The 137,669-nt window shown below is 45.1% G+C and overlaps 1 long non-coding RNA gene across 2 annotated transcripts; it reads right to left on the bottom strand.

Annotated features, from left to right (window-relative positions):
* Window positions 1–43,239: 43,239 nt before the first annotated feature.
* LOC310693410 lies at window positions 43,240–136,668 on the bottom strand. 2 transcript variants are annotated; one of them, XR_014519140.1, is made up of 5 exons: window positions 136,361–136,668; window positions 125,627–126,043; window positions 96,775–96,859; window positions 94,503–94,876; window positions 43,240–46,109 (listed from the first exon to the last, which is right to left on the bottom strand). It is a non-coding gene; the product is annotated as an uncharacterized lncRNA (long non-coding RNA). The 2 variants fall into 2 exon arrangements; XR_014519141.1 differs by having other exon boundaries at window positions 94,503–94,878; window positions 96,779–96,859.
* Between the last annotated feature and the right edge of the window lie 1,001 nt (window positions 136,669–137,669).

Raw genomic sequence — 137,669 nt, 5'->3', positions numbered from 1 at the left:
CGACGTAAGCCCTGTTGAATTCAACGGGGCTTACTCCCAGGTAAGTGGCTTTAGTTTTACAGCCTGGATCTAGGTCCGACGCCTTTAAAGGCAACGAGAGCTAGATGACAGCCCTGGGTCTGAACAACTTGTTGAGTTGCGTTTGCCCGGAAAAGAGGTTTTGGCGCACACGTTGCAAATCAACCTCTTTGCCCACGGGTGCTATTTGTCTTCGAAGGGGGTCAGGTCACAGTCCCTCCTTCAAATCAGAACTGTCCCTCTCTTTGAGAAACCTAGCGACAGCGACAGGAGGCCATGGGCGTATCCAGGTTTTTTTTGGGGGGCAGGCCTTTTGCTGGGAAGCAGAACCTCAGTTTGCTATGTATTTTATTGATTTTTATTGATTTATGGGGGCAAGTGCCCCTCCCTGCCACCCCTTGGCCCATGCAGGAGGCAGGTCCTTTTCAGCCTGGGAAGGGCCGTAGATCTGCTGGGCAGGCAGAAGGTGTGTGACCTCGGTTATATATTTTGTTGTTGCAAACTGCCTTAGGTATAGCAACATAGAAAGGCGGTATACAAACTAAAAGTGAAATGAAGGTCCCAAGTCCAATCCCCGGAGTTCCCAGGTAGGGCTGGGACCGGGAGAGACTTCTCCCCTGGAACCCTGGGGGAGATGCTGCCAGTCAGTGTAGACATTATGAAGCTAGAATATAAGGCAGCTTGTTTTGTTGCTAAGTTTCGGAGGTCCTAACTGGGGAATGGTCCTGTCTCTGTGACAGAACACCTGCTTGGCATGCAGAAGGTTCCAGGTTCATTCCTCAGCATCTCCTGGTAGGCCTGCCTGAAACCCCTCAAGAGTCTGACTCGGTACAGTATGGCAGCTTCCTAGATTCCTGAATGTCCTGTCAAGACAGGAGGCAGAAGCGAATCCCGCTCTCCCTAAGTTTTTATCAGCTTTTGCAATGAAATCAGGGGAGAGCCTGCGGTCCTCTAGTTGCTCTGGGACTCCAATTCCCATCAGCCCCAGCTTGCAGGGGCCAGCGAGCAGGGATGATGGGAGCTGGAGTACATCGACATATGGAGAGTCACGGGATAGCCGCCCAGGGACTAAATCAGTCCTCATATTTCGCCCTTTAAAAAGGGAGGGAGAAACAAAACCAACACAACAGTGTCTCTGGATGGCATAGACACAGCATATACAACTAAAAACCATTTTTAAAAGATCATAATTTACAAAGAAATCGGCAAGCACGCACACAAAGGCACGGAAAGCAGCAGAGAAAGCCACTTAAAAATATGGATTAATTCTGCCTGTATTTCCTCCAAGGAGTTAGAGACAGCGTCCATGGCTGTCACAGTAAATACACAGAAACACACCGTTCCCATTTTATTCTCACAACAACCTTTCGATTGATGTAGACTGAGATGAGAGGCTGATTAGGTTGAGCGATGGATGCCTTGTGTGAAAGGCTGAAAGCCTTGAGCTCTTTGGAGGAAAGGTGGAAGTATAAGTATGGCAAATAAACAAATAAATCACTGCCCTCGCCCATTGTTTGTCTCCTGCGTCTGTTACTCAAAAGTTTTTCTGCTTCTGTATTTTTTCTGCTTTCTTCCATCTCGTTCTCACATCGCCAGCAGCCACCAATAGAACTATTCCATGTGAACTTTCAAAACATCGAAGCCACTGGCCAACCTCTGGTGGCAGGGAGTTCCATAGGCTAAATTAATGTGTTGTGTGGAAAAACTACTAGCTTTGTCTGTCCTGAGTACACCGCCAGTCGGTTTCACCGGGTGATCTTAAGTCACAGTGTTATGTTAAACTGGGGAGGGCGGGGTATAAATTATTATTATTATTATTATTATTATTATTAGGGAGTGGGAAATATCGTCTCAAATTCTTCTTTATTATGTAAATTCGACTTTTTCTGAACTTCAAGAAATATATATAATTTAGTTTCCTATTAGGAAAGGTGCTCCAATTTCCATTTTAAAAAAAGTTTGCTAGCAACATAATCTATAACGTTAAGTACTTCCTAAAAAAATAATCTATACAGTTGGAATTAAGGAGATCGAAAAATGTTTAAGGCTGCAATCGTAGACACGCTTATCTAGGAGTAAGTCCCACTGAAGTAAGTGGAGCTTACTTCTGAGTAAATATGTAGAGGATTGCGACATATGTCTGGCTCTGGAGTTGTAGTCAACCCAGTCCTGCTCAGAGTAGACCAAGTGAAATTAATGGATCTATGTTAGTCATGTTCGGTCACTTTAATGGGTCTGCGCTAAGTAGGAGTAGCAATGACGACAACCCAATGCCTCGTATATTGCAAATACAAGGATACAAAAAGTGAGAACCTATACAAAGAGATTTGGGAAATATAAGCTATTGAGATCAAAGGGCTAGGATCGCATTGAGAGGCTGCAGTCCTTTACTCGCTCCTGTACCCAGAAATGAGTCGAATTGAACGCAGTGCGACTTACTTCTGAGTAGACACACTCAGGCTTGAGCTGCAAATATCTTTATCTGGAATATGTGGAGGTGGCGTTTGTGGGAGTATGGATTCTCATTCGTTTTTGGACGGCTGGTGTAAAACAATGCGCGCGATCCAACGCCTCTCACGTCGAGGAAAATTGCCTGGCCGAGCTCCAGAGGACTGCGGAATGCACCCAAAACGCAGTAAGGATTGCGGTATGTGCAAAACCACAGAGTCCAGTCTTATGAAGAAAAATAATATTGGTATCTCCATAATTCCTAATACGGATCATAATCCTACCACAGATGGACAAATCGTCTGATCAGTGCTTAAGTCATCAGAAGGGGACAGATTCCCCATTCCTTACCACAGAGCGAATATAATAGTCCTAACTTTGCGTATTCATACTTAAGTTATACCTAGAAAACCGGCAAAAGGTTCTAGAAGAACGAATATGGTAGGCAGCCAAATAGCCTATGGGAAACCGCCAATGCAATACAGTATATAAAAGTAACAGCCCTTTCCGACCTCCTCCTCCAAATCTTCAGTTTGAATTTGTTTCATTCGTCCTTTTCTACAGGGGACGAACCAAATTTGCCGCCCCAGTTAACAAAAATCTCCTTTTTAGACCTTTCCCAGTCATCTGCGGAAAAGCACTGCCCTTTGGTTTACTTTCCACTCAAGGACGAGGTGCGTTTGGTTAGCTTCATGTCTCTGAGATTTTCAGCCCCAGCGATGTTTCCAAAGTGAGTGACGCAAATGGTCAAAGATCAGGATCCTGGATCCCTGCCCCCCCCCCCAGCCCCAGAAACGCTGCGAAGAATAATATGGGTGGAGGAAGAAGAAGGTACGATTCAGGAACAAGCATATGGACCCCTCAGGAGCGAAATTAGATTTCCAAAGAATTTTTAAAATACAAGCACCTGTGATGCGTATTTTTACTCAACTATAAAAGTGAAATCACGATTATTAAAATAACATGAATTTGTTTTAAACCCATGTGCCTCCCGCACCCAGATCTTGCCCTTATAGTTTCTAAACCTCCAGGCAGGTTCTATCGTATTTTCATTACTGTGCAGCATGGATTCGAGCGCTTTATTATTTTTATTTTTATTAGTGGTCTTGGGATTACCAGGCCAAAGTTTGTCCCATCGCTTTACGAGAGAGGTGTGCTTAACTTCCGCCATTCAGATGTGCTTAACGTTGGCTCGATCCGTGAACTTGCAATGATAATAAATTTAATAATATAATAATTGCAATTTTAAAAGTAAAGCCAAAAGCAATAATAATAATAATAATAATAATAATAATAATAATAATAATAATAATAATAATAATAATAATAATAGAAGAAGAATAAAGCTATTTCATTAGAATTTTCCCCAAATGCTTTGACTGAAGAAGCCGAATAGATAAATTGGGGGGAGCCTTATGCACACACTTCAGTGTGAGTAAACCCCATCGAGTAGAGCAGGGCTTACTTCCGAGTAAGCCTTTAGGGTTAAGCTGTGAAGTGCTCTTCACTCGCTGGTCAAAGAAGTGCTCTCCAAAAACTGAACCACAAACAGGCCCGGCCACCACCTTCTGGCAATCAGGAAAGCGAAGTCAAGCCCAGGGAGAAAGGCTTCGTTTATTTCACGAACAAGAGGTTTCAGCGAGTGTTTACACGAGAGCCGCTCCTTTAAAAATAAAAATAAATATGCACACACACACACCGCGCCAAGAACCTGGAGAGGACTGATTCTGGAGACCAATTAGGAACGTTCCTCTTGGGGAGAAGATGGAACCAGGAGAGAGGTTTGAAGCCAAAGGGCCAATTTCCACCGCACAAAGAGCTTCTAAGTACCTTTGGGGGGGAAGCGCTGGTGTTGATTCATAAAGCAGGTACTTGGGCAATCGCCATTCAAACCACGTGTCTGTGTGTATTTTGCTCGCCAAATGCACTTTAAGGCCGAGCAGGTGCAGCTAAGAGCCCCCCCACCCCTCGGAGGAAGCCGGCGCCAATTGCGCTTAACCGTGAATCTCAGCCTGCAGAGGTGAGCGCAAAGAACGCGAGGGGGACCTCTGAGTTTTGTTCTCAGAGACAAGGGCCCTTTGCTGAAGTTCTTCAGACCAGGGGAAGGGGGAGAAGAAGAAAGCATCATTCTTCGTTAGGAAGAATATGGAGGCGAGGGTAGCCCGAGTCCTAAATTTGGACCTCTTCACAAGCACAGGAGGCTCTTAGTAGATAAGCTCTCTGGCTCTGGAGGGGAAATGAATACCCGCACGAACAACCTAACCCCTCCAACCCCAATATTGGAATACCCAATAGAGAGACGAAACACGAGCCAGGACAACAGAAAAGCAAAGGCATTAAAAAAGAAGTTTTAAAAAATAAAATAAAGATTTTGACTTTTGGTGTTTTTTTAAAAAAGCATCGAAGTAGTCAGCATGGGGGGGGGGAATTAGACTACACATCCCTCCCCCCTTTTTTCTGTTCTCATTTCGAAAATTAAAATTTTATTTTAGTGTTATTTTTATTTTGAATTACATATGTGGAGGTACCACAATATTTTCAATGCTTAGGGTCTCTAAATGCCTTAATCCGGCTCTATCCAACCCCACCCCACCCCCGCATTGTTTATCTGGAACTCACTTTTCAAGAAAGGAGTAAATGTTGGTTTTGGGGGTTTTTAACACCACAAAGTGAGCTGGTGGGCCAAAGAGACTCTTCTATCTGGCTAGATTTCCAAGGAAATTTATAAAGCGATGCATTTAATTGAGCTACATCAGATGTAGGGAACATTCCCCCTCCCCTCCCCCCCCCCGCGCACGCGCCATATTCCCCTCCTACGAAGCCTTCTGGGGGCCACGTGGCAGGGGTGAGCAGAACCAGAACCAAAAGCAAGTGGAGCAATGCATGTGAATTGGACCTTTGGGCAATAGGTTACTGTCTACACACGCTTACATCGCCTCCATCCGGGCGAACAAGAAGAGTGATCAGAGTTCAAGGGCACAGCCAGTCAAAACACACAAACAAGGAGGGTGCGCTCAGGATTGGTAAAGGGGGAGGGAAAGCGCATGGCCTGGATAGAGTCAGAAGGGCCGGAGAGAGAAGCTCGGAGGTCCGCATTTGCCCTCCCCGGGTCCACATCACGGATAGACAGAATGAAACATAGGAAGTTGCCTTATACTGAATCAGACCAGTGGCCCACCTCGCTCATCTACACTCCACACTGACGGGCAACACCTCTCCAGGTTTTCATGGCAATGGTTTCATCCTGCGTGGAGACCCCAGGGATGAACCTGAGACCTTCTGCCTGAAACGCTCCGCCGCTAATAATAATAAATAAATAAATAAATAATATTAATACTACTACTACTACTACTACTACTACTAATAATAATAATAATAATAATAATAATAATAATAATAATAATTTATACCCCACTCATCTGGCTGGGTTTCCCCAACCACTCTGGGCAGCTCCCAACAGAATATTAAAAACACAATAAAACAACAAACATTAAAAACTTCCCTAAACAGGGCTGTCTTCAAATGTCTTCTAAAAGTTTTATAGTTGTTTATTTCCTTGACATCTGATGGGAGGTGATTCCACAGGGCAGGCGCCACTACCGAGAAGGCCCTCTGCCTGGTTCCCTGTAACCTCACTTCTCGCAGTGAGGGAACCGCCAGAAGGCCCTCGGAGCTGGACCTCAGTGTCCGGGCTGAACGATGGGGGTGGAGACGCTCTTTCAGGTATACTGTGCAGCGGACCTTCCTACTAGTAATCAGGATGATGACAGATAAGATAACGGATGCGATCAGATAGAAAGACCAGGGCAGGATGGATGGAGAGTCGGACAGAAGAAGATACCTCAGCTATGTTAGATAGAGCAATAAGAAGGAGGCGCAGAGCTGGCGAGGCAGGTATAATCTAAGTCTACAGCAGAGTTTCCCAAACTTGGGACTACAACTCCCATCATCCCTTGCTAGCAGGACTTGTGGTCAGGGATGATGGGAATTGTAGTCTTAAAAAAACAAAAACAGCTGGAGACACAAGTTTGGGAAACGCTGATCTACAGCATGCCTGTGTGTCTTTAGAAGCAAGGTTCCGGGGAGGCAGTGCTGAAACTAAGCAGGTTAGGTTCTAGACAGGTAACCGCCTGGGGAACCACAAGGTTAGAGTGTCAGATTAGAGAGCCATGGATTCAAATCCCCACTCGGTCACGAGGTTCGCCTTGGACCAGTCCCTGCCTCTCAGCCCAAATTATTCCACCTTTTTTTTTTTTGCGAGGATAAAATGTGGAGGGGAAGAACCCTGAGCGCCTCGGAGGAAACGGGTTGTTGTTACCATCATCACCGTTATTAGATCACCATTGCATTTTAAGGATAAAAGCAAAATCAATCAGATCCCTGCCTCCCGGGAGCTTGAATTCTAAGGGCAGGATTCCAGACAAAGTCAAGCACTTTTCATGTCCCCTTGAAATCAACGAGGACTCGGTTTTAAGAGACGTAGTCGTGTTTCAAGTTTGAAGCATCAAAACCAACCATCCTGCATTCCTTGGCAAGGTTTGCGCACCGATGCGTTTTTAAATCTTTAAGGTGCCACAAGCCTGCCCTGGATTTTCGATTGGGACTGCCACAAAGGGATGGGAGAGACGAAGGCTATATTAGAGATGGTCGTGGGCAACTTTACACCTGCAAACTTGGGTTTTAGGTTAGGGATTCGGTAGGCTAGATTAGACAGATAGCGATGCCTGAACATCAAAAGCTCGCTCTTGAACAGCTTTTTACCGAAGCTTTGGCGGAAAACTTCCATCTTGCCGACCTGGAAACAGGTGTGTAGAGATTGGCTGTGGTTACTTAGTGGTAAATGACCTGCATTCTTGTGCTCAGAGATGCTCTTTATCAAATGGTTGAGCGGAAGGTTGTTTGTTATCTTATGCTCCATATTTCAAAACTACACTATTTAGCTATAAGGGAACCTAGTGTCCCGTAAACATGAGATCTAGAAACTTATTCAGGTGCACATGATTTTTTTATGGAGATTACGGGGCATCGTGGTGATGATGTGGTGTGTGTTGGGTGAAAGGGGCGGTCGCTTTTATCAGTTCTAAGCGGTACACATTGAAACAAATGTAGAACTGATGTCTGTGTTTTTCTCCTCTGAAGGAGTAGACCTAGACGAGGCTGGCACCCGTTTCTAATCCACCTGCAAGCGCGAAACTCCTTAGAGGGAATGCTTGGACAGATTAGGAGACCCCTTTGGCGCTTCCAAATATCTCTGCCCGCACCTTGACCATTAACAAAACTCCAAATGAGTTTCTTTTACTTTAGCGCTAGTTCGGTAAAACATTCCAGGCCAAGAACTCTGTGTTAATTCGCAAGCTTGCACGCTATGTACCACCAAGGAATGTCGAGAAAAGCAATGGCGAACAGCGCGAGCCTAACCACGCCTACTCAGAAGTCCTGTTGAACTCAGTGGGCCTTACTCTCGGGTATGGAAGGTTAGGATTGCAGCCTCAGAGACGGAATTGTGAAAGAGACCCTTCCATCTTTAAAATTCTGAGAAGCAGAGAGAATGTTATTTAGCAGTAAATAGTAGGACTGTTTACATGACTTATTTCGCTTTTTGATCATAATGGTCATCAAAAAGGTTTACAAACCCAATAAAGCAACAACGGGGGGAAACTTATCAAAACAACAAATCTAAAAGGACAACCCAGGTTAGTAAAACATACACACACGCAAAGAAGACGTCAGAAAATGCCTCCTATTATTATATTTACTTCCAAAGGGCTCAAGACAGCGTCCTCCTTACAGCAACCTTGAAAGTAGGGTTAGTTTCAGAGGTAAGGATTATCCAAAGTTCACCCAGTGAGCTTCACGCCGGAGCAGAAATTTGAACTCGGGACACCCCATTCCTAGGCCGATGCTCTAACCACCACAATACATTTGCTGCCCGTATCAGGTAGTGTTTTCTCTTCCCTTCGGGACAAGCTGACTTTACTGGGCGCAAAACCCACAAATCTCTTTCTATGTAACTATGAAAGGCAGTGGCGTAGCGTGGGGGGTGCGGGGGGGGCCGGCCGCACGGGGCGCAACATCTGGGGGTTAGGGTTAGGGGGCGCAAATCCACGGGTTAGGGGGCGCAAATTACTTGCCTTGCCCCGGGTGCTGACAACCCACGCTACGCCACTGATGAAAGGAGATGCCGGAACGCAAATGAACGACACCCCATCCCGTTTTGTGCCTGTGTATACGTACGTGCAGAGACATTTGAAGGATACCTCTGCCTCTACCCCGCATCAAAGGTTCAAAATTGAATTGGGAGCTGGGTTCGAGTTACCTCTGCACGAGGGGCACTGCCTCTTTAATAGCTGTATTGAAGATGGAGTGTTTAGTAGGTGCTGGAGATGGGTGTGGAACATAGGAGCCAACTCCTAGGAGCCGAGGGGTCTTCGCCCCCCACAATAAAATATTTGAGGGTGTCGTCGCTCCCTCAAAATTGATGGGCATTGCCATTCAAATAGTGTGTGTGCACTGTGTCGTGTGTTTAATTATAGGGGTGGGTCTTACTTACTTGGGTCCCTCCAATATTATATTCGCGTTGGAACCCCTGGTGCGGAATAAAATGGGCCTATGTCAAAAACCTCGACAGCATCTTAAAAAGCAGAGACGTCACCTTGCCAACAAAGGTCCGTATAGTTAAAGCTATGGTTTCCCCAGTATTGATGTATGGAAGTGAGAGCTGGACCATAAAGAAGGCTGATCGCCGAAGAATTTATGCTTTTGAATTATGGTGCTGAAGGAGACTCTTGAGAGTCCCATGTACTGCAAGAAGATCAAACATCTCCATTCTTAAGGAAATCAGCCCTGAGTGCTCACTGGAAGGACAGATCGTGAAGCTGAGGCTCCAGTACTTTGGCCACCTCATGAGAAGAGAAGACTCCCTGGAAAAGACCCTGATGCTGAGAAAGATGGAGGGCACAAGGAGAAGGGGACGGCAGAGGACGAGATGGTTGGATAGTGTTCTCGAAGCTACCAGCATGAGTTTGACCAAACTGCGGGAGGCAGTGGAAGACATGAGTGCCTGGCGTGCTCTGGTCCATGGGGTCACGGAGAGTCGGACACGACTAAACGACTAAACGACAACATGTCAAAAACTCCCCCTCCTCCATAATTATTAAATAAGCCTGAGAGCTGGTCTCCTTCAACGATGGTTCTGAACAACGAGATGTGGGAGGGGCTGTAGGTCAGACGTAGAGCATCTGCCTCCCACGCAGAAGACCCCAGGTTCGAACCCCGATATCTCCAGTTAGGGCTGGGGGTGAGGCTCCCCTGCCTGAAGCGGCTACCAGTTAGTGTAACCAATACGGAGCTTGATGGGCCCATGGCTCCGATTCCGTGTAAGGCCGTTTCCCGTGTTCCTACCAGGAAGAAAGTAGCAGAAACCAGCCCTAGCCACCAGGGCTCCCCGCCCTCCTTGTGCCAAACCATTATCCTCCCGATCTACCTCGGAGGACTAGAGCAACGGGTTGAGATCCTTGAATTGCAGGGAGCTGAACTACACGACCCTCGGGGTCCCTTCCAACTCTACAATTCTAAGATCCCATGGGGCGCCTCCCCGGGTTACAAAGGTCGAAGGAGGTAAGGAAAAGAAGGCTGGCTCAGCAAGCCACTCCCTCAGCAAGGCTCCTCTCTCTCAGCTGACTCGCAAGGCTTTTTCTTCACCTGCAGAGCCAGCTTGATTTGCTCCTGTTTTATTTTTTCCTGGAGACGGATTACTTGAGAGGAGGGGGCACTGGGAGCTCTTATCCGGTTTCTTCCACCGCTTTCTGCCTTGATTGCTGGGCATAAGACTCTACCACCTTGCTAATAATAATAATAATAATAATAATAATAATAATAATAATAATAACAACAACAACAACAACAACAACATCATTCAGAATCTACAGAGGACACGTGACCCGCACATTCACACGGGCTTTGTATTCCCTGTTTGCATCTCCGTTTCTAATGACCGGTGTTTGTGTGTTTTCGCTTCCTCTTCCTCCTTTCTTTCTTTCTTTCTTTCTTTCTTTCCTCCCTCCCTTCCCCTTTCCACCCGCTGCTGCGCCGGCGACCACCCCCCTCCCCTATCGGCCTCATGCTAATAGCATGCAAATTGCCTCATTTGCATGTTTCTCTCCGGCCCGGAGAACGGCGTGGAGCTGGCGAAGGTAATATATTTCCTAACGTGGGCGCCCAGTCAGGAGAAGGTGGCTCCCCTCCCCCCACTTTCCCTGCCTGCCTCCCTCCCCTTCCCCCTCCCCCTTTAGAAGCGGCTGGGAAAGAATTAACTCCTTCTTGGAAATGGGGGGGGGGGCAGGGAGAGAAGGCAGGCAGATCTTTGCCGTACGCGCCGTCTAATTGGCCTGCAGCACAGCCTCCGCCTGGCATTGCTGGAAGAGGCACCTGCCACAAAATGGCTGCCCGCGAGCGTTGGGGGGGGGAAGGTTTTTTTTGGTCTGGCTTTTGCTTTCTCTCTCTTCCCCCCTCCCCCCACTATTCTCAGCCTCCCCCTTTGCTGGTTGGCAGGTGATCAAGACGAAGATGGGTATGGGTAAGATCCCATTAGCGAAGGTGCTTCCTCGCTCCCCCAAACCTGAGAGAATAGAAGGGCTCCCTGTGGCTTCCCTAGAGAGTAGATCGCAGGAGCTGATCTCTGAAGATGAAGGCTGGACGCGAAGGAGGGGATATCCACGTATTTTGAAAATATTAGGGTGACTGTGCGGGAGCTGGCATGACGCACACACACGTGCGCAGATGCCGTCCCTGTTTACTCGGAGTAAACCCACTGGCATGAATGGACCTGAGCTGGCAGGGGAAAGGGCCTCGCTCTGCTTTGTGTGCGGAAGGGTCCCAGGTTCATCCTTAGCGTCTCCAGATGGGAGAAACCCTTGCCTGAAATCATTGAGAGCAGCTGCCAGTCAGTGTGGGCAATATTGAGCGAGATGGACCTTGGTCTGACCGGTATAATACAGCTTCTTTGTTGATCGTTTATTCACTGCTTTTATATCCCACTTTTTTCTGCAAGGAGCTCAAGGCGGCCCTACATGGTTCTCCCCTTCCTCATTTAATCCCCACAACAGCCCTCTGAGGTAGGGTGGGCTAAGGAGCAATGACTAGCTCCGTGAGCTTCATGGCGGAGTGGGGATTTGAACCCTGATCTCCCAGGTCCTAGTCCGGCACCCTAACAGCCACATCACACACGCCTTTTCAATGGGTCTTCTCTGAGTAACGTTGCCCAAACTTTCAAAACAAACAGAAGCAGCGCTTGCCCACCCAGCAGCGCGTTCCTAGACACCTTCCCTCCTCAAAAGAAAAGCCATCTCTAGTTCAGTGGGGTTTATTGTCAGGTAAGCAGAGATAGGGACGCGGGTGGCGCTGTGGGTTAAACCACAGAGCCTAGGGCTTGCTGATCAGAAGGTCGGTGGTTCGAATCCCCGCAACGGGGTGAGCTCCCGTTGCTCAGTCCCAGCTCCTGCCAGCAGTTCGAAAGCACGTCAAAGTGCAAGTAGATAAATAGCTACCGCTCCGGAGGGAAGGTAAACGGCGTTTCCATGCACTGCTCTGGTTCGCCAGAAGCAGGTTTGTCATGCTGACCACATGACCCGGAAGCTGTATGCCGGCTCCCTCGGCCAGTAAAGCGAGATGAGCGCCGCAACCCCAGAGTCGGTCACGACTGGACCTAATGGTCAGGGGTCCCTTTACCTTTACCTTTAAGCAGAGATAAGGTCGCAACCTGAAACGTCCAAAGGACCAGGGCTTCTGGCCAGATTGATCTCCACTACAATACAGTACAATACATTACAGACCAATGGAGGGGAGATCTGGAGAGGGTAAGGTAAGATATACACCCCAGTCTGCTGGAAACCCGACAACACCGATTTTCTGTTTCACTACACGGCGGTGAAACCACGGAAGAGCATCTCTTCCGCCTGAAAATGGTCCCTGGTGTATCTCCCTACTGGGCACAGCAGGGGGCGAGAGTAGGTCTTGATCAGTTACCCGCCTTTAAAGTTAGATGTGGCGGATCATATCCATTTGAAGGTAAGAGGAGCAATGTGTACAGAATAAATTCCTTTTCTCCCTCTCACACCTTCTATCAATAGCGCACCCACACACAGGCACAAAGGGATTCACTGTGGCTACCCTAACTCATAGAGTACCAAACATATTGCTTTATAGGCAGACACACACACACAGCTGGTCACAGACTAGATCAGGGCTGGGCAGACTGAGTCTTGTGGGATCTACTTTGTTTTTTGCTTTCCTCTAGGAACTCCCAGGTCCACCAGATGCAAAAAGCGACAGCGGGGAGCCATAATACTCAATAATATACTGTACCAAGAGCCATACACTGTGTCTCTAAATTGGCATCTGAGTTATAAGGCATCAGATCTTCCAACACAAACCTGAACAAAGATGAAAGGGAACCAATTAATACTCCTATTTTGCAGATGAAGAATGTCAGGCTAAGGTAGTGATCAGCTGAAGGTCTACCATTAGTATTAGTATTGTTAGTATTAGTATTCTGCCTTTCCTACAAGAACTCCAGGTGGCATACATAGTTCTCCTCATACTTCATCTTCATAACAACCCTGTGAGGTTGGTTAGGCTGAACAAAAGTGACTGGCCCAAGGCTGCTTCACGGCTTCATGGGAATTTGAACCCAGGTCCTTAGCTCAAGACTGTAATAACTGCTACCCTACACTGGCTCTATTCACTGTTATTTGGGACCAACCTATTGCAAATCACTATTGTCCTCTGCTGAACTAGATACATCCGCAAACACTTCAGAGGGAATCTGCCTCGGGAGTGTTTAGTGTCTCCATGTCAGTCTTTCTGTATGTATGCATCTGTGTGTTCCGTGATGTGCATACGTGGTGTTGCCTGTTACATTCCTGCCCATGCCAGCTGTGGAGTGGGCCTTTTCGGCCATGCTCACTCTGAAGCGGTTGGAAGCGGGAAAACAAAAAGATCAATCTCCTCTGTTTACTAAAGATCCCTGGTGTAGAGGCTAACGATCCATCTTGAGAACAGCATTCTGGCCCGTCAAATGCTTTTGGAAAATCACAAGCATGAAAACAGATACTCTATCTCATTTGGATACCAAGGCTCTATAGTCAATCAGTCATGGCCCATAGCCATGGATAGCTCTATGTTTCGTGAATTTGTCCAATCCTTTAAACTCAAACAGAAACTTCCAAGGTAAGCCATTCTCTTTCCCTTCCATAACCCACGGTTTGAATGAAGAAGTACTTCTGCAAATGTATTTTTTTTTATCCAAGTCCACGGTCACTCTAGATCAGTGATAACCCTCTATGAAAGAATATGGACCCCTGTGCTCCACTGAGACAAGCACCACAACTTTATTTCCAGAGGTGGACTTTTGTGTAAAGAAGGGATCTAAACTGTTTTTCAAATTGGGAGGGGGTGTCATATCATAGCAGCCAACGCTGCAAAATTCTAAAACATTTCAGAAACTCGCTCTGTGCGTACGAAGTGTCCGATATTTTTTTCCCTTTTTTGATTCGGTTTTGGTGGGCCATTAAACTAAATGAAAGTATTAACTGCCAGTACCAGCGTGGCATATTCAGTACCTTTTACACCTTTTCTAAAACCTCTAACTGCACGGGATCCAATCATTAGGATGATGGAAAACACGATCAAGTTACAATGTGGATTTCCATTTTCCATGTACCTTTGCTGAGAATCCAGTCGGATAATCCCTCTTCCTCTGACCCAGACACATTTTCCTCTCCATAACAACCCATTGCAGGTCTACTCAGACCCAAGTGTCATTGTTTTCAGTGACACTTACTCCTAGACGTGTATAGGATTGCAGCCGAAGAGTGTCACCACACCAGGCCCGTGACACAGAAAGGGACGAGGGATGATATTCAGTGCTAGTCATACTCAGATCAGACACCTACTTGCTTAAGGCCATTAATTTCAATGGGTCTACGAAGACTTTGCTGGCTATCAGCCTTGGAGATCTGCAGCTGCTGCAACGCAGACATAGGCGCACGTACACACTTTCACATTTATATTCAATCGCAATTATGCCACACACTTGCTTCTATAAGCGAGTCTCTTCTAAGGCCTAGTTCAAAACTTTCCCACGACAAACGTGAACTTAGGGGGAACAGCTGGTGGCAGACAGACAGCCTGCGGATTGGCGGCTCTGCGGAGTTTGGCTTTTAACAAACCATCGTTCCTTTTGCTTGAAACGCCGTTAAGATTCTCCGTCCGTCCGTGCTACTGTTTGGAATGCAAAGCGCGTCTTGATCTAACCCAACGCCGGTTGTTCTAAATCTAACTTCACCGCGGGAGATCTAGGAGTCGCACGTGTGCGTGCTTTAGTTTCACTCCTCGAGTCTAGCGGATAAACGATCCGGTCGTGGGTATACTGTCCATCACAGCGCAGACGCTAGAGTGGAACATTGGAACAGTGTTGGGGTTCGAATTTTTAAAATCTATTTTAAAAGAAATCCTTTCTTCCCAACCTTCGTAACCAATCAAGTGAAAGGCTTCAAACACATCGGCATAGGAGCCAACGCCTAGGGGCTCCGGCCCCCCAGTAAAATATTTGAGTCCCCTCCCCCCAAAAAAGTCGATGGGCAGGGCGTTGCCATTCAAATGGTGTGCGTGCACCACGTCATGTGATCGATTGTGCGGGGCGGGGCTTACCTGCCAGCCACCCCCCAATATTTTATTAAAGTTGGCACACCTGCGCATCAATGTCTACCCATCTTTATTATCCTCTGACTTAAGGCACTACCATCTTCAAAACTAGTTTTCAAAAGAAAACAAACTGTGGTGGTTAGGTGGTTTGAGCATGGTGCGCCCACAGGAGTCCCAGTCTGCCTTTACAAGAGGAGTATAAAATCACTGTGTCATGGAAATTCTTAAGGACAGAAACGCGCCAGAAGAGCCCCGCGGAATAATCAGATCCAAAGTCCACCCAAGTCTAGCCTCCTGCTCGCAGCAGGAGTCCGTTGCCATGAAGGCAATAGGGCTCCCCGCGTTGGTCTCTAGCATCTGATACAGTGCCTCCGACAATGGAAGCTCCATTTAGCTGTCGTGCAAAAACAAGAAGACCTTTCAGAATCAGAGCTGGAAGGGTTCCCTCAAAGATCGTCTTCTAGTTCAACCTTCTGCCCATGCGCGAAATCCCTTATCGGCAGCAGACCTCTCCTACGTCATAAGCAGCCGGACTTCAAGTCAGGGACCATCCCCACTTCTTGTGGCAGGCAGTTCCATTGGCTATATACTTACTTACTTAGGTACTTGCTTGCTTGCTTATACATTCATTCATTCATTCATTTATACATACACACATACATACTACGGCGGGCTTCAATGATTTCAGTTAAAACCAAAGAGCAATAAAAGCGATTTAAATAAATAAATAAAAACAGCCAAATCAGTAACAAGACGAACAGTTATCAAAATCCTGCCAAGCCAATTCGCCTCCCACAAAGGCCTGCCTGGAATACGTGAGTTGGCAGTCGGCACATTGAGTGCAGTGACCTAATTATTGGGGCGGGGAATAGTGGGGCTGGCCCCTTAAGGAAATGCAAAAGCCCTTCCTGACTATAAACCAACTATTTACCCTTTGTCAATCGTAAATACAGTAACTTTGGAGGGGGGGGCGGGCAACAAAAGGTAAGGGAACCAACTCTTCCTTTCATTAGCTTGACAACCCCTCCTCGGTTACAGACGAAGAAAAATCCTCTCTCCGCTCTCTCCAGACCCCATTCCGAATCCCCTCCCGCTTTTCTGTTATAAATTTAAAAAGCAAAAAATATTTTAGTCCGCCAAGAAGATCTGCCAACACACAACTCTTTCTCTTTCTTCCACCACCTGCAAAGTGGTCATCTAGCAGTAAGAATTTACTGGGAGTCATTTACGGTATAATTCCTTCTGAAAGGAATTGGGGATCTCCCTGTGCCTCAGTATTTCCAGTCTCTGGGTGGAATCAATTAAATGTGCGCCCAAATGGAATTAATTTGGGATTTGAGTTCTAGGGGTCCATATAAAGTCAATGGGGATCGGATTAAATTTTTTTAAAAATCTCGTGGAATTTCGTTTTAACTGGATAGCAGATTTGGGCTACCCATTTACACGATATAATCTCCCTTTGAGATTTGAACTTCTTTAAATGATCACTCTAGTCTAGCCGTTTCCTCGCAGAAAATCCAGATTGTAACGCACAGAGAAATAATAGTTTCATTTTTCTAGGGAAATTGTGAGTAGGATATCCCACCGTTTAGCATTTCATCATGGTGTTCCAAATATATCGGTGTAGATGATGATGATGATTAAATTATAATCGTAAACTTACACCGATATACAGCTACAAGGTCCATTTGACTTCAATTGCACTAAATTAGCAAAACAAACCTGCGCAGGTCCCTGCCCTCTAGGAGTTTACAATCTGTAGCCAAAGTTCTGCACGTTTACGCGTCAAAGGGTTTGGTGCATCCTAAACACACGTGCTTTCGCTGCATTCCGTGAGACCTACCTCCTGGTAAGTAACACGCGTCAGCTAGCGCAGCAGCCGTCCCACTGATTTCAATGGGAAAGCGAAGGATCGGGTTAACATGGGTCCCATTTAAATAAATGGAGCTGACCATGGTCGTAGCCAGAATTTTTGTTGGGGTGGGGGCTGTCTTCACCCTTGGCTAAGCCCTTGGAGCGGACCTCTGCCTGGGTTACACAAGACAGCCGGGAGGGGAACGAGAAGGAAGCGAAGGAAGGTAACAGAGAGAAGCGAGGACCACAAGGGACTAGAAGCCATGAGAATAGCCAGGATTTTTGTTACGGGGGCCAGCCTTTTGTTAGTGGGGCGCAGAACCTCAGTTTGCTATGTATTTTTATTGATTTAGGGGGGCAGCGCCCCTCCCTGCCCATCGCCCCTTGGCTACGTCCATGCTAGAAGCTGCAACGATCCTGGTTTTCCCCTCACTGGGACTGGTCGTCTTAGAATGAAGTCTCAGTCTACACAAGAAAGGCCTCTCTCGCCCCTTCCCGAAGATCCGGAAGTATTGCAAAATATGCATTTTCTGCATGCCATGAGACCGCCTTGCCTGCAAACCTCTCGGGTGCAGGATGACTGTGCTGTTTATTAGAACCCACCCCTGAAGGTGGAAATACTCGCTTGTCATCTCAGCCCTACTGGGTCAATTCGGTGTGAACATTCTCTCCCATCTGCACTGCAAACGGGGGTGCGCATTTATTCGTGTACATGCGGTATGAGTTTATAATAGAACGTCTCTAAATATGTGTGTGCATATCTAATCACGGTATGCTCAAATCTTTGGGACTGGTTGTAGATAAGCACACATTCCTTCCTTATAGGAAGTAGTACCAGCACAAAGAGTTGCTTTACTTTTGAAAGTAGAGGCATGCAGGGAATATTTAACATTTAAAGGTAAAGGTAAAGGGACCCCTGACCATTAGGTCCAGTCGTGGCCGACTCTGGGGTTGCGGCGCTCATCTCGCTTTATTGGCGAGGGATCCAGCGTGCAGCTTCCGGGTCATGTGGCCAGCATGGCTAAGCCGCTTCTGGCGAACCAGAGCAGCGCGCGGAAACACTGTTTACCTTCCCGCTGGAGTGGAACCTATTTATCTACTTGCACTTTGACGTGCTTTCGAACTTCTAGGTTGGCAGGAATTTAACATTTAACACTTCGCTTTTCCTTAAGTTCTAGGAATGGTGGTCTTTGAAAAGACATGGGTATTTCTTAATTTTATTTGTTACATTTGTATCTCTCCTTTCCTCCAAGGAGCTCAAGGTGGCATAAATGGTTCCCCCCCCCCCATTTTATCCTCTCCACAGTCCTGCAGGGTAGGTTAAACTGAGAGGAAATGATTGGCTCAAGGACACCCAGTGAGCTTCATGGCTGTGTGGAGGATTTGAACCCTGGACTCCAACACTCTAGCCACTGTACCATAAGTAGCCAGAACTACTTTCCAGCCCCAAACGGTTTTTAAAAGGTAAAGGGACCCCTGAATGTTAAGTCCAGTCACAAACAACTCTGGGGTTGCGGCGCTCATCTTGCTTTACTGGCCAAGGGAGCTGGTGCTTGTCCGCAGACAGCTTCCGGGTCATGTGGCCGGCATGACTAAGCTGCTTTTGGTGAACCAGAGCAGCGCACGGAAACACCATTTACCTTCCTGCCAGAGTGGTACCTATTTATCTACTTGCACTTTGACGTGCTTTCGAACTGCTAGGGTGGCAGCAGCAGGGACCGAGCAATGGGAGCTCACCTCGTTGCGGGGATTCAAACCACTGACCTTCTGGTTGGCAAGCCCTAGGCTCTGTGGTTTAGACCACAGTGCCACCCGCATTTTTACTGGGTTGCAAATAGATGTCAACAGACCTTAAAAGCTGATGTATATCAGCCTTCAGCAGAATGAGATGATTAAGGGCCCTTCCCATATACAGTGGTACCTTGGTACTCAAATGGCTTGGCTCCTGAGCAAATCGGCTCCTGAACGCCGCAAACCCGGAAGTAAGTGTACCAGTTTGTGAACGTTTTTCGGAAGCCAAATGTCCAACGCGGCTTTTGATTGATTGCAGGAAGCTTCTGCAGCTAATCGGAAGCCACGCCTTGGTTTTCGAATGTTTTCAGGAGTTGAACGGACTCTAGGAATGGATTAAGTGTATAATAATAAACACCTCACATATAGTAAAGTAGCATATTACCCTTACCTTTTCCTTTCTGAAATATACACTACCTTTCAGCAAAAACACAGAAAGCAGACTACACAAAAATGAAACAGGACAAAGGAAGAGAAAAGTACTACCTAAACAAACAAAGCAAGATGCAACTTACAGGCAAATGAACAAGCAACTCCCAATAGCAATTAAAACAAAGCAGAAGGAGCTTGAAAAGCAGACCATGCAACAGAAGACTGTGGCTGTAGCCACTACTCAGAGTATGAACATTGAAATACATGGAGAGGACGAACTTGCCAAAATTTACAGTCCAAATGACAATTATGTTTGCTAAATAAGCATATGAAGGCTCACAGAGTTCCTGTATTCCTAGAGAAGACAGGCTTGTGTGATGTCATATTCCCTACTTCCTGTGGCGGGAAATACGACAAAGAATCTTGATCTCTTCTTCTTCCTCCTTGTCTCAGTCTCTCTCTTCCTTTCAAGCCAGCAGTGTAAGCCTGGGCTTACTCAGAGCCCATACTCCGTCTTGGAAATTAACTTTGTATTTTGTAGCTAAGAAGTATTTTTACTTGCAGAATACTTTGACATATTTGCTACCTGCATCGAAATATCAGTAAACCTTTTTGTTTTAACTAAAACACGTGGTTCATTCTTAAACACGTGGTTCATTCTTAGCAATGGGGACAAAGAGGGGAAAGGTCAGCAGGCCACAAGGAAACAGGGATAAAAGGTGGAATTGCCTAATTCCCGCAAAAGTGCCTAACTGTTTTTACTTTGCTAAAAGGCCTTCAAAGCCTGTTTACTTTCATGTTTCTTCCACACGCATAGGATAGATTTAAATTTTAATTTACAGATTTAATCCTCTCTCCATTTCCATCATTTCAGAAGTTCAGGCTGTTTGGGCTATGACCAGGGCCACTGCCTTGATCACTCCATCATAGTTACACTAATGTCTATTCCATAACCAGGAGAAAGATTTGGATGTGGGCATTGCTACATTCTCCTGAAGATGTTTCAGCAGCTACCATCTCCTTGTATCACTGGAATTCCAAGAACCTCAGAGCTTCCCTCACACTGAGTCTGCAGATGGTGTTGGACTGCAATTTCCATCATGCCTAGCCAGTTTAGACAATGGTAAGGGATTATGGGAGATGTAGTCCAACAACATTTGGTGACCCAAGGTTGATGACCTCCTCTTGCTGGTTTCAGGTCACTTTTAAAAAGAAAAGAAAAAGCTTTATTTCAGGAAAACCAGTTATTTGTGCCACTGCAACAAACATTGATGGGGCCTATGTAGTTTGATAATATTAGTTTAGCCCAGGGGTAGGCATCCTAAGGCCCGGGGCCTAGATGCGGCCCAATCGCCTTCCTAATCCGGCCCACAGATGGTGTGGGAATCAACATGTTTTTACATGAGTAGAATGTGTCCTTTTATTTAAAATGCATCCCTGGGTTATTTGTGGGGCATAGGAATTTGTTCATCCCCCCCCCCCCAATATAGTCCTGCCCACCACATGGTCTGAGGGACGGTGGACCAGCCCAGGGCTGGAAAAGGTTGCTGACCCCTGGTTTAGCCTGAAGGAAGGTCAGCACAGGTAAAGGACAGTCTAGGAAGCCTGGAAGATTCCTAACTCTATCTACTCCTTTCCCATGCAGACACATCGGCCTGCAGTGCAAGCTGAGTTGCATTCTAACACAGCAGTTTTGAAGACTGGGGCAGGGGGAAGAAAGTTGCTTAAGGGGGCAGGCTGACCCTCTGAAACTAGTGACTTAATAGATTATAGTGATTTAGATGATTTGGGAAAGCGGAAAAGGGATTTGCATTGATCAGAAGTTTATTGTTTGTAGATCAGCAAACTCGATTCTTCCAGGGTGCGTTGCTTGACTGAGCTTCAGCTCTGCCTCCTGGCAACCCGATGCTTCAAAAGCCTTTGCTCAGCTAATTGGGGCAGTGGGTAAGGAGATAGATGGTACACAGAGTACAGTGTCTGCTTGAAAGATTTAGGACTGCAGTCTCCTTTTGTTTCTACAGACATATACACAGGGGCTGTGACAGTATAATATAATTTGCATTGTCTGTGTGTGTGTGTGTGTGTGTGAGAGAGAGAGAGAGAGAGAGAGAGAGAGAGAGAGAGAGAGAGAGAATCGATGTATTTTTCTGTAGGTATTAATATTTCCCCTAGATTATTTCCTCCTCCTCCTCCATCACTACCATCTCAGGTGGCAGTTACAGATAGGTAGCCGTGTTGGTCTGCCATAGTCAAAATAAAAAAATTCCTTCCAGTAGCACCTTAAAGACCAACTAAGTTAGTTCTTGGTATGAGCTTTCGTGTGCATGTATCTGAAGAAGTGTGCATGCACACGAAAGTTCATACCAAGAACTAACTTAGTTGGTCTTTAAGGTGCTACTGGAAGGAATTTTTTTATTTCATCTCAGGTGGGTACACAAAGAAAGGCTCACCCTGCACATCATTTGACTAGGGCAGCCTCACACGATGACATCCTTCATGAGTAAATGAGTCATCCGGTGCCCATTAAATGGTACCATTTTGCCCTCGAAATTCCAAATGGCTGCCATATATATTCCAATTGCTGTATGTTTGTAGGTCAACTTGCAATGGATATCAGAACAAACACATTGTTACCCAACATTGCACAATTCAGAAACTAGGTTTTCATGAAAACAAGCAAGCTATTGCACTTTGGTCTGCAATGTGGGATATTGACAATGCAGTCACACCAAGGATGCATGTTTGATAGATAGGCACGTGATAGGAGCAGAGGCTTACAGTTTTCCTGTAAATTTGTTAGAGACAACTCTGAGAGAGACTCTGCCCTGACAAGGAGAGGGTGTGGCCTTATTTAATCTCACCTGGCAAGGCACTTCCCCTATGCTCTTTTGCATCTCTTCACTCTTACTCTTCAACTCATCGCTCCATCTTGAGCTAGACCTAAGCATGTCTAAATTACCTTTTTAACTCATTTTGAACAAAGCTGCTGTATCTGTTATTCTTCAACAGAAACTCTGAGTGAATAAATTTTGCTTTTACCCTTTACAAGAGTGTTCGTGTGATTATTGTTTTAAGGGACAGAAAAGGGGGAAATACCATCAGAATCCAGCCTGCCTTCAAGCATCCTGGATTCCTTTTTTTAAAAAAAGGCTAAAACTAGCCTACCTAAGCTTCCTTTTAAGCTGCAAAAAGATGCACTCTGCTGAACTGACAAATGGGAGGAAGGAAGTAAAATATCTATTAAATATATCATCTATCATCTATACACACCCCTACATGCAACACCTTCAAAAAGCAGTGGACTAAAACATTTTGTTGCCTGAGATGACGGGCAAGTTGGCAATACATGCACCCAACTATCCATTTTGCCTAGTAGCAGTATTTGGTCCCCAGATGCTGTTGGACGGCAACTACCATTATCCCTGGCTATTGACTAAGAGCTGTCAGGTAGTGCTGGGGGTTGAAAGAGATTTATTTTGTGAAAAACATCTTCATGTATGCGACAACGGCGGCGGGAGTCTTAATAGCACAAGGATGGAAGACTGAGGAAACTCCAACAAAAGAAGAATGGCAAGAAAAACTGATGGACTATGCAGAATTGGCAAAATTGACACATAAACTATGGGACAAGGATAACTGCGACTTTAAAGATGAATGGGAACCTTTTACAAAGTACTTAAAGACACAACAAAGTGAACTGGACTCCTTGGCAGGTTTTGAATAAACAATCACAAACTTTTTATTGATAACAAACAGCTAGACAAATTGAGGATCTATACAAATTTGTAACATGCAGAGAATAGCATTCATAGAGAAACCAGAGATTGGAACTGAGGGAAGTCAGGGGGGTGGGAGGTTGTTTTATGGGAGGGAGAAAATGGGGGGGGGGTTAAGGATGATATGTTTTCAGATAATATGTTTTGTTTAAAGTCTTAATAAAAAAATTATTTAAAAAAGAAAAGAAAGAGATTTATTTTGGCACATATATTTTTAAGGTAAATTAGAGCCCCTGTGAATGGGAGTGTGTGAATCTGAACTCATCTCCATGTTTTATCTCTGTAGATCACACCATTAAAAATAAGGTTGGCATAACTCTAATACAGGGTGGTCCAACTTTTCATACCAAGTGGGCTGCATGAGTACTTCAGCATGGAACTCATGGGCCACGCAATGCCTGGTCACATGCGGGGGGGGGGGGGAGTGAGCCCAAAATTTGATGCTCCCCAGCCCTTGCACTGACTTCCCAAACCGAGGCCTTGAGCTTTGGGGAAGGAGACACAAGGCTCTGGCAAGATCCCAATGGCCTCCTACTTCCTTCTCAAAGTTGAGAAAGTGCTAACTAGGCTTTGAGAAAGAGGCAGTAGTACTCTAGGACACTGTCAGAGCCCTCAGACCTCCTTTCCAAAGCCCTGTGGGGGCTGTGGGGGCCAACAAAATAACCCTCGAGGACCACCCTGCTCTAATATGACAGGAGACCCTCCATGGTGAACTTTGGTGACCCTGGTAGAACGCTGATTCCAACCTCGCCTCCTGAAAGGCATATCCTGAGTTCACCCACACCTCACCTAAAGGGTAAAGGTAAAGGTAAAGGGATCCCTGACCATTAGGTCCAGTCGTGACCGACTCTGGGGTTGCGGTGCTCATCTCGCTTTATTGGCCGAGGGAGCCGACGTACAGCTTCCGGGTCATGTGGCCAGCATGACTAAGCCGCTTCTGGCGAACCAGAGCAGTGCATGGAAACGCTGTTTACCTTCCCGCTGGAGTGGTACCTATTGATCTACTTGCACTTTGAAGTGCTTTCGAACTGCTAGGTTGGCAGGAGCAGGGACCCAGTAACGGGAGCTCACCCCGTCGTGGGGATTCGAACCGGTGACCTTCTAATCGGCAAGTCCTAGGCTCTGTGGTTTAACCCACATCGCCACCCGCATCCCTAAAGGTTAGCGCATGCAAATTTAATTGCTAGGTAAATCAGCTCCTCAATGGCAGCCATCCACACAATGGTAAGGTGATTTGAAGGCAGATAGCAGGCAAAGAGATGTCTAGGTTCACTATTACAAGTCTTATACTCTTTTGTTAAGCAAAACACACACACAGTGAGAAGCAAGCAGGATGGCCAGGTGAGAAATGGGCAGAAACTGGGGGGTGGGGGTGGGAATTGTTAATTTCAAAGCCCCTTCCTTCCCAACTAGGAGGCATTTGCTAAGAATATTATTAAAACCCCAAACATTCCAGTAGTTAGCTACCTAGCTACCTTGTCTAGCTCCAACAGGACACTTAGCCAGCACTCCCCAGGACTCAGCTTTCTGCCTCACTTGAAGAGCAGGTATACTTTCCTTTCTCTCCCCCCCCCCCAACCTCTCCACTTCTAGTGTGGGTTTATGGCAACATTGTCATGCCTACATTTCTGTAGGGCAGAGATTTCCAAACTTCGCATGTTGGTGACCCGCTTTTGAGACATGCATCATTTCCCAACACAGCAATTCAGTTTTACTAGCAAACTGGAGGTAAAACTAACCCCTCTCTTGCCCTGGGAGGAGTGTGGGGAACGTTCCTCCCACACACCTACACCCTGCAGCTGATACACTGACACTACATACAGTTTGGAAAGTTCTGCTGTAGGGTTCTTTTAAATAGCTGGGGAATCTTTCACTCTTCAGATCTAGGGGTGTGTGTGTGTGTGTGTGTGTGTGTGTGTGTGTTGTAGGAGTTGCTGCCAATTTACTTTTATTTCATGTAATAAACCAAGCTTTCTTTATTTTTATGTGTGAAAGCTTCCTGTGAGCTGAGAGTTGAGGTAAAACACATACTCATAGACAAGGCAAGCACATGTTATAACTCCAGCAAAAGATCCTAAAACTCTCAGGAGTGTGCATATGGACATACATGAGTGCTGCATGTGCACATGTGAGTCCAGGTATACACTAGTAACAACCACAGCTTCTGGGAGGTTGGTGGATGAACGGGCAGTTCAGCTATAGAGGAAAACATCATTGGATTATGTTTCATTTTTGAAGTAAAACAAAAAGATATATGGAATCACTGAATCCACCATCTTTGGAGTGATGTCAAAGTCCATTTAGACTGCAATCCTATAGACACTTACCAGAGAGTAACTTCTGTTTGTGTCTACTCAGAAAAAAGTCCTCTTGCAATCAATTGGACTTTGTCCCAGAGAAATGTGCAATATAGGATTGCATTTTTAAATTTTGCTTGTTTTTTAAAAATATATAGGGCCCCGGGAGTGTTTTAGTTTTTCAAATCAACCCCAAATCATCCAATTCTGCAATATTACCTTTCTGTGCGCCAAAAGGACCTTTGTTAAATAAATTCACCTGAATTTACCTTTGCCTCATTCTGACTAAAAAATGCAGAGCTTTTAGGGTCATGGAACCTAAGATGCAGTGCAACTGCAGCTAAATGCACACAGCTGACAATATCTGTGTCATAAATTGAACCAATAAATTGAGCAAGCAGTGAACACTGCAGGGGGAGCAGAATATTGCTTGGATATAGTTCTGTTCCCATACAGAACATTTATTGCTTGGAATGGAGAAAACATAGTTATTGAAAGACTCCCTCTTATAACTCGCATTTATTCCTACAGTTCCTGAAAGCTGCACTTCACTGGCCATAGCTGGTCAGCACAACCAATTATGTCACATTATAAAAATAAAATCTGGGGGGGGGGGGGACTGGGCCGTGTCCCTGCAGATCTTGTTGGGACTATAACTCCAGTCACTGTCAACCAGCTTTGCCAAAAATAAAGGATAATGGGATTTCTAGTCTAGCAATGTCTGGAGAGCCACAGCTTCCTCATCACTACAGAAGGAAGAAGATGGTAAGAGGAATCCACCAGGTGACTTCTAACCTTCTTCCTCTTGCCATTCATATCTCCTGATTTCATGCTTGGGAGGCATAGCTAGTTGGTCCCCCCCCCCCTCTTTCTGGTTCCGTTATATTTCTGGAGCCTACTGTCTCCAAGATAGAAAAGAGATAACCGTATCTTATAACTGGCTGTTGCTTTTAAGTGAGAGAAGAGGGCTGTGTGTGTGAAGTTATCCCCAAAAGAGGGGAAAGTTTAGAAAGTTTCCCCAATGGTATTTATCAACAGGAGAAGATTTTAAGAAATAAAGAAACAAGACATTCCTATACAGACAGGTACACCCAGGTACATTTAGTCAAGCCCTCCACACACACACCTCTTGTGCCCTAATGTATGCCACAAATGCATGCCTTCAGTTATTACAGCCTGACCTTCTCTTGACCTTCCTTTCACCCTTAAAGCAACAGGAGCCCACCCACTCCCCACACCACCCAGGGCTGGGACAGTGAAACCGGGGGCCTCCGTCAAGCAGGAGAGCCTGATGGGGGATAGGTTTGTTGTTTTAATGGCAGCAGTCCTCATTGTGTCCCAAACACCCTTCACAGACCAGAGCATCAACCTGCCTCTCCTGAGATCCTGCCCAGGGTCAAAAAACATGACCCTCTTGAACAAAACAACTGCCTCAACCCAGCAAAACAGAGTGACTTTGGTATTTCAGCTTCAGTCTGCTGTCATATTGGGGAGATGAGGGCCTGTTAACAGAGCAAAGCCTTCAAAGGGTAATGGACAGTGAAATATTATTATTATTAATAAGAAGAATAATGGGATTTCCCCCTGCTTACCTGAATGCAATTTCTCCAGAGCTCTGTCTGATGAACCCCCAAACTGGTCTCTCTCTCTCTCTCTCTCTCTCTCTCTCTCTCTCTCTGGGGCTTTTTAAAAGGACAGATACTTGAACTCGTGCTTCGGAAAGCCCTTTTAAAAAATAATATTTTTAAAAAAACTTGGAAAGGAAACTCTCTTTGGAACTCCGCCCCCGCCCCCGCCAAAACAGACACACATGGCCCACCTTCCTTCTTAGGATTTTGCGCAAGGAGAAAGCCCGGCTATCTCTACCCTGAACAGCCTTCGAGTGTAGAGAGAGGCATACATACAGATATACATATATGTGAGGAAAGAGAAAAGGGGGTAATTGGAGTGCTTAGGGAACCAACAAACCGGAGCTGTGAAGTTTTTTGCAGACCAGGCAGCTAAACGGTGCCAAGTTAAAGAAAGCGGGGACGGGACGGGAGGGGAGGGGAACGGGGGAGGGTGTTGTTAGGGCTGGATAAAGAGCGATTGTCAGAAGAGGAACAAAAGACCCGGGCCTGGAAAGGAATGGAGAGCTCCGCGGCCAAGCGCCCGTCCCGTCGACTGAACTTGAACTTCGGAGTCGGGGACTTTGTCTGAGGCTGAGACAGCCTGAGAACCTTGTAGAGGGGCACCTCGGGGCGGCCTGTCTGGGTCTGAGAAGAGGGGTTTGAGGGGGGCTGCTGTTTTTTCCCCGCCAGCCCCCGAAGTTCCTGCGTGGAATGCAAAATCAGATTTGCTGGGGGGGGCGCGCAATGTCTGTTTTCCCAAAGCAACGTTAATTGAGGGAAGGGGCGCGCAAACTTTGCACCCATTTTGGGTTTGTGTGTGTGAAAGAGAGGGAGCGTGTCTTCCCCTTTAAAGCACAGTTAATTGAAGGGGTGCATAATTATTGTGCGACCCCAGACTTGATGCAATTAAACCCCTCCTTCTTTATTCGCCCCCCACTTCACAGATACAATCAAGCCAGCCTTTTCTCACCCAGCCGTTGCTCTAATAATTTATTCTTGCCCTCCTCAGGAGAACATTTCCCACCCCTCACAAAATGTGGGTTGGGAAACGCACCTGGGAAATAAATCTTAGTGCAACGTATTTGTCACACTTTTCTTGGGTACCCCCACCCCACACCCCGCACTTGCATGCTCATCTTAGAGATTGTCCCGCAAATTTTGAAATTTTAAATTTATGTCCTGTTGCAAAAGGAATGGGCTTTTTCTTTTTAATCAATGCGTGCCTGCGTGTATGTTATTTTTGGAGTAAGGTGAGGAGATTCATTAGAAACCGTCACTCCGCTCCGAATAAAATGTGGCGCAATCGACTAGAGGTGCAGAGAGTCCGGATCAAGCGCTTGTCGCATCCTGTTAACACCCACAACAGCACTACTTCACAATTCTAATTTAGAAAGCTGACTTCACCTTACATTTCTTCTTCCCCGGATTGCAAGATTTTTAAAAGTCTGCCTGTTACAAAGTTGGGGAGGATTGGTGGCGTGGGGGGGGGGGGGAGAGACCTAGAGAGAGAATCATAATCTAGGACCCATGCACATTTTACCCGCCAGGCAATCTAGTGAAGCTTACTCCCGAGTAGACGCGCTTAGCAGCCCAGTTTTGCAGCCGGATCCTAAGCATCCTTACTAAGAAAGAAGACCCCGCCCGTTCAAGTGGAAGAGTGGGGGGGGGGAGTGTCTTCTTTCCAGGTAAGCGTGCCTTGGCACCTGTGCAACCTGAAGCTTATTATGCATCATTTACACGGAAGTAAACCCTGCTGATTTCACTGGGACTTCCTCCCGACGACGGTGTTTACACAATGGACGACTAACCGTTTCCTAGGAGCCAACTCCTAGGGGCCGAAGTCCCTTTGCCCCCCCACATAAAATATTTGAGGGCCCCCCAAAAAGTTGATAGACATTGTCATTCAAATAGTGTGTGCCCGCCATATCATGTGATTGATTATGAAGGGCAGAACTTACTGCCCCCCCTAAAAAATATTTTATTCAAGTTGGCGCTCCTCAACCATTTCCTCGGAAGCTGATCTCATTGTGGTCAGCGAGGTTTACTCCCTAGTAGGGGCGTTTTTTGGGCATCATCATATTTTCAAGGCATCGATGTGTGTGTGTGTGTGTGTGTGTGTTGGGAAGGGGTCTTTATTTAAAAGTCTTGCGGGGAGTAGACAGTCCAGTGATGCAGGAAACCCTCTTCTGGCCAACTTTTTCAGATTTGTTTTAAGATATGGGGGGGGGGGAGAGAAGAAGGGCACTTAGAACACCATCTTCCTCCGCTCTCCACCCCCTGAGCACAACATAACTGGGGGTTTTTTTGAGTGGGGGGAGCAGCCAGCTCTGGATTGCTCTGGGCTCCGCGCCCCTCCCTGCATTCCTCCAGAGGAGGGAGAGGGGCGCTGCTGAAGGGGAGGGAGGAGAAAGGGGTGGGTAGGGGGGTTAGCAGGAGCAGTTTCTCACACTTTCCCGTCCCAACCTGGATTCTCTGCACGTCCAAGTCTGTTCTCCCAGTGCCTTCTATTCAGCGTATAATTGAACGTTAATAGCAGCTGGGGATGAGGTCATTGGCGCCGTCTTTTCTCACACATTTTCCATGCAAATCCGTTCAACTCTAAACAAATTTGAATAAAACCCCCATTGTGTCGGCCCTCTATGGGCTTGCTTCTTCTTCTTCCTTTTAAATAAAGTTCCATGGGTCTCTCTCTCTCACACACACCAGAAAGCTGCACCAAGGAGGAAAGGGGGGGGGGAGGCAGGGAAGACACAGCCAAACGCCTGAGCTTGGCAGGTTGCTTCCCCCCCCCTCCCCTGAAAAAGAAGAAGAAATTATTGGGGTTGGGGGAAGAGAGAGAGGAAGGCCAGTCTGGGGCAAGTCTGAAGCAGCATTGAAGGAAGAGGTGGGGAGGGGGATTTTGATATAAATAGTGGGAAAGACCTAAATAGTTGGTGTGATGGACCTCGAGGGGGGTGATGGAAAAGGTGGCCAGGACTCCCTGAGGCTCCAGGAATGGGATTTGTTTGGTGCAGGGAGCCAAGATGCGAAGAGAGCAGGGCCAGGTTACCAAACAGGCAGAGTAGGCATTGGCCTATGGGCCCCACACCTTTTTGGGGGCCCCCTCAACAACAAATCAAAATAATATTGTTTTGTTTTGTGTAATAGAATTGGTTTATTTGAATTGTTGGTTGGTAAAATAAAAACCTTGTTAGGAGGCCCCCCTGAGAAATGACTGCCTAGGGGCCTGAGTAAAGGGTAAAGGGACCCCTGACCATTAGGTCCAGTCGTGGCCGACTCTGGGCTTGCGGCACTCATCTCACTTTATTGGCCGAGGGAGCCGGCGTACAGCTTCCGGGTCATGTGGCCAGCATGACTAAGCTGCTTCTGGCGAACCAGAGCAGCGCACGGACCTTCCTGCCGGAGCGGTACCTACTTATTTCGAACTGCTAGGTTGGCAGGAGCAGGGACTAAGCAATGTTAGCTCACCCCGTCACGGGATTCGAACCAGCGACCTTCTGATCGGCAAGTCCTAGGCTCTGTGGTTTAACCTAGGGGCCCTACACAGGGTTTAATCTGGCACTGGAAAAGAGAGAGAGGAAAGTCCCAGCAAAGGAAGAATGGATACAAAAGCTTATGGAATATGCAGAACTGGCAAAACTTACCAGAAGAATAAGAAATCAAGATAACAAACTTTTAATAAAAGAATGGGAATGGTTTATTGAATATTTACAGATAAATTGTAAACAGATAAAAACACTGGCAGGATTATTGTAATAACCTGCAGCTACATAAGAGTATATATATATATAAAGAAGATAAATAAATGAGTAAGTTAAGTTAATTTGGATATGCAGAAGATATTAAAAATAAATTTAAGGAACCTCAGTAAGAGTGGGAAGGAAGTCAAGTTTTAAAATGCCAAAATGATTGTAAAATCAGTGAAATGTATATATCTGAAAAGTATATATATATATATATATATATATATATATATATATATATATAGGAAAAGGGAGAGAGTTCCTGAGCCTGAACTCAGAGGGTTTCAAAGTCCCAGCACCACTTGAAAATGGCCAGGGAGTCTCGCTGGATCACTTAATAAACTTCATTCAAGACAAAAACAAACTACCACCAGTGCTGAAGCATGAAAATCAGACAGAAGACTAAGAATGTAAGAACCTAATAGGAACCCGGCACTGGATCAAGCCAATGGCTTATCTAGTCCAGTATCCTGTTTCCATAGTGACCAACCAGATGCCCGTGCAAAGTCCACAAGTTGGGCATAAGCTCAACAGCCCACCTGCGATTCCCAGCAATTAGCATTCAGAGGCCTAATGCCTCTGAGAGTGGAGGGAGAACACAGCCATGGTGCCTATTCACTGCCCATTAGAAGTCATCCTGGATAGCTCAGCTGGTTAGAGTGTGGTGGTGATAACACCAAGGTTGCAGGTTCGATCCCTGTACGGGACAACAGCATAATCCTGCATTGCATTCCAGCTCTATGAATCTATAAATTCTATGAATCTATGAACTTATGAAATGTGAGCAAGCCAAGCATATTGCTGAACAGAGGCTAACAGAGGCCAACCTACAAAAGCTGTATTGGGATGCAGGAAGCAGACCAAGTCAGACACATATCCTTCATAGCTCAATGTTGTCTGCTCTGACTGGTAGCAGTCTCTTCGGGGACAGGGGACCTACCTGAAGGTACCAGGGAGCTTCTGCATGCAAAGCCAATGCTGTACCTCTGAGCTGCACAGCACAGGAGCGTTGTTATGTCCTCTCCCAACATCGCAAATCTGGGTTTTCCAAGTCTTAATTCTATTTAAACAGGCTACCTGCTCCTAAGTACAGGCGAGCTTTCTTTCTTGGTGTGCCCTCAAAGCTTTTAGAGCAGAGATGTAATAAAGCTCCTTTAAATAATAGATACTGTCCTTGTAATAATGAACAGGTGGAGTCAGTTTTACGTGCACCACTTAATCACAGTTTTTACCGGGGGGCTAAGGAAACTATGACATAAACCCTCACAGAGTCCTTCCCAGGTCAACCATCAGAGCTTCTGTTGATCATTTTACTGGAGAGCTCCATTTTCTATTAGAAATAATAATAATCACAGAGCAAGTTGCAAAATTTCGCTTAAGACAATTTAGGGTTGCTTTTTTATTATTATTCACAGCCTGCTGTTTTTTAATGAACTTTCGTATTTTATAATCTGTCATTTCTCTCTTTTTATTTGCAGTCATGGGATCACAAACTTTCTTCAGTTTTACAGGTAATACCTATAGAACCTCCCCTTTCTGCGCAACTATTCAAGGTGCTGAGCGTCTTTTCTTTTGACACCTTGGCCACACTAGGTGGTATAAGCAGGTATACTGTGGCAAGGTGAGGTTAAGTAACAGGAACCAGAGAGCAAGAATAAGGCGATAGTTCTTCTGATGGAGGGATTTAGAAAGTATATTCTCCCAAGGAGCATCTCTACCCCCATCCTTCAGCTCAGATACTGAGGTCCAGCTCTGAGGGTCTTCTGGTGGTTCCCTAACTGGGTGAAGTGAGGTTACAGGGAACCAGGCAGAGGAGGCCTTCTCAATAGTGGCACCAGCCCTGTGGAATGCCCTCCCATCAGATGTCAAGGAAATAAACAACTATCTGACTTTTAGAAGACATCTGAAAGCAGCCCTGTTTAGGGTTGTTTTTTTAAATGTTTGATTGTGTTTTTAATGTTCTGTTGGGAGCTGTCCAGAGTGGCTGAGGAAACCCAGCCAGATGGGCAGGGGATAAATGTTGTTGTTGTTGTAGCTTCAAGAACACTATCCAACCATCTCATCCTCTGTCGTCCCCTTCTCCCTGTGCCCTCCATCTTTCCCAACATCAGGGTCTTTTCCAGGGAGTCTTCTCTTCTCATGAGTTGGCCAAAGTATTGGAGCCTCAGTTTCAGGATCTGTCCTTCCAGTGAGCACTCAGGATTGATTTCCCTAAGAATGGATAGGTTTGATCTTCTTGCAGTCCATGGGACTCTCAAGAGTCTCCTCCAGCACCATAATTCAAAAGCATCAATTCTTTGGCGATCAGCCTTCTTTATGGTCTAGCTCTCACTTCTATGGTCCAGCTCTCACTTCCATACATCACTACTGGGAAAACCATAGCTTTTACTATACTGACCTTTAATAAGGGAATAAATAATAAATTATTATTATTAAGGATCAGTATTGGGACATTTGCTTTTTAACTTTTTTGTAAATTATCTAGAGTTAAGAGTGAGCAGTGAGGTGGCCAGGTATGCTGATGATGCCAAACTTTTTGGAGTTCTTAAGACAAAATGGGGGTGTGAGGAGCTCCCAACGAATCTCTCTAAACTGAGTGAATGGGTGGCGGTGGTAAAATGGCAAATGCAATTCTTTATAAAGATGCATGTAGGATCAAAATGATAACAATCTTATTTTCACATATATGTTTTATGCATGGGCATAGCCTGGGAGAGGGGCAGCTACCCCCTATATCAAGTAAATACATAAAAATACTTAACTAAAAGTAGAAACCATAGAAAGATTTTGACAGGTTTTTCTGAGCACTTGGGGTCAAAAGAAATTTAAAACAGTTATTGTCGAGACATTTCATTCCGAATCTGCTAGACAGAGCCAGACAGAGGATGATGACAGGTGGGTGTCCTGCTTCCCTTAACATAAATCCTGGCTACAGCCATACACTCATGGGATCTGAACTGTCAGTGGCTGACCAGGAGTGAGAGCTTGGAGTCATTGTGGAGAGCAGCTCAATGAAGATGTCAAACCAGTGTGGGGTGGCTGTGGAAAAAGCTGAATTCCATGCTACTTTGCAGATCATTAGGAAAGGAATGGAAAATAAAAAGTAGCTGATGTAATAACGCCACTATACAAATCTATGGTGCAACTCCATTTGGAATATTGTGCACAGCTCTGGTCACCGTCACCTCAAGATGGATATTGTAGAGCTGGAAAAGATTCAGAAAGGAGCAACCAATATCATCAAGGGATTGGAAGAACTCTTTTACGTGGAAAGGGGCTTTATAGTTTAGAGTAGTGGTTCTCAAACTTTTTTCTCTGGGCTACACTTTCAGAATAAAAACTTGAGAGCGCCACACTGAATTTCTTATTGATAATAAATACAGTGGTACCTTGGGTTAAGTACTTAATTCGTTCCGGAGGTCCGTTATTAACCTGAAACTGTTCTTAACCTGAAGCACCACTTTAGCTAATGGCCCACTGCTGCCGCGCGGCCGGAGCCCGATTTCTGTTCTTATCCTGAAGCAAAGTTCTTGACCTGAAGCACTATTTCTAGGTTATCGGAGTGTGTAACCTGAAGCGTACACTGTACATTGGAAAGCAAAAAGCAGTGCTTGTTTTATAACATAGAACACAACTGCTTTATAATACAGTCATGGGACATCCAGAAAGTATAAACTACAGAAGAACATGAATCACTCCCAAAATTTAATGATAAACAAGCCTCTTACATATGTACCTTAAGTACGTATACAAACTCAATGGGAGGTATGAGTTTGCTTTTGCTGGGTGATCTCATTTATATTAGGTCTAATTTGAGACAAGCAAACATCAACACAAAGAAGCCTTTGCCTTTTCTGATCTTTCATATTTGTCAGAGTTGAAATATGTTGTAGAGAACTCTAGAACATGGGTAGGCAAACTAAGGCCCGGGGGCTGGATCTAGCCCAATAGCCTTCTAAATCCAGCCCACGAACAGTCCGGGAATCAGTGTGGTTTTACATGAGTAGAATGTGTCCTTTTATTTAAAATGCACCCCTGGGTTATTTCTGGGGCATAGGAATTGGTTCATTTTTTCTTCAAAATATAGTCTGGCCCCCCACAAGGTCTCAGGGACAGTGGACTGGCCCCCTGTTTAAAAAGTTTGCTGACCCCTGCTCTAGAAGAATGGCCAATGGTCTTGAAGAGAGGCGTGGATGCTGTTTCTGGTTGTATATGCAAAAGAAACTATTTTGATACCATACTATACTACACTGAAATGTTTAAATGTTTCTTTGATTGCCCTTGAATCTTTCCGCCACACTTGCTACCCTCTCCTGCCACACCAGTGTGACATGCCATACCGTTGAGAACCACTGGTTTAGAGAAACAGCAGGTAAAAGGCGACTTGATGGAAGTGTATAAAATTATACAGAGGCAGTATGCTTCTGAATGCCAGTTGCTTTGAATCACAAGCATATATATTTTTTAGCATATTACACTGATCCTGGCCTGATTGCCACTGGCTGCCAAGGAGTTTCCATGCCCCATTCAAAGTGCTGGTTTTGACCTATAAAGCCTTAAACGGCTCAGGACTGCCAATATCTGAAGGACTGCCTTTCCCCATTTAAACCAGACTCTGTGCTCATCCTCTGAGGCCTTTCTTTATGTGCCTCCTCTACATACGGTCCAGAGGGTGGCAACACAAGAACTGGCCTTTCCTGTAGTGGCTCCCTGTTTCTGGAATGCTCTCCCTAGGGAAGTTCACCTGGTGCCTTCATTATATATTTTCAGGTGCCAGGCAAAAACATTCCTCTTCAGCCAGGCCTTTGGCTAATTAATATTCTACAGACTTTAAAATGTGTCTGAGGAAAAGGGTGGAGGTTATTGTTTTGCTGTTTTGTTTTACTTATTTACTTGTTTTTATCCTGTATTTCATTCTGTGAATTGCCCTACAATCTTATGATGAAGAGTGATATATAAACAATACAGTGGTACCTCAGGTTACATACACTTCAGGTTACATATGCTTCAGGTTACAGACTCCGCTAACCCAGAAATAGTGCTTCAGGTTAAGAACTTTGCTTCAGGGTGAGAACAGAAATTGTGCTTCGGCGGTGCGGCGGCAGCAGGAGGCCCCATTAGCTGAAGTGGTGCTTCAGGTTAAGAACAGTTTCAGGTTAAGAACGGACCTCTGAAATGAATTAAGTACTTAACCCGATGTACCACTGTAACTAAATAAATCACAAGTGTGAAAATAATGGGGAAGGGGCACTCAAGTCCTGTTTGAGGGTTTCCCAAAAGAGGCAACTGGCTGGCTACTGTGACAACAGGATGATGGACTCGATAGGCCTCTTGCCTGACCCAGCAGAGCTCTACTTACTTGCGCTCTTAGATGGTACCAAGGAAAAGAAAATCAATGTGCTAGATGGAGACTAGATTAGATATGAGAGAAAGATATTAGGAAGGTCGACCTGATTAAAAGTTAGATATTAGATTAGATTTTATCACCGGTCTCAGATATTAAAATATAAATTTAGATGGGATAAGTTAGATATTGGGTAGATAATATTAAAAGAGAGATAGTAAATTGGTTGAATATATAGTGTTAGACATATGCAGCTACCTTTTTTTGCGGGGAGGCTTCTGTTAAGGAACAAGGGGTGGGGGGAGGAATTTATGGTTTCGAAAGGAATTTTCTAGACTAAGAGCACAATTCTCTTCATGTCTGCTCAGAAGTAAACCTTGGTGATCTTAAGGAACATGCAGGCTCACGTGGGATAAAGAAAAACAAAGTAGTGTTATCAGAGTAGGACTTTGGGGTCGCCATCCAGAACTCCACTGAGCAGAATGAGCAGGAGGGAGCCCAAACACAATAGGGCTGACTTGTCACTTTTTGTAGGAAGTGAAGCAGCATGCATGGTCATCTGAGGGTGTTGTCGGGGCTTGACAGAGGGGTGTGTGTGTGTGTGTGTGTGTGTGTGTGTGTTTAGCACCATTAACCCAGAGTCTAAAAATGCCTATGTGAACTTCTGGCTACTGGCAAAACTCATTTAATGTCAGGACCGTTGGGACTGGCAGGGTGGAAGGCTAGTCAAAACCAAAGCCAATGACAGGTGGAGCTGGAGCCAATTAAGTTTAGTTTTGACCCCACCTTCCTCCCTGCTGAGTTCTATAGGGGGCAAAAAAGGGGGGCAGGAGCTGGAAGCTGACAGACAGTGCTGCCTTCACCTAGACTGGATGTAAGGAAGAAGGTAGGTGGGAACGGCTTAAGGGCAACCTAGGTTTGGTAGAGCAGTGCCCTCATTTGTCTTAATGCACCAACCTCCACTGATCAGGGCATGACTGACTGTTTGAAGATCAAGGCCTTAACTAGCTCCATTCTTGCCCTGTCCTCCTCCTAGCAGCTGGGACTGCATTCTAGAACACTTGTATAGTGTGATTGCTTCAAATGCCCCCTCAAAGCCCACGTCTTACGCAAAGCCCTTGGCTCAATCCTTTCATCCCTGCCCTGGGCTAAACAGAAGCCAAAGCTCACTAATTCCAAGGTTGGATCCATCCCTTGTTATACAGTGGTACCTCGGGTTGAGTACTTAATTCGTTCCGGGGTCCGTTCTTAACCTGAAACTGTTCTTAACCTGAAGCACCACTTTAGCTATTGGGGCCTCCTGCTGCTGCCACGCTGCCGGAGCACAATTTCTGTTCTCATCCTGAAGCAAAGTTCTTAACCCGAGGTTAGTGGAGTCTGTAACCTGAAGCGTAAGTAACCCAAAGCTTATGTAACCCGAGGTACCACTGTATTTGGCTTTCTCACTTCCTCTTCTCCACATCCCTCCTCCTCCCTTACAGTTCTTGAGGGGAAAGGGACTTTACCACTGCCACCCATTTCTCCCCATTTATCTTACTCTGTGAATTGCCCTGTACTTTGATATCGTTTAAGAAATCCTTTGATATTATTTATTAATTTATATATTTCTTATATGCCAAAATGGCTTCTAAGCTGTTCACAGCTTTTAAAAAAAATAAATCTGCAGGGGGAAAGCCTTTACAGCAACTCACACACTGACTTCCAGGATCAGGGTACCCGTTTTCCCAGCTGCATTGGCTCCTTTGTTGAAAGCAATCACACTAACCCATGGGTAGGCAAACTAAGACCCAGGGGCAGGATCTGGCCCAATCACCTTCTAAATCCGGCCCATGGATGGTCTGGGAATCAGCGTGTTTTTACATGAGTAGAATGTGTCCTTTCATTTAAAATGCATCTCTGGGTTATTTGTGGGGCATAGGATTTCGTTCATTCCCCCCCCCCCCCTTCAAAATATAGTCTGGCCCCCTACAAGGTCTGAGGGATAGTGGACCGTCCCCCTGCTGAAAAAGTTTGCTGACCCCTGCACTAACACATGGGTGGAATATGCCTGACCTGAAGCTGGTTGTGAAACCCATAAGCAAAACCATTTCTCAGTAACCGTATGGCTTCCCCTTCAGAGGAGTAGCATGAGAAGGGGACTTGGTTGTCTGTGAGAACTAGACATGTTTGCTTATTTCCTCCTCCCTCCCAACCCATTTTCCTTTCATGTCATGCCTTTTTAGAGTGTAAGTCTATTATTTTTCCCCCTTCTCTTCACCCTTTTTCTTTTTAATGGTTGATAAGCTGCTCTGGGAGCCTTTTTTGACTGAAGAGTGGGATAAGCAAATCCCTTAAATAAATAAAATTCTGTAAAACAGAGACTAGAGCTGCAAGTGCGAGCCTATTTATCACTGCTAATTAACCTTGGCTTAATATCAGGTTTAAAGTTTCTGTTTTCAATGGAGCTGTCCTCCACTCAAGTGCTGAAAGCACTGCATGCTCTCTTTCTCTTTAATTGTGATACCCTTGTGGCGCTTTAAAGACTAACAAATTAATCGTGCCATAAGCCTTTGTGGTCTAGAATCCAAAAGCTTATTCCATGATAAATCAGTTAGTTGTTAAGATGCCACAAGACTCTATGTTGTTGTTTTTCTGTGACAGATTCCTACCTCTCCTGAAATCTCTGAAAGAATATGTAAATAAATGCTTGTCTGTGTGGTGGGATTGTGAACAAGTAAGGGCATATTTTTCAAGAAAGAAAGAAAGAAAGAAAGAAAGAAAGAAAGAAAGAAAGAAAGAAAGAAAGAAAGAGGATAGCCCTGATAACACATGTAAAACTTAAGAAGGATCTCTTATTATTTGTATTGTTATTAAAAGAATATGCATATCATGAAATGATTATGTATACGTTAGCAACACCAAGAATTTACTCTGCTATTAAATGGGAAACAACATCACTTCCTACTTTTGAGGAATGGAGAAATAAAAGGTATAATTACACAGTTATGTTTAAGGTAAGTAATTATATCAGAACAAGAAAAGGAACTCATACAAAATGACAGATTTGTCGTTGTTGTTGTTGGGATGAAAACCTTTCATTGAGCTTTGGCAAAACAAGGTACATACCTCTATGGATGTTACATATTTATATTACAGTGCCATCCTATGCATGCCTACTCAGAAGTAAGTCCAACTGAGCTCTATGAGACGTACTACCAAGGTAAGTGCATCTACGATTGCAGCCTGAGTGTATTATTTGGTATTTAGTTATATAAATGCGGGCAAAAGCATATATGCTTTTCAAACCTTGTTTCATTGTTTTGCATCATTATATTTCTTTTTTGAATGTGAAACGAAATTTTAAATAAATTAATTAACTGCACACCTGCCTTCAGACTTCATTTGACAGACGCTGCATTGAGTCCTGTGAAGCTAGCGGATTCATTAAATATCCACAAAATGCCGCCTTACTAAATAACATATAAGTGAACAAGGAGTGTGGGGGGCAGTGTTGTGTAGTGGTTACAGTGGCAGACTAGGTCCTAGGAGACCAGGGTTCAAATGTCCACCCAGCCATGAAGTTCACTGGGTGACCTTGGACCAGTCATTGTCTCTTAGCCTTACCTACCTCAGAGAATTACTGCAGGGATTAAAGGAAGGGGACAGTGTATGCCATCTTGAGCTCCCTGGAGATGCAATAAATGCAATAAATAATTTTTTTTTTTAAAAAAGAGACTGAAATTCCTGTGAATAGATCAAGGGTTTTTAGCAACTTCCCTATGAGGAAAAGTTACAAGATTTGGGGCTTTTTAGATAAAAGGCAAACAAGTGATAAAGGTTCACAAATTTATGCATGGTGAGAGTAGAAAGTTTCCCAGAATTCTTTGGGGTAAGACATGACTTTTCAAAGTGGTATGATATTGCCTTAAATGTGTAGTGCAGATTGGGCTTAAGAACCAAATTATTTCAGCAGGTTTAAATGTTCTTGTTTGACGGCACTGTTCATAAGATTCACACAGGGCCGTGGTCTGTTTTGTGCAAAGATCACTCCACGCCCAATACCTAAGGGGTAGCAACAATGAAATTTCATAAATGGGGAAAAAGAGAAATGACCACTCTAGGATCAATCCACAACTGGCTTTTATGACGTTCCCCAAACAGGACTCAACTTCCTTGCCAGTCGGGCCAAATTTATCTTGCAAGTGTGACTGTTTGAGACAAATTGCAAAGTGAACTTCAAAAAATGCCGTGGAGTTATGAAATAATAATAATAATTAAACAGAGATTAGAGATCCAGTGATGGGATTCTGGAGATCTGACAAGTACTGTGTAACTGACAGCAACAATGACCGATATTAGACTGATATGATATACCATCAACACGCTTTGATGCTGTGTGATAGAGATCTGCTATATAATAATACATCTGTCTTATCTATCAATCAATCCATCCGAGCTGTCATTTCTCTCTCTCTCTCTCTCTCTGAGGTGTGCAGAGGGAGAACCTTCCCCCTCTTTCCACCCATCCCCCTTTAAGCAGAAGGCAATCAGCCCCCATTGTTTCTCTTTAATGTGCTATTTGGGGGGAGGGGAACCAAACCAGCCTGTAGGAGGGCCTGGTGGCAGCAGTGAATAATCACCTCATGCAGATTTCCTAGCCTTGCATCTTTGCAGTGGAAATTAGCATGCCATTCCCACCTTCTCTCTCTCTCTCTTGCACACACACCACCCTCTCAATACTAGCCTTGAACTTGGCCTTGCACGGGATCTGCCTGAATGTGCTTCCCAGAGAACAATATGGTCATTCTTTATCCCACCTCCTTTGTTCATTTGGGGAGTTCTGGGTGGGAAAGAATCACCAGCACCATCCTGGTTTCGAGATGGATTGGGAAGAGAAGAACCCCGAGAGGATGAGCGTTCTGAGTTCCATAGGTGTTCGGATCACCAACACATTATACATTCATCACATGAATTTCCATGGCACTAAACCCGAGTCACAATCAAGCAGCCATTCCTTGGTTGCCTGTGTGTGATTTTTCCTTGCCTTTGTGGGTTTTGTATGGCGAAACCTTCTAGCTTTCCACTGAACGACATAAACCTACAGAGTTGTAGTTAATCGGAGAACACACATAAATTCTGGCTCTATTCCCACTCTATTCTTTCACGGGAAAATGTGCACAAGGGGACAGAAAAAGCCAGATATTTCCCCTGTTGGATGGCTGCTGTGCAGATACCCCAAAGGATGCTGTGGATTAAGCCCACCTTGAGAGTGTGAGCTGGTTATTTCCTAGATTACATGGTCATGGTCGATATTGTCCTCTTGGGCATGATTCAGCTTTCCCAGGCAAGGTCTAAGACCCCCACATCCCTCAACCTCACTTGCATATCGGCCAGACAGTGTATACCCAGCTCCCTATTCAGGCTGTTAATATGTGCAGATTCTCCATCCCTTGTGGTGAACATGGACAATGGCCAGTATTTATGCACATTCGCCATTCAACTCACATTAACCCTGACATATAAAATGCAGACAGACACGCAGAGAGACAACACAGACATCAGGGGTCCACAAATGCAGTTGCCAGGCTGTCAACAGTGAGCATAAATCTCTTTTCAGTCAACTGCCTGCTTGCCAGGCCCGGGTGACCATCCTAGAGTGGCAAGGTTTTTTTTTATTTTGCTGCCAAGTTCCCTGGCACAAGTGCAGAAGTCAGTAGGAGGGAGTAGTGTCATGTTGCACTGGGCTTTCAAGTCATCTTGGAACACCAAGAATCTCTCACCCCAATTCTGAATACAGTGGTACCTTGGGTTAAGAACTTAATACGTTCTGGAGGTCTGTGCTTAACCTGAAACTGTTCTTAACCTGAAGCACCACTTTAGCTAATGGGGCCTCCTGCTGCCGCTGCGCCGCCGGAGCACGATTTCTGTTTTCATCCTGAAGCAAAGTTCCTAACCCAAGGTACTATTTCTGGGTTAGCGGAGTCTGTAATCTGAAGCGTATGTAACCCGAGGTACCACTGTACATCCAAAGCTTAGCATGACTGAGAAACTGCCTCTCCCCTTTATAGAGTCTTCTTCTGCTGCTGCCCAAAGACTCAGATGAGAGGCAGGTTTGCTGGCAGGTAATTTCAGATCAAGGGACGCTGGTGGCACTGTGGGTTAAACCACAGAGCCTAGGACTTGCCGATCAGAAGGTTGGCGGTTCGAATCCCCATGACGGAGTGAGCTCCCGTCGCTCGGTCCCTGCTCCTGCCAACCTAGCAGTTCGAAAGCACGTCAAAAGTTCAAGTAGATAAATAGGTACCACTCTGGCGGGAAGGTAAACAGCATTTCCAGGCACTGCTCTGGTTGGCCAGAAGCGGCTTAGTCATGCTGGCCACATGACCCGGAAGCTGTATGCTGGCTCCCTCAGCCAATAAAGCGAGATGAGCGCCGCAACCCCAGAGTCGGCCACGACTGGACCTAATGGTCAGGGGTCCCTTTACCTTTACCTTAATTTCAGATCATGGCTGCTGGCCGTGATGGTTATGCTCTGCTTCCACCATTGGGAGATGGCAAGGCTTCTGAATGCCAGTTGCTGGAAGCCACAGGACTGGAAATAGTTCTTGTGCTTGAATCCTGTTTGTGGGCTTCCCATAGGCATCTGGTTGGCCACTGTGAGAACAGAATGCTGGACTAGATGGGCCATTGGCCTGGCCCAGCAGACTCTTCTTATGTTCCAGACTGTGGACTTAGTGATTTTACAGGGGGCTCTACAGATCACAGGCATAGCCAGGGTTTATGGGGGGAAAGAGGACACCCACCTGTCATCATTCTCTGTCTGGCTCTGTCTAGCAGATTCCAAATGAAATGTTTCAACAATAACTGCTTTAAATTGCTTTCTTTTGACCCCCAAGTGCTCAGAAAAATCTGTCAAAATATTTCTGCAATTTCTACTTTCAGTTAAGTGTCTTTATGTATTTACTTGATATAGGGGGCAGCTGCCCCCCCTCCCTGGCTATGCCCGTGCATAAACATATATGTGAAAATTAAGATCATTGTTATTTTGATCCTACATGCATGTTTACAAAGAACTGCATTTGCCAGCCTTGTTGTTGGGGGACAGGAGGCCTGGTCATTCTGAAGGGGAAGTGGACTCCTCTCTAAAATACCACCCTAACTGGGTGGCAACCAAATATAATGGCTGGCTACCAAGGACATCAAAAAATGTGAACATCTGCATTCCATCTGCCCTGTTGTTCAGCCACAGCAAAAACACGCAGAGAGATTGTTTGTGAAACCATCAAAATGATTTATTGTCACAATGATTGAACTTTAATAAACAACAACAATAATAATAAGGAATTGGATTACAGAGAGGTATTGGGTTTTGTTTTTGTGCTAATGGCAGTGATAAACAATGTAAAAAGCAACAACAACAACCCCCCAACAATGAAATATAAAAACACATTGCAACAAGGGGCAAGGCAGCAATAAAACCACAGAATTGATAGCCAATAGGGAACCAAGGCAAAATAAGACTCTAAATGGCAGAAACATCAAAAGCGTGTTGGAAAAGAGAAACATCCAAATGACAAGATTTGAAATCAACCCAGCGCAGATCTGGCCAATGACGACACAGTCCTATACATATCTACTCACATTGCCTCCAGCTAAGTGGATACAGGATTGCAACTCTAGCATTTTATACTTCAGCATTTATAGAGTGTTGGAAATGCTTCACATTTGCTATAATCCAGGCATCCCCAAACTCGGCCCTCCAGTTGTTTTGGGACTACAACTCCCATCATCCCTAGCTAACAGGACCAGTGGTCAGGGATGATGGGAATTGTAGTCCAAAAACAGCTGGAGGGCCAAGTTTGGGAATGCCTGCTATAATCTTTACAACCATCCTGTATGTGAGACTTCTCCAACCAGCTGTTTTGGTCTGCAACTCTCATCACTCCCAACCAGACAACAGCTGCCCTGGTTGGGGCCAATGGGAGTTGCAGTCCAACAAAGCTGGGAGGGCACAAGGTTGGAAACGGATGCCCTAAGGTAAGTCTTATGCTATCCCCACATTGCAAAAGGGATCAGAGGATGAGACTGAGTGACTTCTGTAAGGTTCATAGCAGAAGCTTGGGCACCCTTCTGGTTCATAGTTCACAATGCAATCCTACACAGGTGTACTCAGAAGCACACTCCCATTGTTTCCAGTGCATCCTGTACCCACCTACCTGGAAGTAAGCCCCATTTAAAAAAGAAAATTGTGTTGTTACCTGCTATGCCATACAAGATCAGTGTGTTTATACCTAGGGCAGCCAAGAGCAGTGCGGGAGGAATGGGCTCTTGCACCTTTAATAGGAGCATGACAAGAACCCACACCTGCTGGAATCAACTAATAAAGGTACAGGAGCACCATTCTCTTTTTCACATGACCACCCAACTAATCAGTTACGCATGTGGCAGTTAACATTGATAAAATACAATATATAATACGTAGGGACATGCTATTTTCAAAGCAAACCCCTGCAATCCTAGCCAGCACCTCAGATGTCAAATGGAGCACATAGAGAACGTGGCATTAAATGACATGGGACTTATCACACAACCCTATACCATCTACTCAAAATCAAGACCCACTGAATGGTATGCATACTTCCCCTCCTATTGTCCTCACAACAACCCTGTGAGGTAGATTCAGATGAAAAGGCCCAAAATCACACAGTGATTTGAACCCTGGTCTTCCCATTCCTAATCCAACACTCCAACAGCTACACCACACTGTCATTGTCCTTTGTGTTAAAATTAAACTGCAGTGACCTACTGTTCTGCACTAGAGATGCCTGAGGAATTTGTTTTGTCAGTTCTGAAGCTAAAAGAACTGATCTGCGCTTCCCAGACTTAATGTGGAGAATTGGAACTTAAAGATAATTATCTTTCAAATTTTGGATTCTCCAAATTCTGAGAGACTGTTCTTGGCTTGCCTCCCCCTCAACCATGCATTAGAAACAGATACTTTAGGCTAAAATAGGATTAGAAATGTACACATGTGAGACAAAATGAATTTGTACACGCATAATTTGTGATAAAATTCTATTAGATTTCTTACATTTATAGCCTGCTTTTCTTCCATCACAGAGTCTATATTGTTCCCAGGAAGTCACCCATTTAGGCACAGACCAGATCCAGACTCTACTTCAGAGCATACCTGCAATGTTGCTGCCATGTGTTGTCATGTTGTGGAGCCCAACCAAAACATCAAAACTGGATTACTTGCAATGCTCTCTACGTGGGGCTTCCCTTGTGCTTGACCTAGAAGCTGCAATTCATGCTGAGTACTGCAGTACTCTTGCAGGCAGGTGTGAGACCCAGTCCCAGGTCCTAGGGAATCCTAGGTTTCTGAATTAAGATCAGGAACAGCAGGCAAGCTTCCCCAATCAATGATCTTCCCTTGAAATCTGGAGCCATGGGGGAACTCCTTGGTGAAAGAACACACTTTAGAAGCTACACTGATGTTTAACAGGCATGAATAGTGTCATGTGTCACCTGAGTTTTCACCCAAGAACTTACTCAATATGGTGTAGACAAGTCAAAGTGGAAAATACATGTCTCTAATAGGTATAATTTTGAAAAGCTACTGGCCTGGTCATTTTCTGATGCCTGTGCCAAAAAGGTTAAGTGATCCTAGGTGAAATCAGCCCCCAACAATCAGCTCAGGTCCCCCAGCTGTCTATCTCCATTGAGTCACAAGCCATATCAATGATATCACATCCCTCTTAATGACATCAATGACTACAGATAAGAAAGTTCACAGTTCAGACATTTGCTTCTTTGCCATGGTTGTTTTCCTCCTCCTCCTTCAGTATCTTAGCTATACAGAGCTGCTCTTGGTTTCCATGTGTGATCCAAATCAGCAAAGCATGGCAGACCCTAGAAAGATGGAGACCCAATACTGTCCAATTTCCATGTCCAGAGACGGGCTTTTCTGGCCCAGTTTCCCTGTCTCATTAGACAATCCAAAAATTCAAAGCCTAGAGTCCCAAGAAAGTTCTTGCTGTGTAGGGTATCCTGAAGAAAGATGGCTTGAAAATCAGGTCCATGTGAATCAGGAAAAGTGGCATGCCTTCATCCGTAGTAAACGTGACCAAAAAATCAACGTTTTCCAAGTTCTTGAAATTCCCCATCATAATAATCTACAAAAACAAGAAAATAATAGTTGTTCATTTGGTTCAAATAGCCTCTTCTGAAACCACAATTCAACACAATAAATTGCCCAGATCACTCTAGTCCATGGCAAATTTTTCAGTGTAGATTATTGCTATTATTGTTATTGTTATCTTTATTAGTTGTTGTTTTAGCTATGGCACCTCGAAGCAACTTACAATATTTTAAGCAAAAAGCAACCACATACATAGCTTTTAAAAACCCCAACATTAAAACACCCCACCCACGCAAAAAAACCCGTAGTTAAAAGCCAAAGACCCGATTAAAAAGGAATGTTTGATTCCTATCCAACCAAAACAAATGAGAGGGTCTCCAATTATGCAAAAGAAGACAGACAATGTCAAAGGAACTCAGATCCAATGAAAATTGTATAAAAATGATTTATGAGCAGACAACCAAAACTGCATGTGAAATAAACATGTATATATAAACATGAGTTTACAACAATATCCCCTAAGTCATCAGTTGATCTCCCAATTCCTAAAATTGTTAGAATATGGATAATAGCATACAGATGACAGCTGTAGATTCCCTTTTGGCCTTTTGTATACATTTTTTCACAATAAAGCTTTAAAGGTGAAGAAGATCAGTCCAGTACTTTGATAAAGTAAGCCTCATATGCTGCCACGGGTTCGCTGAGTGAGCTCTGAGTATTGTGTCCTTGAAAATAAGCCACTCATATCGGTCTATTGTCGGGGGGGGGGGAATTGTGCTGGTTTTGCCTTGGAGCTCAAATCACTGCAAGGGCAGATTTATACATACTACAGACACAAACTGGTTTAAGACGCCCTGCCTCCAGGAACTGTGGTTTATAGTTAAAGCTATGGTTTTCCCAGTAGTGATGTATGGAAGTGAGAGCTGGACCATAAAGAAGGCTGATCACCAAAGAATTGATGCTTTTGAAAGATGGTGCTGGAGGACACTCTTGAGAGTCCCATGGACTACAAGAAGATCAAACCTATCCATTATTAAGGAAATCAGCCCTGAGTGCTCACTGGAAGGACAGACCCTGAAGCTGCGACTCCAATACTTTGGCCACCTCATGAGAAGAGAAGACTCCCTAGAAAAGACCTTGATGTTGGGAAAGATGGAGGGCACAAGGAGAAGGGGATGACAGAGGAGGAGATGGTTGGATAGTGTTCTCAAAGCTACCAGCATGAGTTTGACCAAAGTGGGGGAGGCAGTGGAAGACAGGAGTGTCTGGTGTGCTCTGGTCCATGGGGTCATGAAGAGTCGGGCATGACTAAATGACTGAACAACAACAAAAGTGGGTGGCTAGAGATAACCAAGGGAGAATTCCCAAGCATGCTCACTACTACAATCCTTAGGATTCCTTGAGAGAAGCCATAAATCCAGTGGTGGCTAGTGCTGGTTGAGAACGGTAGAGCAGAAGGCAGGGAGGCTAACAGTAGGTGGCGCCAGAGAGCCAATGACAGGCATTCTAGTCTTGCCCCCATCCTCTTTCCTGCTGAGTTCTACAACACTGAGACTAAGGTGGAGGAAGATGACAGGCAGTGCCACCCCCTGGACTACGTGGAAGTAAGAAGGCAGCCAAGGTGAGGGGCTGGCTAAGGGCACAAGTGAGGTTGACGGGGCAGCACCCCACTTGCCCCAAGGAAGCAGCCTCTATGATAAAACTGGCACACCAGCTCTTAGCACAGGATGCGATAACCAAGTAAAGCTGATTCTGCAGCAGCCTGCCAGAGGAGCAGCTGCTCTGGAGTTCCCATCCCAGGGTTCAAGCGATGTCGGCGGAGTGAACCAATGCCAAATTGATGAGAGGAGCACCTGCTCCTTCTCTGCCTCGTGAGCAAGGAGTGTGGGGGGTTCCTCTACTGTGTAAATCAAAGAGAGGGAGCCACTAATTGGCAGGAGACACACAGACACCCAGGCACCAACCCCGTCCGTGGGAGAAGAGGCTCTGCCATCTGCTATCCCAAAGTTTGCACATTTGTGCCTCGGATAAATAAAGGCGAGACTAGCGACTCAATAGAGAGACCCTGCTCTCTTTTAATTTCTGCTTTTGCAAAGGCAGCCCAAGGTCCCTTGCAAAAAATAACAATGCTGGGTGTGTGTTTTATTCCATGTTTTCTTGATGGTTGACTAGGGCTGGGGAGATGCCGAAACCACAATTATCCAACCGAAAGTCCGTTGTTGTGTGATCACCCTGCAACAGTGTCAAAACACAGGTGCAATCTCCACCTTTGCCCAAGGATAATCTCTCTGAGATGGGATGGGTGTGTTCAGATAAACCTGTCTTTTGCTTTGGAGTAAATCACTGCAATAACTCACCCATTGCCTCTCTTCCGAGGCCCTGAACAAATTCTGCTCCTGCTCATCAGATGGCTGTTATTGTTATTGTTACACAGCCACTGAGAAAGCTGGTGGTTCTGTTGGGACTTGGAGACTAACACCACACCAAACTGGAAGTGTGAGGTTTTGACCAAAAGGTGCACACGCACGCACACACACATTCATCATAAATAAAATGTCAGGGATTTTTCTGCTTAATCGGATTCCTTCCCTTTGCCAAATTTTCTATTCATGCCCTTTGGAAAGGAGGGATTCCGTCCCTCCTCCTTCGCCTCACCCCATCAACCATTTCATCAGCACACGGGGAGAAACTTTCTGGACAATTTAATCTCGCCAGGGTATTACTTAGCAAAACCCCTTTCACTGTCAATTTTTTCCACCCTCCTTTCTGCCCCCCCCTCCCTCTCCAGTCTCAATTGAATTTTGCAAGCCCCTGATATCTTTCTTTCTTTCTTCTCTTCTTGCTCCCACCCCTCTCTCTCTTTTGTAGAGACACATGCTATTTATGCAAATCAAGGCTTTTCATACCCTTTCCCTGGCTGAAGACCTCCAACTCAAAACGTGACCAAAAAAAAAAAAAAAAAGCCATATTCTCCCCCTGCTAACTCCTTAGCACAATTACACCTCCATTCTGCTCCAGGGGCCTGGGGTGGGGGGAAAATATCATTTTAAACCAATTGCACATGCTGTTTGTCTTGGATAATTACAGGGAGACTCAGATGCTAAAAAGGTAAGAAATATTCCATTCAGAGAGGGAAAGTAGGGGAGCTTCAGAGTTCTGCCTACGCAGCATGTTTTTCCCGTGGTTACTGGAGCTGTGTGTGTGTGTGTGTGTGTGTGTGTGTGTACACACAAGATTTTTGCCAGCTCTTTCACTTGCGCTGAGTTGAAGCTCCTCTTAAGGCAATCATTTACATTTTTCTTTAAGCAAGAACTTTGCCTGTGCTTTGTGGGGTGGGGGGTTCTTTGCAGACAGAGGAAACGGGTGGAGGGGGGGAGAGAACACGCAGCTGACATTTCCTTATCTCAAATTACAATTTCCTGCAAATATCAAGATAATAAGGACATCAATGATCTGAAATCCAAAGTCAATTGAGCCCCCTAATCTCTCCCCTGCAGATGCACTCGCAAAAACAGGAAGGGGGTTCAGATGAGAAGCCACAAATATGGGGCGCGGAGAGCAAACTTCAAGGGACGCAGGCAGGCAAAGGAGGTAGACAGCCAAGTCCGTCTGGGCCTCCTCCTCTGAATAGGCTCACTTGGACCATTGTTCTCCATCCCTCCCTTGTCTCCTGGGGAGGGCTATGCATGGGAGAGGATGGGGGGGTTACAGAGAAGGGGGGGAGTAGCTTCAGCAGTGGCACCCAGGAATGCATCAAAAGGAGGATAGGAGTTGGGGAGGGGGAGGGAAGAGAAAACACACAAACACTGCAATAAGAGAAAGAGGAGACAGAGAGAGAGACAGAGTGGGAATGTCAAGGACCCCCAACTAATGAATAGCAAGTTTGCCCTTGAACCTCACAGACCCAGGCCATTCCCAGGCCCCAGACAAGAGCTGAGGCATGCCTGAACCCAGCTGTAGAGAGTCTGGCCTATGGTTTATCTCAGACACTTTGACAGGCCAGGCTGTTCCCTTGCATAGCTCAGCCTAGGCTGGCGGCTCCCTAGCAACACAGCTCAGGGCAGGAACCCAGGCTGAAGGCTTGCCTGCTGCATACAGAAGAAGGAGGAGGTGAGACAGTGATGGTGGTGGTGGCAGCAGCAGCATGGAGGGAAGAAGCTGGGAAAGGGGCCACATATTAACCCATCATATCCTGGGCAACTCACAGCAAAAAACACACACAAAGGAATTACAAAGCACACCCCTAGTGCCCAGAACACTTCTCAGTCCTGTACGGTAGACCAGTACTACGTGTAATCTTCATATTGCAGGTGGGGTGGGTAGGGTTCGAGGATGAAATCATAGTGCAGAGGGAACCTGACTAGCTTAAGCGGTGCAGAGCAGGTTGTCTTCCATCACTTGACCATGACTCCCCGCCCTCCAGCATCCTCTGCCCAAGGCAGTTACCTAATGGTAGGGCCGGCCCTGAGACCAGATGAACAAGTGGGAACAAGTGGGACACTTTTCAGCCCGAGGGACACATTTCTTTGTGGACAACTTTCCAGGGCCGATGTGCTAGTGATGGGTGGCATCAGACGCAAAAGTGAGTGTACATTGTACAATAGGCTGCTTTCTATGAACACTCACAGATCCCGCTCTGACAACCGCACAGTCGAGCAAGAGGCATTGCCGGCGTTCAAAGGCACATTCCAAGCAGGCAAAAGCACTCGAGATTGTGAAACAAGTCCAGAGAGGGGCGTAGCCTGAGGAGAGCTCTGAGGGCTGGACAGAGAAGCCTGGAAGTCCATAGTCGTCATTATATATATATATATATATATATATATATATATATATATATATATATATATATTTGCTTTCGTAGATTTTCACGGGTACAGGAATGCAGGTTTTGGTGTCTTCGGGTGTCTTCCCGTGTAGGAGTTGGGGTGTCTAGGCGACGTTTCGACGAGGTCTCACTCGTCATCTTCAGGCTGGTGCTTTCGGCTTCTTGTTACTGGAACAGAGCAGGATCTCAGTGTTTGAGTTCCTATAAATACTGTTGAGGGGGTGTGGTGTATAGCCTCCAACGTTCTGGGCAGAGAGGAAGTTCCCAGGTTAGTGTGCCTTTTTTTCTTTTGTTCCTTAATTACTTGAGGGATATCTTGAGTGATTTCTTGAATATATATATATATTCCTTTTGTATGGTATGATCAGTGACATCAATGTTATATTTATTACAGGCAGTAATAAATCATTTTACTTGCAAATGTAGATGCTGTCATCCACGCGCATCTAAAATAATAATAATAAATATAACATTGTAATAAATATAATTTATTACATTATTACATTGTAATAAATATAAATATAACATTGATGTCACTGATCATACCATACAAAAGGAATATATATATATATTCAAGAAATCACTCAAGATATCCCTCAAGTAATTAAGGAACAAAAGAAAAAAAGGCACACTAACCTGGGAACTTCCTCTCTGCCCAGAACGTTGGAGGCTATACACCACACCCCCTCAACAGTATTTATAGGAACTCAAACACTGAGATCCTGCTCTGTTCCAGTAACAAGAAGCCGAAAGCACCAGCCTGAAGATGACGAGTGAGACCTCGTCGAAACGTCGCCTAGACACCCCAACTCCTACACGGGAAGACACCCGAAGACACCAAAACCTGCATTCCTGTACCCGTGAAAATCTACGAAAGCATATATATATATATATATATATATATATATATATATATATATATATGATTTATATAGAAATGAGATTTCTTATTGAACAAAAACACATGTGTTGTCTCTTTTTTCAAATTGTGATTTCTACAATATAGTTTCATTTGTTGTGAGACATTAGAATCATAGAATCATAGAGTTGGAAGAGACCACAAGGGCCATCGAGTCCAACCCCCTGCCAAGCAGGAAACACCATCAGAGCACTCCTGACATATGGTTGTCAAGCCTCTGCTTAAAGACCTCCAAAGTAGGAGACTCCACCACACTCCTTGGCAGCAAATTCCACTGTCGAACAGCTCTTACTGTCAGGAAGTTCTTCCTAATGTTAAGGTGGAATCTTCTTTCTTGTAGTTTGGATCCATTGCTCCGTGTCCGCTTCTCTGGAGCAGCAGAAAACAACCTTTCTCCCTCCTCTATGTGACATCCTTTTATATATTTGAACATGGCTATCATATCACCCCTTAACCTCCTCTTCTCCAGGCTAAACATGCCCAGCTTCCTTAGCCGTTCCTCATAAGGCATCGTTTCCAGGCCTTTGACCACTTTGGTTGCCCTCCTCTGGACACGTTCCAGTTTGTCAGTGTCCTTCTTGAATTGTGGTGCCCAGAACTGGACACAGTACTCCAGGTGAGTACATTAGTATTATATGCAATATTAGGTTGGGGGAAAGGGGGGAAAGAGAGGGTATGATGAGTGGAGTGAGGTCAGGTGGTTATGCTTCTATTCTTTTACTTAGTGTACGTGTGGGATTATGTGTCAGCTTGTACTTGTATGGGTTCTCTTATTATTCGCTCATTGTGTTTCCTTGGTGGTGAGAGAAGATGGGGTGGTGGTGGCCTAGAGTGTTATTAGTTGTCTTTGGATGGCTGTAGTGAGCTTTGTTGTTGTGTGTGAGTGGTGTGTGTGTGTGTGTGTGTGAGTGGTGTGTTTGTGTGTGTGTGTGTGTGTAATCAGGTTAGCCAGATCGATTTGTATGCTGTTGGTGGATTTTTATCATCTTGTTTGACTATGTATGAAAAGGAAGCCATTTTCTTCTATTTGTCCCTGTGTCATTTTCAATTTATTGGTTAGTTTTGCTAATAGGACTGTTTCCCATACTATTTGATATCAATGGTCCAGACTTACTCCTGACAGGTCTCTCCAGTGTCTGGCTATGCTGTTTCTGGCTGCTGAGAGTAGGTAGATTATGAGTTCTTTATGATGTGAGTGGACATTATTGTCTTGGAAGATGTTTAGTAGGGCCAGTTCTGGGGTGACTTATAATACTTGTTTTGTTATTTTGCATATTTCTTGTATGATTGTTGTCCAGAAGAGTTGGATTTTGGGGCATTCCCACCACACGTGGAGGTATGTGCCTGTGGATGTGCATCCTCTCCAGCATTTTGGTGAGGTTCTGGGTGTATTAGTGCTAGTTTCCTTGGTGTTAGGTACCCTCTGTAAATGAGTTTTAGGGTGAGTTCTTTCCTTTTCGCTGATATGGATTTAAAGGGAGGTTTAGACCACATCTAGTCCATTGGGTGGGGTTAATCTCATCACCTCTGCCGTCCTCCCACTGTTTTTTGATTACGTCAAGGGGGCTTGTGGGATTTTGAAGCAGTATTTTGTCATCCCCCACTTCTGGATTAAAGCATAAGCTTGCTCATCACACAATGACTGCATCATCAAACAAATATTCTAAATGGAACAACACAGATACAACACAACCAGCGTAACTTTTCTGTTGCCTTTGAACAATGCTTTCCAAACTCCCATTCACACATTCATCTGCCCTGCATCAAGGGAACAGTAACCAAGGAGTGCCCAGGCATGTATAGCTAGATGCATTCATGGGTTGCTAATGGCAATCTCCAAGACTATGAGAGCTTCTTAGGGGCATTTGGCTGGCTGTTCTTGGAAGACAGAGCAGTGGGCAACCTGGGGCTTGGTTTCACCCAGCTACACAATTCTTATTTTCTTACACAATCCTACTAAACTCAACTTCTTCATGGACTACTTGGGCAATGGATGAGTTTGCTGGTTAAGGCTAACAAGAGAAATTTGAACCAAAAGAGGGAAGGAGCATGAAACCACTGGCCTTCCAGTATTTTATTGTGTGCAGTGGTGCCCTTGGGGCAGGACTTTGGGGCAGATGTCTGGGGCAACACTCAACAGGAGCCCCAAAACACAGGGGGTCTTGCTGAAGTGAGGTAATAAATATTGATCTGTCTCTAACCATGTTAACGTTAGAGCAGATCCACTTAAATAGATCTAAGTTAACTGTGTTTATTAATTTATTTCAGTGAGCGAGACTAAGGTTGGATACAACCGGTAGCCATTTAAACTAAAAAGGAGGGCGAGACAAAAACAGACCCGTAAGTCCAGAGTTTAAAATGACTAATTGTGGATTCTGCTGCTTTTAAAATGGTTGCTTGTCTTTGATTGCTGTTGGTTTTGTGCTTGTCAGCTTACTTTGTTTTTAGGTTTCATTTCTTTCTTACATGCAAGCCAGTGTGTGTGTGTGTGTGTGTGTGTGTGTCTGTGTGTGTGACTAGGCAGGAATCCAATAATAATAATAATAATAATAATAATAATAATAATAATAATAATATTCTGCAAAATCTTCAGAGATGAAATCCATCAAGAGAGAGAAAGAGACTGCAACCTGCTGCCCAATTCGGAGCGCCATGGGAGGGGATTCTGTCCAGGAAGCAGCAGGGAGGAAGCCAGTTCTGATCCGTTGCCCACCTATTTGGAAGTGTTGCTTGCCAGCTTTTCAAAGCAGGGTAAGGGCAAGCTGCCGCCGCCGCCACCACCACCCATCGGTTGCTTGATGCAAATCCACTGGCCAAATTCCAGCTTGGAAGATTACAAGGTGAAGCTCAAATTGACAGCATACGCTTTGAATTAAAGAAAGCGACCCCTTTCCCCACTTTCAGAGAGCGGCTGCTTTGTGCTGATTAGCATAGAATGGCTCTCTCCTCTAGCCTCTGGAGCTGCCTCGGAGCAAGGGAAAACACACACACAAAATCTATCCATCCACAGCTTAACTTCCTTTGTATTTGCAAATGCAGAGCCCTTTAATAATGATGAACTTGCAGGGAAATATTGGATGTTCTCAATCAGGACTGGGGAACTTTGCAACCAGTGGCAAATGTGGCCCTCGTGTTCTCTCTATCTGGCCCGACAAACTCTGCCATCACTGATCATGTTTTGCATTCTCCTTGAGTGTTTCTGCCAGGCTGAAACAGTGCCTCTTGCATTCCACGATGGAGGAGACAGGAGAGAGAGAGAGAGAGAGAAGAAACTCATCTACTTATATGAAGGCAACATGTGCATTTGTTGCTCCACCCACAATTGGCATGTGGCCCCTGGAATGGTGCCCAGCAGGGCATGTAGCCCTCAGGATGAAAAAGTCCCCCCACTCCTGTTCTTAATCATGAACTTGCCAACATGCTAGGCAACTGCTAGTGAATCTGTGGCACTAGTGGCCAAGGGTGCAACGAGAGGTTACCAGAAATGGAGAGCTGCTTCCGCTGCTCCAGTTCTCTCTCCACCCCCCTCTTTCTAGTTGATGTCCAGTATAACACAATGCACATTATGGGTTCTCATTGGCAGGTGAAAGCGCATTGTGTGATGACATCATGTCATGAATTGCATTGGTAGGAGATGTTACAAGATGAAAGAAAGGGGAGGAGGGAAATGGCAACCCTGTGTAACAACATCTAGTTCTACCCTAAAATATGAAGTACTGAATTGTGAAGTCTTCCATTCAGGTTAGGGGTTGCTGCCAACTAAATTTTACTCAGAGTAGTTGCACTGAGATTAACGAACCTATGCAAGGGCCATAGCTCAGTGTGAAGTAGTAGTAGTAGTAGTAGTAGTAGTAGTAGAAGAAGAAGAAGAAGAAGAAGAAGAAGAAGAAGAAGAAGAAGAAATAATTTTATTTATACCCCGCTCTCCCCAGCCAAGGCTGGGCTCAGGGTGGCTAACAACCAATAATAAAAACAACTTGATTGGAATACAACTTAAAAAACAACGTTAAATACAACATTAAAACATGAAGAAGAAGAAGAAGAAGAAGAAGAAGAAGAAGAAGAAGAAGAAGAAGAAGAAGAAGAAGAAGAAGAAGAACAACAACAACAACAACAACAACAACAACAACAACAACAACAACGGGAGGAGTTTGGATTTGATAGCCCGCTTTATCACTACCCGAAGGAGTCTCAAAGCGGCTAACATTCTCCTTTCCCTTCCTCCCCCACAACAAACACTCTGTGAAGTGAGTGGGGCTGAGAGACTTCAAAGAAGTGTGACTAGCCCAAGGTCACCCAGCAGCTGCATGTGGAGGAGCGGAGATGCGAACCCGGTTCCCCAGATTATGAGTCTACCACTCTTAACCACTACACCACACAGAAGGTCCCAGGTTCAATAACTGGCATCTCTAGGTAAGGCTGAAGGAGACCCCTGACTGAAACCCTAGAGAGTGCTGCCAGTGTAGATGAACCAATGGTCTGTCCCAGTATAAGGCAGCTTCCCATATTCCTAAATTAGTCATGTCCATTAATTTCAATGCATCTATTCCACATTAATTTCAATGAGTCTATTCCAATTAAAACACAGTTGGATGCAACCAACAGTTTCAAGACCATTTTGCTTTTAATACTGGGATAGCTCAGGCAGTAGAGCATGAGACTCTTAATCTCAGGGTTGTGGGTTCGAGCCCCACCTTGGGCAATAGATTCCTGCATTGCAGGGGGTTGGACTAAATCACCCTTGTGGTCCCTTCCAACTCTATGATTCTAAGAATGCACCATTCATATGAAGGCGAGGTTTCCCATTCTTTTAAACAACTGTTTTATTTTATTTTTAATTGTATTGCTTTTACATTTTGGTGTTTGCTGCCCAGGACTCCTTTGGGAGGAAGGGCATTATAGTCATTTAACTCAGCGTTTGGAGGGGCAGGCGGTGACTACAACCTCCCCTCCAGCCAAAACAAAGGATTGCCCCAATGCCCAACCAGTTGTGAAGATAGCTATGAGGCAGGGTTTGCTGTGATGCTAAACTGCCACTTCTTGTCTGGGAAGAAGGATGGGATATAGAATAAATCTCTCTCTCTCTCTCTCTCTCTCTCTCTCTCTCTCTGTGTGTGTGTGTGTGTGTGTGTGTGTGGAATCAAAGAACACCACTGAAAAAAAACAAAAAGCAGCCCAGCGGCAAATTACCCAGGAACCCAACAGAGCATCGTTGAAAAATAAGCACAACAAAACGACTTCCACACAGCATTGGGCCCAGTCCCAAAGGAATGCTGATGGCTGGGCACACCATCTGTGTGTCTCTTCACTGCAAAGCTAGGCAAGCGGGTCTGTGTGTGTGTGTGTGTGTGTGTGTGTGTGTGTGTGTGTTGTTGTTGTCATCGTCCCCCGTCCCCCATGCCTTTCCCTCCTGCTTCCTTTTTTCCACCTCATAAGCAAAGTCCAAATAAAGCTCCCATCCCCACTCCCATCTTTGCCCTGCGCTCATGTTCCCGGCAGGCAACGAGATGCAAAGCCATGCTTGGAATCTCATTCCCCGGCTTTAAGCTCCGCTCTGCCGGCAAAGTGCAGCTCGAAAGCTCCCCTGTCACAGTTACAAAAGCTCAGAACAGCCCTTCCCTGGATAATCGCACTTATCTCCAGATTAAGAAGAAGGGAGCTGCAGCTGAGACTGGTCATGTGGGATGGGATGGGGGCAAATCTCTTTTAAACAATCCCCCATGTAACTGTACACACACACACACCCCTCATTCCCACTTGAAAACAAAAGAAGAAGAAGATGGGAGTGATATGAAAGCCAGATGAACTGGACCCTGATGGAAAGAGAGGACGTTTAAGCAAGTTCAGGTTTTCTGTTTTTATCTTGCATTTTTATGCTGCGAACCGCCTTGAGATCTTCATATGAAGAGTGGTATACAAATTTAATAAATGGATAAAAAAGCTAAGGCTGAAGATGGACATTAACAGGAGTCATATTTGCTCACAGGGGTTGCAGAGTCATCCAAACCTGACAAACTGCGGTTAACGTTAACTATGGTTTGCTGAGAAACAAGCAGACTACAAACCATCGTTTGAGATGCTGGGTTGTTTCTCAACAAATCACACCTACCATTTATCACAGTTTAGGGTTTGGATATAATGCTAAACTGTGGTTAACTTAAAATGAAAGAGGAAGCTTCCAATCTCTTCCTCACAGGCAGGTTGAAGGGAGGAAGCAGCAAGATCAAGGTTTGCTGCAGCTCATCTTAACACTAAACCATGGTTAACGTTCTGTGCAAACCAGGTCAGAGAGTTTAGCATTTATATTTTATATTGATATCCCACCATTCCTTGAAGGAGTAAAGGGTAGCATGCATGGTTCTTACAGCCCCAACCCATTTTATCCTCACAATAGAGCTGTAAAGTAGGCTAGGATGATATGACAGAGCCATAACTGACCACAGTATACACCAGGGGAAAGGGACATAGTACCTTCCAGATGTTGTTCGACTCCAGCTCAATGGTAAGAGATAGCAGAAGTTGCAGTCTATCAACATCTGGAGACGTAGTGGCTCCCCACTCCTTCAGTGTACACACACACATACACAAACCACTATTTTTTTGACTGATGTTCACACACACACACACATCCTTCTTTGAACAGGGATGACAATTGGAGTAAAGAGCCTGTGTGTACCACATGTTTCTATCATGCAACTTTCACCCCTTTTAAAAAAGAAAATTAAAACTCATCATATCTATTCAACCATGAAGTTTTAAAAAATGAGAGAGAGAGAGAGAGAGAGAGAGAGAGAGAGAGAGAGAGAGAGAGAGAGAGAAAGATACTCAAGATGTTGGGACTCCATCCCTGATAGTGTTCAAAGCACTTCACAGAATCCTTACAATGGATCTGTAAGGCAGTGTTTCCCAACCACTGTTCCGCGGCACACTAGTGTGCCGCGAGATGTTGCCTGGTGTGCCGCGGGAAAAATTAAAAAATTCGAAAGATTTTTTTTTAAAAAGTCAAATTTTCGATTGGGGCGCCGTCACTAGATGACCCCTGGGGTTCCCTCCCTCCCTCCCGCTCTGCGCCTCCCTCCTCCTCCTCCTCCTCCTCCGGGGAGGCCCTTCCTGGCTCTCGGCCAAGGCTTGGCGGCTGCCACTCACTCGCTCGCCCACCCGTCCCTCCATCCCTGCACCCGGCCTCTCCCCCTCCGTCCCCAGTGCGGGGGCTGCCCCCCAGGTAGGGCTGCGTCGGGGTTTTTTTATTTTTGCAATGCTGCATCCGCGCCAGAGGGGACGCATCGGACCGCGGGGAGACCCCTTGGCGGGCGTGCAAGGCAATGCATGCGTGCAGGCGTTGCATGGAGTGCAGTGCAATGCAATGGCAACGCGGCGCCCTGCATGCATGCATGCAACTTCCACCGGCGCTCCGGACTTGGCAGGTGAGGGGGGTCCCCAGTGGGCGGCAGAGAGAGCCGGGAGGGCGAAGGGGAGCCGGGGGGAGCAGCGCTGCTCCCCGAGCCGAGCCCGGGGGGAAACTTCGGCGTCGTTACGCCGGGTGTTGGAAGCGGAGGCTGGCGGGGGCCCCTCACCTGCAAAACCTGGTCGCCTCTCATATATTTCGTGCATTGCATTCATCGCCCGCTTTCTCCTCCAAGGAGCTCCCGGGGGCGCGCGTGGTTCTCCCCGTGTTATCCTCGCAACAACAGCCCTGCGAGGTGGGTCAGGCGAGTGGCCCAAGGGAGCACCCAGGGATTGTCCTGGCCAGGTGGGGTGATTTGAACCCTGCTCTCTGCCCGGTCTTCATCCTCATTTAGCCCCCACATGTGCATGACTGTGCATGACTGAGGTTTCCCCCCCTCGTCTTGGCTATGGTGTGAGTCTGTGCTGTTAATTAATGGGGTTCTGCCTTCAGAGAAGATGAGCCAGCCCTCAAGGAGGTGATTATGTAATTTGCTAGCAATTCATGTCCCTCCCGGCGTGACGCTGCGCGCTGACGTCACGGGGCTGTAATGGTGGTGTGCCTCGAGATTTTTTTCATGAAACAAGTGTGCCTTTGCCCAAAAAAGGTTGGGAAACACTGCTGTAAGGTAACTGACTTAGCATTATCCCCATGGTAGGGGTATCTGCAAGACAGATTTGGGGAGAATGGCATGCCTGTTGTAAAGCCACTTTTAGCCCATTTGTAATGGAAACACGGAGTGAAAATGTTTTTTTTTATTAGCTATGATAATGGGAGCTAGTTTAATTTGTGACTGATGAAAGATTTGAATTCAAGACTTTCTAGCCCAGCCCAGCCCACCACTAGCACAAGGGGTCTTGTGCTAGGGAACATGTGACTTGCAATGTTGTGTGACAAAGGAAACAGATTGTGCAATCTACTGTGCAACAAAGTTACCAGCTACCTGCTTATGCATTCTCTTGCACAACACTCCTCTGGATCAAAACACTTCCCCAGTCGAATAAGTATATGGCTAGGTGACTATCTTTGTGCTACATTCAGTACAGCCTTGTGTTTCAGAGCTGTAGCACTGCAAGGGGAAAGGCCCAGCTCCCAGGCTTACTTGCTTACAGCCCACCACATCCCTGGGAGTGAAGCCTAAAGAGCCAGATCTCAAATAAAGATCCTGTATAAATATACATTTTGGAGTAGAGGGCTTAGGGTTTTATTTTGTTTTGTTTTGCTCTGCTTTGTTTCAACACTAACTTACTTTTCACAAATTAGTTTTGCAAATTCCTGCCCCCCCCCTAAAAGCAAAAGTAATAGAACTGTCTTTCTTTACACCAGCTTCTAAGCTGACTACAACCTACTGAACTAGGTCTTTTCAGATGGCCAGTGAATGCTGTGGGAAGAATGGTACACAGGATCACTGCTGATTGCTCTGAATATTCAGAACAAAGTCTACACAACCTGCAAATGCCTAGGTTCTCTGCACACTACCTAGTACAATGGAGGGGACACCCTCAAATCTGTGTTGAAAGGGACTGTATATGCCAAGCACTAAAACAAAATTCAGGCCATAAACTGTTAGGAGAGCTCAACCCCTACATTACAAAAGTCCATATAATATTAGCATATATAAGTATTAAACAGGGTGGGCAATGCTGTGTCCTACTTTATAGAGGACTGTTCTGTATTTAGCGTCCTCCATCTGAAGGAATGTCTGGTCTAAGTCCAATTTAAAGATAAAAGAACTGTAGGGATAGCAGAAAGAACACTTGGGCAGGAGACTGGGCAGGCACATGGGTCACTGAGGCACAACCACCACCACCCTGCTTTGGTGTGATATGTTATTGTTTTTTGATTTAAATTATAGTAATTATGCCAAAAATATATACAACCATGTGCAAATTCTATGCAAATTAGCACCCTTGCTTGTTCTCTTTTTTGGCAATATGTAAGATGCCACCCTAACATTAAAGTTTCTACCTGGAACCATTGGGAGCGGGGACACAGCCTTTCATCCTCTGCCACTCTGCCATGTTTCAGATCAGATGCAATTATTCCACAGGAACACATATGCTTAAACTGCACTGGATTTTGTCTGCTTTGCAATTTGAACCTGAATATACTCAAAAGCAGACCACTGACCACAGCAATGAATCTTGCCCTGCCATACTCAACACACACACACAAACACATAGTCGAATCCAATGAAGCGCTAAATTGAAGCCACTTTAACTGGTAACTGGTTGCCGGTTCATTTCTGGGCCCAATTTAAAGTGTTCACATCAGTGTTTAAACGACTAAATGGTAAAGGTAAAGGTAAAAGGACCCCTGACCATTAAGTCCAGTCATGACCGACTCTGGGGTTGCGGTGCTCATCTTGCCTTACTGGCTGAGGGAGCCGGCATACAGCTTCTGGGTCATGTGGCCAGCATGACCAAGCCACTTCTGGCGAACCAGAGCAGCGCACGGAAATGCCGTTTACCTTCCCGCTGGAGAAGTACCTATGGATCTACTTGCACTTTGACATGCTTTTGAACTGCTAGGTTGGCAGGAGCAGGGACAGAGCAACGTGAGCTCACCCCGTCGTGGGGATTTGAACCGCCGACCTTCTGATCGGCAAGTCCTGGGCTCTGTGGTTTAACCCACAGCGCCACCCATGACTTGGGTCCAAATACCTGAAAGATCGCCTCCTTTCCAGGTGTTGCTATCAGCAGAGGGGCCTCTATTGGTTGTTCTCAGGAGCTTGTGGGGGTGGGCCAGGAGACAGAATTCTCTGTGGCAGCCCATACGCTGTGGAACTCCTTCCCCACAGAGCTGTGTCTGGCATACAGCTTTTGGTGAATGCTTTACCCTGGTTTTTTAAACTGGAGGTGCATATTTTAGGACACACCTTATTGCTTTATTCTGTTGTTAACCTTGTTTTCAAGCTTGTTTTTTATTGTAACCTCTCCTAGGACCTTAGAGTGAAGGTGAGTAATTAATAATAACAGTAACAACAAACAACAACAATGCTTGTTGCACTGGCATAATGTTGATGTGCAAGGGAAAACACAAGTCTGTTACTCAAGATAGTTGTGCAATGGCTTACACAATAACCAGCTGTTTCACAACAAGAACCTGCAAGAGGAAACAGAAGCAAAGATTGCTGTTTGCCCAACAAGCTTCTGCTCACATAACTATTGCACTGGGATTCCTTTGTTGCCCAATAATGCTGTCCAGTAACACAAGGGATTTTGCACTAAAGGACAGAGGGTGTTAGATAAGGCCACATATCTTTAAAAATATTTGGGGAGGAAATAAGAATCCTTCCCCAGACTGGAAAGTAAAATTATTTCCTGGGAGAGAAGGGAAAACAGCATGGAGGTGGAGAGAATGGAGGGAAGATTATAATTTTTTAAGTGTACACACACACACACACACACACACACACACACAGACGCCTGATCCCAAAAGGGGAAAAACCTAGGATATACTCTATGCACATGGCTTAAGTGTTGCTTTCATTGAATTGCTTACTCTCTGTCTCTTGCCGGAACGGCTCATTTGGCTCATTTGACTACGTGACTCTGATTGTGCCAAGAAGCCTTGGCAAAGGCAACTCATTTCCTGCCATGGATTCATTAAGAAGCTTTGCTCACATGGAAAGACATATATAATATATTTATCCCAACCAGAAAATCCCCCACATCTCAACTCGGCGAGGACTTTTCGATGGAGCGACGTTTTGCCTGGTGATCGGATTTAAGTGAGAAGGTGACTGGTCAAGCAATAAAGACAACTGGTGGGGGAGGAGAAGGGGGAGGTTTTTGCTCAGATGAATCACTGTTAGGGAGGCACAGATTTTGTGGGAAACTCTCAAAGTTCTTACCTTTTCTATTTAAAGGAAGGGAACATCGTCAACGTTTGACAAATCGGCTCATATTTTCATATTACCTGACACTAGATGACTCACAGCTCAAAGGTGCGAAGCAGATTCATGGAACCATTTGAGTTGCCATCAGGTGATAATAAAAGTGAATAATAGGTCAATGTAGCTCAGTACTGCCTACACTGACTGGCAGCTGCTCTCCAGGGTGGATACATATCCATCACTACCTGGAAACGCCAGGGTTTGAATCTGGGAATTTCTGCATACAAAGCAGAACCCGGTACGTTTCTGAGCACAATTCAAAGTGTTGGTGCAGACCTTTAAAGCCCTAAATGGCCCAGAAGGAGCGTCTTCACCACCATCATTCTGCCGGACACTGAGGTCCAGCTCCGAGGGCCTTCTGGTGGTTCCCTCCCTGTGAGAAGTGAGGTTACAGGGAACCAGGCAGAAGGCCTTCTCAGTAGTGGTGCCTGCCCTGTGGAACACCCTTCCACCAGATGTCAAAGAAATAAACAACTATCTGACGTTTAGAAGACATCTGAAGGCAGCCCTGTTTAGGGAAATTTTTCATGACTGATGTTTTAAAGTATTTTAAATCTTTTGTTGGAAGCCACCCAGAGTGGCTGGGGAAACCCAGCCAGATGGGCGAGGTATAAATATTATTATTATTATTATTATTATTATTATTATTATGCTCTGTTCTTGAGCTGTAGCCCTAGCCCACTTCCTTCTCTAGGCTCACGGCAGCTCCCCATAAAGCAGCTTAACGTCCCAGTCAAAAATGAGACATAGTCTTTCAGTCCAGTCATCAGTTACAGGTAGGTAGCCGTGTTGGTCTGCCATAGTCAAAATAAAAAAATTCCTTCCAGTAGCACCTTAAAGACCAACTACGTTAGTTCCTGGTATGAGCTTTCGTGTGCATGCACACTTCTTCAGATACACTGAAACAGAAGTTGCCAGATCCTTCTAGAATGCACACGAAAGCTCATACCAAGAACTAACTTAGTTGGTCTTTAAGGTGCTACTGGAAGGAATTTTTTTATTTTGACTATGGCAGACCAACATGGCTACCTATCTGTAACAGGAATAGGATGGATCCTGAAAACACCTTATCACTAGAGAGAATGTCTTATTTCCTTGATCAGAGCCAGGAATAAATGGAAGAGCAGAAGGTAAGAAAGGGGATTCTCACAAAGTGGGTGAGATGAGTGATTTCTCTCTCCCTCTCCCTCTCCCTCTCCCTCTCCCTCTCCCTCTCTCTGACACACACATACAAATGCACACACACATTCTCACCCTCTCTCCCAATGTTTCAATTACTACAAGCCATGGTCCTGTATACTCCTTTCTTGTTGTGTTGTGTTTTAAGTCACATTCCCCGCACATTACATCAATAATATGACCATATGTATTTAGAGGTTGGGGATTACTGTAAATTGTTCGTATCTTTTATTTCCCACATGTCTCTGTCCATGGTACTAAAGGGCTCTTTCTCAAAAGCCTTCCACCAAAAGAAGAATTTAAAGGAATTCCCTAAAACACATTACTTTAACCCACAACATCACCTCCACCCCCCTCCTAAGTACAGTATTTTTTCTATGTATGAGACAATCTTTTTTGGAAAAAGAAATTAGTCAAAAATTGGGGGTCTTCTTATACATGGATGGTGAATGCACAGGGGTTCAGGCTTGGGCTCTGGCGATCCCCCCCACCAAAAAAAACCTCAAAGTTGTTCTGTTTGATGTTTAAAATATTGATTTCTTAATTTGGGGTTCAAAAAAAAGGGGTCATCTTATACACGGGAGCATCTTGCACACAGAAAAATACAGTAACTGCTTATGTTTTTAGCAGTTCTTTTTATCTGTAAGCTGCCTTGAGTCCTATGAGGGAAAAAGTTGGAGTGTGTGTGTGTATGGAGATATATATATATATATATATATATATATATATATATATATATGGTAATAACAACCATCATGGGAGAAAGGTGTGACGTGCTGATAGACATTTAGAAAGGAAGCAATGAAACCTTTTATTTCCTGCACCAAATGCTAAGACCATAATGATAAGTTCTACTTGAAGTTCAACTTTTGATTGATAGTTATTTTAATTCATGTCAAACTTTCTGCATGAAGAACTCAAGCACTGTTGGACTGTTTTGTTAAAAACTGCTATTGATCACAACTATTATTACTTTAAAGTTTAATTTCACTTGAAATCGCACGTGTGTGTATTGTGGTATTTATTAACAATTCCCCCCCCCCCACTGTCCAACAAATAATGTTTTCTGGACAATGAACAATACAGTTCAAAAGCCATTTTTTAAAAAAGCATAAAGCAAGCAAACAAACAGAACAGTCACAATATAAAAACAGAAGAGATACTACAAAAAGGAGCAAACCACATAAAAAGCATTAAAAACACTAAAGATCTTAAGAATTTTAAAATGCCTCGAAAAATAAAGAGGAATTAACCTGGTAATGAAAACATCTAGTGTGGATGCCAAGCAAGTCTATTTGGGGAAGGCATTCCATATGTGTGTGTGTGTGTGTGTGTGTGTGTGTTTATATATATGTGTGTGTGCTAAAATTGTTTGGGTATTTCCCGTGAGATATAAAACTTGAATTCAATATATGCATGCTCCAAAACACCACGACAATTTTTTTAAAAGGACATTTGCAAGTATCTCACTTAAAGTGAAGGCCATATAAAGGGTACCCCAAAATAATTTATGCTATTTTTTGCAGATGAACTAGACAGATGAGAGAAAACCCACTACAGAAGCCAGCACCTCGTCACAGAGCATGCCAAATTACATATAAGTTAAATTATTGACTTGTGGGAGTTAGGGATGGATGAGCCTGTCAACTTCAGCTCCCTTCGCTTCGTATTTCTCCAATCTTAAATTCAGCTCTCTACATTTCTTCAGCAAGCTGTGATTTTAAAAAATCCTCAGGAAAATTCACCAGCATTTTAGTGGGCTTTTACCCTTTAAAAAACCACGTTTTGTATGCAATTTTCCTTAATAGACGTGTTTTGGAAAAGCAATTTCCCTTAATATAGTGTTTGTTAATTTCAATAGTATACGCATCTTTGGCTGCAGAAATGCATTGCAAATTTCAGAGAGTGCTAATTTAAAAGGATAGCTGTGTTTTGGTTTACATACACTGCTTTGCAAAGGGTGACTTTGGTATGTTGGCCTTTAAACGCAAACTTAATCAAATTTCTCCCCAATTCCTAGTGGGACTTTTGCTGGCTTTCACACACCTGAGTTGGATTTGGGGAGCAGGAGATTTATGCACACCGAGAAACACATGCACACCATGATACAACAACACAGCAAAGCCAACTCCAGTGTGGAGTATATGAATGTGAAAGTGGAAATAATGAATACTGAAATAATGAATTGTGAATTAACCACTGCAAGTAGAAAACCCGAGATCTATGGGATGGTTGCCAAAAAGAATATGAATTGCACCATTACAAATGGCCAATTAACAAACATAGTGCTCCTGCGCTTTTGCAATAAAGTGCAATCTCATCTATCCAAAATGGCCAGGGGATATCCAAAACGCTCAGATAATCAGAAATTTAGTACACAGGAGTGATAATTTACATATCATTATACTGACACAAAACTCCTTGGGTGATAACACAATGAATTGGGACTGTTGTTCTATTTGTATAACAGATACACAGGTAATAATAATGATAATGAAATGGGGGGGGGGAGGAGCAGCATTTGACAACCTGGTTATGAATTGTGCAAATACGACAAGGTTCTTCTGTTGGGGCATCACAGTCTCTTTCAACTAGTGCATAAAATGAACAAGATCACGCCAAAAGTCCACCTAATGCAACATTCCGCTTTTAAGAAAGATGCGTATGGCCAGATGCTTATGGAAGTTCAGAAACAGGGTATGTACAGAAATATACTACCACTATACCAGGAGGTTTCACTTTGTCGATTACGGCTAATATCCTTTGAGCTGCGGAAACTGTGACAAAGTGTTGTAGTGAATCATCATGGCCAACATGCATACTCCCATTTGGAGATCCTAAACAGACAGTTCATGCCCTCTCCCTCTCCCTCCCCCCAGTTTTCTGTTTTAATTTTTCCAGCTGATGCTCAAGTCTCTATGTTTGTCCTCTTTTGGACTTAAGGTTTTTTAAAAAAGATTTTATACTTCGCCAAATATTGCATTCTTCTGAGCATGCCCAAACTGTCCCCTTCTTTCTCAGTGGTCCTCCCTTGGCTCCTTTTCTGTCAGCCTCCCCCACCCCCACCCCCAGTGAGCTATTAGAGGGATTTGTCACCACAAATCTTTAGATGCTCCTAGTACTGTAAGAGAGGCGGCAGTTGCTCACTCTAGCCACTTCTTCCACATTGCTTGCAATCCCCTTGTTCTAGACTAAAACACCCAGTATCCTCATAGGGAAGATGCTTCAGTCCCACGAACCCTTCTCTGTACCTTTTCCAGGGCCAACATACCACCTTCTTTTCTTAAGGGCTCTCTAGAAGTGCAGACAGCAGTCCAAATGTGACTACGCCACAGATACACGGAGTTGTGCAAGTTATAAATCACACTGGACATTGCTCTCCCAGAAAAAACATAAGAACAGCAAAGGTACTACTCAGATGAAGATCACCGTATCTGAATCTGGGAAGGAAATTTTCCCTGAATCATATGGAGATGTTTATCATAGTGTACTTCCCCAGGAATGAGAATTTTAGTGCACGTATATTCAACCGATTACTACAAAACCAAGAAAATGCACCAAGCAGTATAAACAGGAATATAAGATGGCGCCTTTCCCATTGGTCTAGCTAGCTCAGTTTTATCTATACTGGCTGGAAGTAGCTCTCCATAGTTAGAGGCAAGGGTCTGTCTAAGCCCTACCTGGAGATGCCAGGAACCAAACCTGGAACCTTTCGCTTGAAGGACAGATGCCCTCTCACCAAGTAGTGGCCCAAGTGACCCGGAGGAATAAGATCCTGCCAATGCAGCTCGTCCCACTTCCTGGATGTGTATGGGATTATTGCTCCACAGCCACCATGTGACATGTATTGCTAGAGTATTCAAGTACACTATTCCCTGTTTCCTAGAAGGGACACGCAGGGGAATGTGGCTCCAGATAGGGAGGACTACCTGCTGGGAGACAGCTCCCCCTGAGTGTGACCAGGTAGATGGGCGTGACCCTAGCTGACCCACAGCCATCTTCCCTTTGGACCTTCTCTACAGCTCCTGGCTCTTCCTTTACAAAGAGTGGAGCCCACATGTTGCAAGTCCGAGATTCAGCTCAGATTTCTTTTCTCTACATGTTTCATCCCACAAATGTAACTGTAACCACAAGATAAAGCCTGCCTTCAGATTACTGCTGAGAGAAACTGAATGTGAGCAAAAACTTTTTTATTTTCAAGAAGACTATTTTGTGCTATTATTATTTTAAGAGGAAAATAAAGGGGAAATCACCAGGAAGAATCCAGTCTGCACAAAGGCATCCTGGATCGCTTAGTTAAAAGACTGAAACCAGTCATCAACAGCTTCCTGCAAGCTGAAAGGGAATGTGCTCTGCTGCTTCCTCACTAGCATGTGGAGGGATCATATTAATTAATATAGCCTCTCCTACCTTCCTAAACATTCCTACACTTTTCAGCTGTGCATCGTCTCTCTGCTCAGTTGCACTCTTTGCTCTAGAATGCATGCATCCAGGTCTGCTGTTAGTAGGATTGGTGCTTGGTGTCCACATGGTGACTGCAGTCACGAAATTAAAAGACGCCTGCTTTTTGGGAGAAAAGCAATAACAAACCTAGACAGCATCTTAAAAAGGAGAGACATCACCTTGCCAACAAAGGTCCATATAGTTAAAGCTATGGTTTTCCCAGTAGTGATGTATGGAAGTGAGAGCTGGACCATGAAGAAGGCTGATCACCGAAGAATTGATGCTTTTGAATTATGGTTCTGGAGGAGACTTGAGAGTCCCATGGACTGCAAGAAGAGCAAACCGATCCATTCTTAAGGAAATCAGCCCTGAGTGTTCACTGGAAGGACAGATCATGAAGCTGAGGCTCCAATACTTTGGCCACCTCATGAGAAGAGAAGACTCCCTGGAAAAGACCCTGATGTTGGGAAAGATGGCGGGCACAAGGAGAAGGGGACAGCAGAGGACGAGATGGTTGGACAGTGTTCTCGAAGCTACCAGCATGAGTTTGACCAAACTGTGGGAGGCAGTGGAAGACAGGAGTGCCTGGCGTGCTCTGGTCCATGGGGTCACGGAGAGTTGGACACGACTAAACAACAACAGCATCCTTAGGGACACAAGGAGCTGCCGAATATCAGGGCAAACCTTGGTCCATCTAGCTCAGTATTGTCTACTTTGACTGCCAGAGGCTTTCCAGGATTTCAGATCTTCTTCCTCGAGATGTTGGGGATGGAGCCTGGGACCTTCTGGGTGTAAAGCAGGTGCTCTATTGCTAAGCAGTGGCACCTTCCCTTCCTTTCCAATTTTTGCAGACACTTACATTTGGCTCCAATTACTGATGCCAGCGCAAAAGCCTGGAGGTGCAAAAGGGGCTCTCTCATTAAAATGGCACTTCCTATTGCAAGACGACTGCTGTTTGCTGAACGGTGGCTCTCAACTCTTGCACCGGCCCTCCTAGACTGTACACGAGTGATCGGAAAGGGTTCGTGCCCCTGAACATGCAGTCTGCAGGTGGCTGGTGCTCTCATTTAATCATAACAACGTTTGATGGAGAACATTTCGGTCCTTCAATGCAGCTCACATATATTAACTCGGAAATCCTTACAGTAGCTCAGCATGGTTGGCCCGTTCTGTTATAACAAGAGTCTTGTGGCACCATAAAAGACTTAACAAATTTATTACTGAATAAGCTTTTGTGGACTACAGCCAGCCTCACTTATCCTGAGTTGCAGGTCTCTACATAGGGAAGGAAAAATGTAAACAGGAAGGAAAGGATATCCAGGAAATCCTGAGCGAGACCAGTGGTCCATTCAGCCCAATATTGTGAACCTTATTGTGAAGACAGGGAGCTGGGGTCAGTAGGGCTGGTCTAGTTTTCAACACTGTGATATATTCACCAGCTAAACATCACAATATACCGATATATCACAAGGTCTGAAATAAGGATGGAGCTATGTAGAGGCATTGGCTGGCTTCATGGTTTCTCCAGCATCCTGGTTTTTGCGGGCACATGCTCTTCTGATTCACTGCCTTCTGCAGGAGGCAGGGGAGAGCTGATCCGGCAGAATTTATAGGGGCTGCAGGAATCAAGAGAAGCACTGATTGGCTTCATGGTTTTTCCCACATTGTGGTTTTTGCATAGCACACGCACACATCATGATTAGCGATATACTGCCAGGTCAAGAATTATGAAACGGATATCATGATATGGACTTCAAACCAGTTTAATAATAATAATAATAATAATTTAAATATATATATTAAAAATAAAAAAATTGGCCAGTAGCGCCTTAGAGACCAACTAAGTTTGTTTTTGGTATAAGCTTTCGTGTGCATGCACACTTATCTGAAGAAGTGTGCATGCACATGAAAGCTTATACCAAGAACAAACTTACCGTAGTTGGTCTCTAAGGTGCTACTGGACAATGTTTTTATTTTTTTATATATTTCAACTGCGTCAGACCAACACAGCTACCTACCTGAATAATAGATTATTTTTTTATACCCCACCACTCTGGGCAGCTTCCAACAAAATATTAAAAACGCATTAAAACATCAGTCATTAAAAACTTCCCTAAACAGGGCTGCCTTCAGATGTCTTCTAAAAGTCAGATAGTTGTTTATTTCCTTGACATCTGGTGGGAGGGCGTTCCACAGGGTGGGCGCCACTACCAAGAAGGCCCTCTGCTAACCAACCCATAACAATATATCGCTCAGCCCTAGGGTCAGAGTGGTTCCTTTAGGACTATCTAGTGAGTCCGTAGCTAAGGCAACATTTGAACCAGCCACCATGCCCAGCTATCAACCTTATACCTGTTTACCTGGAAGTAAGTGTCTGAGTAGACATTTACAGGATTGTGCTAGTAGCTGCTATAGTTCACCACTGGTGTGGGGGAAGCATGCAATTTTGAATGCAAGCACAGCTTTGAATGGATCATATATAAAACCCCAAAGTTTGTTAGGCTTTTGAGAACAGGATCTTTCATTGGCTATTGGTGGTTGTGAATCTGTGAGGCTTGACAAGTCATTCATAAAACCTGCAGTTAAAAAACACACAACCATACTGGATCACCTGTCAGACCAGAACTGGGAGAGACCTGAGTTCAAATCTCTGTTCAGCAGTCCCGTCAGTACCTAGATCAGCCCATCCGACCCCACAAGGCTATTGAGAAGATAAAATGGGGGCAGGAAACTGATTATGACCAAGGCTGAATACACATTATACCTTTATAATCTGAAGCACATTACTTCCCCCAAAAAGAATTCTGGGCACTGTACTTTACCCCTCAGAGAAGTACAATTCTAACCAACCCATAACACACCACAGTGCCCAGAAATCCTTTGGAAAGAATGTGTTTTGAACATGCCTTAAATGTATAGTCACAGTGTATAAAAGCTAAAGGGGCCCCTGACCATTAGGTCCAGTCGTGGCCGACTCTGGGGTTCCGGCACTCATCTCGCTTTATTGGCCGAGGGAGCCGACGTTTGTCCACAGACAGCTTCCAGGTCATGTGGCCAGCATTTGACTAAGCTGCTTCTGGTGAACCAGAGCAGCACATGGAAACGCCGTTTACCTTCCCGCCGGAGTGGTACCTATTTATCTACTTGCACTTTGACGTGCTTTCGAACTGCTAGGTTGGCAGGAGCAGGGACCGAGCAACGGGAGCTCACCCCGTTGCGGGGATTCAAACCACCGAGCTTCTGATCGGCAAGTCCTAGGCTCTGTGGTTTAACCCACAGCGCCACCCGTGTCCCCGTCATAGTGTATACGCAGCGTAAATATGCTATGCTGAGTAGCTTAGAGGAAGCAAAATATGCAACAGGCCTTTAAAATTAATTGCGATTCCTTGCCCCCAGATAACCTTTCTGCATTCATCCCGCCCCCATAAACACATCCTGTTTCAACCATAACGCTCTTCTTCGCTCTCACCTTACTGCACATTGCATATGCTTCATTACAATCTTATTCGACGTTTCCTTTTCTCTGCTCGTCTTCCAGAAAGTCAACTTGCTTTTTTACAGGCATGTAGGAAGAGGTGCTAAAGGCTTCCATAAACAAGCATATGATCAAAAAGGAGCGAGGAACCCGTGGGAAAGTGTGGGGAAGGAGGGAGGACAGAAAAAGAAGGAAGGGAGCTTCCTCCATCCTGCCCCCCCAAAGAAAAAAATATTATAACAGAATTATAGAATGGGAAAAATGAGTTCATAAACACGGCTACCATTTTATAATTTCCCTTCCTTCTTTTTTCTCTGTGCACAAACACACAAACCCGCCACCGCAACTGAACCATCAGCCAGTCTAAAATATCAGATCACATTTCGACAAAGCATAACTCCTACACAGGCACACTGGGATGGGGGTAGGTGGGGGGGGGGAGAGACCCACATTAGCTTTACCTACCCCCCCCCAAGATCTCCTCTTTTTGTAGCTCAATTATCCAAAGCTTCAAGGCTGCATTCAATGTTCACACACACACTATAGACACCCTTCCAATGCCAGCCCCCTCCCCGTCTTCCTCCCTCCTCCCCTACCGTTAAAACAGCTTTTGCCAGCAAATGGAGGACAAACATATTCATTGGCACCTTATCAGACATGCATGCAAAACTAATTAACATGGGGAGACACACAAGCTGCTGTCCAAGCCACACAAACCTCTATATGCACACACACACACACAAGGCTGTCCTTGTCTACGGAGGCAAGGAGCATAAAGCTGGGAGGAGGGGCCACTGAAAGGGCTTTGTTGCTAATTTAGGCATCTGTCTCAGTCTGGTCTGGTCTTCTCTGGCTGGCCCAAGAGAGTTTGTGTTTGTTTCTCCCCCCCCCCCGCGCCGCCCGCACTCCAGCCCTTTCCGCAATGCTGGGAACATGCCCAGAGACACCCCCCCATTCAAATCGGCCCTTGACAATGGTCTCATTGTGCGTGCCACAGAGAAAAGGGAAAGGAGGAGAGCAGAGGAGGCAGGGAGTGCGAGACAAAAAAAATGTGAACCTAGGAAAATGTTTACCAACACGACCCCTTGCAGCTGCCTTGAAGTCTCCCCCAGACAGTCTGAACGGCGAAAGGACCCACGAGGGGAAGAATATTTCCATAGCTCCTCTTGGAAGAAATGTGTGCGAATTCAGACACAAAGGGAAGGGGGCAGGTGCTGGAATGGCCAGTTGGGCTGCAATTGGAAGTCATAAATTTCAGCCAGGATCCAAAGAAACCAGCTAATTGTGTGCCGGAGATGGCCTAAGTCAGGGATGGGAAACAGGCTGCCTTCTAAATGACGCTGGAGTCCAACTCCCACCAGCCACACAACCAGCTTGGTCAGTGGTCAGGGATGATGGGAACTGGAGTCCAGAAACATCTGGAGGGCCAGCCTTAGATTTAGCTGGTGTTTCCCAAATTTGGGTCTCCAGCTGTTTTTTGGACCACAACTCCCATCATCCCTAAGCTAGCAGGACCAGTGGTCAGGGATGATGGGAACTGTAGTCCAAAAACAGCTGGAGACCCAAGTTTAGGAAACACTGGTAAGCTCTTAAGGGGAAGATTCAAAATGACAATCAGTATCATAGGGCAAGTGGGAGGGATAGCTATGAACTGACAATTTGCTTTAACTTAACATCTGCTGCCTGATAAAACACCAAGCTAACTCCTCCACTGCTGTGTTACCAATAGGTATTTCAGATTTGTGTTTCTGGGATTTCAGTGTCCCCCTAGGGATAGAGGAGAAAAGTGATTTGGTTTGCATTTGAAGGAGAGCCTACCAAATCCTCACTTTCCGAAACAGCAAACGAACCTTACAAAACTTGCAGCTCTCTGAATCTTGCAGCGCAGTTCCGCAGCCAAGTCATGTGCACAAAACTGCATATAATTAGGGGAAAGCATGCATAAAAAGGCATATGTTCGTGAAAATAACATGCAAAAATGCATTGTACTGTGGAAAAGTGCTTTGCAAAAAATATATATGTGTGTATATTAGGCGAAATTTCACACAGAAATATATATATACTGTATTAGGAGAAATATGCACTCAAATACTGATAAATGTAATGTGAACTTTTAAAAATAAATAAATCAGAAACTGATGTGGAAATGTGGAGAACTGAATGCAAGACTGGGGGCGGGGGAATGAGAAATGGGGGGAAAAACAAAATGGACATATTTGCCCATCCCTCATCTTTTCCCATCCACCCAATCCCACATGGCAAGAGCAGCTTATGGCCTGATCTTCATATAAATACATTAAAATTCTCACCCCACAAAAAGAAGTGGAGTGGATGGTCTCAAGCCCTTGGTCTCACCCCAGCAATTCTTTAAATCCCAGCAATTCTTTAAATCCCGACAGCATGGGAAGAAAGGTTTGCAGCCTGTATTCAGTCCTACTCAGAGTAGACACATTGAAATAAATGGGCACGTCTAACTTTGGTCCAGTCACCTCAGTGGGTCTACTCCGAGTAGCACTTAGTTGGATCACACCCAAAGTTAAGTGATACAGCAGGTTAATATTCTCGAGCGAAGGACTAAGGAAGAAAGGGAAGAGGCTGTTTAGCTGCGCCCCTTTTAACAACAGCCCTGCAGAGAACAATCCTGCAGGAGGGGAAAAAATCTCACCACCACACCTTCATCTTGGGGAAAACCTTCTCTTAAAAAATTTTAAAAGGCCCTTAGAAAAGAAGGTAAAAGAAGCCCGATCAGCAGAGGCTCAGGGAGATGGCTTGAAGCCCACACTCACTGGCATTCTGCAGCTAAAACAACATTGACTTAAACCCAGCCTTGCAGAGCAGTGTCACAGTTACAATGAGGGCACTTACAGCCCGAGGGATTTTCTAAATTCTGCCACTGCTGGTAGCAGATAGAGGAAAGAAGAAAAGCAAGATTCGATGTATAGCTTATCTGAAGGCAGGAATTTCTTTTTTCAAGCTTTGTGGTTGTTGTTTTATTTAATTTACTCCCTTTCCCAGCCAATAAATTACAATGGAGATCTTGGCAGGGTAGGTTTAATTCTCCCACATATACCCCCCCTCCCCTGGTGGGAACGTGCCCATAAGCACGTGGAGCAGATGGGGCTCAAACAGCACGGGGGGGGGGGCAGCTACACCTGGCCTGCGGATCAGCCGCCACTGTGGGTATCATCCTTTGAGGATGTCTCGCCCAGCTCTCCGGAGCCAAGGGAGAGCAAAAGAATAATGTCTTTTCAATATGCAAATAGCCCTGCCCCAGACAAGCATGCACACAAAGAGGCATCTATTAGGGCAGCGGTGGGAGTGTTTGGGGGGTGGGGAGGAAGCCCGCCAACAGCCACACATTACAGTTCTCCCCCCAAGCTACAAAAACACAATCTTGTGAGTCCCACTTCTTAATTTCATCTTTCAGGATCTCCAAACTTCACTTGGATCCCATCAACCTACATTGGCTCCCAGTACATTTCCAAGCACAATTCAAAGTGTTGGTGCTGACCTTTAAAGCCCTAAGCGGCCTCGGCCCAGTATACCTGAAGGAGAGTCTCCACCCCCATCGTTCAGCCCAGACACTGAGGTCCAGCACCGAGGGCCTTCTGGCGGTTCCCTCACAACGAGAAGCCAAGTTTGAAGAAGAAGAAGAAGAAGAAGAAGAAGAAGAAGAAGAAGAAGAAGAGGAGGAGGAGGAGGAGGAGTTTGGATTTGATATCCCGCTTTATCACTGCCTGGAGGAGTCTCAAAGCGGCTAACATTCTCCTTTCCCTTCCTCCCCCACAACAAACACTCTGTGAGGTGAGTGAGGCTGAGAGAATTCAGAAAAGTGTGACTAGCCCAAGGTCACCCAGCAGCTGCATGTGGAGGAGCAGAGACACGAACCCGGTTCCTCAGATTGCGAGACTACCGCTCTTAACCACTACACCACTCTGTCTGGAACCAGGCAGAGGGCCTTCTTGGTAGTGGCACCCTCCCTGTGGAACGCCCTCCCACCAGATGTCAAAGAGAACAACTACTACCAGACTTTTAGAAGACATCTGAAGGCAGCCCTGTTTAGGGAAACTTTTAATGTTTGATGTATTATGGTATTTTAATATTTTGTTGGAAGCCGCCCAGAGTGGCTGAGGAAGCCCAGCCAGCAGCCAGATGGGTGGGGTATAAATAAATTATTATTATTATTATTATTATTATTATTATTATTATTATCGAGACAAGATGCTGTTTTAAGGCCTGGTTCATCAGGAAGCTCTCCAGCCAAGCCTCTTGGAGACGGATTAATAATAATAATAATAATAATGATAATAATGATAATAATAATTTATTTATACCTCACCCATCTGGCTGGATCTGTATGAGGGTATCATAGTGCTTCGTTTGTCAATTGGAACCCATCATTACTACCATCCTCTCTCCGACTATGTGGATGTCCTGTCTCCTTAGAGAGCTGTCATGGAGTGAGTTGCCACCTACAACTACAGTGGTACCTTGGGTTAAGAACTTAATTCATTCTGGAGGTCCGTTCTTAACCTGAAACTGTTCTTAACCTAAGGTACCACTTTAGCTAATGGGGCCTCCCGCTGCCATTGTGCCGCCCGAGCACGATTTCTGTTCTCATCCTGAAGCAAAGTTCTTAACCCGAGGTACTATTTCTGGGTTAGCGGAGTCTGTAACCTGAAGCGTCTGTAACCCGAGGTACCACTGTAGAGGCAAGTGGCTGTTCTCCATGGCTGCTAGGCACAATGGCCCTATTCTATTTCCGCTATCCAAGGCGGGAAGTGCTGGTGGGCTCAGTTCCTGCTTGCAGGCTTCTGCAGGGATTTTGTTGGACGCCATGAGACCAGGACGCCAGAGAAGATGGACTTTTGAATTGATCCAGTGGGGATGTTCTTATTGCTAATTGTACCTATTTTGGACAGGTTGTTGTTTAGTCGTTTAGTCGTGTCCGACTCTTCGTGACCCCATGGACCAGAGCACGCCAGGCACTTCTGTCCTCCACTGCCTCCCGCAGTTTGATCAAACTCATGCTAGTAGCTTCAAGAACACCATCCAACCATCTCATTCTCTGTCGTCCCCTTCTCCTTGTGCCCTCCATCTTTCTCAACATCAGGGTCTTTTCCAGGGAGTCTTCTCTTCTCATGAGGTGGCCAAAGTATTGGAGCCTCAGCTTCACGATCTGTCCTTCCAGTGAGCGCTCAGGGCTGATTTCCTTCAGAATGGAGAGGTTTGATCTTCTTGCAGTCCATGGGACTCTCAAGAGTCTCCTCCAGCACCATAATTGGACAGGTTAAGCTCTTGCAAAGTGGATCTCACAATGGCTGTGGCGTATGCCAGATTTTGAAATCCTAAACATTTTTTTCTGAGTGTTTGGAAGGGGAGGTGTGATCGGGAGGCACACATTGATGATATCTGAATATTAAAGTGGGTGTTCCAGGATACAAAGGAAGCTAATCTTTTTAAGCTATTTTTTTAATTAAAAAAAAGTAGGTGGACAGGAACTTTTAAATCATCTATTTCACCATAAGGTTGTTCGCAAAGTTTTGATCTTGCTAATGTCTTCTGCCATTTGTTTGTTTGTATGGAATTATTTAGTGCTGTTTTTCTAGAAAAAGAGGTGCTGGAACTAACCATGAACTCCTCCCTCGTTCTCTTATAATGGCAGTGGCACCTACCTGAGAGGTGCCGGAACTCAGTTCCGGTGAGTTCCCGCTGAAAAAAATCCCCTAGAACTATTCAGTGCATTCAGAACTGTGGCCTTCTCTTTCTGCCATGCACAAGATGGCTACAAAAAGGACTGCAAAGATTCGTTGCTGAACGAAGACTTTTGAGAGTAAACCTAACTCACAATACATGTACACATTATTGTGAAACATGGACTACAACTCAAGCCAGTCGGGATGGGAGTATGTGGATTTAGAGTGTGCAAATGTAAATCCAGGAAGACAATTTGGAGTCTAGATCACCTGTTCTGAGACCCCACAGCAAATTCTCCCCTGGCCTCCTCGCTGGCCCAAGTAGGACCAATTCAGCCAGCTAGCCCTGGGGATTATCTGATTGATATTTTATTTTTGAATTTTATTGTTATTCATGTTTTTATACCGTATTTTATGCTGCTTTTATAATTAAGTGTTTTAAATTTGTTGTTAGCCGCCCTGAACCAGGAAGGGCGGGGTATAAACAAATTATTATTATTATTATTATTATTATTATTATTATTATTATTATTATTACTATTATTACTATTATTACTATTATTATTATTCTCACTCAATTAACAGGCTTGAGTTAATTGCAACGGGCAAAACGCTAGCAAATGTGATGAATTCAAATGCAGGACTGTGATGGACCCGTGTGGGTTTCAAATGCCAAAGAACATATCCACCCCGATGCAGTGGCGTAGCGTGGGTTGTCAGCACCTGGGGCAAGGCAAGTAATTTGTGCCCCCTAACCCGTGGATTTCCACCCCCTAACCCGTGGATTTGCGCCCCCAACCCGTGGATTTGCGCCCCCTAACCCTAACCCCCAGATGTTGCGCCCGGTGCGGCCGGCCCCCCTGCACCCCCCACACTACGCCACTGCCCCGATGCAAATATTTATACCCATATCAAACATGGGACCTGGTTCACAATGCCTGTGGGGAACCTGCAAGCAGGAATCATGCACAAGAGCACTCTCCCCTCCTGTGGTTTCCAGGCATTCAGAAGCATCGCTTCCTCCAAATGTAGAGGCAGAACATAGCCATTGTGGCTAGCAGCCACTGAAGAGCCTTGTCCTCCATGAATCTGTCCAATCCTCTTCTAAAGCCATCCCAGGTTGGTGGCCATCACTGCAGGGAGTTCCATAGTTTATGTGCTGTGTAAGACTCTGTGTGACTAGATTTCCTTCTATTCCAGCACACTATTTCAAATAAATAAAATCTACTGTCATCTGATTTAGTCAGGTGTTTTTTTTTGGGGGGGGGGAGCAAAGAACATGTCAACAAAAGGGAGGTGTGAATTGGGTGCAACTGAAGATGATGATAGACATGCCAGCATACACATCCCACAGCATAAATGTGCCCAAGCGTGAAAACATGGGAGGGCACCTCCATGTTGCATACGTACGCTGCAAAACTATATTTACTATATTTACAAAGCCTGTCTAATCTAATTAAACGTTTGCGCAAATAATATAAGGATTACATCCACCATTATTGAGCACCCAGGCCTAGTTGTAGTAGCACAGAAATAATAAATGAGTATTTAATCTACTGCTACTTCTCTCCCAGCTTTTCTTGCAGGAGATTCCAGCATTATCTAGTCACCAGACAAAAAAGACTAAGTAGACAGAATGAGAACGAAATAATCTCCTTCTTCATCTTCAAGTTTGTTGCAATTCTGCCTGTCTCGGAGCAGATAAATGGTTAATTCTTTCATAAGAGGCTTCCTTTACAGATAAGCTGCAATGGGAATTGGCCGACTTCCATCTTGCGTGGTCTACTTTTTTTGTTTACTAGCATTTCTGTGATCCGGCGATGTGTGTTGTGTTTTTCAAACAAGGTGGCATGTTCAGAATCTCTCAATTGTTATGGCATAACTCATCTGTGTTAAGGGACCCTGGATACATCAAACAACACCCTTTGCTTCAAGAACAGTTATATCTCTAACGGTCATGGTTTCCTCCAAATAATGCTAGGAACTATAAAAAAGAGGTAAAGGTAAAGGTAAAAGACCCCTGGATGGTTAAGTCCAGTCAAAGGAGACTATGGGGTTGCGGCGCTCATCTAGCTTTCAGGCCGAGGGAGCCAGCGTTTGTCCACAGAAAGATTTCCAGGTCATGTGGCCATCATGACTAAACTGCTTGTGGCACAACGGGACACAGTAACAGAAACCAGAGTGCATGGAAACGCCATTTACCTTCCCGCTACAACGGTACCTATTTATCTACTTGCACTGACATGCTTTCAAACTGCTAGGTTGGCAGGAGCTGGGACAGAGCAACGGGAGCTCACCCCATCGCAGGGATTCGAACCACTGACCTTCTGATCAGCAAAGCTCAGTGGTTTAGACCACAGCACCACCCACGTCCCTGCTTCCATCATAGAACTCAAGGATCACACCCACCACGTGATGCTTAATGGGTGGTCACCCATCCAGGCACTGACCAGACACAGACTGATTAGCTTCAGCAAGATGGATACATCAAGACCATGCCCCAGGGCTATTTGTGATCCACCATCTGACTACATCTCAGCTACAGGCAGCTTAAATATCAGAAACCTTGCCTAAAGCAAAAATGCTTTAACAACAGATTCATTACCAGACACATTGGTCACAAAGCCAGATTAGTTCATAAACCTGCTTGGGAGGGGGGGGAGATTAAACTCTGCAAAAATAAAACTTTTTGAGCAATTATATGTGGTTTAAGGGATCCTGGCCCCATCTTCACTTTACATTTAAGGCATACGACTTTAAACAATCAAGGTTTCTCACCAAAGAATCCTAGGAACTGTAGTTTGTTCAGGGTGTTGCGGGTGCTTACAAGACCCCTATTCCCTGCCCTGAGCTACAATTCCCTGACTTAAACCACTGATATATATATATTTTAATTTATTGAGGAATTTTTGGTATTACAAAACAGATAAACAGGGAATGGTACCTCTAATGTCTCCACTTTCAGTTCATAGGGTCTTTTTCACAGTTTGTTTACATTTAGTGAGAGACACTTTTGTCAAAGACATCTTGAAGATGGGGGGGTGTAAACCACTGATTGTTAAACCTCTTTTTGGAATTGCAGCCCTATGAGGGGAATAGGCATCTCCTAAAAAGCTCTCAGCACCCTTAAGAAATTACAAGCCCAGGAGTGGAGCAGGAGGGAGAACAAGGACTGCTTAAGGAGGTATGTTACTGCTTTAAATGCATATTGCAGATGGGGCCTCTGTGTTTCAAGGATATTGTATTCTGGGGTAGCTCCAGAGACCTCAGTTCCTACTCGAGACCATAGCTCAAAGGTAGAGGGCACGCTTTGCATGCAGAAGGTCCCAAGTTCAATCCGCTGTCACCTCAAGGTTTTTTTTTCTTAAAAAGTGAGGGAGCAGTTGATATGAACACACCTCTGCCAGAGATCAGGGACTGATGGTTCTTGCAATCAAATTCACAGAGGATAAGGCTACAAGTAGCTCTTAGTTAACAATACCTATGTTCTCCCTTTGCTGTCAGGTGTAAGGTAAAGGTAAAGGGACCCCTGACCATTAGGTCCAGTCATGACCAACTCTGGGGTTGTGGCGCTCATCTCGCTTTATTGGCCGAGGGAGCCAGCATACAGTTTCCGGGTCATGTGGCCAGCATGACTAAGCCGCTTCTGGCAAACCAGAGCAGCGCACGGAAACGCCATTTACCTTCCCGCCAGAGCAGTACCTATTAATCTACTTGCAATTTACGTGCTTTCGAACTGCTAGGGTTGGCAGGAGCAGGGACCGAGCAACGGGAGCTCACCCCGTCGCGGGGATTCAAACCGCCGACCTTCTGATTGGCAAGTCCTAGGCTCTGTGGCTTAACCCACTGGGTATGTCTCTAAATACCAGTTGCCACGAATTACAAGTGTGACACTCAGGTCCTGCTTGTGAGCTTCCCATAGGCCTCTGGTTGGCCATTGTGAGAACAGGATGTTACCCTACACGGGCCTTTGGCCTGATCCAGCAATTATCTTATTATGTACTACCATGCTGGGCAGACAAGTAAAAGCACAATCTTGCATAAGGCAGCTTCCAATGCTCCTCTCCTTCAGGCAGAATGAGTCAAGCGGGCAGATATAGCTTCTGACTTTTACTCAGGCCTGTTATGTGGTCATCGACTGGACTTTGCCTTAGGACTGGAATGCAGGCAATTCCAATCCACCAGCAACCTCTCTGCCCCCTCCAGGAATTATCACTGACAGGCCTCACGGGCCTCGCATGCTTCCCAGCCATCAGTTCACTGGCTTTCCCTTAACTGCTCACCACCATCTTTGCATTTAACTGTTGATCATTTCTGACACTTCTAGAAACCTGCACACAGAATTCCCCTCTCAGTTTGTGGCAGAATAATACATGGCCAACAGCAAGAGAAGGGGAGGTCTTAGAAACTGCAAGCTAAAATCCTCTTTGAGTCATGGGGAAAGGGGAGAATCCAGAAAGCATAAATGTGGCCGTCATGCACATCTCTGGCAGTTTGTTACTGTCATTGTCCATGCACCGTCTGCTCCTCATCACTGCTGAACAGCCACATTCAGGGCCAGTGTGGCCTTTGTGGCAAACTAACCTACAATCTGGTCCCACAAAGAGCTTCGCAGCAATTAAAATACAGAATAGTTATTTCACATCACTTACGGCACGGGTGGGGAATCTCAGGCTCAGAGGTTGGATGTGGCCCTCCAGGCCTTTCTATTTGGCCCTTGGAACCCTCCCTAGCCACACCCCCTCTGCCCAGGCCACACCCCTCACTGCCATCTTGTTTGCATCCTACTTGAGTGTTTTTGCCTGGCTGGAATGTGTCCCTGAATACTGATCACACACTTTGCTTGTGTGGAAGGAAAGAGAGGGTGATGTGAGAGCGTATTAAAAGTGGTCTATTATACAAAAGTAATACTCTTTGACATCTGGTGGGAGAGCGTTCCATGGGGCGGGTGCCACTACCGAGAAGACCCTCTGCCTGGTTCCCTGTAACTTGGCTTCTCGCAGCAAGGGAACCGCCAGAAGGCCCTCAGCGCTGGACCTCAGTGTCCGGGTAGAACGATGGGAACAGGGTACCTAAATGATCATCTCACAACCTATATCCCCAGCCAATCGCTGTGCTTTGAAGGAGAGGACCTCCTACAGCTACCATCTCATCAGGAGATCCGTTCTGTATGATGTAGGAGTCAGGCTTTTAGTGTGGCAGCACCTGCCTTTGGAACTTCCTCCCATTACATATGAGATGGGACACCTCCTCTGCTGTCTTCTGAAGACTTTCCTTTTCCAACAAGCTTTTTAAATGGAGATTTTAAATTTTTTTTATCCTAGTCTGTGTCTTTAATGGTATATAATATAATTGTTTTTATATATGAAATTGGTGTGGGCGAGTGCACAAATTGTTTGTGTTTTTATTGTTAAATCACTTCAATACGCTTTGTAGGAAGTTGTTCATAAATGGAAACAAAACACAAATGCCCAAACAGGTTTACCCAGAAGCACAGAGGTTTATCCAAGCAAGATGTCTTTTACCCCCCTGAAAGTGCATTTAGGATGACAACCTCTGGCCAAATCTCCTAGTCTAGGGTCATGATTAACTCTCCTGCTCACTCTCAGTCTAAAGGCTTTCAAGTTACAAACACCACAGAGAGAGAATGAATGGAGAGTCAAGAAAGTCTTGCATTAAGGTTCAGAACAGACCAAAGGCAGCAGTTGTGCATTTAATGCATGGGTAGGCAAACTAAGGCCTGGGGGCCGGATCCAGCTCAATCGCCTTCTAAATCCAACCTGTGGATGGTTCGGGAATCAGCGTATTTTTACATGTGTCCTTTTATTTAAAATGCATCTCTGGGTTATTTGTGGGGCCTGCCTGGTGATTTTACATGAGTAGAATGTGTGCTTTTATTTAAAATGCATCTCTGGGTTATTTGTGGGGCATAGGAATTTGTTCATTATGTTTTTTCAAAATATAGTCCGCCCCCTCCCCACAAGGTCTGAGGGACAGTGGACCAGCCCCCTGCTGAAAAAGCTTGCTGACCCTTGATTTAATGCATAAATATGCTCTGATCTGATTCGCTGCCAGGTCCCACAAAAAAGAAGACAGGGCTGGACAAAATTTGCAGGACTATGGATAGCTCCAACTGAACAACTTTCTCCACAAAGGCCAGAGCAGATTGAGCCTTTTAAAGCTCCTCCCCTTGGATCATCTCTCTCAGACTCCACTCTAGATTCTGGCTTGAATATAAATGTTCCTCCTCTGTTTCCAAGTCTCCCACCTGCACCACTGGACTGGTGAGGTCCTGGGAGATGAGGCACTTGCTTCCTCAGGCTCATAAGAAAGTGTCTGTGAGGCTCCAGGCTCTGGCCCTACAGATACAAGAGCTTGTTCTGGCAGCTCATGTTCCTCAGCATCAGTCGCAGGCCCTACATCTGGCCTGGTTCCTGAGCTAGAAAATCTGCAACCTCTGACTCCGAGTCTTGACTGCTGCTGGACTCTGGAGTCATGGCAAAATGTGTGCACATTGCACAATGCTGCTCTGAGTGGTGCATGGAAACTAGAATGGCAGGATATACAAATCAATAGATACAAGAAACCTATGGGACTCACTGCCACTATTTCAGGATGGCTTTTTTAAAGGGGGGATTAAGCAAGTTTATGGAGGGCAGAGGTCGAGCAATTGTACTGGCCATGATAGTTAAGCCTCCATATTAAGAGGCAGTATACCTCAGAGTACCAGCTACCAGGAAAGACTATCACCTTCACGCTCTTGTAGCAAAACACTTAGAAGCACCTGGTTAACCCCTGTTAAGGGACATGGGTGGCGCTGTGGGTTAAACCACAGAGCCTAGGACTTGCCGATCAGAAGGTCGGCTGTTCGAATCCCCGCGACGGGGTGAGCTCCCGCTGCTCAGTCCCTGCTCCTGCCAACCTAGCAGTTCGAAAGAACGTAAAAGTGAAAGTAGATAAATAGGTACCGCTCTGGTGGGAAGGTAAACGGCATTTTCATGCGCTGCTCTGGTTCACCAGAAGCGGCTTAGTCATGCTGGCCACATGACCCGGAAGCTGTACACCAGCTTCCTTGGCCAGTAAAGCGAGATGAGCGCCACAACCCCAGAGTCGGCCAGGACTGGACCAAATGGTCAGGGGTCCCTTTACCCTTTATCTAACCCCTGTTAATAACTGAATGCTACACTAGATAGGGCTTTGTCTGGTTCACCAGGGCAATTCTTCAGTTCCTTGGAACATAGAAAATTGCCTTAAATTGAGTCTGACCATTGATCCATCTAGGTCAGGATTATAGTTTGACAATCTAGAGGTCCAGGCTGGGGTTCTCATTCCTACCTGGGAACACCAGGGATAGAGCCCAGGATATTAAATCTGCAATTGAGCTATGGCCCCTGAACTATGGCCCTTCTCATGATGAGGACAAAGTAGCCAGTGGTTGGAAACCTCCATCTACTGGGCTTAATTAGGCCTGTCAGGCCTCCCCATTTGGCCCATAAGGCTGCTCCCTATTTTTTTATTTTTTTTTTAAGGATCAGTTCATCATCACCGGTTTTGAATGAATTCACCACTTGATTAAAATTGCACACTACCAAAATTCCCTATTATCTTTTTAAAAATAACACACACAAATTATATATATACATATAATTATAAAATATATAGTACTTTATCGCCTCATGTACCAAGTCATACATGGAAAATTACAAAAAGCAAATATAAATCCGTGTGTGTATTTTTCCATTCTTTTCTAACTCTAAATTAATTCCAATTAATTGATCAAAGAATTTACATTATAGCAAAACAGTTAAATTATCAAGCCTGACCATTCGAAATTCAACAAAAAATGTTTCCTCTCAACCATAAGTGTAAAGTTTAATTTAGGGCATTTTAAATATTTGTAATGTGATACTGTACTTTTTTTTTACCTGTCTTTTAACAACAACAACACTAAATGTAGTTAATGGTCAGGGATGATGATGGAAGTTGAAGCCCAACAACATTTGCAGAAGACAAGTCCCCTACCTCTGATTTAGACAAATACCAACTCGCTCCATCGTTATGGGTTCACTCAGCTACTACAGCCCTGAGCTGTAGTAACCCCCTCCCCTGGTTTTTCCTTTGTCTATGCCACCTTCCTTATTACACCAGGTCAGACTGCAAGCCTTCCTTTAACTGGCCACGCAATCAAGGACCTACACAAACGCAGAGGGGGGGAGCGAAAGAAAGAAAGGAAATAAATTGCAACAGATCTGGCCGTCCAGCAAATTCTAGTGCAAGATGCACATGTTCCTCTTTGATCATTTGCTTCTTGGCACCTTTCCCACGCAGGTCCTTAGATGCGTGCCTAATCTTTCATGCTCGGACCTCTCATTTTACCCTCGTCACATGCATGGAGAGCCACAGCGTGTGTCCCTGGGCGTGCATGGAGCACCCTTAGAAAATCCACATAATTCCACAGCAAAAACCTTCCTCCTTTAAAAACGGAACAAAGAAACGTGCACACACCAAAAAAAACCCGTAACCTAAATCCTAAATAATGGATTGCCAGGCATGCGCTGGAAACATCAGATAACAAAAGGCTGCAAAAGCTGTAGTTGGCAGGGAGCCAAAGTTGTGCCCCCACCTCTGAGCGAGAGCAGAACATTGTCCAATTTGGTTCACTTTCACCTTCTTAGCCAGGCAGACAAAGCCATGGTAAGTCCTGGCCTAGGGTAGCCAGACATCCTTATTTTAAAGAGTTGCCCTATTCTCACATCGTAGCCCTGTGTTTAACAGTCTTCATCCAAACTGAAACGAAGCTGAAATTGTATCTATATATAAAAAAGGACACTTACTGCCATCCATCCTTTGTTGCCCTAAGACTTCCCAGTCAACCCTGGTACCTTCCAGATGTGTTGGACAGCTTATAGCAATTGTAGTCCAACAGATCTGGTTGATGAAGGCTGTTTTAGAGTGCAAGCTCCATGGAAGTTGCCTATTTATTTAATACAATTTACTGTATTTTTCAGTGTATAAGATTATATTCTCCCCCAATTTTTTAAAGTTTAAAATTGGGGGTCATCTTATACATGGAATGTTGCAATTAAATATATAAATATATTTATTTCTTAATTTGGGGCTCAAAAAAAAGGTGTCATGTTATACGTGGGGGCGTCTTATACACGGAAAAATACAGTATACACTTGCTTTAAAAAAAGAACCCATCAAAGTGGTTTACAAAACAATAAAATTATCAATAAAATAATTTACAGCAATTTAAAACATTCAAAAAATTAAAATCAACAATACACTGAAAACACAGTAAGCACATGTCAACATTCTAAATATTTGGGTAGGCTCGTCTATAAACAAAAATGTTTTTTTGCTGAAAACGCTGAAAAGAATACCATGAAGGTGCTTGCCTGATTTCAATATATCACTGTGTAAAGCACAATGTCCACTAGTGGTGATATACTTAGACATGCATATTTAGACACAACCATCAATGGATGGTTCTTTACTTCATGTACTACAGTACGAAATGCTGGTTTTTCAAAAATGGTTTTTTAAACACACTCAGCACACACACCCAGCCCCTGTGAGCTGTTGGGAAGAAGGAATTCCTGATTCTTTTAATCCAAGGAGTCTAAAATAGCATATAGCAAGTAACAGTACAAGCCACACCAATTCAAAAGGTCAACTCAGCCATAAGACTCATTTGGTGGCCTTAGAAAGTCCCTAATCACTCAGCACACAAGTGTATGTGGGGATAATACTGGTGTACCTCACAGGATTGTTGCAGAGGTGACTAAGGTTATAGGCATGAAATGTTTTGCAGTTTGTGGCTTGCCCAAGGCCTTTCAGAGAGTTCACGCCCAGATCGTACTCTTACTATGCAGTCTGTACACATCTACTCAGAAGTTAAGTCGCGTTGAGTTTAGTGGGAGTTACTCTCAAGTCAGCGTTAGCTAGGATCACAGCCTTAAAAGCAGGACAGGACAGAACTTCCACTACCCTGTAGAACTGAAACCAACATACATGGAAAAGGCAGATAGAAACTGGCTAGTGCAAATCACACAATGCGAAACCATCAGGAAATCAAGTTCTTGATTTGCATTGGTGGATTTGAATTTTGCCACAAACTCACCTAGATATTCAGGTCCTTTGGACAGGTTTTACAAGGAAAAACTCAATATACACGTGCAAAAAGTATGGCATTTTCATTTCATTTCCCTCTAGTCTCAAGGCTTACTTCCTTTTTTCCACTGTGTGCATGTGTGTATCTGTCAACTCAGAATAACATTTAATGCATCTGACGTGGCCTCTAGCCCATGAAAGCTTATGGCATAATAAACATATTAGGGTGGTACCAAACACTAGTCCTACATAGAGTAGACCTACTGAACTTAGACATTACTCACGTAGGTTCATTAATTTCAGTGCATCTACTCTGAATAGGACTTAATCAGATACAGGCCTTATGCTTCCATTCTTTCACTTTCTGCTGCAGTAGACTAACAGTGTTCTCTTTCTTGAAATGCTACTTTCGCTTTCGCAAAATTCACAAAACATTCTCCTGCCTTCTATTTCAATCCCAGGGCGGGGTTACAATGAATCTTACACCTGTGCAGTTTTCATAAGGTCATAAGAAGAGCCCATCTAGGGTCAGCATGCTGTTCTCATTGTGACTGACCAAATGTGTGTGGGAAAACAGTAAGAAGAAATAGAGCACAAGAAACACTCTCCTGTCCTGTGGTTTCCAGAAACCGGCATTCAGAAGCGTTGCTGCTACCAATTGTGGAGGCAGATCAAGCTATCAAGGTTAGTAAAGGTAAAGGGACCCCTGACCATTAGGTCCAGTTGTGGCCGACTCTGGGGTTGCGGTGCTCATCTCGCTTTATCGGCCGAGGGAGCTGGCATACAGCTTCCAGGTCATGTGGCCAGCATGACTAAACCACTTCAGGCGAACCAGAGCAGTGCATGGAAATGCCGTTTACCTTCCCGCCGGAGTGGTACCTATTTATCTACTTGCACTTTGATGTGCTTTCGAACTGCTAGGTTGGCAGGAGCAGGGACCGAGCAACGGGAGCTCACCCTGTCGTGGGGATTCGAACCACCGACCTTCTGATCGGCAAGTCCTAGGCTCTGTGGTTTAACCCACAGCACCACCCGCGTCCCATATCAAGGTTAGTAGCCATCATCAATAGCACTTTCCCTGTCTGTACCTCTGCATCCCCCAGCACCCCAGAAGCTCAGAGCAGTATACAGGGGTGTCGGCGTCCCCCATTTTGTTCTTACATTAGCCCTGTGAGGTAGGTTATTATTGCAAACCAGCCAGTGGCCTGTGCAAAGGGCAATAATATAAATTATTTAAATATACATAAATAAATAAATTAGGCTTCCCAGTTGGAATTGAATCCCCACCCAGCTATGAACCTGCATCTCCCCCGTCTCTCTTCATTACATGTATACTGGCTCTCCAGTAAAATTGCATTTCCAATTTTACAGCGCTAGGATGCAAGTACTGAATTTGCATCCACAATCCCTTCCATGGCTTAGAGATCTGAGCCTTCATATTCAGATCATGGACACAAGGGAGGCTGAGTCGGTTTCTGCTTGGAAGGGCATATTTCTATCCAATCCAAGAGAGATTAGGTAGGATCAGGAAGACTCATAGCAGCGAGGAGTTTGACCATTTTCAAGAGGGGAGGAGCCCCAAGACAAGGATTTGGGAAAGCTGGAACACCATCTGGTCACTTCTGGCTTCTGACCCAGTGCCTCCCCCATTGGCACATTTATGATACCAGCCAGACAAATTCCCACCCACCCGCTACCCCCCATAAACACTGTTAACATGCTTTTTCAGTCCAAGGCACAACTCAAGAAACAGATGGAAGGGCAGAGATGGATAGAACATGGTAAGACAGACAGACGAAGAAGGGAAGGGAGACAGACAGTTGAGATTTATGGAGCCCATCATCACAAAAACAGATGACTTTGTAAAGTGTCATGTAAGAGTAAAATTAAATCCTGAAAGCTTCCATTACCCATTACCAATTACCAGCTCCCCAATACTGCCAACTCTAGTTAAGACTATGCATTTTGTTTGAATGCATTTAAACCCTAGTTAAGGTTTGGGGATACAGCGGAACCTTGGTTCTTGAACGGCTTAGCTGACGAACAAATTGGCTCCCGAATAACGCAAACCCGAAAGTAAGTGTTCCAGTTTTCGAACGTTTTTCAGAAGCTGAACGTCCGACATGGCTTCCACGTGAGTGCAGGAAGCTCCTGCAGCCAATCAGAAGCCGCATCTTGGTTTTTGAACGTTTCAGAAGTCGAACGGACTTCCGGAACAGATTGCGACCGAGAACCAAGGTGCACCTGTACCAGCTTTAGCAAAGGCATGCATGTTTATTGTTAGTTTTGTTTATTTGTTTGTCATATGCCAGAAGTGCATGTGGGGGAGGGGGAATCCCAGCTTCTCTCCATTAGACATCATGGGTTGCATCCAACCAAGTTCTACTCAAGAGTAGGCCTAGTGAAGTGAACCTAAGTTAGCCATGTAAATCAACTTTGATAGGCCTGCACTGTGTGTCTCAATGGCTGTCTCAAAACCAAGATTCTATGTCATGGCTTCAGTTCGGGAATCGGTCAGTGTCCAAAAGGGATTTCATCAGAGGTGGCCAGATTCTCCGTTTCAGTGTAAAGGTCAGGTCCTAAGCAGAGGCTCAAAATCATAGAGGCAGCCACAATGTCCCAGATATGCAGGCCTTATCAAGTCACTCAGGAACCAGAATCTCACAACGAAATTAAGAGCTTTCTCAATAGCTTGACAAGGGGAGAGGTGGGCCTGAATACAGAAATGTCTTCAAACACTACATCAAACGGCACTGTCTACACCAACTGCAAGTGTGGGAGAAAGAGAATCTAAAATATTGATTTGCACATGGAAGCCTGTTTCTTTTGCCGGATCAGGATGTAACCATATGATGCACTGATGGGGAAATGATTTTTTTCTTTTTAAAAAAAACTTTCTAAAAAAATCTGTCATGGTCTGCATCCTATTTCTTGCACAGAAAGTCGATTTGGCCCTGTGTAGGTGATCCTTTAGGGACGCAGGTGGCACTGTGGGTTAAACCACATAGCCTAGGACTTGCCGATCAGAAGGTCGGCGGTTTGAATCCCTGTGACGGGGTGAGCTCCCGTTGCTCGTTCCCTGCTCCTGCCAACCTAGCAGTTTAAAAGCACTTCAAAGCGCAAGTAGATAAATAGGTACCGCTCCAGCGGGAAGGTAAACGGCATTTGCATGTGCTGCTCTGGTTCGCCAGAAGCGGCTTAGTCATGCTGGCCACATGACCTGGAAGCTGTATGCCAGCTCCCTCGGCCAATAAAGCGAGATGAGCGCTGCAACCCCAGAGTCGGCCACGACTGGACCTAATGGTCAGGGGTCACTTTACCTTTATCTTTACCTAGGTGATCCTTTAACTTCCTGAGTTTCACCCACATCTAAAACAGGAATGGGGAACCTGTGGCCCCCTAGTTATTGCTGAACCACAATTCCCATCCTTCCTTATCTCTGGCCATATTTGGCAGGGCCGATACGAGTTGGAGCTCAACAACTGTTGGAAAGCCACAAGTTCTCCCATCCCACTAGCTCTAAGGTTAAGGATATCATCATTTTCCCGTTCATATGAAGTGTGTGCTTGTGTTGTGGACATGTGGGGCACTCAGACTGGAAGAGAAGGTGTGCCCCACAGACATCTGGGCAAACTTCCCCATGCAATACAAAAATATCTTCATTTAGAACCCTGCAAATTGGTGGGGACTGCAAATTAGGAAAGGGCCATAGCTCAGCAGCAGAGAATCTGCTTTGCACGCTGAAGTTGCCAGGCTCAGTTCTCAACATCTCTACATAAGGCTGCAGATACCCCATTTAAACCCTAGAGAATAATTGCTGGACAGTGTAGGAAATACACAATGGACCAATGATCTGACTCAATGTTAGGCGTATTTCTATAGTAAGGTAAAGGTAAAGGGACCCCTGACCATTAGGTCCAGTCGTGACCGACTCTGGGGTTGCAGCGATCATCTCGCTTTATTGACCGAGGGAGCCGGCGTACAGCTTCCAGGTCATGTGGCCAGCATGACTAAGCCGCTTCTGGTGAACCAGAGCAGCACACAGAAACGCCGTTTACCTTCCCACCAGAGCGGTACCTATTTATCTACTTGCACTTTGACGTGCCTTCAAACTGCTAGGTTGGCAGGAGCAAGGACTGAACAATGGGAGCTCACCCCATTGCGGGAATTCAAACCGCCGACCTTCCGATTGGCACGTCCTGGGCTCTGTGGTTTAACCCACAGTGCCACCCGTGTCCCTTGTTCTATAGTACTGTGACCCAAAATTGTTCATGTGTGCTGTCACCATCAGCTGACAGCATGAGATCAGAAAAGCCCTTACAGCAGGTTTGAGGCAGTGGGAGGGAGGGAGCGCTCTCGCCTTTGGTCCCAGAAGGTACTGTGGGGGGTGGACAGATGCCACCTCTCCCAGCCAAAATGCTAGCGCAGAGATGCTCACACAGGCCCAATGCCATAAAACAGGGGTGCTCGAGAGTGCAGATGCGCCCACAGAGTCCTCCCTGGTGCCCACAAGCTGAAGTTAAAATCCAAAAGGATACATGACTGTGGTGTAAACATTTAGGACATGGGCCTATTTAATTGTTTAAAACAATATTCATTCAGTGAATTGTTCTAAATGCTCATTCCTGGCTTCATAAACCAAGCTGGCAAGTTTACATCTGCAACAGGCCAGAGAGCTAATCAGAAAAGCAAGCTCTCCAAAAGATTATTTGCATATGCTCTGAAACTCGGGGGGGGGGGCAAATGCTCCTTCAGCCCCACCCCTGCCCTCCCTAAACTGCAAGTCTGCCTCCAAAATGTATATTTGCACAAGGCGGCCTTTAAAAGAACCTATTTTTAACTCACGCACTGTTTACATTTTATTTTGGCTTTGCAGCAGAAATTACAAAATTGCCAGAGCATTGTTTCAGATTGCACCTGCCAAATGCTATGGTCAAATGAGAAATTCTCTTTTAAGAGAATGGAGAAACTAGCCATGCCTAATATGTGCACACTCACATTTCTCTCTTTCTCTACACACACACACACACAGCTGTACCTCTGCTTACATATCCCTCTGGATACGTAAACTTCAGGTTGTGAACGTGGCAGTGCCCCTCCTTAGACTACTGGCATGTATTCCAGTTAGTGCTATTTGGGAGCTACTTCTGAAATGGGAGTGTGGTTCCTATGTTGTATTGTTTTTTGCAGAGTTGCTACATGGAAAGCAGAATTAAGAATAAACAGATTACCCCTTGGCATCAGGAAAATGTCCAAATTGATCCTCTTTAGGAGAAACAAATATATATTATGCCTTTTAACACTTATGCACACACATATAGGTAATGTGGATGGCATCCTACTAAATTCTTGTACTAGCACAAGGGGATCTTCGCCCTCTTCCCCCATGTGTACCCCATGCCATCCTCCACTGGAGCATTGGGGGGAAACCCAGAAGATATTTAAGGAGCACTGTGGGGGGGGGGAGAGAAAGAGAGAACGTTCTGTCGCACCAAGGAGAAATCTGACAGAACACTCTCTTAATTTGAATACAACCCCTGATCACATTCATTCATACACACACAAAACCACATACACACACAACTGGAAGCAGTCTACTGCAGTAACGATCTATAGGATTGGCTTGATTCTGCATTGTTTGACTTGATAATATTGAACGGTGGGGGTGGGGGGGTATTCTATCCTGTTGCACTGAGTCTTTAATATGAAGAAAGGTGGGATGGAGGTGATAGATAAATAGATAAGTAAAATAAAATAAAGCATTAATAGGCCAGGCAGTCATAAAAAGTCAAAACAAAGGAACAGGTGGATTTCTGTCCTTTGTACTATGTCAAATTACTTACAGATATATTTGAATATGGTAACATATTTGAATATACAGAGACTGAGCATGTATGTTTATGCATATACATATTGGAATAACAGATATTACAGTTTGCTATTACAATACCAAAAGCAAAGCTAGCTCATCCTGTCATTTCCCTAATGGGTTTTATACTGGGGGGGTGTCACTCCCACTGACCCCCCCTCCATTTAAAAATCACTAAGTATTTATTTATTTTTGGCATGCAAAGAAATAAAAGCATTCATTTCTTCCCCACTCCATCCTATGCACCAATTTCTTTCCTCCCTCCCTGCGCCTCTACCCTCATTTGGATAACAGGATGGGCAGCAGACAGGCATAAACACATACCAAATATATATATATATATATATGAGGAAGGGTAAGCAGGAAAAGTCCATTAGTTCAATTATTCGTGCGGGAGGGCAAGGATTTTTCTGCCTGAGGAAGGAGGTGGCACAGACAGCAATGGGGATGTGCCAGCTTGGCCTATTGTTCTGCCGTTGTGGGTTAATTAATTAGCGAGATCAAAAGGGAGGAGAGGGCGGGCTTCGGCATTACGGTAACGATTCAGCAGCTGTGCAACCTACCTCACGTCAATGCGGCCATCTTACAAAACGGCATTTGACTCCATCAAAATGGCTTCCTGGCACCGAGAACCTATAAGCTGTGGCAGGGTGGCCTGGAGTTGTTGAGAGGGTCTCTTCTCAGGGAGAGGGGCTGCCCTTCTTTCATACACAAACACAGACACACACACACACAGCCTCCTCCTACTTGTTCTTTGAGGGCACCGCACACAGCACGGATGGGCTTTCAGGGAGGGGAAAGCAGGACTGAGGAGGAGGAAGTAGGGCAGGGGGAATTAAAAGCCAGAGACGCACGCAGTGGCCCTCCATCTTCATCGCCGTTTGCAGCTCGTGCCAAATTGGAAGTTCCTTATCTCGGCAGCAGAATGTCGCACAGCCTCTGCGCGGGAGACAATAAGGCACAACGTCATTACTCACGGAGTACGGTACATGGGCATAATGCCATGGTTACACACAGGAAGACAAAAACACAGATAATCCCTGTGAACTGATATATCACTGTACACTCTCACACTGTACTCACAGACACAAGCACTCAGCTTTGGGGGCCTTAACGCACAATAAAAGATGGAGCCAGAATTTCTTGTGTGAGGGCAAAAGGATGAGATTGTTTCCCTCTCCTCACTGGCAATATCTGCACCACAGCAGCGCAGAAGTAATGTGAGTCCTATCTGGTAAAAATGACATTTGTCTTACATATATATGGTATGATTCTGGCAGTTAGCAGGCCAGCTTGCAAATATAAGGATTAGTCTTTGGAATGTGTCAGAACAACTTCAGTTCATCCAGGGGAGCTCTCCCAGGTCCTGAAGTACCCAATTCTGGCTGGTTGAACACAGAAACCTAGGAAGTTGCCTTATACAGAGTCACACTGCTAGACCATATTGCCCAGTTTTAGACTGGCAATGGTTCTCTAGGGATCCTTCCTAGCCCCCTCCCCTGGAGATTCCAGGGACTGAGCCTGAGATTTTTTGCATGTAAAGCAGGTGCCCTCCACAAAACCAGCCACCAAACCTGCTCTCTACTGCCTAAATACAGAGACCTGCCCCTTACACACTCTTTGTTCTGGGTCAGTTCCCCTTCACTCTTATTCAAACACCCAACATGGCCAGAACAGGTCGTACACTTTGCTCATCCTTGAATAAAAAAGGCACTTGGTCACACCCCTGAGGCTGTAAGTCTGCCACCACCTATGAGCTGAAGCATGAACACATCTGCTACCAGGATAATTGGTACTTTGTTCCTAGCCATTTGCAACTCACTAATTGGGTGTGAATTAACCTTTGCTACCTTTCTGAATTCAATGCGATTCAGATACCTGCCCTCCCACTCTTGATCTTGCTGGATCACAGGACCAATTCCTACCGCACTGTTGATATGGTGATAGGCAGTAGCTAACTTTTTGGAGGAAAGGGAAGGACCACAATAACCAAACTCATGGATGTTCTAGGAAGTGTGTTTGTCATCCTGACCCAGCCCAAGTTTCCCTGGGGAAGGGAGTGAAGATGAGAAAGTAACAGTAGTGGTAGAACATACTATAAGTCTGTTCTCCCTCACCCTACCTCCAGGATATGTGAATATGTGAAACTGCTTTAGTATTATCTACTCCAGCAATGGGAAACCTCAGGTGTCGAACATGGCAGTCCAGACAGAGAGGCCTGGAGGGCTAAGCTTGACTCATAGGCCTAAGGTTCCTCATACCTGGGGTAGATAACATTGGACTATCTGAATCCCTAACAAACTACAGCTCCGGGATTATTTGGGGGAATAAACCACAGAGCCTAGGACTTGCCGATCAGAAGGTCGGTGGTTCGAATCCCTGCGATGGGGTGACCTACCGTTGCTCAGTCCCTGCTCCTGCCAACCTAGCAGTTCGAAAGCACGTAAATTGCAAGTAGATAAATAGGTACTGCTCCAGCGGGAAGGTAAACGGCGTTTCCATACGCTGCTCTGGTTCACCAGAAGCGGCTTAGTCATGCTGGCCACATGACCCGGAAGCTGTACACCGGCTCCCTCGGCCAATAAAGCGAGGTGTGCACTGCAACCCCAGAGTTGGCCACGACTGGACCTACTGGTCAGGGGTCCCTTTACCTATGTGCTGACTCTCTTCCCACTAATATATTTTCGTCTTATGTCTTTTACATAGGAGCACCCAAAGCAACCAATATGATTGTTTCTGGTTTTCTGGAGTAGATGCTCCCATACATAGAATGTGCATGATTAGAAAATAAAAACCCACCCAGCCCCTCTGCCTTCTGTGTCCAAGTCCATTGACTCACCTCTGCAAGCTGAGAGAGAGAGAGAGAGATGTCTTGTCTCTTTGTGTCACCGCATCCCAAGTCATGAACTCTCAGTCACGTCTGATTAAGGAAGAAGAAGAAAAAAATTCATCTCAATTAGAGAAAGGCTCCCACACGTCTGGATGGATGTCAAGTAATTACTGCTTGTCATTCACAGAAAAATGGACGCCGAAAGAGAATTTAGTTTTCGGATGATCTATGCAGGCCTTAAAATAAGGAATTTGAGGTCTCCGTTTGGTAGGCTGGTTTCCAGTTTATACTCATTTGACAGAATCAAGTAGTAAAGTCATTGCTGAACTACACCACTTTAAGCTGTAGGTGTGTGGGTTCAAGATGGAATGGGAGATGTCAGACGTTTGATTGCTCTCTCACAAAAAACAGAACTCTGTGCTTACTGAAAGTGAGCATAATCCATCCAACCTTCTCCCTAACATGGTATTTTATTATCCAATATGCAGTGTGCATTGGATATATTCACATTGCAGTCTGAAGTATTACAGTCTGCGATGGCACCTCCCCCCCAAAAAACAACAACAAACCACTCAGATTTTTACTATTTCATACTGTCAGTTGTAGAGCTAGGACCTAGGAGCTTATCTATGCATTAAACAATATGAGGTGGCAGAATTCCAAATGGTGCCATTTCAGACCAGAGGTGGAAATATGACACACTCTACCTTGGACATTGTAACCAGTTAGTCTCACGTTTTCCGGTGTACCATATTCTAGTCTATTAAATACAGGGAGGTTTTCTTTTCCACAGGGGAACATTAAAAAATAATATACAATCACCCACACAGGTGAAATTATACAATCTAGCATGTCCCTTAATGCCAGCGTGGCACAATGTTTAGAGTGCTGGGAGACCTTGGTTTGAATCCCCACTCAGTCGTGAAGAACTCTTTGTTTTTTGGGCATTTTAATCTTTATTCTTTTACATATTAAGTCACTTCACCACAAAGAGAACAAAAAAAACCACAAAACAGATCACATCAAATACAAAAAGGTAACATAAAAAAAATCCATATGTTAAGACTTCCGTCATCCTTATAATGTCCTTATAAATCACTTTTTAAGCTGTGTGAAGCAATGAACAAATGGAATAAACCAAAGTAACAGAACTACGAAGTAAAGCTCAGATTAAAGACCCTTTACAACAGCCCTGTAGGGTGGTGTCATCCTGAAATAGGGTGGGGGGGAGAGGCTGAAAACATGTTAGCTTGCCTAAGGCCATGCAACGAGCTCAACTTATGGGCTGAGATAAAATTTAAGCCATGGACTCCTCACCAGTACATTGCAACAGTGAGCTGGTTCACACAGCATGCTAAACTGTGGCTCAGCCATATCGTGTCGGTTTCCAGGGAAAAACTTGCAGCTGCTTTGTTCCTCGCCAGACCTTTGTGCTCCCATCAACCCAAAGTCCAAACCAGGAATCACAGTTAAGCTCTCTCCTTGTAGGGCTGCCACGCGCCCAGAATTCCCCAGACATATCTGGGAATCGTCTGTTGGAAACAGCGTCCGGGCAGAATTTCTGAAAATCACTTGAAAATGTTGGGCGTATGTTGTTGGCAAATTTTCCCCCAAAAAAGCTTCAAATATGTTGGGCGTATGTTGTTGGCAAATCCCCCCCCAAAAAAGCTGAACAACTTTGTCCCCAAAAAGGCTCAACAACTTTTGTTTTGACTCTTTGAAAGTGTGGCAACCCTTGCTTACTACAAGCTGTAACCAATGTTTGATGTTGGCTCAAGAAACAGCAGGTTGACCTTGGTTTAGCTCAGCATTGGTGTCGCTAAGTCAAGGTTCGGCTCAGGGTGCCTTGTGAACCAGGCCAGTGTACCCCCATTTTGCTTCATGTAATTAGAAGGAACGCTAGAAAAAGCAAAAAATAAAACAAAACAAAATTCCTCACCATTAAGCACATTTTCCACCACACACACACACACACACACACACAAGCTCTTTAATCCTGCGCCTTCCTTTCCCAGCTCCTTTTCTCTGGCTGGGTTAGCATCTCCTTTTGCAAGAAGCTTTTCCTTCCCCCACCAGATCCATCCACCCCATGTGCAAAGTGGGAAAACATCATTAGGGAGGGAAAATAATTTAGTTTGTTAATCGGCATCCAATGGTGGGAAACAAGGGGGAGGCCAGGGAGGGAGGGAGACTTGGCGGTTGAGGCTTAGGAAAGGCCAATACAAAGCCACCATTCATGATGTCCAGGGCTGGGGATTCGCATTGAATTAAACAGACACAAAGAGCAAAGGCATTTTTATCCTCCCTCCCTCTCTCTCCCTCCCTCTCTCTCCATGAGAATTATCATATCTCCCTGGCACTAGGAAACCTCCGGCATGAGAGAGTGGAGAGGGAGGGAGAGCAAACTGTGGCCCAAGGTACAGAAGGCTTTGTTCCTGCATGGGATTTATGTCTGGGAAGCAGCATATGGTTTTGTGGCGAGCAACTGGCCACTGCGCACCCGGCTTTAATAAGAACTCCGCTAATGTGAATGAGTCCTTCTCTCGTATCCCCCCCCCCCGCCGGCCACCCTTTGCCCACCCGCCTCGCTCCATTCCGTGTGCCTACAAAGCACCACAACTGTCTGAAAAACAAACAAAATAACTGTTTGCATTTGAAGAGCTAGCAAGGCAACCCCTCTGCCAAAGCAAGCACGAAAAACGGGGTCCAAGGGAGGGAGGGGAGAGAGAGAGAGAGAGATGGACAAAGAAGAAGAGAGGAACTAGACAACAGCCATTCAGTCGTGGAGATGAATCGGTCACTATGCAATACCTTGGCTGGCTACTCTTTCAGATGCCCCAAGTCCCTAGCAATGATCCACGTCTGTGCTTGCCCTGATGAATGCGTTGGCATTTGCTGCAACGAAAGCGTGAATGGTTGGGTGTGCATCCTTAAAACGTCCATGAACTTCGGAAGGTCCCACAGGGTTGTGGCTCTGCACATGGGTGTTTAAAGACACACACCTGACCGCGCGACGCCAATGAGCTTGCTGCAGGGAAATGCCCTCTGCTCACAGCAAACACGACTGTAACTGCCTGTAACGTGCATCACAGCATAAAGGGGCATTTCCATATCACAGCCTTCATCTGGTTTAATTCCTCTCATACAAGGAACCCTGCAAACCTCATTTCTGGGAGGGGGTAGGCACACTGCTGCCATCAGGGCAGGACTTTGGAGGCAGGTGGCCCCCAAAAGTGGAATAAGCAGAAAGGCCCCCAAAAGTAGCTGGGCTGGCTTGCCACATTTTGAAGTGAGCAAGTAAAACACATTACTGTGTAAGGGGAAGAAACAAACGATAACCAAGCCTAGAGTCTAAAAATGCTCTGTCTGCACTGCTGGATGGACATCAACAATCAAGTTTGAAACCCTACTCATAGTAAAACAAGCCCTATAGAAATGCATGTTTCTGATTAAAATGTGTGTGTGTAAATATACCACCGCTTATCAGATATATCACAGTGTCTTAAGAATTTTAAATACCACCATTATAAATGACAACGCAATATTTGATGCCGGGGGGGGGGGTTAACCTAGACTGACAAATCCAGTCAGTGTAGACCAGTGAAAAGGAATCTGTGGCCCTTCAGATGACATTGGTATACACATCCTATCATCCCTGATCTTGATGGCTGGTGCTGATGGAAGTTGGAGCCCAAGAATGGCAGGAGGACCAGTGGTTCACTACTATTGCTGCAGGGAAGTGCACCTTCATATGAGACGCAGACTCCTAGAGTTGGAAAGGGCCTTGTATGCAATTCCATCTAACTAACCCCTTGCTTGATACAGGAAGTCAAGAGCTTGTGCACCCACAATGGGTGGGTGTCCAGATTCTGGTTGAAGGCACCCAGGGAGGGAGACCCTATGACCTCTCTAGGTCATCGGTCCCATTGTCAAACTGCTTGTGCAGTTAAGACAGGGGTGGGAAAGCGCTTCAGCTCAAAGGCCGTATTCCCTTCCAGGTAAACTTTCAGGGACCACATGCCAGTGGTAGGTGGGGCCAGGAGAAAAACTGGGTGGAGGAACAAATGCTAATTGACTCAGCCCACACACTCACTCTAACCTTCACCTAGGCAAGCAAGAAACATTATCAGAGTCCGAGGACATGCCCCCTCCAGGCAAAAACACTCAAGGAGGGTGCAAAGCAGAGCTGGTGAGGGGAGTGGCGTTGAGATAAAAGGGTGCATGGTTTGGGGAGAGTCTCAAGGGCCAGATAGAGAGTGGCCCCCAGGCCTGGGGTTCCCCATCCCTGAGTTAAGAAATGTCTCCTACCCAAATCCACATTTCTGTAACATAAGCTTGTTTGGCCTACTCCTCTGCACCAGGGTAGCTGAAAACAAGTATTCTATGTGACAGCCCTTCACGGATTTGATGGATGTTTTTATGTCCCTCCAGTCTTCCCTTCGTCAGAGTAATCATGTTCAGTTTTTCAGCCTTTCATCCCATGACTTCTTTTCCATGCTCCTGGCCATCTTCACTGCCCTCCTCTGAACCCATATCAGCTTGTCTGCATCCTCCTTAAACTGCATCCCCCAGAATGGGACACAAAGCCATTGAACTCACAACCATAAAAGAAGTAGCAGCCTCCACTAGTTAGCATTTTTAACAAAGAATGAATGAATTCATGGAGAAGAGGGTCTATCAACGACTAGACCTAGATAGACAACTAGGCTGACCTGGTATAAGATGGCTCCTTGTTTTGCATTACTGGTCTTCTTCCAACCTGATGCCCTCCGGCTGTTTTGGACTACAGCCCGAATCAGCAGGGTCAAAGGTCAAGGATGATGGGAAATGTAGTCCAACATCTGGAGAGCACCTGGATGTTGACAGTTGCTATACGCACTTAACTGGGCTTTCAGTCCTATTGAACTCATTGGGATTTACCTCTGAATAAGCACATGTAGGTTTGCACGGCGATATACCGTTCAGACACACCCACCCATGCCCCCAAAAAATCCCTCTGCTCATCTGTTTTATATGAACTACTTGAAAACAAAGGACAGCAAGCTTAAGGGAGAGACTGTGAGAAAGATCTCGGTGCACAGGGTTACTAAAAGTTGGGTGGAGGGGAAAGAGAGAAGGAGAAGCACTAATTAGCACTCGGCCCATCACCTCCCATTAATAGCTTGTCACTGTTTCATTGATGTAGCTGAAGGCAAGGAAGTTGAGATGTGTGATGCTTACCTGTCTCTATCTCATTAACAGAATGCAGGGTGAGAACAGACGTTTATTGCCTGCATCACAGACAGAGCATCACAGACAAAGGCGTGCCCCTCTTGCGCAGCCTAATTATTGAACTGATTTCTGAGCAGGTGTGTGCCATTGAGTGCACCTCTATGTTCATGCATAGATAATATCAACAAGGGTGTGTGCCCATATATGGAGGATAGCCTCCTTTTGGCTCTGAAATACCCACACCACAAAGGTCATGTGAAATTTGGATTCACAAGGGTCTTATTTACTCCCTATCTGGAAATCAGGTTGGCAAACTTTTAACTTGGTAGGTCAATCAACTTAAACCTAAGTCGATTTGTCAGTCAAGGGACCTTTTGTTCAGTGAGACTAAGATGGGGGCATGCTTGTTTACGTTTTAGGGCTGTTTTGGGGTCAGCTGTGTTACCATGCGGGGAAATAAAAAGAAAATAATAGCTACTACATGAAGAGGCAGGCATTGTTTGTTAAATTATTACGTTACCCCAGCTGTCAATATATCAAAAAAGGTACATATAGAATTTTTTTTAATCAGCTAAATAACAGTTGATCAATTAAAAAAAAACCTATTTAATTCATTTAGAATCCTACTGGAGACTGTTGAGGGATGAGCAGGATATCAGGATAAAAATGATTTACAAGAGGGGTGGAGAATCCAGCAACATCTCCAGGGCTCCCCACCCCCACCCCCGATTTACCAAGTCATCATAAACACAGAAGGCTCAAGTCATTTTCTCCCCCACTTCAAAAAGCTGGATTTTTGCAGCGGCAACAACTGAAGTACTCGTGTGCCAATAAAAATCCATTGATGTCAGTACATTATAAATAACTAAGAAAAGGGTGGGGGGAAGGATCTGAATATGTATTCAAATAGACACAAGGTCCAGTTTGCTACCAAAAAATGGTGCGTATCTTTCATCTGTAGGCATGCATCAAAACACACCTTTCAACATCTCTTAGCCAGAGATGCAAAGAGCTTTTGAAAGCAAAAACAAATCTTTGACAACTATCTGGGTGGGGAATGGGGAGGGGGAGAGAAATATAGAACAGCAGTTTAAAAAGGGATCATTTTTTAGCCTACAACGGGGTTTTCTTGTCACCATATGCAAAAACAACCCCATTAATAAAAGCATGAACGTACATCAAGGAAAGGTGCCACAGTAGCAACTATAGCCTAGTGCTGGGGACCCCCAATATGGTGTCCATGGGCAACACAGCACTCTCAGATATCCCTCATGGGGTTCACCATGCTTCCTTCCCCATCTCAATTTTCAAAAATTGGTTTTCTGGTCATCTGAGGAGCTATTGGAGGGGGGGGATTGCCTGCTCCTTTCTCATCCACATTTTACTTGGTTTTTTTGGTGGGGGTGAAAATGGTTTGGAATGGAAGCAACTTCTCAGCCTCACTAGGTTTTCTTCTTGGAATGAGTAGTTTATGGTTTCTTATATTCCCCCAAATATGTCCCTGGTCCCACATAGGTTGGGGACCCCTATACTAATGCACTGGGCCCTTCAAAATGGCATACAAATTCAGGTGTCTGCACCATCTTTATACAGGACTTTTACACCTATATTACCGTATGCCCCAATCACAAGAATCTGCACTGGGTAAGCCATCTGCAGCCAAACTTTCCCTGAAAGGAGAAACAGAGCTGAGCTCTAAGAAGAAGAAAAATATCAGAGCTCTTTGGTCAGGTCAATGATGATATTTCAGCATCACAAGTCAGAAACTTCCTGGCATTTTTGCCAGCTTGCTCATCTATTGACCAAGAAGTTTTAAAAGACCCACTGAGTTTTTCCTCCATTAACTAAGAGATGAGTAATTGTCTAGTGAGTGTATCTTGGATTAGGAATTTTCAAGGTGGTGAGGTCATTGTTAAAAACTCAGATATATAATCTAATCGCCAATGGCACATTAAACCTAGGTTATTGTTGTCTGTTGTTTGCAATGGAGATGATGATGAGGATGATTTCATCGCTATGCCGCTTTATATTTTAAAGAGCAAAGCTCAAAGTGGTTTACAACACATTAAAACTTCAAATAAAGCATTCCAGAATAAAACAAACGAGAGCTTCGAGGAAAATATTTCAAGTCCTCCTCTAAGTGACATTTTGCTTTCTCCAGTCACCAAACTGGCAACCATAGATTTCCAAGTGGTCTCAACTGGACCTGCTCCAGTCACAAAACACGCCTGGTGCCTGGCTGAATTCTAACACCAGTGAGGTTCGTGCCTGTGGTGTTCCAAGCTGGGGAGAGGAGAGACTTTGGACAGGATGTCCTTAATATGACCCACTCTTCTCCCTTCTGCTGTTGCTGCCTAATCCCCACCAGTGCTCCCAGAGAAAGGGCAGGTGAGTAAGCAAGCAGTGGCTGCTGGCTACGGTTCCTTGAACCCCCCAGAGCAGGGGGCAATAGCAAGTGGAAAAACAACAGAGTAAGGGGTTCTAGAGATCAGCACTGGCCCCTTTCAAAGCCATGAGCCTTGGCTGGTGCCCAGCAATACCTATCACCAACACCAGACATAGGCAAACTCAGCCTTCCAGATGTTTTGGGACTACAACTCCCATCATCCCTGACCGCTAGTGTCCTGTTTGCTAGGGATGATGGGAGTTGTAGTCCCAAAACATCTGGAGGGATGAGTTTGCCTATGCCGGACCAACACCATTTCTGTACACCTCTAAACTAAATGCAATGTACATTCATTTGGATGTGAGGTATCTAAGTCATATGCATTTCTATTCACATTAGAAGCCTAAAGCAAAGGAATTAAGTTTTGTGACACACGGCATCCTATCCCCACTGCCCTTATTCCTTCTTTAAGATGGACAAACTACAGTACAATGCTGCAGCAACAGTGGAAGCCGCAATTCTTAAAAGCACAATAGGACCCTTGGGGGGTGAGATGCGGCAATCTTTAGATACTAGCCTACAATAGGAATTGATAGGCCACTCTATTCCCAATCCATGTCAGTTTCAAACATCTATATTCCAAATGCCCTCCTGTCCCATTTCAGCATAAAGTCTGCAATCCTTCCCCCTATTGCCACAAAAAAACAGTATTCACATGTGTTTAAAAACAAGTGTTCAAATAGGAATTTTATCGCAAAGTAAGCATTTCTAAAAACATCCTAAAATAAATCTTTGCAAACCATTTTGGAATGTTCCCAGCCAAGAACTGTGTCACAAAAGTCCAAAGGATAATTCCATTCCATACTTCATACAAATCCAGGAACCCTGGATCAGGTCAGCTCCCAAAGGACTTTTCAGAGATCAAAATCCTTGAGCGTCAGAGGAACAGAGCCTTACATCAACTCAGTCCATTGGTCCTCCTAGCTCAGTATTTTCTACACTGGCAGTCAGCAGTTTCGAAGGATTTTATATAGGGGTCTCTCTCAGTCCTTCCTCAAGAGGATTGAACTGAATACCTTTTGCATTCAAAGCAGACTCTCTGCCACTGATCCCAAAATCCCCTGAACTCAGCCTTGCCCTTCCTTCAGCATCTTGTATCCACTGCTTATTCTTCCCCTTTCCTTCAACTTCCATGCCTTTCCAACACGGCCAAGCATCAGGGACAATGGGAGTTGTCAGGGACAATGGGAGTCCAGCAATATCTTGAGGGCCACTGGTTCCCCATCCCTGCATTGAAGTGTGGATGACAGTTAAGCATCTGCAGTCGCTAGCTGCAATTTAACAAATCGCACAACCAGTTTTGTGTACCCAATTGGGGCAGGGGAAGAGAAAGAGAACTTTGAGCTCACACAGCAATCTGCTTTTGAAAATGAGGGTACAGTGGTACCTCAGGTTACATACGCTTCAGGTTACAAACTCCGCTAACCCAGAAATAGTGCTTCATATTAAGAACTTTGCTTCAGGATGAGAACAGAAATCGTGCTCTAGAGGTGCACCAGCAGGAGGCTCCATTAGCTAAAGCGGTGCTTCAGCTTAAGAACAGTTTCAGGTTAAGAACAGACCTCCAGAACGATACAAAACCGCCAATGCTTCTTTCTTTTTTTAAGAAGTGATGGCCATTGCTTACATTTGATATTTTATTTTTCATTGAATTTTAGAATTCAAAGCATTCCCTATTGCAGTGTTGCCACAAAGCCTATTGTCAGAAGAAAACACGGGTGTTTTACCTTCACAGGAAAACTATCTGCCAGGTTTGGACGTAAAATGGAAGGGGAAATGTGAAGCATCTATTTCATCAAATCTGGTCTAAGGAGCAGGCGGTCAAAGCGTGGGCAGACTCACCAGTGGCTGGCTTTCAAGAAACCTGAGCCACAGAGCCCGTGCTTTCACGTCAGCCTCGACGAGTGAGAAGTAGAAACTTTGAACTGTAATTACAGCATTGGCTGATTAATCACATTGATTAAGCAGCCCAAACTTGCAGCCCTGGTTTTATATAAATATATAACCATATACACACCGTGCATTTCACAACTTGGTGCCTATTCACATTCCCCTGCAAATGTTGATAATCACAGGTAAATTCTGAGAATGCCCAGAAGTAAGATGTATAACCCTGATTGTCACATATACACAAGTCAACACTAATATGCTGCAATCACATTGACTGTAGGTGCCTTTTAACATTCAGTTACGTATATCTGAGTTTTGCAAAATTAATCTGAAAACGTTGGTATTCGCCAATTTTGAGCATTCATGACAACATATTAATTTAAAGTGTCTGTGCAGCAATATATATATATATATATATATATTTGCTTTCGTAGATTTTCACGGGTACAGGAATGCAGGTTTTGGTGTCTTCGGGTGTCTTCCCGTGTAAGAGTTGGGGTGTCTAGGCGACGTTTCGACGAGGTCTCAAGCACCAGCCTGAAGATGACGAGTGAGACCTCGTCGAAACGTCGCCTAGACACCCCAACTCTTACACGGGAAGACACCCGAAGACACCAAAACCTGCATATATATATATATATATATATATATATATATATATATGCATACTTCCTCATTTTACATTCAAACCAGTGCTTCAAGATTGGCTTCAGAGGTCCAGCTTCTTAGCCTATAATTGGCAAAGATCCAACTGAGATAGGAACTTCTCAGTGGTGGCACCACAGTTGTGGAAATCTCTCCCTGGGAAGATCCAGCAATCCCCTTCCCTACCATTTTTAGATGCCATTTGAATATGTTTTTATTTCTGAAGGTGTTTAGATAGATAACAAAAGACCAATCTAGATTAGTGATTTATCGCAAGTGCACCATGTTCTTGACACAACAATAGTGTGTTATTAGTGGTGCATTTATTCTACTTTATTAGTTGTTAGCAATTCTGCAATGCTTCCCCATTGAGAACACATTACTACTGCTCTCCAGAGTGACCACAGCCCAACAAAAGCAGGACAAGCAAAACTAAAAGCTCCAAACAAGTTACGGGATTTCAGCAAGAAATGACAAAATATGGACTGAAACAGCATCGTCACCCCAAAACTTTTGTGGGCACAAACTGCTTTGAAAGCAGTATTGCATATGGCCACTTTGACAGGAGCCTGAGTGCAAATCATCATGAATTCACAATAAAAAGGACACCTGGAGGGTTTTCTGAGCAGCACAATCGGTGCTCTGCTGCTTTTTTTGAAATTAAAAAAACGGTGTGTATTTTTAGTGCATTATTTAATTTTTAATACAGTATATTATTGTTGCCATGTTTCTTGTAATGCTAAGCCGCTTTACAAAATTAGTTTGAACAGCAGGGTGTAAATAAATCATGCAAAAGAGAGCTTCGCCTGAGAAACGGCTCCGAGACAAAGGGGCCCAGAATCTCTCACCACACAAGCTAAATCACACCTGCACTGTCTGCGAGCCACCATCCTTTGTGTAAGGAAAGTTTAAAATGTTTCACTGTACTCTTCTGTACGCGTTCAAACTTTTGCAGGAAACATCAAGAAAGAAACCTACCTTTCGTGAACAATACATGAAGCTTCATAGCAAGCCAGACCATCAGTCAGTTTAGCACAGGGTGTGAATCTTTCATCTGTCTTTATTGTATGCAATAAGCCATCCTCCTTTTCCTGTCCGGTTTTCAATCAATTCCCCAGTTACAAAAGTCTAAATGGCCCAGTGAAGATACATTTCTGAAGGGGGACTGTCTTTCTGGATGTGAGATATAAACTTACTATTTCACATAGCCCAACACTGTGTATCTTGGAAGCAGCGATCCAAGGTTCTGTCACCAGAGATTCTTTCAACTTATAATTCTAGGGACTGAACCCAGGACTTTTCTCACATGAAGACACAGCATGTGCTCTGCCAGTGAGCTATGGGACTTCTTTCTCAGTTTCACTTGAGGAAATTCCACAGAGGAGAGTAACCACACTAATCCCAAGGCAGAGGCTGCACCTTGCAATGAGACACACGCATCAGAATGGAAATTCATGACAAAAGCTGCCAATTGCCCTCTGCAGAGTCCTATGAAGGCATACACGTGCAAGAATGGATCCCTGGGCTTTTTGCAAAGCTTTAATCAGGGGGTTAGTTCTTAATACAGACAAGAAAAACTAGATAGTACACCAACCCTTTAAAAGCATCATCAACAGGAAGAAGAGAACTTTCATGCTGGAGAGTTGTATTCAATACTGGTCCTACTCATAGCTGGTCCATTAGTGGACATAATAATAATAAATAATAAAATTTTATTTATATCCTGCCCTCCCCAGTAAAGCCGGGCTCTGAGTGGCTAACAACAATAAAAGTAACACAGTATTCTAAAATCAATTCAAAATCAAATGAATGGCAACCACTGGGCCAGAGTTCTATGAGGATCACCAAAGGAGGAGGTCAGACTGTGCCTTGGCCAAAGGCCTGGTGGAACAGCTCTGTCTTGCAAGCCCTGCGGAAAGATATCAAGTCCCGCAGGGCCCTATTCTAGTTCCCTTAATTTCAACGGGTCTGCTACAAGTAGAACTTAGCTTGATACAACCCATCAATATCCACGTACCATCACTGTGGCTCAATAAAGTTTATTGCTATTTCCCCTCAGAAGTAAAGTGAAAAAATGAATCAAGTCATAACAAACTAGTTGCATATTTTCCTTATCATGTCACCAGAGTGCATCAACATGAACACTTCATGTGGGCACAAAATGAGCAAAGGCCTATTTCACCCACTTCCAAAAGATGGTACTGCCCAGTTCTTTTTTTCCCCCCTAGAAAAATAGGTGCTGGAACTCACCATGAACTCTTCATACTCTTAAAAAGGCAATGGCACCCGCCTGAGAGGTGCCGGAACTGAGGTCCGGCGAGTTCCAGCTGAAAAAGAGCTCTGGTACCACCTACATCAAAGATGCCCTGCATTAGGGGTTGCCAGATTTACATTTCAAGGTGACTGGAATCTCACATTTTAAAAATTCATACAGGAGAGAAACCATAAAAAGCTGGTCTAGAGTAACAGGCTAGGGTGATGTCCACTGTTTCCAGGGACTGTTCACATTGTGAGACTTTTGTGGGTAAGCTGAGTTTGTTTGGGCCTGGAGAGAGAGCCCAGAGGCTGAGAGGAAGGGTGTGTCAAAAGGAATCAATATTTATTTATATATATATATTAGTAACTGTGTATTAAGGTAACATTTTTATAGGTATTTGTTTTTGCAATATTTTGTTTAAGTTGTCTACTGTTGCTTCAGTTTTTTGTATACCACTTGGAGATATTTTCATATATTATGCAGTATAGAAATTTAATAATAATAGTAGCAGCAGCAGCAGAATGGGTACTGGAGAGAGGCATGATTTGGTGGACACCTGGAATGAAAACATCTTGGGTTCAAACCTTTTTCTAGAGCGGAAACACTGGTTTTGCCCAGGTGAACTACATCTCTATAGTGAGGCTGAGTTGTGAACCAAGGAGGTTTCTGCCACCAACTCACAAGCTAGCAAATTTCATTCTCAGTCTCCTCATTGAACAAATTAAAATGGGAAGAAGTGGAGGTTTACAGCTCAGTGGCTGAGCAACTGCTCTGCATGCAGAAGGCATCTCCCGGTGAGACTGAGGAAGGCTCCCTGCCTGAAACCTTGCAGAGCCACTGCCGCTTAAGTTAGATGAACATTGAGTAGTTGGACCAATGGCCTAACTCAGTATAAGGCTACTCCCTATTTTCCTAACAAGAGTGACCCATCATACAGAGCTATTCTAAGGATTACCCAGATAATGTAAGTGAAGTACCTTGGACAAATTAAAACACGCATGTGAACAGACCCCTTAGCTAGCACAGTAATAATAATGGTACTTAACATTTATATGAGGCTTAAGATTCTAAATCTTCATCTAAAATGCTAAGTGCCATTACAGTGGTACCTCAGGTTACATACGCTTCAGGTTACAGACTCCGCTAACCCAGAAATAGTACCTCGGGTTAAGAACTTTACCTCAGGATGAGAACAGAAATCGTGTGGTGGCAGCGGGAGGCCCCATTAGCTAAAGTGGTACCTCAGGTTAAGAACAGTTTCAGGTTAAGAACGGACCTCCAGAACGAATTAAGTTCTTAACCCGAGGTACCACTGTATTATTATTATTATTATTATTATTATTATTATTATTATTATTACACAGCTAACTAAGGGGTCGGTTCACAACCAGGAAACACAAGGCCACGCACAAGCTCCAGAGTGCTGCTTATTAAAAAGAAAAGAAAAAGGCACAGCAAATTGCGCTTGTGGCAAGCAAGCATCCAAATTCAAGTCTTCCTAAAGCAAGTGGAGCTCCTAGTTGCAAGAATCCGTACTCAAGATTCAGCACTTGGCAGTTCATCATATGCACAGGTGGGTGTTGGCTCCTGAGCTTTATTCTCACCCACCCACCCAACAGCCTCCACAAACTACCTGAACTAAAGCAAAATGAGAGCAGCTAGCCAATAAGAGCCAGTCTACACATTCTATGGATTTATAAGGAGTGAAGCTTTTCCTGGACCGTACCACTTCAGGCTGCAGGGGGGCAGCTGTGTCTGTGAACATTCTACTACAGCAAAAGGGGTTCTTACATACACTGCACCACACATCAAAAACAAGCACAATACGGAGAAAGAATAGGTCTAGTCTTTTCCTGTGACTTAGCTGGTTCGTGCATGCTTTGCTGAAGTGGGGAATAATTTTTTTAAAAAGTGATTCCCCCACCCACTCCCAAACAACTCACATTGTCCAGTCCGGGGGCGGGGGGGGGGGAATGCTTTCCTGCTTGTTTCTGATACATGTAAAAGCTGGTCCTCAAAGGAAGAAGAGATCACAATACACAGCATGTTAATAATGAGAGGCAGGCAGACCGACAGGCAGACCAGAGCACACAGGAAGCAATTACATCAGGGATAATTATACAAAGAACAGGCAATTGCCATGGGATTTTATTGCAGTGCTATCCTCCGACGTAGCTAGTGATTAGGGACTAGCGCCTTGGAGATTCCAGATCTACCCTTGGACACAAAGCTCACTGCTACCACCTCTTAGCAAACCCTACCTCACAAGGTTGGTGTGAGAACAAGCGGAAGGATGAAGAGGTAGAACCACGTATGTTGCATCCATCTCCTTGGAAGAAGGACAGGATAGACATTTAATAAGGTAAAGGTAAAGGGACCCCTGACCATTAGGTCCAGTCGTGGCCAACTCTGGGGTTGCGGCACTCATCTCGCTTTATTGGCCGAGGGAGCCGGCGTACAGCTTCTGGGTCATGTGGCCAGCATGACTAAGCTGCTTCTGGCAAACCAGAGCAGCACATGGAAATGCCGTTTACCTTCCCGCCAGAGCGGTACCTATTTATCTACTTGCACTTTGATGTGCTTTCGAACTGCTAGGTTGGCAGGAGCAGGGACCGAGCAACGGGAGCTCACCCCGTCGCGGGGATTTAAACCGCCGACCTTCTGATCAGCAAGCCCTAGGCTCTGTGGTTTAACCCACAGCGCCACCCGCATCCCTAGATGAGTGAATAAATTGCTTTGCCAGCAAAAAAAAAGAGAGGCTTCAATTCACCCTATATGGCGCTCCTGCCTTTCCATTCTCCATCTCTAAGCTGCCACCATCCCCTGCAAGCCTTGTTAGCACCCTCCTCCATCCTCCACTTGCTTGGAGAATGGCGTGGGAAAGCTGCCCATGGGCTTTTCACAAATCCAGTAGCCCCTTGAACCAAAACCAATTAGAATGGCCCAAGGTCCTACCATTGAAGGCTAGGCCTTCTTTTCAAATGGCTGCAGTCTCAATGGTTTCAAGGAGCCTGGATGTGAATGTGCAAGGCCCACTTAAGAGTGGTGCTTAAGGCAGGGCCAAGGTGAATGGAACATCTCTCTTCTATAGGAACAGCGGCTCCTGTTTCTAAGAGACCAACTGACCAAGACTTTGTCGAAAATCTCTCCCCTCTCCCCCTCCTGTTCTCCGAGCTGTCGAGGCTCACTTGCCCCTAACTAAGCCAAAAGCAAGGCAATCAATATAGCCATCAACTATAACAATTGTGATTTCTGCTGAAGAGAAAGGAAGCCATTGAAGATCAGGTGAGATCAACTGACACGCAAATTTGTCAGGGTCGGCGGGGTTTTCCCCTTCTGGGGGGGGGGGTGCAATACATTCTACAGGCACACAGAGAGAAACACGGACGTGTAATTCAGTTTGATCACAATGAAGGGGGGGAGAGAAAGTCATGTTCAAAGTAGAAATGCCAATTAAGGATTTGGGGGGGTGGGGGACAAATTCATCCATTTCACATTTTAACACAAACCTACCTAGTTAACACATCGTGGACCAACATGCAATAAACTGAACCAGAACTATCGTTCAGATTCTTATTTTATTTTACTTCCTTTAGTTTTTACCCCACCCTTCCTCCCAATGGAGTCCAGGGCAGCGATTCGCAAATCTCTGAACATTGTGATGTGCTTCTCTAACCAGAAAAATGCATTAAGGCGCTTATATTAAGGGATAGCGCACCCCCAAAATGTGTATAACAGTGAAAACGTATCTGCATTATAGTAGGATAAATGGCTTGCAAAAAATGCATACATTAAGACAAAATGGCATGCAAAAAAAATGTGTCTATTAGGAGAAACATGCATGAGAATGCATACAAATTTTCATGCAGACTTAAAAAAAATACTGCTGAGGAAATAAGAGTGAACGGGACTTAAAGACTGGAAAAATGAGAAACTCACATAACTGACAGATTTGTCCATCCCTACAGCCAACTGATTTTTTTTAAAAAAATGAGTGTAGTGTAACAACACAACCTTCTTATTTCACCTTTGCTTAAAGAGCAAATATATAGTCCTTCTCTATTTCACCTCCATAACAACCCTCTGAGGTAGGGTAGGCAGAGAGAAAACAATCAACTCAAGCCCCACTTATGGTTGGAAATATCTGTCCATTTTTATTTTCTCAATTTCTTTATATTTTTCCCAATCTTAAATTCAGTTCTCCACATTTTGCAGCAATTTGCCATTATTATTTTAAAAAAGAATGTTCATAAAAAATCATTTGCATTTGGTGTGTGAATTTCTCCTAACATACTACAAAATAGCTATGAGATGAACAGTACACCAGAAAATCCACAGTTTTTTAGTCTCACCTCTGCTACAAAATGTACAAGATTGGCTTTTTAAAAGTTCCTTTTTCATAGCCTCACCCCTCTACTGCAGTGAGGGCAGTTTTTGTGGCAATACTGACACATTACAAATAATACAATTTTTGTGCACTGAATACAATTTACTAATGAAATATATGTTTATTTATGCACTTAGATATTTTGTGCATGCATGCATGCATAATGTGTTATAATGATATATACCACACATACATGCACTTCAAAAATCATGTTGGCAGCTTGTTTGCTCAGAAAGCAGTAAATGAATGCTCTGAGCTAAAAACCAGCTGATCTGATCAACTTTGCAGAGGTGTTGCAAATATTATGAAGCTCAGGTGAGGCGCTTTGAACACTTGGTAAGTGCTATATAAATTTCATTGGAGTTGACCAGACATCTGCCATTCAGCTGGCTACAACCAAATAAATTTGACCTTGGTTAAATTTGCAAACCTCAAACAGGCACTTTTGACACACTGAAAAAACAAAAGAAATTACTGTTACAGTAATTACTAAATTACTGTTAGAAAGAAAAGCACCATTCATGTTTTTCTTTTCTTCCCATCAAGTAACACCACAGAACCAAATGTGAAGAACCAAATGTGGCCTGATTTTACAACCCCACAGATTAAAATGTGGTCCCTTGCCAACAAGTCAAAAGCTCGCAACTACATGTACCACCAAGTGATGCTCTGCATGTGCAGATCTAACACCCGCAACTGTGTTTTCAAATTGTATCGCCTCTAACACAATATTATTCAGTGGGGGAAATTTAAACATTTTGCTGCAGGTCTTCAAGTAAGAGTTCATGAGACAAAAGATAAAATGGTTTGGGAGGGAGGGAGAAATAAGAAACCCAGGTACAAGGCCACAACAGAAAAGGAAAATGGTTTGGGAGGGAGAAAAATGAGCAGGTTCAGGTACAAGTTTTTAGTTTAAAGTTTTCCTAAAGCCAAGTTGTGGTGAAAATTTTTAATGAAAGGGAGAGGCAAAAGTTCCTGATCTTAGCTGTGTTGATGGACTGGGCCGGCATGCCTTCTCTTCTCTCTTTTGCTACAGCCTAACATAACAGTTGCTGCCAAGTGATGATATCACGTTTGTGCATGCTGCCTCCCCTGACACACACAAACCGTCTCTCTAGTCAAATACGCCCAGCTGCCACACTTGTTAGTGGCCCATGATAAGCATGCAGTTCACATGCAACGAAATTCGGCATCCACACCAGCTGTTCTCATATCCTTTCCAGTGCTTCAACACAGCGGCAAAACATCCGCCTTGAATGCAGAACGTTCTAGGTTCAGTCCTGAGCATCTCCAGATAGAGGTGGGGGAGATCATAATCCGAGAGAGCTGCTGCCCATCCACTGAGGTAGATGGACCAATGGTCTTTTGGCACAAGGCAGCTTCCTAGGTTCCTGTGGGTGCAAGGAGAACCTCAAGCACCTTGGAGGAAATGCGAGATCTACAGTGGTACCTCAGGTTACAGACCCTTCAGGTTACAGACTCCGCTAGCCCAGAAATAGTACCTCAGGTTAAGAACTTTGCTTCAGGATGAGAACAGAAATCTTGCAGCCATGGCGTGGCAGCAGCGGGAGGCCCCATTAGCTAAAGTGGTGCTTCAGGTTAAGAACAGTTTCAGGTTAAGAACGGACCTCCAGAACGAATTAAGTTCTTAACCCGAGGTACCACTGTAAATGTAACACACAAACAAACATGGTCTTGTCGACGGAGACACAACGCTACGTGGGCAAAGCAATGTCACAGGCACTTATAGACAAAATCACCTCAAAAGGCAAGACAGAAAGGGAAAAGTGGGAGGGAAAGGTTGTATAATCTAAAGGGAAGGCAAGATGAAGTAAGGAAGCTAAGAAATGTTCCACTGCTCTATGGTGGGCTCTTCTTCATCAGAAGCTTTTAAACAGAGGTAGGGTGACCATCTGTCTGGGATGCTTCAATCGAAATTCCTGTACAGTGGTGCCTCACAAGACTAAAAGAATCCGTTCTGTGATTCTCTTCGTCTAGCAGTTTTTTCGTCTTGCGAAGCAAGCCCATTGATGGATTGGCGGATTAGCGCTATTAGCGGCTTTTAGCGGCTTATCTGCTGATCGGATCAGCTGATAAGCGGCTTAGAGGCTTAGAAAGGGGGGGGAGGGGAAAAAACCAGCAGGAACTCGCAATACATTGTCGTCTTGCGAAGCAAGCCCATAGGAAATTCGTTTTGCGAAGCACCTCCAAAACGGAAAACTCTTTCGTCTAGCAAGTTTTCCGTCTTGCGAGGCATTCGTCTTGCGGGGCACCACTGTACAGTATTGTAGAGGGTTGGACTAGATGGCACTTCCTTCCAGCTCCACAATTCTATGAAGTGGGAAAGATGCCATGCACACAAGTATTTTATTTGGTCACATCAAATATGCTCATTTCGAGGCCACGGGTGACCCAGGGGCCAGATGCCTCTCTGTCTGGCCCTTGAGACTCTCCCCACTGGCCCCATTTTCGAATGCCTGGAAAGTGTCCTTGGACTCTGACCATGCCTCTTGCTTGTCTGAATGGAGACAGCAGTATATGTAGAAACTGGACTACTGTACAAAAGAGGAAATTGCACATGTAGCTCCTCCCACTTTTGCCTCTGGCCCCTAGCACCGCTAGAAAAAGACCCTTGGGGCCAGGAAAACGTTCCCCACCTCTGGTGTAGGGTAATTTGAAAGTGCAAGAATATTCAGGGCAGCTCAAGTTGCAGCTCTGAAAGCCATGCCGCTGTGGGGCCAGTGTGGTATAGTGGTTAAGAGCGATAGACTCGTAATCTGGGGAACCGGGTTCGCATCTCCGCTCCTCCACATGCAGCTGCTGGGTGACCTTGGGCCAGTCACACTTCTCTGAAGTCTCTCAGCCCCACTCACCTCACAGAGTGTTTGTTGTGGGCAAGGAAGGGAAAGGAGTATGTTAGCTGCTTTGAGACTCCTTCAGGTAGTGATAAAGCGGGATATCAAATCCAAATTTTTTTTTAGTGGGGCTTAAGAATAGGAAGTCGACTGGGTGCTGTCCAACACGTACACAAGGACTCTACGGATATATTATTTATATACAGATTTTAAAAAACTAAGAGCCTCACTGTATAACATTATTACACAGAAAGTGATCCCTCCCAATGGCTTTTCGTTGGCCTTTGCATCACACTCCGGGGCTGTGTCCAGAATGCTATTCCACATGGTTTGGAAAGAACAAAAACTGGTTGCGTAAATGGCACCTTCGTTCTCATCTCCCTACAGCGTGAGGAAAGAAATAATTCATTCTCATCTTCCCAAGACTATGTGCTACAGCTGAGCTCCATTTCTGGAAAATCCACACCTTTTCATCCCGGCAATGCATGTGGGACCCCGACAAATCACAGAATTGCTGCTGTAATTTTGGATTAGTAACGCTTCCTTAAATGATAGTCTAATTCCAGGCCTTTATGCTTTCAAGCATTCAAACTCACAGAGCCCTTTTTCCTGGGAGGCTTCCTGTGGAATTAGCACCATTGCTAATTTTTTCCAGTCTTAAAAAAAAAAGGGGGTACATATATTGTACAATGACTTCTCATTAGAACAAACAAAAATAAACTCCTTACAAGTTTTTCCTTTGCGTTGGTGAGTCTACGATTTAACACAGTAGCATTCTCAAATTCAGGAATTATTAACTGTTTTCATCCTGAGGGCCACATTCCATTAAGGACAGCATTCCAGGGGCCACGTAGCAGCGAAGCACAGGGCCAGAAACAAAAGTGGACAGAGCAATGACTGTAAATTTTGCCTTTGTCCAGTTTCTAAACACATCTTACTCTGGAAACCCAGCCAGATGGGCGGGTATTATTATTATTATTATTATTATTATTATTATTATTATTATTTCCATCTAGAGAAGCAGTTCATTCCAGCCTTGCAAAAGCACTCAAGAAGAATATGCAGTAGGCCCAAAGAGGGTGTGAATGGGGAGGGGGGCGCCCCGGAGAGAGTCCCAAGGGCCAGATGGAGAGATCTGAAGGGCCATATTCAGCCTCCAGACCCGAAGCTCCACCTTCCCACACATTTTGCATGTTATTTTTGTGGCTGGCTCCTTACACTCACTTGTCTATAGCCAGCTGCAAACCTATGGCCTGATCCTCAACCCCAGGCAGACAAATTATTTAAGCAGATTTGCAAAGCATTTCTGTGCATGTATATTCAGAAGTGCATCCCACTAGGTTAAAAATTAGACTTATTCCCAAGTAAGGATGCCTAAGATTGCAGCCATGACTTCATGGACTCAAGGGGATAAAATTAATTTATATCCTAGTATATCACAGAACTGTAGAGTTGGAAGGGACCCCAAGGGTCATCTAGTCCAACCCTCTGCAATGCAGTAATCTCAACACGCAGTACCCCAACCAATTTGAAACCATACCAGACCCTGCTTAGCTTTCCAAACACACTAGCAGTTTTATTGCTGCACCAGATTGTGGAACGTGCTCTTGGTGGGCAATTAAGATGATTATTATCTTATTTCTTATGCCCCACCTTTGCACTCATAAAATCCCAGAGTAGCTAACAATTCTACTCCCGTTATGTCCCAAAGGCCTGATGGAACATATTAGGCCTTAAGGTGTTACCTAACCTAAAATAATCTGTGGGACAGCCTGATTAAACAAGGAAGGTGTTCCAGAACTGCGGTGCCACCACTAAAAAGGCTCTACTTCATATAGTGGTCCTCCAGGCCATACTCACTAGGGGCACTACTAGCCGGGCCTCCTCTGAGGATATTAAAAGCCTAGGTTGGTTGGTACTGGGTAAAGCACTCCTTCCTGTGAGAAACCCATAAGCAGGATTCGAATGCAAGACCACTCCCCGCTCCTTTGGCTTCTTCCATCTTTCTCTTTTGGGAACATGTTGGTTAAAGAGCTAAATGAAACCATTTGCTCTTCTTATTCCCCTCTTTCAGTTGTGAATTGCCTTAGTCTTCTCCTTACCTCTTTGAAAGACAGGTAAGTCCCAGTACATGGTCTTAAGAGGCAATAACATTGCTGAAAGCTAAGCAGGTCTGGGTCTGGGCTGTATTTGGAGGAGAGACTGCCCAGGAGCCCCATTCATACCAGCTTGAGTTCCATCATAGAAAAAAAGGTGGGGTCCAAATACAAAAGCATCATATAAATGGATGTGCTCTAAAAATGAACAAAAGGCCTTTATTTGGATACTGGCCACTTAGCTTGGTGTGACTTTTCACCTGCAAAACAACTTGCAAGGTAAATAGGAGACTGCCTTAAACATCAGGTTGGGCCATTGGTCAATACTGTCTTTCTATACTATCTACACTGACAGAGCAAAGGCCCTCCTGGATTTCAGACAGCCGACATTCCCAGTCCCATTTGGAGATGCCAAGGATCAAATCTGGGGTGTCCTGCAGACACAGCAGATGCTCCACCACTGATCTACAGTCCTTCCCTAGATGTTCTTCAGAGTATGCAAAGATTTTGGCCTCAGGTTGTCCCACATCAAGAACAAATATTTGAAACCAAGCAGATGGATTTTGAGCATCTGCCAAACATAGGCCACATCTCCCTTCTTCAGTATCAACTTTATCCACAAAGGACTAACTCACACAGGTAAGTTGAATGCTTGGCTCTGGGTGGCTAGCAGTTGAATGTCAACCAGACCCATTGGAAAGCATTACAAAGAAAGCTGTTTTCTAATCAGGCCGTTGGCCCATCTACCTCTTTATTGCAGCTCTCCAGGGTTTCAGACAGGGGACATTCCAAGCCCCACCTAGAGATGCAAGGGATTGAACCTGAGATCTTCTGCATGCAAAGGAGATGTAGAATAGAATCATAGAATCATAGAATCATAGAGTTGGAATAGACCACAAGGGCCATCGAGTCCAACCCCCTGCCAAGCAGGAAACACCATCAGAGCACTCCTGACATATGGTTGTCAAGCCTCTGCTTAAAGACCTCCAAAGAAGGAGACTCCACCACACTCCTTGGCAGCCAATTCCACTGTCGAACAGCTCTTACTGTCAGGAAGTTCTTCCTAATGTTTAGGTGGAATCTTCTTTCTTGTAGTTTGGCTCCATTGCTCCGTGTACGCTTGTCTGGAGCAGCAGAAAACAACCTTTCTCCCTCCTCTATGTGACATCCTTTTATATATTTGAACATGGCTATCATATCACCCCTTAACCTCCTCTTCTCCAGGCTAAACATGCCCAGCTCCCTTAGCCGTTCCTCATAAGGCATCGTTTCCAGGCCTTTTCTCATAAGCCGTTCCTCATAAGGCATCTTTTCCAGGCTCTACCACTTAGTGACAGCTGCCTTATTACATGTTCCAGTCATCTCCTAATCCAGGGGTCAGCAAACTTTTTCAGCAGGGGGCCGGTCCACCGTCCCTCAGATCTTGTGGGGGGCTGGACTATATATTTTTTGGGGGGGGGGGAATGAACAAATTCCTATGCCGCACAAATAACCCAGAGATGCAATTTAAATAAAAGCACACATTCTACTCATGTAAAAACCCCAGGCAGGCCCCACAAATAACCCAGAGATGCATTTTAAATAAAAGGGCACATTCTACTCTTGATTCCTGGACCATCCACGGGCTGGATTTAGAAGGTGATTGGGCCAGATCCAGCCCCCAGACCTTAGTTTGCCTACCCATGTCCTAATTTTTCAGGCATCAAGTGATGAACCTGAAGGTGCTCAGTAGTCTTTAAAAATGCATCAACGTAAATACTGCCTGGTGCATCAAAGAAAAGTAATTTGAAACAATCAACTCCTTAAATGCTTGATAAATGGTAAGGTGTATATTTTTAATAGATCAGAATACTGGAAGTAAATACACCCATCCAAAAAACAATAGGCACTACTGACTGATAACTAGTCCACAATAGTCAGAGAAAGAGCTAAAAAATGAACAGTTATCATAAATTAAGAAACAGCCAACTTCCAGTGAAATTACTTACGTTAAAACCCATGATACTATAAGTCAAATACAGTGACACTGACATTCAGATTCAGCAGATCTATTACCGAATCAGATCTAAACTAAATGAGGGCCAATCTTTCTGTTGCATGAATTCCAAAAGCAGCCACTCATTCAAAGAATAGATTCCAAGAACTATCTTTCTATGCATTCAGTCAAGTAACCACTCCAGCTAATCTTGTTGGGTAGTACCTATCCAAATCTCGTTCAAAAAAAATCGCCAATGTGAATCCAATCAAGATCTTGAAGAATAGCACAGAATATTCTAAAACAATACTTCCTGAAAATATTTTCTGCACAAGAAATGAAGCTGTTAAAAAATGCCCAATCCAACCAAAATTAAGCACTACCATTCCATTCTTCTAACTTCCATATGTTTCAGTGGGAGACAAACTGCATCCTAAATATGTTTAGCAGAGAGTAGGATTGGATGGAGCTGTCTGTTTCAAGCCAATTTCATGTGTGTTGATTCGTAAGTTTGCCCTGTCCCCCTTTTGCATTTTTGTAAAAAAATTCTGCAATAAAAATAGTTTTAAAAAGGTATTTCAATATGCATTTCAATATACACCTACATGTATTTTATCCAAAATACCCTAGTTGATACATTTTGCTACATTTGAGCCAGGAAATGTATCACAAAATTCAGAGAAGCACAGAATCCAAGAGATAATTAACATTCCAATCCGTTCATTCATATTAATATGCATCAGATTTCACAGAAAATCAAATTCCTCACCCAGCTCTACTTAAGAGTAAGTACCACTGAACATTGTGGTTATTGCTTCCAAGTTTTTTTTTTTTAAAAGCCACATAGGATGTACTGGCAAGAACAAGGTTTAACTCCTTCCTGTTCTGTTCAATTGAGCGTACAGCATGATCTTAAGAATCATAATCAGAAGCAAGCCCCACAGAGTTCAGCTGGAACGGCTCAGTAGTAATTCAGACCATTTAAAAGTTAAGCACTATTAACAAAGCTGGAACAGAGTTCCATTCCTCCCCCTCCATTTACTTTGGGCTCTATACTGACAGGGAAAAAGTACAAGAGTGCAACCATTAGCGAAACCCACTCAGATTTCCTATAAATGGTAGGCTACTTTTGGTAAAATCTACTTTTTTGCTCCGATCAAGATTCTTCTCCAGCAGCATAGCAATGGAGAGAAAATGCCTGACTCTTTAAGAAGATGGGAACACCTACAGCCACAGCAAAATGTGCAAAATGTACTAAAGTATCCAATGTGCACAATCTGCAATATTCTAGACCTAGCACACCTTTGTATGTATGCTTATACAGTGGTACCTCGGGTTAAGTACTTAATTCGTTTCAGAGGTCTGCTCTTAACCTGAAACTGTTCTTAACCTGAAGCACCGCTTTAGTTAATGGGGCCTCCTGCTGCCGCCGCGCTGCTGGAGCACAATTTCTGTTCTCATTCTGAAGCAAAGTTCTTAACCTGAAGCACTATTTCTGGGTTAGCGGAGTCTGTAACCTGAAGCGTATATAACCTGAAGTGTATGTAACCTGAGGTACCACTGTAGTGCCTTTGTTTCTCTTTGAGTTCTATAGATACAATAAAACCACCTTGATTCAAGCAGTTTTGCAAGGCCGTCCTAAACATTAAAGGGAACACTAAGTGCACAGGGGGTTTTTTGCACCGACTGCAAAGAATTAGACACAGGTTGTATTATCAGGCAAACTTATTTGGGAGTAAATTGCACTGAACCAAGGCAGAATTACTTCTGAGTAAACATGCACACTCTCGGGATGCAAGTGTGGTATGAATATTGAAAAGTTACAGATAAGCAAATCCTTATACAGTGGTACGACCCTCTCTAATTCCACTTTCCTGGTCAAATTCAGTATGCCCCCAATTTATTCCTAAAGTGAATAAAGCATGGTGTGTAATTCGCTTATTGGGGTGGCTTTAAGAATAAGAACTAAACCATTTCATCACAGACAGACCACCTGACAACTGTTAGGTTAAGGGGCTGATTATTATGATGTTCCAGCCCAGAAGAACAAATGTGGTGATAAACAGCAGGGGAGGACTTAGGGAGCTGCCTTATACAAAGTCAAATCATTTGTCCATCCATCTCAGTGTTATCTACTGTACTTGCAGGAGCTTTCCAGGGTTCTAGCTAGGAGACTTTCACAACTCTGTTAGGGAGATCCGGAAGAACTGAGCTGGCAACCTGGGAACATGTGTGCTATCATTAAGCTATGGCCTTTCCACCATCACTCTCATGCCTAACTTGTGAATGTCCTCATGGCATAAAGCTGCTTTCTGCAAGGAACTGAATACTGCATGAGATGGATCAAATGAATGTTTAATTTCTTCCATAATCACACATTCCTATAAGCCTATGCCTTACATGTCTAGGCAGCTTGGTTCCTGCTCTCCAACGCACTTCACAAACATAGATGTGTTAGATTTGGTGGTTATTCGGTTTTGGGGAGGGGGGAATCACTCTGTACATGCTCAGTGGAACCATATTACATCTTTACATATCCCAAGGGTAGTGCAACCAGGTTTTAAGGCACTGGTTGTAAAGCAGTGCTTTGGGGGGCGGAGAGAATAAACTCTGACTTTTACTAAATTTCAACTCATTTCTGGCCCTCCCAATTCAACACCCATTTGGGAGGATGTGCAAAAATCTTTGCACATAGTCATGAGGACTTCAGCTTCCATGTGTGCAAGAACTGGGGATTTGGAGGAGCAAACCCCACTTTGTCATTATAAGAGTACAACAGGAGCACCTCTGCTTATGCCTAAAAGCTACGCAACCAGGGAAACACTAAAACAACAAGGGAAGACATTTAGCTCAGCAGTAGAGCACAACACAGACAGTCCTGGGCACAATTGGCAGCCTCTGCAAGTAGACCTAAGAAAAGACCCAGTCTGAAACCCTGAAGATTTTCTGCCAGTCAGGGTAGACTGGGGGCAGTCAACATGGTGATGGCCATTGTCATTGGACTGCAACTCCCATCATCCCTGATCATTGGCATTGCTGGCTGGGACTGATGGGAGTTTAACCCAACATGTGGAGGGCACCATGCCGGCTACCTCTAGCATAGACCATGATGAGCTGGATGGATGAATGCCCTGACTTGGCTAGTCTTATAAGAGCAAAATAGTACCTCTACCTAAGCTTCCTTGTTCCAGATACATGTCTTTGTCTCTCTCAAATGCACACACACACAACCAAGTTCATAACTGGTGATGGAGAAAGGAAGGAACCCCTGCATACTTTATGCCGCCCCAATGGCTTGCGTCCCACAAATTGAGAAGCTGTTGCTGTTAAGGTCTGAGGAATTAAATTGTTGCTTATCTGTACTGGTTATGATGGGAACACCAACCAGCACCAACAGCCCTGTGGGAAGGAAGATAAGAGCAAGGGAGGCAGGCAAAGGCTAGATTGCGGCCTGCTGCAATGAGACAACCGTGCCCCCATCCTATTCCACACCACAAGTCACAGGTCCAGATTTATATTTTGTTTTAGTATTTTAAAGTGTTAAACTGCCTTGGGTGCCTTTGCAGAAAGGGGAGATAGAGAGATAGATAGATAGATAGATAGATAGATAGATAGATAGATAGATAGATAGATAGACTGATAGATGATAGATAGGTAGATGCAATAAATAAACAAATTGTGCCAGGTTGTGCCATTTGCATATTATATTTTACTGGGTTGTGTTTTTTTCTTTTAAACTAGGTAACCTGCTCTGAGACCTTCAACTGAAAGGTGAGTAATTAACACACCTACTTAATTAAATTAATTGATTAGTAATACTAAGCAATGTATCAAACCCTCAGTGGGGGGGGGGGAGGAAATGGGGAGAGCTCTATTCCCTGGACCTTTCTAAACATTGTTGATGTTTTTCTGTTGGTGGTGGTGGTGGGGAGGAATGACTGTCAACAACATCCACCAACTAGGGAGTCAGCTCCTGAAAGAAAGAATTATAGTGATCTTTTGTGAATTGTTTTCCATGGTTTAAGGTTGGCGGGGGGGGGGGACACACCGAGAGTTGCTTCCAACCAAATCAGGCAAAAAGCACTTATTTGCCTCAAATTGGCGGCTAAAATGTGCCAGGAGTGAGAGACTAGGCCGAGCTAGCGCTGTGCTTTGCGTTGCCATGGGAACGGAATGCAGATTTCCCCAATTGCTTTTTTATTTGCTAGACATTGTAATACATATTATGTTTCAACTCTGGGGTTTGCAGTGGAGGTAAAGAATCCTTTATGAATGTTAACCATTCAGGCAACTTGGAGGAGGGGAGGTGGTGGTGGTGGTGAGAGTGGGAATGGGGGGGGGGTTGTCGGCGAGAGAGAGAGACAGAAAAGTCTCAGCAGTTAAAACAGGTAGTTTATATGCAGGCAGAGTCTCAATGTTAAAGTCTGGCCCTAGAAACCAGGCCCCTTCTATTCAAGAAACTCTCCCTTCATTTCTGCTCCACTTCACTCTGCACAGAGACCCCCAACTCCACACAAAAGCAGCTGCCAAAGCCCGTGAAAAGTGATCAAATTATCAAGAACTTGACCTCACAGAGGGGGCAGAGTTTTGGGGGAAAGGCCTGTAACAAACCCAAACCAAGGAAGAGCCTGGAAAAAGCGGGGGGGGGCGTGTAGTGTGCTTGAGAGAAATTCCAAATGCTAATAGGCTTTCTACATAGATTAATTTGATCAAGGGGCATTGTTGCAAAAGAGTTCAGGCACACTCGCTGCTTCACACACACACACACACAGCAGCCTCTTCCTCCTCACACTTTGCACTGTCTTAATAGTTTGGGGTGCATCTACAAGTCTTGCAAATTCACTTCAGGCCATATATATCTGCGTGCACACATACACACATCTATTTGGATCATTTGTGTTTTCTGCTACCTCCCACTTGCCCCCCCCCCCCAAGGTTCTCACAAGCCTGCTCCGGTTTGGTTTCTGGCTATTTGCATGCACGCACACACACAATTGCTGAGGGCAGGAAAAAAGAGTGAATCATCATTAAAACTCCTAAAACAACAAGCACATTAGAAAGAAACATAAAGCAGCAATCATATATAGGAGGATACCTGTATTGAAGCAACGCGGGGAGCATTTCTCAAACGCCAGCAGCCGCAGACAACTTCATTCCCTGAGAATCTTGATCTTTTGGCTTCGTTTTCTTCCCCCTTGTCTCCAGCTCTCCGGACTTTTCCTCCTTCTTCTTCTTCCGAGCTGCTCCTCTTCGCCTCCCAGCTCCCAGAAGTCTTTGGAAGTCATTTCTACTTTCGGTTATCTAGCTTTATGATGGCTTGATAACACTCATACAGCTAGATAACCAAAGACAGAAACAGCCCTCCCTCTTCCGAGGCGTCTTCTTGCTCTCCTCCCCTCCACTTTTTCTCTCTATCTCTTTTCTTTTTTTTTCCCCCTCCTCATAAAGCTGGGCTCAACTTGGCGGGGGTAGCAGAAGAAAAAACAAGAGTGGCGAGGTTTGGATCTTCGATCTGCCATCGAGAAAGCAAAAAAAAGGAGGAGAGAGAAAGAGATAAAAGAAAGTGAAACTTTTTTGGAAGACGAGAGAAGAAAAAGAGCAGCGTTGCACTCATTTAAGAAGGAAAAGCGGGAGAAGGACCTGCTCTGCAGGTTATGGCTGGCAGAAGTCACCCATTGCTGCGTTCTGACTATCTGAAATGAGGCATTTCCCTTGCGGGGAAGCAGCTGGTTTACATTCAAATCACACCCTGAGATATTGGGCTGATGTCTCGCCCTCTTTCTACTGACCAAGTTCTATACTCCTTTTCTGATGCTAAACACCCTTCTTTGGGAAGTGACGTCAACAGGGCTGGTAGCCAATGGGCGGCCTCGCATTCAAATCACCTCTCCTTCCCGCCTCTTTTGCTCTTTCCCTCCCACGCCTCCCCACCCAACACACGTTCCGCCCCTTTCCTTTTAGGCAACAATATTTCTTTGAAGTCTGCCATACGAAACCCCAGCCCTCTCTCCCTGCTTGAGTTAAGGCCTGCAACACAACCTTGTGCCATTTCACTTGGCAGCCAGCCCCACTGAAGTGAACGGGGCTTCCTGCAACGCACATTTCCTCTTTTCTGGGGGGCTCAAAGAAACCCACTGCGTGCGTGGGGGGGGGTCTTGATTTTGTTCAATGGGCGCTTCCAGTCTAAACCCTGGGTGACGCAAATTAAGATCTGAACGAGCGGTCAGCCCCTTGACTAAGGGCGATCTAACACCACTTTGTTGGGAGGTGGGGCGTGGGGGAGGCCTGGGATTTTGCAGACTCTTGGGGGGGGGTGAAATCAGATCATTTTAAAATCACTGGGGATGGAGAGGATTCTTGCACTCCGCAGCACGAAAGAGGAGCCCTTCTCACGTCCCAGGGCCCGATCCAGCGAAAGTTAAGCCCTATGAAGTTCCCTTGAGTTCATTGGGAGAGATTTAGACACTTGCTAAGGGCTGCAGCAAACGTGCCCGATTATGGCCCCTATCCCATAGATGTTTAAATCATCACATTGAGCTATTAGCATGGGGAGGGGGCTTCTTCTTCTTAGGCTGGAACGCGTAGGACAGCAGTCATGCTTGAGATTAAGTTCCAACGAGTTTTGTGGGATTTTATTTTTACTTTTAGTAAAAAGAATACCCAAACCCCAGCCAATACATCTCTCCTGTTGAAAAACCCCCCAAATGTAAAGTGTTTAATGTTGTCTGGATTCCTGTCTCCCAACACATTTTTTTTAAAAAAAAATTATAAATAAATAAATTAAAATTAAAGCAGAGACAGTTTCCCTCTTGAAACAAACACGGGAATGGCAAAAATGTGTGGGGAGCTGAGTTTGGGGAGCCTAATCGTTCAGTATATTTTCTCCTCTGAACGATGCATTTTTCCCTAGAAGAATTGAAAATGGAAAACAAGTGCCCCAGTTACGAAATATGAATTATCTCGTATTTTTCTACGGCCTCCAGCCTCTCACTTACAATGCACACACATTGCAACACGCCCTTGGCTCCAGCACTCTATCAAATAAGCACCACCCAGAATTAGGAGGCGAGATGATTAAAATAAATAAATGGTTTTATCCCTTTCTTCTTCTCCTAACGCGTCTTTGCTTTGATCTGCTGCGTGTGGAAGACACCCGCCTCACCTTCAGCACCAACGCCTCGCTCCTCAACGCGTTTTAACACACTGGAGCGATCGACAACGAGCGATAGGCAACGTGCTCACAGATCAAACAATACAGGCATTAGAAGCGATTACTGTCTGAACCGGCATCAGACACAATCTCTCCTCCTATCGGTTTCCAAACGGTCCCCAAACCGAGATCAGATCCGGAAATGCAACGCGAAGCATGTTTGATTGAAAACGAGCAGAGAATGAAGGGGAAGGTTAGAAGCCTGGGCAAGGGAGCAGCACCTAAGGAATTCTAGAATAGCGAATCAACAGCCTCGGATCCACCCTTTATTCCGAAATAAAGGTAACATCCAGCAGGCCAACGCCAAGCACATTTTCAGTGGAACTCCTATACACGTCTACTCAGAAGGCAGGCCTTTTTTTAGCTCAATGAGACTTACTTGCAGGTAAGTGCAGGCGGAGGGCTGCAGTTTAAATCACAGCAGGTTACTGATCTTAATGCACCAAGTTATACGTGACACATTTTCCACAGAATCCTGGAATTATAGAGTTGGAAGGGACCACGAGGGTCATATTGTCCAACCCCCTGCAATGCAGGAATCTTTTGCCCAACGCGGGGCTCGAACTCACGACTCTAAGATTAAGAATCTCGTGCTCAACCGATTGAGCTATCCACGCCTAAAAAGACTTCTAGCTTCACCTCCAGATCACATTCCCTGCATGGAATTCTAGATTGCTGCTAATCTCAGAAGGCGGAGGGATCTAACTGCCTCCACAATCCTGCGCCTATTTACCCAGAGGTAAATCTCACTCTGTTCCCGGATATTTAGGTTTCGACCCTTAATCCCATTTTCCTGTAACCAAAAACCCCGCTTGAATTCCACAGGACTTACTTCTGAGGATATCAACTTGCCTCTGGATAGAAATGCTTAGAGTTGCGCTGTTATGAAGTGAGTGGGTTTAGGATTGCAAGTCCAAACCGGCTGATATCCAGGCACTAGGCTCACCCTTATGCCACTAGGGCGAGAGAGATCAACAAGATTCCCCACACACTGGATTCCATTCTAGCGCGCATTCCCAAAAGCAATCCAGCCTTTTTGGATTCTTTTTTAGAATGTTTAGGAGGGTGACATAGATCCCTGCTTTTAACCATTTTCAAAGGCTGTCTTTCCTGTTTTCCTATCGCTATGCAGGCGCGCACGCACGCACACACATATAGCAATCTAATAATTAGATAGATTATATTGGGTAAGGGGGTCTTTCTTATCTCCGGGCTCTTGACCTGCACAAAGCACCAATGGATATGATCTAATAGCTTATACTACTTCAAAAATTAAATCAACATTAAATCAACATTCTCGCGTGATTTTTCCCCCTATAAAGATTTTTTTTAATTAAAAAAAAATTAGCTACAAGGCTAATGGCTAGTTTAATAAACGGCCTCGGAAGTAAATTCCTTTGATTTCATCAAAACTTACTTCCAAGTAATGTTAGGACTGAAGCTCTAAGGAAACACTAGAGTTCTCTGAATACCCCCAGGCAAAATCTTTACACACCGCCTTCCAGGTACAATGGAAAAGGGACCTTAAGGGGCTCTCAGACCATTCCGTAGGTCACTTAAACCGAAACACTTAGATTGAAACTAAGTCAGCGGAACAGGTATCCACCGAAAATCCTGACTTTGTCAATAAATCGTAATTTCGGAGGAGGTCCACGAGGTCCGGTGTTCTAATTCCAGAACCTTTGAATGAACGGTGGGATTAGATTTCAGGGACGACGCCCTCCGCCTCCATTCTCCCCACCATTTCTTGGAGGAAAATTAGGCTCCTTCACTCTCCCCCACCCTCCGTTTTCTTTTAATTTTGACTCGGAACAAACACGCTTTAAAAACACCGCTCCACCCCACCGGGCGAATGGTACACGCGTGTTGCCGTTTGAAAGGATCTGATTGGGTAGGACTGAGAACGTGTGGATCAAACCGGAGTGAAAGCAGTGAATGGGATCTGACTTCGGATCAGAAGCAGATCTGCAGCTCCCTCCCCTCCTCCCACGGCCTAATCCAGTGTATTTGCAAGACAGATTGTTTTAAAGGACTAATCTTGAATTAGATTTCCCTGGACTAGAAGACTGGTGGGAAAGCGGGGGAAAGATACTGAACATTGAGAATTTGGGGTTTTCAAACAAAATCCAAATATTACTGATCCTCTCCCCAGGTCCAGAGGGAATTACTGTAGATTTTCCAAAAAGAAGGAGGTGTGGTTCTCTTTAGTAAAGGATGATTATCCGTGGCTGGCTAGTAGGTCCCTCCGCTTAGTACCCATCCCCAAAATTCCACCTTCTCGAACGCCATTTCCCAAATGCTCACACTTCTGTATAGAGTCTTAATGTTCTGCGCCTCCCCTTACATGTTTCCGTGAAAATATAAAACCTTTCCGCCTGAGTCCACGTATGTTGCCCGCAGGGCCCGGCACCTTTGCAGGAGCGAAATATGCGGTGCAGTGGTGGGGAGGGGCGTGTGGATGATGCTCTCTCAATTTATTTTATTTTCCGTGTGGGTTGCAAGCGAAGGGAAGGGAAGGCCCATCAAGTTCCGAAGATTTCTAGCGAAAAGGCGTTCGGAATGATGTTCTGGGTTCCACCGACATTCATTCTAGGGTTTGCGATTGAATCAAGGATGGGGAACTGGTGAAACACACACACACACACACACACACCCGGGTGTTACTGAACCCCAACTCGCATTGCGCCAGGCATCGTGTGGAAAGTGGTCAGGGAAGATGGGAAAGGTAGTCCAGGAAGGATCTGGAAGGTCACCGGTTCCCCTTCTCGGAATAAAACGAGGCTTCCCCCCCCCCCTCCAATCTGGCCTTGTAGAAACGCGCCGCTCGTTTCTGCCTGTACTGTTGTTGCTGCTTCTCCTCCTGCGTGGAAAACAGAAGCAGGCATCTCAAGGCCAAGCGCGCGATATTTCCTCTAGCGCCTGAACAGGATGACCGTAAAACATGCAAGGAAAATCCTTGCATTCATTATTTCTCTGTGCGCAAATACGCAGAAGCCACTTGGACGAGCTGATTTCTGCCCCCCGCCCCCATCACACAGGTAGCTTGCAAGCTAGGCAGACGATTCGATAACCTAAATCCAGAACCGACAGGTTCTGCCACAGTCAGAGTGTCTTAGCCTTTAAGGTACTACAAGACTGTTTTTGCTGCAACCGACAGACATGGCTACCCCTCTGCAAGCAAGCTAAATCTAAAACGTTGTCGTTGCCATTAAATGTGTGTGCGCGTCACATTGACTTGTCTCCTCTAGTCAATATTCTATGCATCTGCCCGTGCAGTTGAACGGTATGTTTCAAATCGATGCTAAATGCCACAGGATCTCTCCTCTATGGGGAATGGCTGTTTTACGTGTGCGTTGAATCCGGATAAAACAGATTTGTTAGCTGAGTGGGTGGGTGTTGGAAATAAAGAAAGAAAGAAGATATGTGTGGATGGATAGATAGAATATTGATAAGACAGAGAGAGGTGGTGAACGACGGGTAAAAAGAGGGGAGGGAGAGATGAAGGGAAGGAAATAAGGAATTTAAATATAATCTAAATAAATCAAATAATCCCTGGATCAAACCACTATTTCCAGAGGGGGGCTTCGAATCCACGGAACACGAAGAAGGAAAGGAACCAAGGAACGCAAGAGGCGACCGGATCCGCTTTTGCCTGGTGCCAAGCTACTAGCCAGCCTGGCCAAGCAGTCGTTCCTGCCCCATTTCTGTCCAGCACTTTCCTTTCAAACCCCCACCATCATTCAGCAGGTAGGCTAGCTCTGGCCAAGCCCCGGATAGTCTTGCCAGCAACCTTAGGCCTAACCTCCTGGTGCTGTCTCGCGTTACAGATCCTCCGAGAGGCTTTTGGAAACTGGGAGCACGCCAGCCTTCCCGCAACCCCAGTGAGAGGTCTCCTCCCTCGGGTCTCCGGATGGGAAAATGCGGTTGGGGACTAACTCTGCCGCGGAACACAATTCCCTACTTCTCCACCGGCTGCCCAAGAATGAAGCGTTGCTTAAATCCGAGGGCGAAGGCACTGGCCAAGGTGCTGGAAGCTAGCTTCCCTGAACGTGCCTTCGTTGCCGCCACATATTTGCATCATCTGTTCACCATCTCTCACCCGCTCGCCTCTTGCAAAATAAAATAAAATCTCCTTAATGCCCCCTCCGCTCCCTCCTTTCTAATACAATGGGAAATTTTCTGGTAAGGGACAGTAAACAAATAGCAAAATCGTGCATCAGGTTACATAATAAAAAATTCTCCCCCAACCTTAAAAAAAGAAATTCTAATCTAGGTATAATCCGCCTCTGGCTAGAGCTATTTGTAACGGATGGAAAATGAACAGTCCCCTATTAAATAAATATTTTTCCCCTCCTCGGAAATTATAAAAGATGAAGAAAACTTCCAGAGGGGTGTCAACGCTCTTAGTCTGTTGTTGCAGAGGGTCTGGTGCCATCTTAAAGACTGAAACTGCACCCCTAAACCCACTTATCTGGGAGTAAGCCCCACTGAACTTGGGGGATGTACTTCTGATTAGAAATGTATAGGATTCCATTCTAACAAATCGATTCAGACTCGTTCGCTCTTCCACCAGATCATCAAAGCTAGATGCAATTCGACTCTAATTGAAATAACAAGTCACAGTTATTGGTTGTTTTATAAGGATTGCATTTAAGGTGGTTGCCAACCTTCCCGAAGAGGGCTGTAGACTTTCTTTCTTTTCCCTGGCCTCCAAGACTTTGGTAGACTGCAGGGTGTCAATCTAACAAGGCCCAACTCGGATCCATCAAGCCTCAGTACAAAGACAGAGTGTCCTGGCTGCAGCCATGTCACCGCCATCCCCTACCTAGGAGTAGTAGATGGGAGAAGATTTCAAGGGCGCCACTAAATCCAAAAGGCATCTTTCAAAATCTCTCCTACACCTCAGACGCGTAGCTGAGCCCAATTCTGGGAGGTGAAGAATGTGTCTTCATCCAGCCCAAGAGGAGACCAATGGGTGGAAGGCGGAGAGGAGATACAGGGATGAAAATGAGGGCGAAGAGAAGGGGAGAGAGGAAAGAATCTACAACCCCACTTTCTGGGAATGTGCCCCACCGCAGCCAACGTGGCTGCTCTGAAGTGAACGGGTCCGTGTTGGAAGACTGGACGGGTCAGATCTTCCCAATACTGGGGTACCATTCAGGAGAAATGCTCCCCATCCCTATAGCTGTGAAATGGGCCTAGGGAGCAAAAGCTTTCGCTCCCTTCTAACAGCTTTGTGCTCCTGCAAAGGAATGCTTTAAATGTGGGGATTTAAGGGTGGCGGGGAGAGGGAGGCGTGGGGAGGGGAGGGAGGAAATCGCGTGGAAGTCCCAACAGGGAGCCATGTAACACGGCTGTCTGTCTGTCGGTGCGCTGGTGCAGAAAAGGCAGGCCGAGCTCGCAGTCGCCGGGGCCGCAGGCTCGCAGGGGGAGCAGGCTCGGCAGCTACCACGCTCACATGGCGGCGGCCAGATTTCCCCAGTGATATTTCTCCATTCCACCCCTCTCCCTCCCTCCCTCCAGCATGCTTACACAACCCCCCTAGGCTGACTGTGTTCCACACCGTGTCGTTACTTCAACGCCCAAAAGCACAACACAGAGAGAGACGCACACCAGAGTAGTTTCTTTTTTAGCGTTGCAAAATCATAACACACACACAGAGAGAGAGAGAGAGAGAGAGAGAGAGAGAAATGGTGCCTGGTTTTACTGAGATGAGCATTTTAAAAAAGGCTCCCAACCAGCCAGCTAGAAAGAATCGTAGCCCCAACCTCACGGCACTCGCTTTCCAAGACATTCAAAATTAAAGAAGCCCTCCTGCTCTCCTCTTCTCCAAGAAAGAAAGAAAGAAAGAAAGAAAGAAAGAAAGAAAGAAAGAAGAAAACTACACACATCATCTCTCGAGGCCTTCCCCCTTTTTTTTTACGCCTGAGCATGTCTGACGTCAGGTCTTCTTTAATTAGGGGAAAGTTATTTTTAGCCAATCTCGAATAACCACATACACGCTTCTTTGCTCGGTGGACTCAGTCAGGTGAATCTCCTGGTTTGTGCTGGGTCCCCTCACCTCTCTCTTTGCCAACTTCGCACCGCAGATCCCGAAGGGTTCGGAGGGGGGTATTTTTGGAGAAATAAGAAGCGGGCTGGTTGGGGGAAAAGTAAGGGCGGTGAACTGGGAAGCCTCGCTTTGCCGAGTAATTAAGAGTCCCATCATGAGCGGTGTATACGCGGCCGCTCCAGAAACGGAGGGGAAAGCTGAGGGAGAGAGGAGGGGCAGAGTGTGTTTGTTTTTCTCTTTATACTGCCTTCCAAACAAGCGTCGGGGAGTGAGGGGACCGTGATCTAGACAGGAATGCACGTCCTTTGAACGCCTGGCCTGTTTTGAGGGGCGCAACTTAAAATATCATATGCTATATCCCCAGGCACACGCTCAAGGCTGAGGCCTAATCGGTGTAAATCGTTCTAATTCACTATTATTATTTTAATGGACTCTGAAAAATAAGAGGAAGAAAAGAAAGGTAAGGAAGGAGAAATGATACCTATTAAAATGAAAGTTAAGCAAAGGCAATAAATCCAGACGCACAAGCATTCGCTGCTACCTAGGTATCAATGCAGCGGCTGTAACTTGCGATAGAAAATATATCCCAGTTCCGCCGCCCCCACCCTCAACGTTAGTTAGGGTTTCTGCCTCCAATAACAGCAAATTAAATGATTCATTCTTAGTGGCTGTCCTCCTTTCGGTAATGTACAGTAAGCAATGCTTCTAAATGGGATGCTCTCTAACTGTGTTTCCAAGGCCAGACATCATGTAAAAAGTGTAATTGTTGTTGTGGTTATCATTATCATTCTCTCAAAAAATATCCACTGTAAGCCTGGGATATTTCACACGTGTCTTGAAATCCGTTACTCTTATATATATATACTCTTATATAAATATTTTGCGCCATGGGCATCGAAACACTACAGAACCCATTTTGTTTGTTAAGAGAATTTGCAATATTAACCATCCCATGCAAATCGCACACGCTCACCACAAACCCACGGGCCCTTCGAAAAGAACAAAGCCTTTTGAAATAACTGGTGGGTGAAGAATCTTTCTAATGCCCTCCGCGTAAATAATAGTCTCAGAAGTGGCTTTTACAAGAGCGAGCATTGGGGAGAAGTGGATCGATATCTTTTTTAAGGTTTGGTAAGGACCAGCTCAGAGCACCTCAGTAACTATGTGAATGTCCAAGAAACCAACAACTCCTCCCCTCGTTTCTACAGCGCATCTTGGAAACAAATCCATAAATGTGGAATACAAGCCTGAAACTTAAGGCCGTCCCCAACAGTGGGCCGACTGAGGCAGCTGCCTCGGGTGGTGGATTCGGGACAAAGACACCAAAAAGATGCATTATTAATATAATTATTATTTAATAATTATTTAATATAATTATTATTTACCAGCACCATCATCGCTAGTGTTAGTGCAGTTATTACTTTCTTCTGTTAGTGTTGTTATTAAATGCTGGCGATGAACTTCAAGGCCTCCTCGCAACACTCTGAGTTCCAACAGCCCAAGAACCGAAGACAGACAGACGCACAGTAGACTCTCGGAATGCCTTGACTTGGCAAAGGGTGGTAGCTAACGTAGCTTTACTCAGAGTAGACCCATTGAAAGCAATGGGCCTCAGTTAGTTCATCCTCACTCACTTTAAGGGCTCTACACACCCAGCAGGACTAGCATTGGTTACAACCCATATGCTATCAGGGGATGCCTTTAATCTGGGACTGCGGGAAGACGCCACCGCCACCACGCTCCTCAACGGCAGCGTAACGCAGCTACCCGATCCATCGGCGCGCAAGTACAATCCAAGCAAGCTTTACTCGGGAGCCAGTAATCACGCACGGCGCGCAGCGTGTAAGGGGATCGCAGCCTCGAACAATTCCACCCACCCCTGCTTCCTTTGGCTCCCCTCGCCTTCACGTGCGCAACATCCCAAGAGCCCGGCTACTTCCCAAAGCCATGGATGCCTACCTATTTAAAGCTTTTTCCAGCGGGTGGGAGCAAAAACACACTCGCACGCAGACCCGGCTTTGTCAAGATCCAAAGCTGCAACCAAGGAAGGCCTGGGAGGACTTCTCCCGACACCCTCTTCCTTCCTCCCGAGCGCCTTCTTCTCTCTTCCCCGCGTTCCCACGGTCTTACTTCCCTTCCCCAAACCTGCAATTCACACGTGCTCGTCTTCCTTTCCTTCTTTGCCTCGTTTGCTTATTCAAAGCAGCAAAGGAAGATCAACTTTCTCTTACAGAAGGGGGGAGAGATATTTCTTTCGTCCCCCGGCACCCTCGATCGTTCCCAAATCCGTTCCCCTTCTGCCCCCCACCCCCCTCAAAACGCCAGCACCCCCCTGAACGCCCCCCCCCACCTCACGCCAGACACTATTTCAAAGGCGAGCAGCGCCATCACTCCATAGCCGTCTCCACCGCCTCTAACCCAACCGATTCCCCATCTCTCTTTTCTACGATGGTGGGCCCAAAAACCCACAGCCTTTAACGCCTTCCCCCGTGGTTGTGGGGGAGCGAGAGAAAAGAAAGACAGGCAGGCAGGATTCTCGGCGAAGAGCAAGCAAGATCAGCACTTACACGCGGCAGCTCCAAGCACGGGTGATGGAGGAGGCAGGCAGGCAGGCAGAAGAAATCCGTGGCCAAGAAAATAACAAGAACAATAATAATAAAAAGGAGAAGAAGATGGGGCGAAAGGCGATTGGAGCTGCTGCGTAGCTTATTTCCCAGCCGAGGATGATCCACGGCTTCAGTCTCGCTGTGTGGGCCTCCTGGCCGGCCCCCCTTTCCCCCTTCTGGCTCTGAGGGAGCGGAGAGAGGGGTGGGGAGGAGGGGGGATTTAAGAGAAGGAGGGCGCCTCTCGCTGGGCTTCCTTCCGCGCGCCCAGCCAGCTCCTCTTAGCTCCAAAAGCTCTGGTCGTTTTCCAAGAAAGCCTGGTCTGCTGGCAGGCTGGGTGACGTCAGAGCAGCAGCGTCTTACTCGAGCCAATCAGGGGCGGCTGGAGGAGGAGGAGGAGGAGGAGAGGCGAGGAGGAGGGGGAGGGGAGGGGGCGCTTGGCCAGGCTTCTCCACCGAGCCGAAATCTCAGCCTGCCCTCCCTCTCTCAGCCTGTAATTAAGACTCCGGTGGAGCTCCAATTAAAAAGGGAAAGTGGCTTGTGGTGGGGCGGGGAGGGGGAGAGGGAGTCCATTCTGATAGGCTTGCATAAGGACGGCCTTTTGAAAACAGCTCAGGCAGGCTTAGAAGAAGAAAACCAACACTATACCCGCCCACCTGCCCCACCAGCCCCCCACCAGTCCTCAAACCCTCCTGGATAGGGGAATGACCAACGGGGTGGAATTCTGGGCAGGTAAAAGAGGCGGTTTTTTTTTGAGGGGAGGTTGGTTCTGCCGCATTCTTTGCAGGGCGTTGAGAGGAGGTATTGTGGAAGGGGGGTAATGGGGTTTGCTGAGCAAACCCCCAAGTCTTTCGGAATCTTGGGATGGGGGATTGAGTAGGAGAAAAAGTCTTGGAGCAGGAAGGATAATGATCATAGCCTCTTTGACATAACTGATATTTTTGTGATAGTGGTTAGGTGACCCTCTCTCCCTTCCCCTCCTTGTTGCCTTTATAGCCACCCATACATCCTGTCTGTCTGTCTGTCTGTCTGTTAATTCTCCTGATGATAGATGGAGTGCGCGCCATAGGTCGGTAAACAGATGGGCAGATAGAGCAAGCCAGAGGAACAGCTCGCGGGCACGTTGGGTTTGCACCTGGATTCTAGGAAAACCTCTTTCCCCACCCCACATTTTCAAACCCAGAGAGGCCCCCTCCCCAACTTCACCCCCCCCCCACGGTGGGATCTGAAAGCCAGGGAGGAAGGGGGTCGCCCTAGAGACCCTCTTCTCTAC

This window comes from Podarcis liolepis (genome assembly GCF_965112155.1).
Source record: "Podarcis liolepis genome assembly, chromosome: 14".
Lineage (NCBI taxonomy): Eukaryota > Metazoa > Chordata > Lepidosauria > Squamata > Lacertidae > Podarcis > Podarcis liolepis.
Note: the sequence above shows the minus strand (reverse complement) of the source record. Positions and strands in the feature narration are given on the sequence as shown.